Source organism: Portunus trituberculatus, chromosome 40 (assembly GCF_017591435.1).
Source record: "Portunus trituberculatus isolate SZX2019 chromosome 40, ASM1759143v1, whole genome shotgun sequence".
Taxonomy (NCBI): domain Eukaryota; kingdom Metazoa; phylum Arthropoda; class Malacostraca; order Decapoda; family Portunidae; genus Portunus; species Portunus trituberculatus.
In genome coordinates this window covers 26,293,011-26,437,189 of record NC_059294.1, presented here as the reverse complement: position 1 = coordinate 26,437,189, position 144,179 = coordinate 26,293,011, and the positions used below count along the sequence as shown (strand labels likewise).

Genomic DNA, 144,179 nt, shown 5'->3' with positions numbered 1-144,179 from the left:
TACAATAGGTGGGTTACATTATCCACATTGGCCTCCCCTTCATCACTGGTGTCACTCCTTCAAAAACAATGAGTACTTGTTCACCTTCTCCTTAACCAAACTGTAACTAAGACTGATAAAATACCCTTCACTACTGAAGTGCAAAACTATCCTCCTGCTCCAGAGGCTGAGAAGGGGCTGAATCATAAGGCCCCTCCACACTCTGACATTTTCTCTGAGGAATAACTCGAATGCTTCACCAGAACTTTCACATATGGTAAAAGTGGGTGAGGTTATGGAGTGCGGGGACATCCTCGACCAGAGTTATTTTTGCGGTGAGCACCCTGCTCTCACCCAGTCTTATATCAACAGCTGAGTGGGGTACGTGTCAGCCACATTACTTCCTCTTTTTCTCTGCCTGCAAAGACATGCCTTGCACCAATGACCCCTCTTTTTTTTTTTTTCCTCAGTTTTATGGAAGCAGATGCCACAGTGGTCCATAAGAGGACCTATTGAACTGTGTTGACAGTGAGGACATCCATGAATGCAGTGTACATGATTCTCCTCCAACTGCTCACAGGTGACTGAGAACTTGAGAAGCATGTGGGAATTGCGGCTTCAATCTCCTGCCTGTTCGCCCAGTTTGGATGCTCACCATCCATTTCCGACTCTGCACTTCATTTATTCCCTGGCAAAAAAGTCTGAGTGTGGATGGCCCTATAGGGAGGAAGATCATCTCCACTACCAGGTTAAGTACCTTGCTAGGTGGCTGGGCCTGCCATAGCTGGACCTGTAGAGGTGCATCTAAATCACTCGTTTGCCATCATGAAAAAAACCTGATGACCAGGTAAATATCGCCCTCTGAGGAAAGGACGATAATTGGCGTGACAACTGAATGGTTGGTTGACGGCAATGTCATAAATGACATACTAAACGAGGCAGGTTACGTATACCCAAAAGGAAAATAAAAGTAAATCCCAATAATATGTACATACTACCCTGGAGAGGGATTAAGCGGAAGTAAACGAGATGCCAACGACCAAATGATCACCTGTGGGTGACACCACACTAAATGTCTTTGCACACTTCACTATTACGCTCTGCACATGTCTCGTTGAACAGAACACACAAGGCTGCTATGTCTTTCACACCCCATTAAGTGGACAGAGTGCAGTTTATCCCCAGATAGCCACCATGCATAGACACACAACAAACATCAACTCCATCAAATAGCCACTGTAACCGTCTATCATGCTTTGAACCTTGGTATCAGCGTACCATAAAGGCTGGATGGACATGAGATGCTTTTTTTGTGGTCAGTGGCTGCCACAAAAAAATTGTCAAAATATAACACACACATTTCTATGGATGCGTACACATGGATAACTTTTTTGTAGCAACCAAAAAAATAGTGATGAGTAGTGGCGGGCAGGTCCGTTTTTCCGACCACTCAACTTGGCCGACCATAGAAACTGTTATTTCCAATGGCACCATGCACATGAGCCACTTTTAGTTGCCACTACCTTGTCACTCACGTCACAGAGTCAATTATTCCTTCCATAAGCGAAGAGGGTGGAAGACATGTTTGAACAGAGGAACATGAGGAAATGCAAGGAGAGGTGATTAAGTGCTCAGATGATATGATAAGGAGAGATTGAAAAATACTATTAGTAGGAGACTTGAACTGTAAAAGGGTAAACTGGAGAGAGATGGAAGTAATGGGTAATGCTGGATCGTGGAGCTAGAAGGTGTTACATTTAACTATGGTGAATATCCTGGATCAGTGGATGGAAGAATCAACACCGTACAGAGGGGAAGAAGAACCATCATTGCTTGACCTAGTATTCACAAAGAAGCCAGAGTCCCCTCCCAGCATACAATGCCTTAGTCCAATGGGAAGAAGTGACCATGTAACATAAATATTGGAAGTGCAGGAAGAGGATGTGATAAGATACAGAGAGGACTACAAAAAAAGAGATTAAACTATGTAAGACCAAATTCTGAAAAGTTAAGAAAATTTTTTGGTGGAAGAGGATGGAGGAACATTATGAACAGAAGAACAGTACAGGAGAAATATGAAATATTCCTACAGAAATATAAAGAAGGATTGAAGAAATACGTACCTATCTATAGAGTAAAGAAAAGTATACAAGCTTGGTACAATGGTGGATGTATAGAAATTAAAAGGGGAAGAGGTAAAGCTTGGAAGAAACTAAAAAAACAGAGAAATGAAAACAACAGACAGCAGTACAAGGATGCGAGAAATGAATACAGTGGAGACTCAATACTTGAACTTAATTCGTATTACCAGTAATACGGTATCAGAATTGGTACAGTGGTGGCTGCAAGAAAGGAGATAACAGAGCTTTGTTTACGAACAAATGTGCGGCTGTGTGATTACCAGATATTTTCACCACTAATAAGCCTTTGATGTTAATGTAAGTTTATAAATGAAAAACTACAGATAGAATGCAGGAAAATGTTATTCTGATGACCGTGGCAGCACAAGTCACAACTGGCGGATGGGAAAGGGGGACACCAGGGAGCCTTTGTTTACAACCATGTGTGTGGACATTCGACTATCAGGGATTTTTTCAAGTATTAAATCAAACTTTTGTGTTCGAGTGTTGAAAAGTTTCAGTATTTAGACGTTCGAGTATTGAGTCTCCATTGTACAGTGGTACCTTGAGATACAATTTTAATTCATTCTATAACCATTGTTGTATGTCAAAAAAATTGTATGTCAAATCAATATTTCCCATATAAATACATGTAATATGAATTAATGTGTTCTAGTACTATGAAACCATCCCAAAACACAGTTAAATTACATATAATATACACAATTTGTATATAAATAAATGAGTTATAACATACATAATGATAAAAAAACACATTAATATGATAAATGTTAATAAAATCAATAAAAAAAGAAAGGAATTTTACTTACCACAGTGACTGTGAGCTGCGGCCTGCAGGGGAGGAGGAGGAGGAGGATTTATACGTACGTAATGTACGTAAACACAAAAACATTGCTAAACTTATTTCTAATGCTAAACTTATTCTTAATGTTTTTTTTGGGGGTGGCTTTTTTAAATTTTATGATTGTGGATATTGTAGAAGGATTGCGGCCATATTCCTTTGCCAAGTCGATGATACAAATGCCACGCTCATACTTTGTGATAATTTCATGTTTTGCTTCCTTCGTGATCATTTTCTTAGGTTTTTTCTTTTCACTAGCTTTGTCTTTAGCTTTGAGACCCATGGTTAATAACAAAATAAAGTATATATATCCAAAATAGAGATGTACCAATGCATCGGTATCGGCCTATTTTTCGGGTATCGGTATCGGTATCGGCTTATTTTATGCCAATACTTCCAATACCTTAAAGGAATTTACTACTTAGTGATATATTCGATATAAGATATTGATGATACCAAATTAATATAATATGGCGTATTAAGTTTCTGTGGTAATTACCGTATGTCATAGAATACTGTTTTCTGTGGTAATAAGCCACAACCTAGAAATTTAGAATAGACTAAACTTTTTTCTATTTAATTGAAAATATTAGGTGAAAGCTCATGTTTCTGAATTGGTCTACTAATGTCTAATGAATTAATATCAAAGGATGTCAAATTTAATTAAAGAGAAAATACACAACAAAATGAGTTTCTTTGCTAATATTTTATGTCTGTTTTACAATTTTAATAATTTTAAAAATATTTTTGATCACCAAAATATCATCAATAAAAATCAATAATGAAAATGCACAAGACCAAATGGTCGCTAAAGGAGTAAGAAGTAAGAATTTTAAATAACTGACAAGAATCAGAAGACTGAGAAGATATTCATTCCAATTACTGAGTAATTTACCTTTGCAAATGGCTTCAAAAGGCTTCTAGAATTCCTCCTATTTCACAAACGTTCTCAGAAGGACTTACAGCATCCCCCAAAACAAAGCCTCCCATCTGATAACGCTCGCCGTCCACCAACTCATCCTGGTGTCCAGTGCAGTAATCACTATAAGTAATAGTATCGGTATCGGTGGTACCGGTATCGGTAGTAGTATCGGTATCGGCCCAATTAGATGGTATCGGTATCAGTATCAGAATCGGCCAAAAATTTGGTATCAGTACATCTCTAATCCAAAATAAGACAAAAAATGAGCACAAACACAACAAATAACACAACGTGCTTGAACAATGAGGCGTCAACAAACAAACTGAGCGGGCGGCAGCCGACCGCAGATTTTGCTACCTAGCGTTCGCTTCTACAATAATTATTATCGTTCATCGTATCTCAAATTTTTCATTGTATGTTGGGGCATAAATTTCCGAATATTTCATATCGTATCTCAAAATAATCGTAAGTTAGGACGACCGTATCTCAAGGTATCACTGTACTTTATAAGAGTAGTTTATCTATTTACATTATCTTTTCTTATGTTTTATAATGTTTCTGTGCAATAACTATTATCTATAAATACCTTTTTATTACCTGAAAACACATAAAAAAAAAATAGGGGTGCTCTTTTTGGGGAGGCTAGAATGGATTAATGGTATTTCAATGCACTTCAGTAGGAAAACTTTTTTTGATACAAACTTTGTGAGATACAAGCTCTATCACAGAATAAATTAAACTCGTTTCTCAAGGTACCACTGTATTATGCTTTGTGGTCAAAATTACTGCATAGTTTAGATGAAATGAATCCTTATTGTGGGCAAAATGGCACTGGCTTAATATAGACAAGACTTCCCTTCCGCTTTCCTCCTAAAAAGAAAATGGACAATAAATGGAGGAAATGAAAATAAAACAAGATAGAAAGGAGTCACAAAGGAATAACACAAGAGATAGACAGAAAATGGATAACGAATAGAGGAATAGGAGGAAAGGGGAATGAAAATATGATCATGAATAAGGAAATATGGGGTAATTATAATAAAAAAGTAGATAGAAAGAAAAAATGGATAATGGACAAGGGAAGAGGATAAAAAATAAGGGAATAGGAAATGATAATGTGGATGATAATTAATTAGAGAATAGGGAATCTTCTTTTCTTATTCATTATCCAATTTTATTTTTCTATCTGTTGTTTTATTATCATTTCCTATTTCTTTATTTATTATCAGATTTTCATTCCCATTTCCTCCTATTCCTCTATTCATTACCTATTTAACCACGGAAAAAATATTGTATGCACCCGTTAAAAGTATTCCCTTTTTAGCACAAAATGTGCAATTTCCAGGGCATTCAACAGTGGTTCAGTGTATTTTTTAGAAAGATGTGCCTAGCACTTTTCTAGCACGAAATTACAAGGCCTGGTGCATTTCTGGCACATTATGTGAAATGAAAAAAATTATAAAATTGTGGAGTAAGGAAACAATATTCTACACTTTTTTTTTTAATATACAAATTAATTTTGATAATATTTATTTACTATGTGTGAGAGGCATGTCACTCACCACAGTACGTGTCTGCTTCATGTACACTGCTTGACACATAGGCTCCAGCAAAGTGTATTTGCCTAAGAATAAAATCATCACTGAGCTTCCAGAAGGAAGCCCAAGCAGTTCACAGGATCAGGAAGACAAAGCTAATGATGAATTTGAAATGGACTTTTTTTGCTTAAAAATGTAAGTATGAAACAAATAATTAATACCTAGTATAATATTTATATATATATATATATATATATATATATATATATATATATATATATATATATATATATATATATATATATATCATCACTTCCCTTTAAACATGTATAAGTATTGAGTGGTACTTATGTTCTAGGTAATATGGATTATGAGAATTTAGTTTGCTGTTTTTTTATTTATTTTTTATTGTATAGGTACAAGGAACACCACACAGAAATCTTTATTATGTAGTGTGTTTTGCTGTAAAATAGCAGCTTTCTAGCAACTTTGCTGCACGTCTTGATTTTAGGGAAATGGTAAAACTGGCCATCTGTATACTTCTAGTCACCATCATGCAGGGCCGGCCCTACCATTAGGCGAACCTAGGCGGTCGCCTAGGGCATCAGGCTGAGAGGGGGCATCAAGTAGTAATTCCTATTTTGGTACTTTAATAAGCATGGTTTAATCACTAACAGTCAGGTGTCAGACCAGTAACTAATTGGTTAATTTGCAGAAGCGTTTCGCCAAATTTCCTCTATTTTTCTTATTTTTCAATTCAGTAGGGACAGGGTGAGATAAGGTAACCTCAACAGAGAGAAAACACCGATTGAATGCTCTGGTAGAAACACTATTTCAAATATCGCGCCACCACTCCCCACCAACACAGCTGATATCCTACGGGAACCTAACCTAACCTAACCTAATCAAACCAAATATAGGCTGTCTTGAACGAAGATTCCCTTCAAGTTGCGCCAGCTGCCATGCCCTCCCATCAACTGCCATATTTGAACGAATATTTTGCCTATAAAATGGATCTTTTTGTTACCTTCAAATATAATTGATACAAATTTGAACCAAAAATTATTGTCCCTGAACCACTGGCCCTCTCTCAAGGAGAGGGCCCAAGGGGCATAATTTTTCAGCTTCGCCTAGGGCATCAAAAACTCTCGGGCTGGGCCTGCCATCATGAGCATTTGAGCAGAAAGTGTGGATATGTCGCCTTAATTAAAAGGGTGTCTGTGACTTGCTCTCAGTTAACATACATTTTCTGTGATGATATGGTCATTCTTTTCATATAGAAACGGAAACTGAAATAAAAGCACATCCCCCTCTCTCTCTCTCTCTCTCTCTCTCTCTCTCTCTCTCTCTCTCTCTCTCTCTCTCTCTCTCTCTCTCTCTCTCTCTCTCTCTCTCTCTCTCTCTCTCTCTCATCCATTTTCTGTGGTGATACCCGTTCTTCTGATATTGAAATGGGAACTAAAAATAAACACATCTTTCGCTCCTCCCACTCTCTCTCTCTCATTGTCTTTTACTCTCTTTCACTCTCTCTTTTTTTTTTTATCTCTATCTTTATCCCCCTTATTCCCTCTCTCTTTTGGGAGAATATGAACTGTAGTACAATCTGAATATTTGGGGTTGAACAAAGAGCTCTCATGAGCATGATAACCCTCCTTGAAATCAAGAGAGCAATTGAGCACTGAGCAAGGGTGTAGGTCAGTGTGAATGAGTTGTGCATCTGACAGGGATTTAGCTTCTGCTCATGCACAGTTGGGGTGGTACACAATCTTCTCTAGGTGCATGATCTGCATCCTACACTGGGAAGCAAGGAAAGCTGTTGGGACATGTATATTAGGGAATTGCCCAAAAAATAATATTACTGAAATGAAACATCGAGAGAAGAATTTACGGGGACAGCGGTATATTGAAAAACATTACCAGTGAAGTGGCACAGTAAGCCCCCGTACTTTGCGAATCTTAGCTTGGTGAAATCCACTTTTGGCAGTTGGGTGGTCATGAACTACTTAGTGCACGCTTGGCGATTTGAATTCAAACTTGGCGGCCACACATACGGCGAACCGTGCAGCTCCCCTGTGATGTCAGACCTCTCTCTAAACCTATCAGAATGCAGTGTGAGAGTTCCCTTGAGCCATTTTGTTTGTGCTACCCTCTGTTCTGCTAGTGTGGGAACAAATTTTGGTGATTTTCTGCCAACATGGCCTCTACCAGCACAACTTGTGGTACTGGTGGGTGTAAGGACAATGGTGGTGGCAGCAAGGATGAAAGTGGGCGAGGGATATGGGTGGAAAAACGGGAGTTACAACCTTTATATCATGTCTTATTAGCTTTATTTATTGTTTATTGGTCTGTTTTGTACATGTGTTCTAATATGTGGAGGCAAAAGATTTTATTTCAGCTCGAAAGATGGTATGTTAGGGTTCAAAAGAGGGACTCTGGTCAATGACCAAAGACTGATTAAGGCATTTTTTAGGTCATTTATATGGCATAAAGAACTCTTGCTTGGCAAAATTCGCATTTGGCGGTAGTTTCACCAGACTAATTAATCGGTAATACAGGTAATACTGAAGCTAAAATACTAGTATTTCAGTATACCTAATTTCAATGCACATCCCTATATTGATTTACTAATGTCTGACACAGTTTTCTTAGCCACACCATACTCCTTGCAAACACTCAAAACTCTAGCTCCTTCTCTAATTTTCTTATTAATTTCAACTTTTATGTCACAACTAGGGCCACTCACTTATGCCTAACATCCTTGGGAGACATAATCAAGAGTTTTAAGGTTCTAAAAAATGCACAAACTTGCTCACTGATACCGTGTTCACTATCATCAGCCGGACTAGTTTACAACTGCCTCCTGCAGCAGCAGCGCCCTCTATTGCCCATTTCTGGAAGTGTGTGAGATGCACATTGTTTTGATTAATTTATTGGCTGTCTGGAATCAAATTATCAAATTATTATCTAGACACTTTCCGAATAAATGAGGTCCAGATGAATGAGGGACAAGTGTAGTAGTCAGTATTAGATATTACATAATATGATCTCTTATTTTTCAGTCAATGCAATTTCTATTAGCAATTTTTTTCATCAATAATATTATGTTAAAATACAATCTCTCACTTCTCAAGTTATTCTAAGTCCTATTAACTGTATTTTTTAGCACATCCCCTGCAAGCGACGACACATTGTCATTGGTAAAACAATACTAAAAGTTTTGGGCAATGCATGTTATGTGTTGGCAAATTGAAGTATTCATAGAATATTCCCAATGTGTTATTGAGACTCAAATTTTGATCCCTGAAGGCTGCCCATGTTTTGTGTAAGTGCATGCCTTCAGGCATGGTTTGCTTCATGAATCACCACCTGCTTCTCCCACACTATTCTAACATCCCTCAGTCTGTTGTAGTATGTGGCAGTAGTAGTACCACATCAGTATATTTCATGTTGTATGAAGTGCTATATCACTGTATTTATCAGACAAAGTAGAAAATAAATAGTGACTGATACAGCAACATCATCAGCCAGCATTTACCACTCACCACAGTGACCGTAAAAAAGGATTGTCTCAGACATGTTTGGGTTGAAACTTTACATATACAACAGGTACTTAGTACCCATTTTTCTTTGGTTTTGAACCACAAGGATTCCATTTCTGCAATAAAAACAATTAGCTCAAACTCAACCTCAGTAATGGTACATGTAATTTAAAATGGAGCCGCAGAGGACGTGTTAACCCCTTCGCGCCGGATGTTAAAAAAGCCCGCCTGTATGATATACGGGTGGTAGTGCTGCACGCCCGAGCGCGGGAAACTCTTGCAAGCTTGTCACATTTGTCGTCTTTGTGTATTATGCTGCTATTTTTTAGTCACTATATCGCCTTCGAAGAGGAAAGTGGACGCTTCTCTCTTCGGAGGAAAAGAGAGAGAGAGAGAGTGTGACATTTGCTAATATTTTAGACACAAGCGGGACGCATGTAGCTTATCTTTCGAGAGGAAGAGGGGGAGGGAAGGAAGGAGAGGAAACGAAGGAGAGAGAGAGAGAGAGAGAGAGAGAGAGAGAGAGAGAGAGAGAATTTGAGTTTTGTAGTTTGTGTTTTGTGTGTGTGTGTGTGTGTGTGTGTGTGTGTGTGTGTGTGTGTGTGTGTGTGTGTGTGTGTGTGTGTGTGTGTGTGTGTGTGTGTGTGTGTGTGTGTGTGTGTGTGTGTGTATTTACCTAATTGTATTTACCTAATTGTAACATACGGGAAAAGAGCTATGCTCGTGTTGTCCCGTCTCCATATCTATTAATGTCCAGCTTTTTCTTAAAATCATGAATATTCCTTGCGTTGACCACTTCCACGTCTAAACTATTCCATGCTTCCACCCTTCTATGAGGGAAGCTATATTTTTCACATCTCTCCTATAAGTGGCCATTTTAGTTTTTTCCCATGCCCTCTCGACATTCTTTCATTCCACATACACAGATCTTCCCTATCCATTTTTTCCATGCCAATCATCACTCTGTATATTGCTATCAGGTCTCCCTTTCTCTTCTGTTTTCCAGGGTCGGAAGTTGCATTCTTTTCAGTCTGTCTTCATAAGTCAAATCTCTTAAGTCAGGCACCATTTTTGTTGCAGCCCTCTGTACTTTCTCTAGTTTCCTTATGTGTTTCTTTAAGTTCGAGCCCACTGTATTGTTGCATATTCAAGCCTCGGTCTTATCATTGCAGTAATTATTTTCTTCATCATTTCTTCATCTAAATATCTGAACGCCACTCTTATGTTCCTCAATAAGTTCAATACTTCTCCAATTATTTTGTTTATATGTCTCTCTGGCGATAGGTCATTGGTAATTGTCACCCCAAGGTCTTTTTCTTCATGACTGGTTTTATGTCTTCATTTCCTATCTTGTACATACTCCTGATTCTTCTTTCACTCTTGCCAAACTCTATTTTCTTGCATTTTGTCGTGTTGAACTCCATTTGCCATGTACAGCTCCATTTCCATATTCTGTCCAAGTCTTCCTGGAGTAGTTCGCAATCTTTGTCACATCTCACTTTTCTTAACAATTTTGCATCGTCTGCAAATAGGCTCACATAACTGGACACCCCATCCACCATGTCATTTATGTAGACCGCGAACATTACTGGTGCCAACACTGATCCCTGTGGAACTCCACTCTCCACCAAGCCCCATTCTGATGGTCTGTCCTTAATTATTGTTCTCATTTCTCTTCCTACCAAAAGTCTTCCATCCATTTTAGTAAACTGCCATGCACTCCTCCTACCATTTCAAGTTTCCAGATCAGTCTCCGGTGTGGTACCTTATCAAAGGCCTTTTTTAAATCCAGATATATTCCATCAGCCCAACCATCTCTTTCCTGTATTACATCTATCACCCTCGAATAGTAACATATCAGGTTTGTCGTGCATGAACGCCCTTTTCTAAAACCAAATTGACACTCACAAAGTATGTCATTTTTCTCCAAGAAGTCTGTCCATCTATTCTTCACCACCCTCTCACACATCTTAGCTACCACACTTGTAAGTGACACTGGTCTATAGTTCAATGGGTCTCTCTTGTTACCTGATTTATAGATTGGGACAATGTTAGCTCTTTTCCAGTCTTGGGGCACTACACCTTCCCTTAATGAGGCATCAATTACTTCACAAACTTTTTCTGCCAGTTGCTCCTGCATTCTCTTAAAATCCATCCTGATACCCCATCAGGTCCCACAGCTTTTCTCACTTCTAAACTCCCCATCATATTCTTGATCTCCTCCACAGTTACTTGAAACTCCTTCATAATCCCTTTCTGTTCCATTACCAGTGGTTTGTCAAAAGCAGTCTCCTTTGTGAATACCTTCCGAAAGCATCCATTCATAGCCTCTGCCATTTCCTGGGATCTTCACTGCATACTCCATTTACTTCTAAACTTTCAATACTTTCTCTATTTTTGATGTTGTTGTTCACATGTCTGTAAAAAGCCTTGGTTGGTCTTTACATTTATCAATTATATCCTTTTCTTGTTTCTTTCTTTCTTCTCTTCTAATCAACACATATTCATTTCTTGCTCTTTTGTAACTTTCCCACTGCTTAATCCGTCTTTTCCTTCTCCACCTCTTCCATGCATCCTCTTTTCTTGTTCTAGCCTTTTCACATCTATCGTTAAACCAGTCCTGCTTTCCAACTTCTCTATGTTGTCTTATTGGTACAAATTTTTCTCACCTTCTTTGTATATTTTTATAAATTCCTTCCACTTTTCATTTGCTCCTTAGCACTCTTGAATTTCATCCAATTTGTCTCTTGAAAGAATTTCTTTAGGTTTCCAAAATCTGTCTTGGCATAATTCCATCTTCCCACTTTATATTCTTCATTTCTTCTAGATTTCTCTTCATCTATCACCTTGAACTCCAAAACTGCATGATCACTCTTTGCTAAAGGGCACTCCACCCTCATCTCCTCAATGACCATTGGCTCTGTACTAAAGACCAAGTCCAGTCTTGACGATGCTCCCTCTCCTCCAAACCTAGTATCTTCTTTGACCCACTGAGTTAACACATTTTCCATTGCCAGTGTCAATAGTGTATTTCCCATGTTGTCTCTGATCCTTCCATTGACCAGTCCTCCCAACACACCTCTTTACAATTAAAATCTCCCATCATTATAGTTCGTTCACAGCCACCCAACATTTCTTCCAGACATGTTCCTGTATCACTTATCATTTCTTCATATTCCTGTACTGACCATGCATTTGTCTTAGGTGGTACGTACACCACTATGTAGTGCCTCTTTTTCCTTCATTAGTTTCTGCTCTGATCTTTAGCACTTCTGCCTTTCCCATACCTTCTTTCACTTGATCCACCTTTATATCTTTTTAACCAGCAACATCACTCCTCCTCCCATCTTACCTACTCTATTTCTTTTCCAAACATTATATTTCCTTCTCCAACCATCATCAGGTCTTCTCCCTCTCTCAGTTTTGTTTCAGTAAGACCCACAATATCTGGGTTCTTGTCCCTCAAGTAATCGTTGAGTTCTAAAATCCCGATATCACTCCATTTATGTTGGAATACATTACATTCCGCTCATACGTAAGTTTCTTTAGTCCTTTCTTGCTGTACTTTTCTGGGTTATGAACCACTTCCTCAGTCTCATATCCAAGATTCTCCAGAAAAACTCTTTCTTCTCCTCTTCTGTCCTCTCTTCATTTTTTTCAAAGCCTCCTTTCTCAACTCATTTAACATTTCTCTTTCCTTTTCACCGAGATCTCTTCTCAACCAAATCTTCCTTGTTGTTTCCTGCTGGGCTAGCCTCCATGACTTCTCCACCAATTCATCTACATCCTTTTGTGACTTAAGTTTGATTCTTATTGGCCTCATACCTTCTCTTGTGAACTTTCCAATTCTATGGAAGTCCTCTATTTCTTGTACTAGGTCTTTTCCTCCTCCTGCACCACATTAATGATATTATTTATCACCTTTTTATGTTTTCTCTCTCTCCATTTTACTCGGTGTCTTATCCTCCTCCACACCAAATATCACCACACATCTCTTTTTGTCTACAGTTTCCCTCACCAATGTCTCATTTGATTTAATAACCTTCACCACTTTCTCAGCAATCTTCTCTTCTATGATCTGTTGATCTATAATTTCAGCAAGGCCCAAAGTTTTCTCCCCAGACTCTTTGATTTCCTTTTCCAGACTTGCAACTTTGTAATTTACCTCCTTTCTTTCCACTTCCTGACTTTTTTCCATTCAGCCTGCTTCTCCATCACTTTTCCTAGAGATTCTCCACATTTTCGCAATTCACTTTAATTAGCTTAACTTCCTCTTTCAGTACTTCATTTTCCTTCTTCATATCGGCACACTCTTTCATTACATTGTCATAACTCGTTTCCAGGCCCCATACTTTTCAAACAGTTTTCAATTTTACCTTCCAACTCCAGAATTTTCTTCACATAAGCGCTCTTCTCCATTATTCCTTGAAATCCTGTGAAGTCTGATTCATCTTTCGAGTTCACGGCCGCCATGTTGCGCAGATGTAAACAAACCAGCTGATGGCTCAAACGCAGGCTACAGTTTATATTTACCTTCCCTGGACATTATTTTGCTAATCAACAGTTAACATGACTATATGGAGACGGGACAAACATTACCAGCTCCTTTCCCACCTTGGTTACTCTTAGGCAATGGTAACTGTGTGTGTGTGTGTGTGTTTTCACGAATGTTACAAGGCGGGACGCATGTAACTTATCTTTCGAGAGGGAGAGGGATGGAGGGAAGGAGATGGGGAGGAGGAAAGGAGATGGGGAGGAGAGAGAGAGAGAGAGAGAGAGAGAGAGAGAGAGAGAGAGAGAGAGAGAGAGAGAGAGAGAGAGAAATGGGAACAGTCTATGCCATTGGGTAATTTTAGACACAAGGCGGGACGCATGTAGCTTATCTTTAGTGATTGGTGGAGACAAGGATGGTGGGAGGAGCACTAGGATTTCAAAGACAGCATACGGCGTGTGTAGTTGGTATCCAACACATTATACGGGACAACTGAACTGAAGAAAGCTCAGAAAAGAAATATGATGCCTACGTAGGCGTCACCGTATTTGCTACTGGGGCTTCATGACGCCTACATAGGCGTCACCGTATTGAAGGGGTTAACACTATCTAACTATAGTATGATCTCTGTAATTCTAAGTTTGTCAACAGCACTAAATTATAATTTAATATCTCATTTTAAAGTTGTTTTGTAATTTCTATTAAGTAGTATTTTTCTTATAGACACTATTCAGTTATAATATTATGTATTATTTTAAGTTTGTAAAATTTATATAATATTTTTAATGTACGTATTAGCTTCTATTTTAATGTATGTGGCAATATTTTTCTTTGCCTGAAAATCTTTGCTTATTATAAAGGCTAACTTCAAATCAGCAAAACAAACTCTGTAGTTTGGTTATAATAAAGTGCTTTTTATTTAAAGTGTTTAAAATTTCACAGGAGTTTCTGAAGTCTGGACTGGATGGTTAATCATGCAGTCATCCTTAAGACATTGTGCATAGATTGTCTCTTTCCTACATTAGTGCATGTCACCAAGGCATCTAAAGCTATTAACTCTATTTATCTATGTACTTACTCAGCTCTGATCCCTCATTAAAGTGGGATAGCTGAAATAAGAAATAAGATATCATATTTTTTCTTATTATGGGAATATAAATAAGAAGTTCCTAACCCTTTTACTCGATCTCTAAGTATATTTTTATGATGTGTTTTAGTGTGTTGCTAAGCATACTGTTTAAGGAGTGACACCTTCAGTTGGGCATTTTTCTTTTTTTCTCATTAACTTTAATTGCCCTTGGCCAGAGCCCCTGAGTTAAAAAGTTGGCAGTGTTACTTTTCATGGTCCATAGTATATGGAGTAAAGTGGCCAGTTCCTTTCTCTGCCACCTTTATGTTCTCATTTGGAATTAATCAGTATCTATTTTAAGATAGGGTGAACCTATTTTTGGGCAATCATCTCAGAAGAATCTTCTCTTGGATATGAATGTAAGAACAATATTCTTTCAGTCCAACTAATAAGAGTATGACCAGACTGTGCTTTAAGCTGCAGAATTTATTATTAAAAAAAAAAAAATTGAATATGAAAAGATATTTTGTAAATCAGTGAAGTTCCTTGTGTTGACTAGTTGTGCATATATCATTATAATAAGAAAACTTTTAGAGGTTTGGCAGATTTTTTAGCTAAATGTGAAATCAAAGAAATTAAGAAAAATTCTGACACCATTAATGGAGATTCTCTCAATATAGTACAGTAATGGGTTCATGCAGCTCACCTGAGTGATAGAGCTACAGGATACAAATTATTAAAGCCAACTTATTAGAATGAAATAAAATGCACTAGAAGAGGTAAGTGCACATTAGTGATTGTTAATTAGGTGTGAACAACAGTTTTCTTTATAGAGGATGTATCAGCTACCTTAAGTGTTTAATATAATTTTCAGGTAATTTTGTTATGTCCAAATTGTCCTGTGATTCAAATTGAAACCAAAACTAAAGCAAATTATACTGTAGTATGATTTTGCTGCACTTTATTACTTTCTTATGCACCATCTTTATTTTTATTTTTAGTTGATGCGTGTAAGACTGGAAAATGGGTAATAATGGCATTACTTCATACTATAGAAAAGTGCAATTGTTTTGAGCACCTAGTATGAGTGACACAATGTGTTTTATTACCTGAATTTTGTAGTACTATTCTTGTTGTAGCAAGTTTTTACACTAGTTTTCCTGTGTTTTGGCCTTCAACAGACCCAACGCCGCACCCTTGGCAGTTTATTTGCTCAAGTGGCCAGTGCCAGCAAGGGCAGTTTGAAGCGTGCTGGCTCAGCCCATAACCTGGCACCCCCAAACCCATCCTCTGGTGGAACACATTCTCGATCTCTCCCCCCTTCCCCTCCCCATTCACCCCATCATAGTAGGAAGGTAGGAGTAGTTGGTGAATGCTTTACATTTATATTATGTAGACATAATTATTTTATGTATAATATATGAACTATCATGATAGACTTTGTGTGTTAATTTTATAGACAAAGTTCTTCATAGTATTTGCATGTTGCTAATTACTGTTGTAGTTGTTGCATTAACCTTATTTTCATATATTTAATTAGTTTTGAGAAAAATACAGTACTCTTCAACTGACTGAAGGGTTTCTCTCTCTCTCTCTCTCTCTCTCTCTCTCTCTCTCTCTCTCTCTCTCTCTCTCTCTCTCTCTCTCTCTCTCTCTCTCTCTCTCTCTCTCTCTCTCTCTCCAATCAAAGGCACACATATGTACACATCATAATTATGAAAACATATGAATTAAGACATACAAGATATTTAAGTAAAGTAAAATGCAGATGATGAAAATTTATTCATATGGAAGTTATGCAATGGATAAAGAATAAAGCAAAAGACAACCTATATAGATGCAGGTCGGAAAATAATATCTTTTCAAGGTTAAAATAAAAAGATGTGGGACAAAGTAGTATATGATAATCCATAATCATACAGTCAGACAAAAGAAATATGGCTAAATAACAGCACAGAATGCTAGCGTAATGCAAGAAATGCTTCCAACAGCAAAAAAAAAAAAAAAAAAGCTGTGAACTAAACACTTTGAAGGCAAGACCAAATACTGACAGCATACCTGGAACTAATTCGTAACTCAAATTTTTTATTCACAAGTCAAAGGAAAAAAATAGCCAAGCAACAGCTCATATATCAGATTACTCATAAATCAGGACACTAGTAATTCAAGGCTCTGCTTTATTTGAAAGTACATTTAGGAAACTAAAGAATGTAACAAAGATATTTTGATTCATAAAAAAATGAAAAGAAATAGATAGAGAAAATTAACCCTTAAAAAGTAATATTACAGTCTGACATTTGAAGAGACTAAATATTTGAAGACAGGGAAAATATATGAAAAATGTTGCCTCCCTGATAGAAGTTGATTACATTAGGTATGGATGGATAACAAAATATCACTGAAGTCATCACAGGCTAAGCTGTTCCAGAAACCAGGACTCATACCTCCTCTTCCATTGGGATAGGACAGTTGACTGATTTATGTGTAATACTCTAATCACATCCTCAAAATTTTTTTTCTAATCATTGTCAATCAACCTTCCCCTATGTTTACTTTTTATGATGTCATATGAGAACAATATCAACATATTAACCCTATGAAAAAATTGTGGATACCATTTCCATAAAGACACTGATATTTCTGTCATCATCTTTGGCAACATCCATATCCAGGTGGATGCCTTTCTATAAATAGGTTACTTGTTTCCTCATATTTTCTGAGGGACTAATGCTTTGATATAATTGTCTTTGTTTTCTTATTGATATATATTTCTGTGAAATGTTATAAGATATGTGAAATAAAAAAAAATAAAAAAAACGAGTAGCTAACAAGTTGGGTGTACCAATAAGCTGTCCCACTGAAAGGGATGGAGAAGGCAGGGGATGTGGCATCTAGATCAGCATAACCTATGATGACTAATGTTAGTGTAGAGATACATGAGATTTAACTAGGTGTTTCCCAACATGAATATATGGCATTCATTATTTTATGGAGATTTGTGCAGCTAAACTAATCTTTTCTTATAATATATGTCAAATCAAATGACCTCACACGAGGGATCTTTTAGCAAGGGAAGTATTCATTATAGGTTCACGCATTTACTGGTTAATGGTATGTGGTCCTTATATGTCAATGTTTTTTGCTGACTTCTCAATCTGTTACCCTTGCATTCTTACAGTGCTTCAAGATAATCAGTAAGCATTACTTATATGTTGAAAAAGTTAGTATCTTAACACTAAGAGGCAAAAATTTTAATAAAAAAGGGGTTTAGAAATGTATAGTAACTCACTGCTGTTCTATACTTTAAGTAACATACATGAATTAAAATCATCATGCAAAGAGAAAAATTCTAGTAGGTTGAATCTGTATTTCAAAGCAAATAAATAAATAGACAAAATTGAATAAAATAAATAAATTAATGAATTAATTAATTTCAAAAAATCTTTGTATCTGAAGATTCTCTTGAGTGTCACCATTAGATTTAGCAAGCACCATCTCAGCATTCCATCATTATGTTTCTTATTGCAAACTTCTCGTGACTGAAAATAATTGGGGTACAGTACATGCCTTCATTGCACTCAACAACATATTAGACTACAGAGAATTCTTGCTTTTTCAACATGCTTGCCAACCATCTTGTTACACAGGAAATTTAAGAAGCAGTGACAGCATCAACAGGGGTTTGGCAGGACTTGAGTCCCTCAATAATGAGCCAAGACCCCCAGGCCCCCCCCCACATATTGCTAACCTTGCTATAATATCAATTATTTCTAGGAGGGCCAAACAGCTGAACATTGATGTTATTATAGACACATTTGCTGCCAATCCCAAGAACGTTTTTTTTTTTAATTCCTCCACATTTTATCCCATCCCCTCTTAGCACTCCCAATTAAAATGTCCTGGTGCCACCACTGTTAGAGAAGGATTACAGCAGCAAAGCAGGATAAAGGAAATTGGTCAGGATAGCTCATATCCAAAAACAATTGATTTCCCTTGTCACTCCCTCAAGACACACTGAATATGCAATATAGAGTGTTATACTTCTATGATGAGCTTCATATACTGCAGATGTTTTTAGAAGTAGGTTGTAAGGTTTAGTTTATACTTAAGTTCCAGTAATATGTATAATTTTTGCAACCTTTCTTTAACAAACTTAGAACACCTTGTGTTCCAAAGATTGTAAACAAATTAAGTAAAATTCCTTGAGGGTGAAGGTCTTGTCAAGGTAAGGATTAGGATTCTGCACTTGGCAAAATTTGATTAGTATATGTATAATAGTATTTAACAGAATAATTTTATTACTAAAGTAGGCATAATCTTATTTCAAAATTTTTTTGTGTGTATTTATCTGGTTGTATTGTACAGGGCCTGAGCTAAAGTTCATTTATCCTGTCTCTATGTCTATAATTATGCAATTTCTTTTTAAATTTGTTCACACTAACAGCTATAACTACTTCTTCATTTAAACCATTCCAGAGTTTGATGAATCAATATGGGAAACTATATTTCTTGATGTCACTGAGACATACTCTTCTAAATCTTTTTTGTATATGCTCTAATATGTATTGTTCCCTCGTCCATATGCATCTCCAAATCTCCAAAACTTGTCTTTCTATCTTTCCTAAACGGTTTATTAATTTGTGCATTGTTATCATATCTCCCCTTTCTCTTCCCTCTTTCAATGCTGTTATACTCCTTTCATCCTTTTCCTCATCATGTCTTATCTTTCAGTTCTGGCACCACCTTTGTTGCTGTCTTCTGCATTCTTTTCAGTTTCCATACATTGTTTGGAGAGCATGTCACTGCAGAATATGCTGATTTGGGACATATCATGAATATAATTTTCTCATCATATCCATGTCAATATAAGATAATACCACTTATATTGCTTAACATTTTATATGTGGGGCCAAAACCCCCACTTATATGCTTATCTGGTAACAGCATGTCCTGAATAATCATTCCAAAATCCTTTTCTTTATTGCTCTTCATTATCATGGCTTCCCCTATTAAATAGTTTCATGAAGGCCTCCTTGTACTTTTCCCATCTCCATGACATGACGTTTCTTAAGACTGAATTCAAGTTTCTACTTAATCAAGCATAAATTTTATTTGAACCTTTCTGTAGCTCCTTCCAATGTTTTAGCTCTTTATAGCTCTTAGCAATTTTCCATCATCAGCAAACATATTAATATAATTATTTAATCCTCTTTGCATATCATTTAGGTAGATCTTAAACAAATTGGTGTCAATACAGATACCTGTTGTATTCCACTTGTAACCTCACTGCATTTTTAAGTATTATCTCTAATTATAGTCCTGGTTTGTCTGTCTTCCTGCATCCAGTTTGATGTTTTTGCCTTTCAGTTCTCCTACATTTCCAATTTCCATGGTAATCACTTGTGTGGAACCCTTGGTGTGTGTGCGTATTCACCTAGTTGTAATTTTTACAGGGCCTGGGTATTATACTCGTGTGGCCCCGTCTCCATATCTATACACATCCAACTTTCCTTTAAAACTATGCACACTCCTCGCTGACACCACCTCCTCGCTCAAACTATTCCACACCTCCACACATCTCTGTGGGAAATTATATTTCTTCACATCCTTCAAGCATATTCCCTTGGCTATCTTTTTACTATGCGATCTCGTAGTTCTATTTAAATTTTCCTCTCAACATCATTTGCTCATTATCCACTTCATCCAAATCGTTCAACAGTTTATAAACCTGTAATAAATCCCCTCTTTTCTTCTTTATTCCAAGGTAAGCAAATTAATTTCTTTTAATCTTTCCTCATAGGTCATTTCTGCCAATTCCAGAACCATTTTTGTTGCCATTCTCTGCAATCTCTCCAACTTCCTTATATGCTTCTTTTTATAAGGGGACCAAACCACCCAAGCATATTCCAATCTTGGTCTAATTACTGTACTAATTAATTTCTTCATCATATCTTTATCCATATAATGAAAGGCTAATCCAATATTTCTAATCAAATTATATGTTTCTCCAAACATCTTGTCAATATGAGCCTCAAACTGCCCATGGTCTTGTATTATCACTCCCAAATCCTTTTCCTTTTCCATTTTTTTCAACACTACTCCTTCACTCATCTTGCATGACCCTCTTGGCCATCTTCCACTCTTCCCCATCTCCATTACATGACTTTTGCTCAGATTAAATTCCATCTCCCACCTCATGCTCCACTCCCAAATCCTATCCAGATCTGCCTGTAAAATTTCACAATCTTCTTCACTCTTCACACACCTACACAACATTGCATCATCCGCAAACAAATTAATATAACTGTTTACTCCCTCTGGCATATCATTAATATAGACAAGGAAAAGTATTGGTGCCAGCACTGAACCTTGTGGGACTCCACTCTCCACCACCAACCAATCCGACTTTGCATCCCTTATTACCATTCTCATCTCTCTCTATCTCAAATAATTTTCCATCCATTTTAACAATTTTCCCTTCAGTCCTCCATAAATCTCCAATTTCCATAGCAGTCTCATGTGTGGTACCTTGTCAAAAGCCTTTTTCAGATCCAAATATACACAGTCCATCCATCCATCTCTCTTGTATTTTGTCAACCACTGTTGAATAAAAGCTCAGTAGATTCGTTACACACAATCTCCCTTTCCTAAAACCAAATTGACGATCCAATAATAACTTATGATCCTCCAAGAACCGAATCGAATATTTCTTTATCACCCTCTCACAAATCTTACTGACCACACTTGTTAAAGACACAGGTCTATAGTTAAGAGGCCCTTCCTTACTGCCTCCCTTATATATGGGCACCACTTCAGCTCTTTTCCACTCCACCGGTACTTCCCCGTTTCTAATGAGCACCTTATAATATCATATAATGGATCTATTAATTCATCATATCATCTTTTATATTCCTCCAACGTTTTATATAACTCCTTTTTAGGTATCTTAATGTCATCCATGTGCACATTTCCTTCCACATTTGTGTGTGTATGTGTGTGTGTAATTACCTAGTTGTATTTACCTAGTTGTAGTTTTACAGGGCCTGGGCTTTATGCTCATGTGGCCCCGTCTCCATATCTACACATATCTAATCTTACTTTAAAAGTATGCACACTCATTGCAGACACTACTTCATTTAAACTGTTCCACGTCTCAATACATCTTTGTGGGAAACTATATTTTTTAACATCTCTCAGACATCTTCCTTTTCTCAGCTTTATACTATGCAATCTTGTGCTTCGAATGTCATATTCTTCTCTCAGGATCAGTTTCTCATTATTCACTTGGTCCATTCCGTTGATCAATTTATAAACTTGTATCAGATCTCCTCTCTCCCTTCTTTGTTCCAGGGTTGGTAGATCCATAGCCTTTAGTCTCTCCTCATATGTCATCCCTTCAAATTCTGGAACCATTCTTGTAGCCATTTTTTGTAGTTTCTCCAACTTCCTTATGTGTTTCTTTTTATGAAGGGTCCACACTACTCCTGCATATTCCAATCTGGGTCTTATTATAGTAGTGTGTGTGTGTATTCACCTAGTTGTAATTTTACAGGGCCTGGGTATCATACTCGTGTGGCCCCGTCTCCATATCTACACACATCCAACTTTCCTTTAAAACTATGCACACTCTTCACTGACACCACCTCCTCACTCAAACTATTCCACACCTCCACATATCTCTGTGGGAAACTATATTTCTTCACATCCTTCAAGAATATTCCCTTGGCTATCTTTTTACTATGCGATCTCATAGTTCAATTTAAATTTTCTTCTCTCAACATCATTTGCTCATTATCCACTTCATCCAAACCGTTCAACAGTTTATAAACCTGTATTAAATCCCCTCTTTCTCTTCTTTGTTCCAAAGTAAGCAAATTCATTTCTTTTAATCTCTCCTCATAGGTCATTTCTGCCAATTCCGGAACCATTTTTGTTGCCATTCTCTGCAATCTCTCGAACTTCCTTATATGCTTCTTTTTATAAGGGGACCAAACCACCCCAGCATATTCCAATCTTGGTCTAATTACCGTACTAATTAATTTCTTCATCATATCTTTATCCATATAATGAAAGGCTAATCCAATATTTCTAATCAAATTATATGTTTCTCCAAACATCTTATCAATATGAACCTCAAACTGCCCATGGTCTTGTATTATCACTCCCAAATCCTTTTCCTTTTCCACCTTTTTCAACACTACTTCTTCACCCATCTTATATGACCCTCTTGGCCGTCTTCCACTCTTCCCCATCTCCATTACATGACTTTTGCTCAGATTAAATTCCATCTCCCACCTCTTGCTCCACCCCCAAATCCTATCCAGATCTGCCTGTAAAATTTCACAATCTTCTTCACTCTTCACACATCTACACAACTTCACATCATCTGCAAACAAATTAATATAACTGTTTACTCCCTCTGGCATATCATTAATATAGACAAGGAAAAGTATTGGTGCCAGCACTGAACCTTGTGGGACTCCACTCTCCACCACCAACCAGTCCGACTTTGCATCCCTTATTACCGTTCTCATCTCCCTCCATCTCAAGTAGTTTTCCATCCACTTTAACACTTTTCCCTTCAGTCCTCCATAAATCTCTAATTTCCATAGCAGTCTCATGTGAGCTACCTTGTCAAAAGCTTTTTTTAAATCCAAATATACACAGTCCATCCATCCCTCTCTCTCTTGTATTTTGTTAACCACTTGAATAAAAGCTCAGTACATTTGTTAACACATGACCTCCCTTTCCTAAAGCCAAATTGATGATCTGATAATAACTTATGATCCTCCAGGAACCGTATCCAATATTCCTTTATCACCCTCTCACAAATCTTACCGACCACACTTGTTAAAGACACAAGTCTATAGTTAAGAGGCTCTTCCTTACTGCCTCTTTTATAAATGGGCACCACTTCAGCTCTTTTCCACTCTATCGTTACTTTCCCGGTTTCTAATGAGCACCTTATAATATCATATAATGGATCTATCAATTCTTCTCTACATTCCATTAATAATTTCCCTGAAACTTCATCTGGTCCCATCGCTTTATCATCTTTAAGTTCCTCCAACATTTTATATAACTCCTTTTTAGGTATCTTAATGTCATCCATGTGCATATTTCTTTCTACATTCTAAGGCTTTACAAACATTGTAAAGTGTGTGTGTGTGTGTGTGTATTTACCTAATTGTATTTACCTAATTGTAACATACGGGAAAAGAGCTATGCTCGTGTTGTCCCGTCTCCATATCTATTAATGTCCAGCTTTTTCTTAAAATCATGAATATTCCTTGCGTTGACCACTTCCACGTCTAAACTATTCCATGCTTCCACCCTTCTATGAGGGAAGCTATATTTTTCACATCTCTCCTATAAGTGGCCATTTTAGTTTTTCCCATGCCCTCTCGACATTCTTCCATTCCACATACACAGATCTTCCCTATCCATTTTTCCATGCCAATCATCACTCTGTATATTGCTATCAGGTCTCCCCTTTCTCTTCTGTTTTCCAGGGTTGGAAGTTGCATTCTTTTCAGTCTGTCTTCATAAGTCAAATCTCTTAAGTCAGGCACCATTTCGTTGCAGCCCTCTGTACTTTCTCTAGTTTCCTTATGTGTTTCTTTAAGTTCGAGCCCACTGTATTGTTGCATATTCAAGCCTCGGTCTTATCATTGCAGTAATTATTTTCTTCATCATTTCTTCATCTAGATATACTGAACGCCACTCTTATGTTCCTCAATAAGTTCAATACTTCTCCAATTATTTTGTTTATATGTCTCTCTGGCGATAGGTCATTGGTAATTGTCACCCCAAGGTCTTTTCTTCATGACTGGTTTTATGTCTTCATTTCCTATCTTGTACATACTCCTGATTCTTCTTTCACTCTTGCCAAACTCTATTTTCTTGCATTTTGTCGTGTTGAACTCCATTTGCCATGTACAGCTCCATTTCCATATTCTGTCCAAGTCTTCCTGGAGTAGTTCGCAATCTTTGTCACATCTCACTTTTCGTAACAATTTTGCATCGTCTGCAAATAGGCTCACATAACTGGACACCCCATCCACCATGTCATTTATGTAGACTGCGAACATTACTGGTGCCAACACTGATCCCTGTGGAACTCCACTCTCCACCAATCCCCATTCTGATGGTCTGTCCTTAATTATTGTTCTCATTTCTCTTCCTACCAAAAGTCTTCCATCCATTTTAGTAAACTGCCATGCACTCCTCCTACCATTTCAAGTTTCCAGATCAGTCTCTGGTGTGGTACCTTATCAAAGGCCTTTTTTAAATCCAGATATATTCCATCAGCCCAACCATCTCTTTCCTGTATTACATCTATCACCCTCGAATAGTAACATATCAGGTTTGTCGTGCATGAACGCCCTTTCCTAAAACCAAATTGACACTCACAAAGTATGTCATTTTTCTCCAAGAAGTCTGTCCATCTAGTCTTCACCACCCTCTCACACATCTTAGCTACCACACTTGTAAGTGACACTGGTCTATAGTTCAATGGGTCTCTCTTGTTACCTGATTTATAGATTGGGACAATGTTAGCTCTTTTCCAGTCTTGGGGCACTACGCCTTCCCTTAATGAGGCATCAATTACTTCACAAACTTTTTCTGCCAATTGCTCCTGCATTCTCTTAAAATCCATCCTGATACCCCATCAGGTCCCACAGCTTTTCTCACTTCTAAACTCCCCATCATGTTCTTGATCTCCTCCACCGTTACTTGAAACTCCTTCATAATCCTTTTCTGTTCCATTACCAGTGGTTTGTCAAAAGCAGTCTCCTTTGTGAATACCTTCCGAAAGCATCCATTCATAGCCTCTGCCATTTCCTGGGATCTTCACTGTATACTCCATTTACTTCTAAACTTTCAATACTTTCTCTATTTTTGATGTTGTTGTTCACATGTCTGTAAAAAAGCCTTGGTTGGTCTTTACATTTATCAATTATATCCTTTTCTTGTTTCTTTCTTTCTTCTCTTCTAATCAACACATATTCATTTCTTGCTCTTTTGTAACTTTCCCACTGCTTAATCCGTCTTTTCCTTCTCCACCTCTTCCATGCATCCTCTTTTCTTGTTCTAGCCTTTTCACATCTATCGTTAAACCAGTCCTGCTTTCCAACTTCTCTATGTTGTCTTATTGGTACAAATTTTTTCTCACCTTCTTTGTATATTTTTATAAATTCCTTCCACTTCCACTTCCACTGTGTGTGTGTGTGTGTGTGTGTGTGTGTGTGTGTGTGTATTTACCTATTTGTATTTACCTATTTGTGTATTACAGGGCCCGAGCTAAGCTCTCTGTCCTGTCTCCTTGTCCATTCCTGTCATATCTCTCTTTCATCTGATTGACACACACCGCATCAACGACATCACTGCTCAGTTTATTCCACTTATCAATACTACGATGCGGGAAACTGTACTTTCTCACGTCATTTAGACAGATGTCCTTTATTAGTTTTTTTCCATGTCCTCGGAGGTAATTACTTGCAGTCACCTTTATCAATTCTCTGTCCAGTATGTCAATCTTGTTCACCAATTTATACATAGTTATCATGTCTCCTCTTGTTCTTCTCTCTTCTAGTGTGGTCAGCCCCAGCCTCCTCAGTCTTTCCTCATAGTTTAACTCCCTGAGTCCTGGTACCATCCTTGTTGCCAGCCTCTGTACCCTTTCCACCTTCTTCACATTTTTCTTCATATGCGGTGACCAGACACAAGCTGCATATTCTAACTGGGGTCTTATTAAGGCGCATAATATCTTCTTCATCATTCCTTCATCTAGGTAGTGGAATGCAAGGCCAATATTTTGGAGCATGTTATATGTTTTCCAAAATATCTTGGTAATGTGTTTCTCCGGTGACAGAGTGTTTTGCACGGTTACTCCTAAGTCTTTCTCCTTATTGGTCTCTTCAATCTTCTCACCACCCAGCCTGTAATCCCTGTTTGGTCTGTATCTACTTCTTCCCATTTTCATAACATGGCTCTTGTTTATATTGAATTCCATCTGCCACTCTTTACTCCACTCATATATTTTGTCAAGATCTTCCTGTAGCTTGTTACAATCTTCCACATTCTTTACTCTCCGCATAATTTTGGTATTGTCCGCAAACATATTCATGTAAATGTCAATTCCTACTCCTACTAGCATATCATTAACATATATCAAAAACATGATGGGACCCAGCACTGACCCTTGTGGAACTCCACTGGTTACCTTCTTCCACTCGGACTTCCTTCCTCTCACCACTGTTCGCATTTCTCTTCCCACTAAGTAATTTTTCATCCATTTTGCTAGTTTATCACTTACTCCTCCAATTTTCTTTAGTTTCCACATCAGTCTTTTGTGTGGCACTTTATCAAAGGCCTTTCTCAAGTCCAGGTAAATAGCATCCACCCATCCCTCTCTATGTTGTAGTATGTCAGTCACTCTTGAATAAAAACATAATAAATTGGATACACACGATCTTCCTTTTCTGAAACCAAACTGCCTTTCACTCAGAATGTTTTCACTTTCTAGATACTCACTCCACTTAGCTTTAATTACTTCTTCACATACCTTGCACAATATACTAGTCAACGATACTGGTCAGTAATTTAACAGTTCCATTCTACTACCATTTTTATATATAGGCACAATGTCAGCTCTTTTCCACTCTTTCGGGACTATTCCTGTTCGTATGCAGGTTTCCCACAGGATTCAACAAATGATCCTTACATTCTTTTAGCAACCTTCCAGATATGCCATCAGGCCCCATTAATTTATTAATATCCAAATTGCTTATAATTTTCCTTACATCTTTTTTAGTAACCACGATGTCCTGCATTTGCTTTATCTCCGTTGTCCTTTCTCCTATAAAAGTCCTCTTTCTGTGATATGGCACAAACCTCTTCACAGCAGAGTTATATAAATCCATAAATTTTTTGTATTTCAATTGCATATCTCCTTCCTGGTATACCACAGTCCAGTAAATTTCATTAAAGAACTCCCTCATATGGTTATAATTTGCTCTAGTATAATTTGATTTTTCCTCCGTGTTCCACAATCCTATCTGTGCCTATTTCCGTATCCAGCTTAAAGTTTAGGACATCATGGTCACTTTTCCCCAAGGGACATTCATGCTCAATTTCTTCTTTTAGGGAGATGCCCCTGGTAAATACCAAATCCAACCTTGCTGCAACATCTTGTCCCCTGCACCTTGTTGGTGATCTCACCCAATGTGTCATCAAGTTATTTGTTGCTATGTTTAACAATTCCTCTGCCCACTCTCCACCGTTTACCACTTTGTAGTCTTCCCACACTATTTCCTTACAATTAAAGTCCCCGACTATCATCACTCTGTCCTTTCTGGTGAGTTCCTGCTTCATTCTGTCCAGAGTATTTCTCATCACCATTTGGTACTGTTCATATTCCCAAGCACTGGTTCTGGGTGGTATGTATACTGTTATAATATTAATGTGTCTCTTACCATCTGTTATAAGCATACTTATCACTTCTTCATTTCCCTTACTATAGTTCACCTCCTTCACTATCAGATCTTCCTTAGTAAGAACCATTATACCACCACCTCCTTTATTTTTTCTATCATTTCTCCATACTCTGTAGTGTTTGACATCAAACCAATCTAGCTTTATTTCGGGCCTTAACTTTGTTTCCACCACACACATTATGTCCGGTTCATTGTTTCTTAGGTAATCCATACATTCTAGCCTCTTAGACAGAAATCCATCTATATTCGTGTATGTCACTTGAATTCCATTCCTAGTCTCTTTCTTCGATGTTTCTGTCAGTGTAATGTCTATTCCGTCTGTTTTATCCACCACTTCTTCAGCCTCCCATTTCTCATCCTCATCCTGTGTGTGTGTATTTACCTAATTGTAGTTTTACAGGGCCTGGGCTTTATGCTTGTGTGGCCCCGTCTCCATATCTACACTTATCCAATCTTACTTTAAAAGTGTGCACACTCATTGTAGACACTACTTCTTCATCTAAACTGTTCCACGTCTCAATACATCTCTGCGGGAAACTATATTTTTTAATATCTCTCAGACATCTTCCCTTTCTCAGCTTTTTACTATGCGATCTTGTGCTTCGGGTGTCATGTTCTTCTCTTAGGATCAGTTTCTCATTATCCACTTGGTCCATTCCGTTGATCAATTTATAGACTTGTATCAGGTCTCCTCTCTCCTTCTTTGTTCCAAGGTTGGTAGATCCATAGCCTTTAGTCTCTCCTCATATGTCATCCCTTCAAGTTCTGGAACCATTCTTGTAGCCATTTTTGTAGCCTCTCAATTTCCTTATGTGTTTCTTTTTATGAGGGGTCCACACTACTCCTGCATATTCCAATCTGGGTCTTATTATAGTATTTATCAATTTCTTCATCATTTCTTTGTCCATGTAGTGAAATGCTACTCCAATATTCCTCAGCAAATTATATGTTTCTCTAAAAATTCTATCAATATGGCTTACTGGTTGATTGTTTTCTTCCATCGTCACTCCTAAGTCCTTTTCCTTTTTGGCTTTCTCCAGTTCTACTCCATCTCCCATCTTATAGATTCCCACAGGTCGTCTTTCACTCTTTCCCATTTCCTGTGTGTGTGTGTGTGTGTGTATTTACCTAGTTGTAGTTTTACAGGGCCTGGGCTTTATGCTCGTGTGGTCCCGTCTCCATATTTACACTTATCCAATTTTTCTTTAAAATTATGTACACTCTTTGCTGACACCACTTCCTCACTCAAACTGTTCCAAGTCTCAACACATCTTTGCGGGAAACTAAATTTTTTAACATCTCTCAGACATCGTCCCTTCCTTAGTTTCTTACTATGCGATCTTGTGCTTCTAGTCATATTCTTCTCTCAGGATCAGTTTCTCATTATCCATTTCATCCATTCTGTTAATCAATTTATAAACTTGTATCAGATCCCTCTCTCTTCTGCTCCAAGGTTGGTAGATCCATAGCCTTTAGTCTCTCCTCATATGTCATCCCTTTAAATTCTGGAACCATTCTTGTAGCCATTTTTTGTAGTCTCTAATTTTCTTATGTGTTTCTTTTTATGGGGAGTCCACACAACTCCTGCATATTCCAATCTAGGTCTTATTTTAGTTTTTATCAATTTCTTCATCATTTCCTTGTCCATATAGTAAAATGCTACTCCAATATTCCTTAGCAAATTATACGTCTCTCTGAAAATTCTATCAATATGGCTTACTGGTTGATTATTTTCTTCCATTGTCACTCCCAAGTGTGTGTGTGTGTGTGTGTGTGTGTGTGTGTGTGTGTGTCTGTGTGTGTGTATTTACCTAGTTGTATTGTACAAAGTTTGAGTGCAGTTCATAGTGTCCTGTCTCCATATCTCCATTTATCCAATTTTTCTTTAAAGTTATGCACATTATGTGTTGTAGCAACTTCATCATTCAATGCATTCCACTTTTCCACTATTCTATGTGGAAAACTGTATTTTCCAATATCCTTCACACACTGTCCCATCCTAATCTTCTTTACATGTTCTCTTGTCCTTCCAGCTTCTTCTGTCACCAGCACCAGGTCTTCCTTGTCTATCTTTTCTGTGCCATTTACTATTTCATACATAGTTATTAAGTCTTCTTGTTCTCTTCTATCTTGTAAGGTTGGTAGCAGGGTTGGCAATGATTAAATCAAATTGATTTAATCAAATGATTAAATCATTGATTTTTTTACTAAAAAAATCATGATTTTTTATATTTTTTTGATTTTTTTACTAAAAAGTATTCCATAAGTTAAATGATGTGCTCCAAGGATGGTAAAGTAAAACAACCTATTCATGTGCAATTATTCATTTATTCCCTTCATGGTATATACCAGTAAATAAATAAATAAATTAAATAAAAAATAACACCTTTTGCAGGTGACAACATTAACCTTTTGAATCTCACTTTGTATGTCTCTGGTAAAGCAAGGAAAGCAACAGGACTTGAACAAGCATATACTGTAGATGCCACTGAGCTGGTAATCTCAGAAAAGCAACCTGCAGAGGCACTGACTGTGACTGACCAACTGGTGGAAAATACATGTACTGTACTGAGCTTAGTGAGTTCTCTTGCTCTAATGTTGCCAACTTGCCATATGTTTTTTACTAGGTAAAAATCAGCCTCCTTTAGTCTTTACTAACTTGGGATTCAATGTATCATAATAATAACCAAGGTTAGCAACCAAACAGTAACAGAATAAAAGTAGATATTCTTCTGTGTGGTAATAATATAAAATGCTGTCATGAAAATAACTTCAGGCAACTCTGTCTGTCCTAAACCTGGTCCTGTACCAACTACAAACAAGTATTGAACACGTATGTATCAGGATCCTTGACTGTGCTCACACTTACACGCCTAAACTCAAACTTAAAGTAACCTATGGAGATTTTCAAATCACTCAGTAGGATATATATATATATATATATATATATATATATATATATATATATATATATATATATATATATATTTATATTTTTTTTTTTTAATCAAATCAAATAAATCAAATAAATAAAAGAAATCAATGATTTTTTGATTTTTTTGATTTTTAAAAAAAAATCAAAAAAATCACCAACCCTGGTTGGTAGTCCCATTTCCTTCAGCCTTTTCTCATATGTTAGGTCCTTTAGTTCTGGCACCATCTTTGTAGCTATCTTCTGGATCCATTCTAATCTTCTTATACCTAGTTGTATTTTACGGGAGGGGAGCTTATGCTCGTGTTGTTTCATCTCTGTATCTCACAATGTCTAATTTTCTCATAAAGTCGTGTATAGACTTTGCACACACCACCTCTCTGTCCAGTCCGTTCCATATATCTATCACTCTATGGGGAAGCTGTTTTTCTTGAAGTCTCTTCTGTAGTTGTCTTCTCTGAGTTTTAGTCCATGTCCTCTTGTGTCCCTTCTGTCCCTCTTCAGCAGGTCAATCCTATCAGGAAGCTCCATATTATTCATTATTCTGTAGATGGTCAACAGGTCGTCTCTTTCTCTTCTCTGCTCCAGTGTTGGTAATTCCAGTCTCTCCAGTCTCTTTTTATATGTAAGAGCCGACAAGGTTGGTGCCAGTTTGGTGGCCACTCTTTGTATCCTTTCAATTTTCCTGATATTCTTCTTCGTGTTAGGTGACCACAGTACTGCTGCATACTCCAGTCATGGTCTGATCAAAGATACCAATAACTTTTTTTTATCATATCTTCATCAATATATGAGAATGCAATTCTAATATTTCTCAGTAAGTTGTAGGTCTCACCAACAATTTTATTTATATGTTTATTGAGGAACATTTCCTTTGGTATGAGAACTCCCAGGTCCTTTTCACTTTCCACCTTTTTAATCTTTCTTCTCCAAGTTTATATTTTCTTGTTATCCTATTTTTGCTCTTCCCAAAATCCATTATGCTACATTTCTTAATGTTGAAGTCCATCTCCCATCTTTTACCCCATTCCCATAGTCTATTTAAGTCCTGCTGTAGAGTTCTACCATCATCGCACGACCTAACTTTCTTCAAAAGTTTTGCGTCGTCTACAAAGAAACTCATATAGCTTTCTACTCCTTTGTCCATGTCATTTATGTATGTTGCAAACATAATTGAGGCCAACTTAGAACCTTGTAGAACCCCACTTATAACTTCCTTCCATGTGGACTCCTTATCTCTAATTGTCACTCTGAAGTTCTTCCAGTTAGAAAATCCTTCATCCATTCTGGTAATTTTCCTTTTTTCCCCTATATTTTCTAGTTTTCTTATTGATTTTCTGTGTGGAACTTTATCAAATGCTTTTCTTAGACCTAAAAATACACTGTCAACCCATCCATCTCTCTCCTGTGTTATGTGTATGACTAGAAAGAAAGTAAAAGCATATAAGGTTTGCAACACATGATCTTCCTTTTGTAAAGCCATATTGTCTTTCATTAATTATATTGTTTTCTTTCAAATGTTTGGTCCATCTTTCTTTGATCACACTTTCACATATTGTAGCTATTGTGCTTGTTAGGGACACTGGCCTGTAATTTGTTGGGTTCTCTTTATTTCCCTCCTTTATGTATTGGCACAATATTGGCTTTTTTCCAGTCTTCTGGTACTTTTCCCTTTTCAATAGAACATTTTATTATATTGTATACCTTATTTGCCAGCTATTCTCTACACTCCTTCAATATCCAATATGCAATTCCATCCAGACCATGTGATTTTCTTGCATCTAAATTTCTTAATTGTATCATTATTTTCTTCTCTGAAATAACGGTCACTCATCAGAGGATATTTATTTCCTAGTTCTTCATAATTCATGTTTTTTTTTTTTCTCTTCTAAAAACTTCTTGAAAGTATCCTTTCATTATTTCTGCCATTTTCAATTCATCACTGTATTCATTACTTTCATAAACTAGTTTCTCTATTTTGTGTTTATTTTTCAACTTTCCATTTATGTATTTATAAAAGATCTTTGGCTGTTCCTTGCATTTTTCTATTATGTTCTCATAGTTTTTCTTTTCTCTGATATGGTCTTGCCACTTCCTTGAACGTTTGTCTTTTCTCCATATCTTCCATGTTCAATCCCTCCTATCTCTTACTTCTTCACATTTTCTATGAAACCATTCCTCCTTAAATCTATCTTTAATTTTCAGTCTCGGTACATATCTATTCACTCCGTCATTATAAATTTCTTTAAAAGTCGCCTGGTTGTCAAATTTAGTCCAGTCAGTCTTTTTTAGTTCTCTAAAAATATTTTTGCTATATATCAATCTTCCTTCTCTATGTTTTTCATTCCGTTTTTTATCAATCGCTTCCTTGAAGGTCACTTTTATTAGTTAGTACATGGTCACTTTTTGCCAAAGGTGTTTTATACTCTACACTATCCACAATTTCAGGTTCCATTGTAAATAATAAATCCAATCTCGATGGCTCTTCACTGTTCCTAAATCTGGTGTTTTCTTGAATCCATTGTGTCATTGTATTTTCCTTAGTTAACTCCAGTAACGTGTATCCCCATGAATCGTCATTTCCCTCTGTAGTCATATCATCCCAGTGCACTTCCTTACAGTTGAAGTCCCCCATTATTACAGTATTCCTTTTCTTTTCTGATATTTCAATTAGTGAGCGTTCAGTATCTTTCAGAACTTCTCCATACTCCCTTAGGTGGTACATAGCAGACTACAAATTCTCTCTTCATCATATCATTTTTCTCAACTACCACTGAGATCATTTCTGCACTGTTTTTGCAATAGTTCATATTCAGTACCTTCGATTTTTTTTTTTTTTTTTTTTTTCTTAATATCATCACTCCTCCACCTTGTTTCGCTTCTCTATTTTTCATGTAGATATTATATAGTCGTGTGTGTGTGTGTATTTACCTAGTTGTATTTACCTAGTTGTATTGTACAGGGTTCGAGCGGGGCTCCTAGTGTCTTGTCTCCATATCTCTATTTATCTAGTTTTTCTTTAAAGCTATGCACACTATGTGCTGTGACAATTCCATTATCCAACATATTCCATTTTTCCACCATTCTGTGTGGAAAACTGTATTTTCCAACATCTTTCACACACTGTCTCATCCTGATCTTTTCATGTCCTCTTATCCTTCCATCTTCTTCCATCAACAGCACCATGTTTTCTTTGTCTATCTTTTCAACATCATTTACCATCTAATACATTGTTATTAGGTCCCCACATTCTCTTCTATCTAGTAAGGTGGGCAGTCCCATTTCCTTCAGTCATTCTTCATATGTGAAGTCCTTTAATTCCGGCACCATCTTAGTAGCAATCTTCTGTATCCTTTCCAATTTTCTTATATCAGAGACCATACCACTGCTGCATATTCCAGCCTTGGATGTATCATGCTTGTGATGATTTTTTTCATCATTACCTATGTCCATGTAATGAAATGCCACTCTTATATCAGTCAACATTTTATATGGTAGTCCAAATATCTTGCTTATGTGTTTTTTGGGGCTCAGATTTTCCTGTATGATCACTCCCAGATCTTTTTTCCTCTTTAGTCTTCATTATTTGTTCCTCTCCCATCAAATAGTTCCATACCAGTCTTCTCTTACTCTTTCCTAGTTCCATATGTGACATTTCTTGGCATTAAACTCTAATTTCCACTTCCTGCTACACATATAGATCTTGTTTATATCTTCCTGCAACAGCAGACAGTCCTCTCTGGTTTTGATAACTCTTAGTAGCTTTGCATCATCAGTGAATAAATTTATATAACTGTTTATCCTATGTGAATATCGTTTACATAAATCTGAAACATAATGGGGCTAACACTGACCCTTGTGGCACTCCGCTAGTTACTTTACCCCAAGATGAGTATGTATCTCTGATCACAGTCCTCATTTCCCTATCCTTCAAATAATCTCTTGTCCATTCTAGTAAAGTTCCTTGCAGTCCTCATATGTTCTTTAGTTTCCAAAGTAGTCTTCCATAAGGAACTTTATCAAAATTCTTTTTAATATCAAGGTATATTGTGTCTACTCATCCATCTCTGTTTTCAGGTCCTGCAATAACTCTCAAGTAGAAGCTTAATAAGTTTGATACACATGACCACCCTGTCTTGAACCCAAATTGTCTGTTTGATATGACTTGCTCCTCTTCTAGAAATTTAACCCATTTTTCTTTGATAATTATTTCACACAACTTCCCCAAGACACTTGCAAGTGACACTGGTCTGTAGTTTAGTGGTTCAGTTATCTTTCCTTCTTTAAATATCGGTATTACGTTGGCTTTCTTTCATTCTGGTGGAACTTTCCTTTCATTTATTGAACTTGTAATTATTTCCCAAATTGGATCCAGTAGTTGCACTTTACATTCTTTTAACACCAAGCCTGATACACCATCTGGCCCCATTGCTTTTCTGACATTGTATTGGATAGCCCTCTTGAATTGTACATTCATTAAAAACACATCTATATTATCTATATTATCTATTATAGTACTGATAATATTACAACCTTAGCTCCTAAGTAAATCTCTTGTAAATTTTTCACAGGGTTCTTTGACTGAGGCATCAAACCCTTTTTTATTTGATCAAGATGTAGGAGACAATATTCAAGAGGCCCTTGATCGCTTACTTCTCTTCCCTCATGATGAGCGCCTGGTCACCTTAGCAAGGGAGAGTGCAAAAAACCTGCACTCTTATGTACCAGTAGAAGAACGCCGAGAAAAAATAAATTCAACTGTAAGTAAAATACCACTGAATTTTACATAACATTGTTAAAGTCAATGTAATGTGCTATTTAGACTTTATGCTGTGACTTCTAATCAGAGTATTTTTAGGTACTTATCACTGCAGAACATTCCTAGCTCTATTACTGGACTCTAGCTACTAAACACTAATTTAAGGTTGCTTTGAATCTGATCCTAATTCTTGTGGCATTTTAAGTAATGTTTGATTAAAAAAAGCTAAAAGATAAAAGATTATCTCTTGGGCAGATGGTTAGCTCACTATCTCACATGAAACACTAGAAATAAATGAAGTCTCACTATTAAAACAGATAAATCACTATTTGTATATCATTCACATGCTGCTAATGCAGGAATTCAGTATTGTGGTATCAGATGTTCAATGAAGCATCAGTTGAGTTTATAGTCTGTCTGTTATACTCTGAATAGAAAATTAAATATGTATATACAGTATGTGCATGAGTAACAGTTTAAATTTCAAGTAGTAATTCGCTTATCGTAGCTATCTTTTCTTACTTTGCTTTACATGTAGGTGTTTTATGTGAGCATGCATATTTGAAGAATAACCTAGATCTGCAGTTTCCAAATTAGCCCTCCTAAGAGAGGCATGAGAAAAATGTAGTGGTATGGGATGATGTCATCTGCCTTAAAATGGTTTAATAGGCATAGGGTGAAATTATTTCAAGCAAGTATCTGTTCTTATTGGCTGCATAATTAGTGAAGTGTGAAGGAGATTAGAAGAGAGAGAGGGGGAAATACAGTGGTAGGGGAGAATGATGTCATCTGCCTTATGATGAAATTCTCTAAGAACAAGTATCTCTTGTTATGGGCTGCATTTTTTTTTATTTATTTATTTTTTTTTATATATACCATATGGGGTTTTCACAGGAATTTTTGGGCTAAAGGAGGTACTTTTTAAAATGGGAAGAAGGAAAGACATGAGAAGAGAGAGAGAGAGAGAGAGAGAGAGAGAGAGAGAGAGAGAGAGAGAGAGAGAGAAGCCAAGTACAATGAATAAATGCCTTACACTCTCATTTTCATTGAGTTCAGTGTTCTCAACCCAGTCTTCTCCATTTAATTTTCATGACTTCATTATTTTCCCTTATGTTGGGTCTGCAAAAGTTGAGTTTGTTGATGGTGTAATCAGTTTCCATCCAGACCTTATAGTTTGTTCATTGAAATTTTCATAAAATAATAACCTTGTAAAGTGCTAATAGTGATGAGAGTGACAAGGGCAGTTGAGTGTGTGTGTATTTACCTAATTGTATTTACCTAGTTGTAGTTTTACAGGGCCTGGGCTTTATGTTCGTGTGGTCCCGTCTCCATATCTACACTTATCTAATTTTTCTTTAAAACTATTCACACTCGTTGCTGACACCACTTCCTCACTCAAACTGTTCCAAGTCTCAACACATCTAGTTGTAGATTTACAGGGCCTGGGCTTTATGCTCGTGTGGCCCCATCTCCATATCTACACTTATCCAATTTTCATTTAAAACTATGCACACTCGTTGCTAACACCACTTCCTCACTCAAACTGTTCCAAGTTTCAACACATCTTTGTGGGAAACTATATTTTTTAACATCTCTCGGACATCTTCCCTTCCTCAGTTTCTTACTATGCAATCTTGTGCTTCTAATGTCATATTCTTCTTTCAGGATTACTTTCTCATTATCCACTTGATCTATTCCATTAATCAATTTATAAACTTGTATCAGATCCCCTCTCTCTCTTCTCTGTTCCAGGGTTGGTAGATCCATAGCTTTTAATCTTTCCTCATATGTCATATCTTTAAATTCTGAAACCATTCTTGTAGCCATTTTTTGTAGTCTCTCCAATTTCTTTATGTGTTTCTTTTTATGGGAGTTCCCCACAACTCCTGCATATTCCAATCTGGGTCTTATTTTAGTACTTATCAATTTCTTCATCATTTCTTTGTCCATGTAGTGAAATGCTAATCCAATATTCCTTAGCAAATTATATGTCTCTCTGAAAATTCTATCAATATGGCTTACCGATTGATTGTTTTCTTGCATTGTCACTCCCCAGTTCTTTTCCTTTTTTACTTTTCTGGTTCTACTCCATCTCCCATCTTATAGATTCCCACTGGTCGTCTTTCACTTTTTCCCATTTCCATGACATGGCTTTTGTCCACATTGAATTCCATCTCCCTTTTTTTACTCCATTTCCAGATCTTGTTTAAGTCTTCCTGCAGTATTTCACAATCCTCTTTTTGTTTTATGACTCTGCACAGTTTCGCATCGTCCGCAAACAGATTTATGTAGCTGTTCACTCCCTCTGGCATGTCATTTATATATACTAGAAAAAGTATTGGCGCCAATACTGACCCCTGTGGCACTCCGCTGTCTACTGCTCTCCACTTGGACTTCATATCTTTAACTACCGTCCTTATTTCTCTCCCCCTCAAGTAATTTTCCATCCATCTCAGTGTGTTTCCTTTTAAGCCACCATTCTCCTCTAACTTCCATAGTAATCTTTCATGTGGCACTTTATCAAATGCCGTTTTTAAATCCAAATAAATACAGTCAATCCATCCCTTTCTATCTTGTACTCTATCAACTATTCTAGAGTAGAAACTCAATAAATTTGTTACACACAACCTACCTTTTCTAAAACCAAATTGGCTATTTGATGATAATTTGTTGTCTTCAAGAAACTTAATCCATTGCTTCTTTATTACTTTATCACACATCTTGCATATTACACTAGTTAGTGATACCGATCTGTAATTTAAAGGTTCTTCCTTCCTTCCGCTCTTATATATGGGAACCACCTCAGCTCTTTTCCATTCTACTGGTACTGTTCCATTTTCTATTGAGCATTTTATGATGTTTTATATAGGACTTGCTAGTTCTTCTCTACATTCTTTTAATATTCTGCCTGAGACTTCATCCGATCCCATTGCCTTCTCCTCATCTAATTCCGTCATCAACTCTTTTATTTCAAGCTTGGTTACTTTAATCTCTTTCATATGGACAGTCCCTCTATTACCATGTAGTCTTTCAAATTTGAATTCCTTAGCAAAGACCTCCTGAAATTTAATATTTAACAGTTATGCCATACTTTTTGGGTCTTCCACCATCCCGTTCTCTCCTTTTAACCTTTCTATTGTTTCTTTTTGCCTAATTTTTCCATTTATGAATATGTAGAACAATTTTGGTTGTTCCTTACATTTTTCAACAATTTCCTTTTCATAGTTCCTTTTTTTCTTCCTTTCTCACCTTAGCATATTAATTTCTTGCTGTTTTGAAGTTTTCCTTATTTTCTGGATTTGTTTCTCCTCCACCTTTTCTATGCTCCATCTCTTTTCTCATTTGCCCTATCACACCTTGCATTAAACCAATCTTTCTTTCCTTCTTCTTTAGGTCTATATTTTGGGACATATTCCCTGACTCCTGTTTTGTATATTTCCAAAAATAAGTTATACTTCTCTTGCACTGTCTCTGAGTTTTCCATCTCCTCCCAGTTAACGTAATTTGTAGTAGTTCTTAAGATTCTCAATATCAGCCTTTCTGTAATTTAATCAATCTCCTTTGTATGATGCATCTCTATCTTCCCTTCCCTCTTCTATATCCATTTCTAATATTACATGGTCACTCATATCTTATAATTAGGTTAGGTTAGGTTAGGTTCATTTGTATACCCCTTGTAAAAACTAGGTCCAATCTCACCGGATTGTTGTTTCCTCTGAATTTTGTGTTTTCCTTTACTCTCTGGTCCATCATATTGTCTATCATTAGGTTGAGGAATCTTTCTCCCCAAGCTTCTTCCCCCATACCACTATCATAATTTTCCCAGTCCACTTCTTTACAGTTTTAATATCACTAATATCACTTTTCTCCTTTCTTTAATGATTCTCGTTAGACTCCTTATTGTGTCATCTATCATGTCTTTATATTCTTGATTGGGCCATGAATTTGTTTTTGGTGGCACATATTATGTTACAATGATTGTTAACTCTTTTTTATTAATATGCATCTTAACATACAGTACTTCTGCTTTTCCTTCCCCACATTCCACTTGGTTTACCACTGTCTCCTTCCTTAACATTATCATGACTCCTCCTCCTCCTTTACCCCCTCTGTCTCTCCTCCATACATTATACCTATTATCCAAGTCTATTTTGAATGCCTCATTTAGTTTTGTTTCAGCCAGGCATACAATATCCGGTTCTTCTTTCTTTATGTAATCTCTTAATTCTAATTTACTTGATAAAACCCTGTCTATGTTCGTATACATAATTTTTAGTCTCTTTCCTTTATCCCATTTAGTTAAACTTGCTCCACTTTTTCCTTTTCCTTCTCTTTTATATACCATTTCCTTATCCTGTCTCCTAGAATTCTCCAAAAAAATGCCTTTTTTTTCCTCTTTTGACCTTTCATTATATTTTTCCCTTACTGCTGCCGCCAGTTTGTTGTATCTTTTCCTTTCTTCCTCATTTCTATTTATATATATATATATATATATATATATATATATATATATATATATATATATATATATATATATATATCCTTGCAACCTTCTGTTTCTCTGAGTTTAGTTGTTCTATATAATATTTCTTCTGTTGCTGCTTGTGATTTTAGTAGTATCTTAATTGGTCTCGTTGTTCCTTCTTGATAAGGTCCCATTCTGTGTATTTCTTCTACTTCCTCTTCTAAGTTCTGCCTATCTTCGTCGTTTAGATTTTTTAGTAGGTCTTTGACTGATTTCATTTCTTCTTTTTCTCTTCTTGGTCTATATTTTACATTTTTTTTTTTAGTCCAAATACGACTACGCTTTTTTTTCTGCAATTTCCCTAACTAGATTTTCTTTTGTCTTGAGGACTCCTATCATTTTGTTTGTCATATTTTCTTCTTTTTCTTTAAGTTGTTCTTGAATCACCTCCTGAAAATCATCCTTATCTTTCTTATCTTGGACTCTCCATGCTTGTACTTCTTTTTTAATCACGCTCTGTACTGTTTCCTCTTCTTTGTTTACTAGATCTTTCAGCTTCTCTTTTTCTTTCTCGGCTTTACCAAGTCCTTCTTTCATCTGCTTCTTGTAGTTAGCTACTTCCTTTTTCAGTTCTACGTTTTCCGCTCTTAGTCTAGCTTCGTTTTCTTCCACTTTTTTTTTATCCTTTCAATTTTTTTAACTTTTTCCTGTTCTTCATTCCCTTTCATTCCCATACTCTCCTTTATCCATTTATCTAATTTACGTTCAATAGTCAACACTCTCTTAAATAGTGAAGTATTTGCCGTATCAAAACCTTCAAATGCGCTCACTCCCTCATCAACATATTCATCTTCTTTCATTCTTTCCCTAGTCTCCTACCTTTATTTAGATGGAATCTCCTCCTTACTCATGATTCTCTAACACTGTATTCATGAAAACGTGTGTGTGTGTGTGTCACCCCCTAAACCTGTTTCTCACATCCTTGCATGAGTCGCTGCCTAAAAGAAGAGGCAGAGCTGTGTTCTCATTTTCAGAAGGGCTCCAGACAGTGTGTGGAATGGATATATGTGTTTGGCTGCAGGAAATGTAGCAGTGGTAAGAGACTGAGGATATAAATTCATCATCCCTCCAGCACTTTTATCAGTATATCTATCTGGAGTCAAATCCTCCATAAGTCACTCCCAAATCCACATCTTTTGATTTGTTTACATTGATACCATTCATCTCATGATTATATCATAATCTCTTTTTCATATACCAAACTCCATCACCTTACATTTACTTATATTGAACTCCATTTGCTTGATTAACTCCATCTATTTATCTTATTCAAATCATCTTACAGCTTGATGCAGTCACTTCAATTTTCAATTTTCTTCCTTAGTTTTGCATCATCTGCAGATAGACTTATATAGCTATCTATTTCTTCACTCATGTCATTTATATATATCATAAACATTATTGGTCACAACACTGATTCTAGCAGGACATCACTAGTTACCTTTAGCCAAGTTGACTATTGGTGTCATATTACACTTCGCATTTCTCTATTGTGCAGGTAATCCTCCATCCACTTCAGTAGTCTTTCTCCAATTCTTCCATACTTTTCAATCATCATTATTAATATTTGATGTGTAACTTTTGTCAAAAGCCTTCTTCAAGTCCAGATATACACCATCCACCCATCCATTTCTTTCTTGAAAACTATTTAGCACTCTTGAATAGAATGATAACAAGTTTGTGGAGCATGACCTTCCCTTCCTCAATCCAAATAGTCATTTTATTAAAACTTTGTCTCTACCATTGTTCCATCCATCTTTCTTTTATTGCTCTTTCATATTTTTCCCATGACACTGTTCAAAGATACTGATCTATAATTCAGTGGGTTTTCTTTGCTTCTTTCTTTGAATATTGGTGAAATATTTGTCTTTTTCTAATCTTCACTGTGGACCTTATCAGCCAATTTTTCTCTATATTTCTTTAAGATCCAGTTTGATACTCTATCTAAACCCATTGATTTATTGGATGGGCATTTAAATACACTCTCCCTTTATCCTCTAGACTTTTTTTTTTTTTTTTATTTTATTTATTTATTTATTTATTTTTATTTTTTATTTATTTATTTTTTTTTTTCTTCCTGCTCTTTGGAATTTTTCAAACTAATATCGATATATGATAGATAGTTTGGTAAGAGGCATATGAGGAAGGACAAGCAATGATCAGTGTATCACACAGATTTCAGCACTAGCTTAACCCAAGTGAATTATGGCAACACAGAATTTCTTTCATGATTTTAATATCAAGAAAGCTATAGATTTATTGTTGGCACTTTGTCAATATTGCCATAGTGAAACTTGGGTGGTGAAGTGTTATCCTCTGAGTGGTGGTGAGCTTGATGCAATGCATGAGAGACAGAGTATAATGGCATTTATGGACTTCCAGCTTCAGGTGGCCAAAATGTTAGCCATTAGTAAATATGATATTATCAATGTTATAGATATAACATATCTCAATTGAAGATATCTCTGGAGTCTTGCAGTAGCATGCTTAACACTGATGGCAGGTAAACATGACTGATACTTGTCAGAGCTGCATGAAACTCACAACAATAATACACAAAACTTTGTATGGAAAGAATTTAGAACTAAGTGACAAACTCGACAATTGTAAAACTCATGAAGGGGTCATGTAGAGAAATGCAAACAAATAGGTGTTTTTGGTTTAAAACAGGAAAAAAATCATAATTAGAGTTCAAAGAAAGTAAAAAAGGAAAGGAATGAGTTGAACTGAATACATACTAAAGAAAGTAACTAGTGAAAAAAGTCAGGAGTTACATCAAGTGGAGGAGTTCCACGGAATTGGAAAATATGAGAAAGAGACCTACAAGGATCAAGTTTCCAATACAGGTACAGACAGAAGAAATGATATACAGGGCAGGAAAGTTATCTGCTGATTAATACTATAAAAGTATATGAATAAATAGGAACTTCTTTGATGAGACCAAAGGTTGAGGCAAAAGGAACTGATAAATGAGCCCCTCCCCCCACCCACCCACCCCTGCAAAAAAAAAAAGAAAGAAAGAAAGGAAAGAAAAGGAGAATAAAAAGTTCTACTAGAGAGTAACAGACATGAGAATAAGGGAAAAAATATATAGATCAATAAATAGAGTATGTTATACAAATGTAAAATGGACTAATGTCATCAAAGGTAGATATAAATGGGTTGTTGAGCAGAAATGAGTCAGATGTTGAGTTTGTGTGTGACAAGATGGAAAAATGAATAGAGAACTCCTGATGCTGGTGAAGATAAATATGATGTGTGGATGAGGAATAAATGTAATAAGGAAAGAAGAGGAGTAATAATTTTGACCAATAAATGGCCTAGGATGGAAAAGATAATAATAAGTGAGAATAAGTCTCAGATTTTACAAGTAATGATTCAAAGTATAAATGGGAAAACTATGAAGTATGTAGGATTGTAAATGCCCCCAAAGACTAATGCTTGGAGAAAAGAGGAACATGAAGCAATGTTGGTAGATGTGTTAAAGGATCTTGAAAAGATAGTAATGGATAGTAATGATGTAGTTATTATGGGTGATTTTCATTGTAAGGATGAAAATAAAGAGATGATGACAACCAATGGAACCAAGAACTATTGGAATAATAGACTATTGAATTGGCAGGTAGAAAATGTGTTAGATGTGTTACCAGATTTAGTGGAGGTACATACCATCAAGACTTGATTTGGTACTTAACAAAGACATGGAATTAGTTGAAAATAGGTAGTGTGAAAGCCCTCTAGTAAAAACTACATTACTATTATGTTGATAGAATTTGCATTGAAAGATGTAAATGTAATCATTAATGAAGGTTATAAGGTAATGGATGTTCATATACAGGAGAGCTGATTTTGAAAAATTAAGAGGCTTCTTTGGTGTGGCTGACTGGAAAGATTTTAAACAGCCAGAAGATGTTCAAGAAAAAAAATATCAGGATATACAACATTGCTGAGAATAAATTTGTACTGAGAGGAGGAGCAAGCAATTATAGGTGAAAGGAGTGGTTCAGCACAAAAAATGCATTAATGCTAGAAAACTAAGATTAATAATGTATGGAATAGATGGAGAAAAAGGAAAACTGGGCACAGATGGGAGGAATATATAGGACTAGAAATGAACATGCTCAGATAATAAGAATGGAGAGAAGAAACTATGAAGGAAATATAATGGATAAGTGTATAAATGAACCAAAGCTATTCTGTAGACATATAAATGGAAAGATGAAGAAGAGAGAAGGGATAATAAGATCTAATGTTGATGGAACAGTCTTTGAGAATGTACAAGATATGGAGGAGATGAGCAAAAGCTTCAGATCAGTATTCACTATGAAAGAGGAGTTTGATGATGAAAGAGAAGATTTGGGGAGAAATACATTAAATACAGTCCCAGTTACATATGATGATGTGCTTAAGCTGCTATAAAAGCTTGATATCTATAAATCAATGGGTTCAAATGGAGTATTAAACCATAACATAACATAACATAAATAATAGGATAACAAAGGGCCACCAGGGCCCATCTAGGTTATCCTGTATCAGTCGCACAGCGACCTCGTCATCAGTACTTAAAGATACACTTACAAGTACACAATACATTATATACTAATTCTAAATATTTGGCCCATTAACAGGGCTAAGTCCTGCAGCGAAATCCTCTACAATTTGTGGTCCCCATACATGGGGATCATGTCTTATTTAACTATAGTAAATTTCTTATAAAAACTATCATGCAGTGCTATACATAATTATAAATCTAATGAATTTAAGTGCTTATCTAATCTGTTTTAAACATTGTCAAACTAGTGCTATTTACAACCGTCTCTGGCAATGCATTCCAGAAGTCTACCACTCTATGACTAAAGAAATATTTTCTTATATCTAACCTGCAGCCTTGCTTTCTAATCTTCCTGCCATGATTTCTAGTCCTATTTCCTCCTCTAAGGTAAAGAAAGATCTCACATCTATGTAGTTTGTATCTGAGAACATTTTAAATAACTCTATCATATCCCTCTTATACATCTCCTCTCAAATGAAAACATGTTTAATTCCTTTAATCTATCTCTATACTCCAGGCGCTTTAATACTGGTATCATCCTAGTTGCTCTTCTCTGAACTGCTTCTAACATGTTGATATCCTGCCTATAGTGGGGTGACCAGGCCTGTATGCAATACTCTAAATGGGGCCTAACATAGGAATTATATAAGCTACGCACCACTTCCTTACTTTTATAACTAACATTTCTATTTATAAAACCCAGGATCCTATTTGCCCTATTTCTTGCTTCTAAACATTGCTTTGAAAATTTCATAGTCCTGTCTATCACTACTCCTAAATCCTTTCCTTCCTCTACTGCCTCTAGCCAACATCCCTCCATCTCATAGTTAAAGTTTGTGTTGTCTTTACCTAAATGCATAACCTGACACTTATCAGAATTAAACTCCATCTGCCACCTGTCTGCCCATGCTATCAGCCTGTCCAGGTCTCGTTGTATTCTGTAATTGTCCTTTTCACCCTGTACTGCACATGCTATCTTAGTATCATCTGCAAACTTTGATACTTTGCTACTAATTCCTATATCTAAATCGTTAATGTACACCAAGAAAAGAAGAGGTCCTAGCACTGATCCTTGGGGTACCCCACTAACCACTTTCTTCCACTCAGACATTTCCCCATTTAACCAGGTCTTAAAAAATTTTCAATCTTGTTATCCTTTCTCTCTTCTTCATCTTTCCATTCATGTCAATAGAATAGCTTTGGTATATTTATTGGCTGACAAGATTCAGTGTGGTGGTGTCATCATTGTTGCAAGGAAGAATACCTAATGATTTGAAAAAGAACCAATACTCAAAGAAAGAACCAAAGAAAATCCACTGAATTATAGACCAGTATCTTTGACCACCAGTGTCATGGGAAAAAAATATGTGAAAGAGCAATAAAGGAAAGATGGATGTAACACTTGGAGAGGCACAAGTTTTAATGAAATGCTTATTTGGATCATGCTCCACAAACTTGTTATCCCTTTGTTCCACCCTACAGGTTATACTAATGAATTACATTATATAAAGGTAAGAGTTGTAAGTGTACCTTTCTTATAAAGGGAAGGTCTGACTAGATCTTTTTTAACTAATCTTCAACCTTGTTAATGTTTTGTTTTAATACTGCTACTACACAGTGTAATCCTGCAGCAGTATTTAATGCAGTATCTCATAATTTCAGTTGGCTCAGTTACAAACAGCCGTTGATAGTGAAGGAGAGGTTCGAGTAGATCTGGCCCGACAAGAAAAAGAAGCTAATGAGACTGGCAATAATATCTCTCGTGCTGCCATTGCCCTACAGATATCTCAGTGTGATGCCAGAACCCAAGCCCTGGCTTTACTCACTCTCCACTACTGTACAGCCCTTCAGCACTGCAACACTGATTCTAAGGTAATGGTTTACTTCTGTCATTTAGGAAATATCAGTAATGTATAATAATGTCATTTCTGGTATTGTTAGAGAATATACAAGAATAGATTGTAGCGAATGGAGTAGCTTTTCCCTAATTTTCTTTTAATGTAAAAAGACCTCTGGCACAGGACAACAAAAAAATGATTAAAACACTTGTGCCATTCCTAAAATAGAGAACAGCCAAACCACATTCGGTGCTTGGACGAGATGTCAGGTTTGGTTGTTTTCTGTTCTCCTCCCCTCCCTTTTGCATGTGTAGGACTCAGAGAGAGAGATAGAGAGATAGCAGAGTGAGTGTCTCCAGCATTTCCCTGGTTAGGGTTTTAGAGGAAGGTTGTGTATGCCAGCTACAGGACTAAGTAAATATATGCAGTCGTGTCTCTGAAAACTTAACTTTTTCCTCTTTCTGTTCTTGTTTCCATGCATTTCTTAATTCCTTAAACTTGTTTTCACCCAATCCATTTTCTACTGTGTCCTCAATCCCATCCTGTATTTTTTTTCTATAGACTTCTATAGGAGTCTTCATAGTTGTGACATTTAGATTTTAATATATCATTTTGTTTCTTTATCTCTTGTATCTCCTCCTTTAATCCCTGATTAATTACACTGACCTTCTCACATTTGACTAATCTCAATCTCAGCTCTGTGTTTTCTGTTATCAGTCTGTCCTGCTTGTCCATTAAACTTGACATCACTTCCTTCATGTACCTTATCTCTCTTTCTACATTTTTATCAACCTCCTCATATTGATTGCCTCTTTCGTCTCGAAATCCAAAAAAGTCCTTATATCTATTATCTTCAGTCAATCTCCTCAGTCCCTCTCTATTTTTTCATCTATATGACATCCAAATCTTATTTATTATGGAGAAAGGAGAACCCTATTGCTTCCTACCCCTCTGTACATATGTATAAGTCAGGCTCCAATGCCTGCTGAAGAGCTTTCCCTGGGAGCTGCTCAGCAGCGTCTTGACAGCAAAGCATCAAGAAGTGTGTGTATTTACCTAGTTGTATTGTACAGGGTTCGAGCAGGGTTCATAGTGTCCCGTCTCCATATCTCCATTTATCTAGTTTTTCTTTAAAGTTATGCACACTATGTGCTGTGACAATTCCATTATCCAATGCATTCCATTTTTCCACCGTTCCGTGTGGAAAACTGCATTTTCCAATATCCTTCACACACTGCCTGATCCTGATCTTTTCATGTCCTCTTGTCCTTCCATCTTCTTCCGTCAACGGCACCATGTCTTCTTTGTCTATCTTTTCAATATCATTTACTATCTTATACAGTACATTATTATTAGGTCCCTGCATTCTCTTCTATCTTGTAAGGTTGGCAGTCCCATTTCCTTCAGTCATTCTTCATATGTGAGGTCCTTTAATTCTGCCACCATCTTTGTAGCAATCTTCTGTATCCTTTCCAATTTTTTTATATCCTTTTTAGAGCTCAGAGACCATACCACTGCTGCATATTCCAGCCTTAGGCATATCATGCTTGTGATGATTTTTTTCATCATATCTTTATCTATGTAATGAAATGCCATTCTTATATTAGTCAACATCTTATATGATAGTCCAAATATCTTGCTTATGTGTTTATCAGGGCTCAGATTTTCTTGTATGATCACTCCAAGATCTTTTTCCTCTTTAGTCTTCATTATTTGCTCCTCTCCCATCAATAGTTCCATACTTGTCTTCTCTTACTCTTTCCTAGTTCCATTATCTGGCATTTCTTGGCATTAAACTCCAATTTCCACTTCTTGCTCCATTCATAGATCTTGTTTAAATCTTCCTGCAACAGCAGACAGTCCTCTCTGGTTTTGATAACTCTTAGCAACTTTGCAGCATCAGCAAATAAATTTATATAACTGTTTATCCCAATGTGAATGTTGTTTACATAAACTTGAAACATAATGGGGGCTAACACTGATCCTTGTTGCACTCCGCTAGTTACTTTACCCCAAGATGAGTATGTATCTCTAATCACAGTTCTCATTTCCCTATCCTTCAAATAATCTCTTGTCGATTCGACCAAAATTCCATGCAGTCCTCCTATGTTCTCTAGTTTCCAAAGTAGTCTTCCATGCAGAACTTTATCAAAAGCCTTTTTAATGTTCAGGTATATTATGTCTACCCATCCATCTCTGTTTTCAAGTCCTGCAATAACTCTCAAGTAGAAGCTTACTGGTAATAAGTTTGATACACATAACGCCCTATCCTGAACCCAAATTGTCTGTTCGATATGACTTGCTCCTCTTCTAAAAATTTAACACATTTTTCTTTGATAATTATTTCACATAACTTCCCTACGACACTTGTAAGTGACACTGGTCTATAGTTTTGTGGTTCAGTTCCCTTTCCTCCTTTAAATATCGGTATTATGTTGGCTCTCTTCCACTCTAGTGGAACTTTCCCTTTATTTATTGAACTTTTAATTATTTCCCAAATTGGATCCAGTAATTGTTCTGTACATTCTTTTAACACCCAGCCTGATACACCATCTGGCCCCATTGCTTTTCTGACTTCCAACTTATCCAGTAATCTTCCAATATCATCTTTGTGCAATGCAATCTCTTGTAATCATTGACAATCCAATGTCCTATTAGGTTCTGTGAAATCATCATCTGCAGTGAATACCATTTTGAAGCTCTCATTCTTATTTCACACATTTCCTTCTCTGTTTGGTATGTCTTCCCTTCTTTAATTATTTTTTCAATTGTTTCCTTATTCTTTGTTTTCCCATTTGTAAACTTGTAGAAAAGTTTGGGTTCATCTTTGCTTGTATCCACTACATCTTTCTCAAATTTTCTTTCTTTCTCTCTCCTTACTCTAATATATTTATTTCTAGCATCTTTGTACTGCCATCTGTTATAGTCATTTCCCTGCTTTAAGAGTTTCTTCCATGCTTTATCCTTTGCCTTTTTTGCTTGTATGCATCTAGCATTGTACCAAGCATGTATTTTTTCTGAACTCTATAAACAGGAACAAACTTTTTTATTCCATTGTATTTCTGTAAGAATATATATTTCTCTTGTACAGTCTTTCTGCACATAATATTACTCCACTTAATATCAGCAAAATAAATCCTTAATTTTTTAAAATCTGCTCTTATATAATTTAATTTCTCTCCTTTGTAGTCCTCTCTGTAACTTATCTCATCTTCCTCCTGCATTTGCATCTCTAATGTTACATGATCACTTTTCCCCATGTATTGTATGATTGGAGGGGACTCTGTGAGGTTTCTTAAAAACTAGGTCAAGCAACAATGGTTCTTCTTCCCACTTGTACCTTGTTGACTCCTCCACCCACTAGTCCATTGTATTAATCATAGTCAACTTTAACATTTTCTCGCTTCACACACAATGGATTGAGTTTCTTGAAGACAACAAATTATTATCAAATAGCCAATTTAGTTTTAGAAAAGGTCGGTCGTGTGTAACAAATTTATTGAGTTTCTACTCTAGAATAGTTGATAAAGTACAAGAGAAAGAGGGATGGATTGACTGTATTTATTTAGATTTAAAAAAGGCGTTTGATAAAGTGCCACATAAAAGATTACTATGGAAGTTAGAGGAGAAGGGTGGCTTAAAAGGAAGCACATTGAGATGGATGGAAAATTACTTGAGGGGGAGAGAAATAAGGATGGTAGTTAATGATATGAAGTCCAAGTGGAGAGCAGTAGAAAGCGGAGTGCCACAGGAGTCAGTATTGGCACCAATTCTTTTTCTCATATATATAAACGACATGCCAGAGAGAGTGAACAGTTACGTAAATCTGTTTGCGGACGATGCGAAACTATGCAGAGTCATAAAACAAAAATAGAGGATTGTGAAATACTGCAGGAAGACTTAAACAAAATCTGGAAATGGAGTAAAAAATGGGAGATGGAATTCAATGTGGACAAAAGCCATGTCATGGAAATGGGAAAAAGTGAGAGACGACCAGTGGGAATCTATAAGATGGGAGATGGAGTAGAACTAGAAAAAGTAAAAAAGGAAAAGGACTTGGGAGTGACGATGGAAGAAAACAATCAACCGGTAAGCTATATTGATAGAATTTTCAGAGAGACATAATTTGCTAAGGAACGTTGGATTAGCATTTCACTACATGGACAAAGAAATGATGAAGAAATTGATAAGTACTAAAATAAGACCCAGATTGGAATATACAGGAGTGGTGTGGATCCCCCATAAAAAGAAACACATAAAGAAATTGGAGAGACTACAAAAAATGGCTACAAAAATGGTTCCAGAAATTAAAGGGATGACATATGAGGAGAGACTAAAAGCTATGGATCTACCAAGCCTGGAACAGAGAAGAGAGAGAGGGGATCTGATACAAGTTTATAAATTGATTAACATAATGAATCAAGTGGATAATGAGAAACTAATCCTGAGAGAAGAATATGACATTAGAAGCACAAGATCGCATAGTAAGAAACAGGAAGGGATGATGTCTGAGAGATGTTAAAAAATACAGTTTCCCACAAAGATGTGTTGAGGACAGTTTGAGTGAGGAAGTGGTGTCAGCAACGAGTATCCATAGTTTTAAAGAAAAATTGGATAAGTGTAGATATGGAGACGGGGCCACACGAGCATAAAGCCCAGGCCCTGTAAAACTACAACTAAGTAAATACACTGTGTGTGTGTGTGTGTGTGTGTGTGTGTGTGTGTGTGTGTGTGTGTGTGTGTGTGTGTGTGTGTGTGTGTGTTATACTTAGTAGTATTTACCTAGTTATATATTACAGGGTTCAAGTGAGGCTTATAGTTACCCGTCTCCATATCTATTTTTGTCCAACTTTTTAAATTGTGCACATATTCTGCTGTTACAGTGTCTTTGCTCAATTTGTTCGAGATTTCCAATGCCCTATGTGGAAAACTGAACTTTTTAATGTTTCTTAAATGTTGACTTTACACAATCTTCTTTGAGTGTCCTCTTGTCTGTCTATCTCCATCTAAAATCAGTGATACCAGGTTCTACCCATCTATCTTTTCCATGTGGTTTATTATTTTATACATCATTATTCAGTCTCTGCTCTCTCATCTATCCTTCAAAGTTGGTAGTTCTATTTCCTTCTATCTTTCTTCATATGTAAGTTCCTTAATTTCTGGCACCATCTTTGTAGCAGTCCTTTAGATTCTTCCCTAGCTTCCTGATATCCTTTTGCATGTATAGAAACCACACTACTTCTGTATATTCATATCTGGGTCTTATAATAGTGATTATGATCTTTTTCATCATACTCTTATTCATGTAATTAAATGCTATATTGATATTTGTGAGTGTCCTCTATGTTGAAGTAAATAACACAATTATTTGTCTTTCTGGGGTCGGGGCATCTTGTATAATTACTCCCAGGTCTTTCTCTTCCTCTCTCTTCATTATAATCCCTTCTTCCATTTTGTATGTCCCACACAGGTCTTTTATTACATTTACCCATTTCCATCATATGGCATTTCTTGGCATTAAATTCCAATTTCCACTTTTGGCTCCATTTCAAGATCGTGTCAATATCTCTGTAATTCCGTACAGTCCTTGTTCCTCTTTATTACTCTCAAGAGTTTTGCATCGCCTGCAAATTGATTTATGTAGCTACTCAAGCTCTTTAATATATGTTTGAAACGTGATTGGTGCTAGCACTGAACCCTGTGGTGTGCCACTGATAACTGTGCTCCAGCTTGATGGGGTGTCTCATATCACAATCCTCATTTCTCTTCCTGTGAAGTAGTCCCTCATCTGGCTTAAGATACTTCCCTGTATTCCTCCTATGTGTTCAATTTTTCATAAGTCTTTTTTTGTGGCACTCTGTCAAAAGCTTTTATAATATCCAAAAACACTTGTTGACCCATCCATCTCTTCCTTGTACTTCATCTATTACTCTTGTATATAGACTTAATAAATTTGTTATACACAATCTTCATTTTCTAAATCCAAATTAGGGAGTTATTTATTTATTTATTGTTCCTCCAGATATTCCATCCATTTTTTCTTTGATCACAATTTCAGATCTTTCCCACAACATTAGGCAGTAACACTGATCTGTAATTTAGGGTCTCGGTCTTTTGTTCTCTTTTGTATATATGCACAATGTTTGTTCTTTTCAATCCCTTGGTACTTTCCCTTCCATTAAAGAGCTGTTCATTATATCCCTAACTGATTGCACTAGCTGTTCTTTATATTCTCTCAGTATCCACTCTGACACTCCATCTGGCTCCATTGCTCTTCTAACATCTAGCTTCTCTAATAATTTGTTTAGTTCTATGAAATCTTCTATGTTAAATACTGATCTAAAGCTCTCATTCAGAAGTTCACTTACTTCGTCTGTTGTTTCATATATCCTATATCTTTAATTAACTTATCGATGGTCTCTCTGTATCATCTTTCCATTTAAGTATTTGTAGAAATGCTTGGGTCCCTCTTCACATCTCTTTACTACATTCCTTTCAAACTGTCTCTCTTTCTCCCTTCTTATTCTAAGATATTCATTTTGTGCCGCTTTATCTTTTAGGTTGGGATGGATTAATGGCATTTCAATGAGGAAAATCTTTTTAAGTTATGAGCAAATTTCAGATATGATCTCCATCACAAAATGAAATAAATTTGTATCTCAAGATACCATTACTTTCAATGTGCAGCTGGTAATCTTTTGGGTATAAGAGGAGCAGGGGGCAGCATTTCTAATTAGGTCACTGGACCATCACTTGGGTATGCTTGGCAGTCTAGGGCAAACTATCCTTAGTGGCACACACTTTATGTTACACAAATTATCTATCTTATACAGTGCTTCAGCAGCTCTTAATCACCTACATATATTCTGGCCTGGACCATTACACTACTAGCCCCTTATGCCTGGATCAATCATCAAAGCAAAACATTTTCTCTTTAGTGAGTTAAATGGCCAGTGAATATGTTCTATCTTGTGTATGCATTTAAAGATGACTAGAAGTTGAGTAGAGTGCCTCTGAAAGATTTTTACCCTTTTGAGTATCAAAAAAAAGATAAAAAACTTATACACTAGTGTGATATCATAACAACTCCTTTATCTTTTTTATTTATTATTTTTTTCTGTGCATATTTCCTGTCTCAGCACAAATGTTTTCCCTCCTTAATTATATGACCCTCGTGCTACTATCTGTTATCTCTTTACATATTACAGTGTTTTTCACATTTAATAATTCTTGCCATCATGTTGATTTCTGATATTGTTATCAGATTGAATCATATAAGTTGTATATGAGATGTAAGAAAATATAAGAATATTAGTTCCTTGTATGGTCATACAGGTATGATACAAGAAAACTATAGTCTATAGTCCGTACTTACTTTACAGAATGATGATGATGGCTTGCAGAAAGGGCAGAATAACGAACCTGGATTTTTGGAGGAAGCAAGATGTGACCATCTACTTCCAAAACCAACAGAAGAGTAATATTAGAAAACTCTCTTTTTGTTATAGCATTTTATGAAATGTAGTCAATAATTTTTACTATAACTGTATACTGTTTAGTACTTACGTATCAATTGTTAACACATTAAAACAACAGTATTGTAAATCATGTCATTGTTTATAAAATGGAATATCATCTAACTTTACTAGGATGTAATGTTTATATTTTGTATATGGGGATGACAGTGTAGAAACCGTGTAATGCAATACAAATAATTAATTAATGCATCCCCACAGATAGAAAGCCATGATTCAGCTGTGATATGCATACCAGTCCAGCATGTAGTCTCAGCATGCCTCTTGTGCTCATTGCATGTATGTTTTAAGCTTGCTGTGATGCTGTGACCAACTTTCACCTTGATAAAGAAAAAAAAATAACTACTTTTCTCAAGGTAACTACTCAATTCCTCACTTAAGTGTGATGTCTTGCATGACTTATGGAGTGCTGATACCAAAGCCAGAACAGGATTGACACATCCAGAGTTCAGACATGTGGTGTTTGTTTTGGTGATGGCTTTCTGGGGTTGCTCTATCTGCACTGTGGCCACTTAATGGGGCACAGAGGATGTAGAAGCCTTGTGTGTGTTTTCTGCTCAACGAGACATGCACAGAGCTTAACAGTGCAGTGTGCAAAAGACAATTACTTTGGCGTCATCCAAAGGCGATCGTTATGGTTGTCAGCATCTCGTTTACTCCACTAAGTCCCTCTCCAGGGTGGTTATGTATTATTGGAATTTACTTTTATTTAGCTTTCAGATATACATACCCTGCCCTGTTTTCAATGTCTTTTATGGCAAAGCTGTCATTCAACCATTCGGGTGTCATGCTGGTTATTGTCTTTTCCCCAGAGGGTGATATTTACCTGGTCATCAGCTGTTTTTCATGATGGCGAGGGAGTGACTTCGACACTCCTCTACAGGTTTGGCTGCAGCAGGCCCAGCCACCTAGCAAGGTTGTGTTTTCATCCAGTAGTGGAGATGATCTTCCTCACTATGATTGTACCCTTCTTAGACCCTGGAGCAGGAGAATAATTCAGCACTTCAGTAGTGAAGGGTTATTTTACCATTTTGGTTAAGAAGGTGAGCAGGTACTCATATGTTTATGAGGGACAGTGACACCAGTGGTGACAGGGAGGCTGGTGTAGATAATGTAACCCACCTGTTGTATCACAGGGATTGTCACATGATGCACGTTTTTTTTTTTTATATGAAGGGAAGAAAAGCCAGTAAAGGAAAAAAAAAAGTTGAAGAAAAGGCCCACTTGAGTCAGCTGGCTCTCTACAAAGGGAAAAATGTCTCGACATCACCCTCTTAAAAGAAGACTAGTCGTAGGAAGTCGGAAATACAGATGCAGGGAGGGAGTTCCAGAGTTTACCAGTGAAAGGTATGAATGAGTGAGAGTACTGGTTAACTCTTGCATTAGAGAGTTGGACAGAATAGGGATAAGAGGAAGAAGAAAGCTTTGTGCAGCAAGGCCACAGGAGGAGGGGAAGCATGCAGTTAATAAAATCAGTAGAACAGTTAGCATGAAAATACCGTTAAAAGATAGAAAGAGATGCAACATTTCGGCGGTGAGAAAGAGGCTGAAGACAGTCAGTCAGAGGAGGGGAGTTGATGAGACGAAAAGCTTTTGATTCCACCCCATCTAGTACTAAACTGTGTGACTGGAACCCCCCAAACATGCGAAGAGTACTCCATACAGGGGCGGATAAGGCCCTTATATAGAAGAAGCAGTTGGAGGGGCGAGAAAAACTGGCAGAGATGCCTCAGAACACCTAACTTCATAGAAGCTGTTTTAGCAAGAGATGAGATATGAAGTTTCAAGTTAAGATTATGAGTAAAGGACAGACTGAGGATATTCAGTGTGGAGGGAGACAGTTGAGTGTCATTGAAGAAGAGGGGATAGTTGTTTGGAAGGTTGTGTCGAGTTGATATATGGAGGAATTGAGTTTTTGAGGCATTGAAAACTACTAGATTTTCTCTGCCCCAATCGGAAATCTTAGAAAGATCGGAAGTCAGGTGTTTGGTGGCGTTCCTGTGTGATCTGTTGACTTCCTGAAGGGTTTTTGTCTCTGAAAGGAAGTGGAGAGATGTAGGGTGGTATAATCAGTGTAGGAGTGGATAGAGCAAGAAGTTTTGTTAAGAAAGTCAGTAGTAATAAATAATAGAAAGAGAGTGGGTGACAGGACAGAACCCTGAGGAACTCCACTATTAATAGATTTAGGAGAACAGTAGTGGCTGTCCACCACAGCAGCAATAGAACGGTCAGAAAGGAAACTTGAGATAAAGTCGGAGAGGGAAGGATAGAAGCCGTAGGAGGGCAGTTTTGAAATCAAAGCTTTACGCCAGACTCTCTCAAAAGCTTTTTGATATGTCTAACACTACAGCAAAAGTTTCACCAAAATCTCTAAAAGAGGATGACCAAGACTCAGTAAGGAAAGCCAGAAGATCACTAGTGGAGCGACCTTGACGGCAGCCATACTGGCCATCAGATAGAAGATTGTGAAGTGACAGATCTATCCTATTCAGGATAGATTCAAACACTTTAGACAAGCAAGAGATTAAAGCTATAGGATGGTAGTTTGAGGGATTAGAATGGTCACCCTTCTTAGGAACAGGCTGAATGTAGGCAAACTTCCAGCAGGAAAGAAAGGTAGAAGTAGATAGACAAAGTTGAAAGAGTTTGGCCAGGTAAGGTGCAAGCACAGAGCACAGTTTTTGAGAACAAAAGGAGGGACCCTATCAGGATCATAAGCCTTCTGAGGGTTTAGGCCAGCAAGGGCATGGAAAACATCATTACGAAGAATTTTAATTGTACACATGAAATAGTCAGAGGAAAGAGAGGGAGGGACAAGCCCAGAATCATCCAAGGTGGAGTTGTGAGCAAAGGTTTGAGAAAAGAGTTCAGCTTTAGAGACAGAAGAGATGGCAGTGGTGCCATCAGGATGAAATAAAGGAGGAAAGATGAAGAAGTGAAGTTATTGGAGATGTTTTTGGCTAGATGCCAGAAGTCTCAAGGGGAGTTTGAGTTTGAAAGATTTTGACATTTTCTATTTATGAAGGAGTGTTTGGCAAGTTCAAGAACAGACTTGTTATGATGCCAGGCAGAGATATAAAGTGCATGAGATTCAGGAGATGGAAGGCTCAAGTACCTTTTGTGGGCAACCTCTCTATCATGTATAGCACGAGAACAGGCTGAGTTAAACCAAGGTTTAGAAGGTTTAGGTTGAGAAAAAGAATGAGGAATGTACTCCTCCATGCCAGACACTATCCCTCTGTTATGCGTTCAGCACAAAGAGATGGGTCTCTGACACGGAAGCAGTAATCATTCCAGGGAAGATCAGCATAATACCTCTTCAGGTCCCCCCAGCTGGCAGAGGCAAAATGCCAGAGGCACCTTCGCTTTGGGGGATCCTGTGGAGGGACTAGAGAAATAGGACGAGATACAGAAATGAGATCAGAGGAGCCCAACAGAGATGAAAGGGTGGCAGCATAAACAGAAGGATTAGAGGTGAGGATGAGATGAAGAATGTTGGGCGTTTCTCCATGACGGTCAGGAAAACGAGTAGGGTGTTGCACCAGTTGCTCTAGGTCATGGAGGATAACAAAGTTGAAGGCTAGTTTGCCAGGATGGTCAGTGAAGGGAGGTGAAACCCAAATCTGGTGGTAACATAGAAATCTCCAAGAATGGAAATCTCTGTAAAAGGGTAGAGGGACAGAATGTGCTCCACTTTGGAAGTTAAATAGTCAAAGAATTTACTATAGTCAGAGGAGTTAGGGGAGAGATAGACAGCACAGATGAATTTAGTTACAGTGACTGTTGAGTCGAAGCCAGATGGTGGAAAACTCAGAAGATTCTAGAGCAAGCTAAGTTGTTGCGTACATAGACGCAACATCCAGCTTTGGAACGAAAATGAGAACAGAGAAAGTAGAAGGGAACAAAGAAGGGGCTACTGTCAGTTGCCTCAGGCAACTGTGTTTCGGTGAGGAAAAGAAGATGAGGTTTAATAGAGGAGAGGTGTTCCACAGGTAGAAAATTAGATCTAATGCAGCGAATGTTGCAGAAGTTAATGTAGAAAAGTTGAGGGAGGTGTCAAGGCATTTGTGGTCGTTATTAAGGGAGGCATCCAACCTGGGGACATTTTTGGTCCCCTTCCAAGAAGGGACTCCAAGGTGAGGTTGCATACCCAACTACGTATACATAAGCCCCAGGCTTCACATGTTGCTGATCTTGTGCTTACTGTGGCAGGTGGCTAGTTATTGCTCCAAAGCCAATTGATTACCAAGTTAATATGGAGTTATCTATTAGTTCAACAGGGGTTTTACTATGCTTTCTTGTACACATATGTTTGTTGGCTGTAACTAGGAGTAGCTTTTGATGCTAACAATACTAATGACCCTGTGTTACAAAGGCTTTGGCCAAGGACACCAGGGCTTATTTACAGATGGTTCCTGATGATAGATGAGCCAGACTGATGAATTAAGGGTTCCAACTCCTCTCGACCCACAGAGTTGCAGGTTGGAGAGCAAGTTAGCTCAGACTTCTTTATTAGGAAAGACACTCATTTCTTTTAATCAGATGTGTGAACTCCCATGCCAATTCAAACATCCTGCCATGATGTTAGCCAATAAAATTTCAATGATGACCTTTGCATGTTCTTGCCAATGTTTTAATTATTTGACTTAGACAAGGAGTGATCTCATTAGTGATAACCTTAGACCTAAGTCTTTTTGGAAAAGTGTTGAGGATAAGAACATGACAGGTGATATATTGTGTGAGACTAACATTGTTGTCATGATTCAACAGTTTCTGCAGAAATAAATAGTCTGTCAGTTTTGATTATCTCAGAGCAAACCGTGTGTTCAGTTGGCAGCCCTGCCTCACCTCTGCTCTCGCTCAGCCCCGCTGAGACGCAGATTCATTAACAAACATTTATATTTATTCACTTTACTCAGTAATGTGTAACTTGTGTCATTACTGAGTAAAGTGGATAAATATAAATGTTTGTTAATGAATCTGTTAATGAATTTTATAGCTGATTTATCCTCGTGAGAGTGATTTCAACAAAAAATAGAGTTTAATGCCCAATGCTTTTAAGGACATTTGCAGGATTTATGGAGAACTTCTCTGGATCTTTTTTATACTCATCTAACTTAACTTCTCTGGATCTTTTTTATACTCGTCTTAACATTCTATTACTACTTTTCTATTCTTGGCAACCAGATCCTGAAGCATTAGGCACAGATGTTTTTTCATTCTGTTGGAATAATGTTTCTCTTTATGCTTTCTCTTCATTTAGAGTTTCAAGATGTTATTTTGAAAATAAGGGAAGAAAAATACAGTATAAGTGATACTTTTTTTATGTTATGGCTATATTGCCTGTAGGCATACTTGAAGAGTATATGTGGGAAGCTCTGTTCAGCTTCCACCCATTAGTGGTGCAGGCAATTTCATTTATAGTGGTACCCATATTAGGGCCCATATCACCACCCAAGCACATCTTTGTTGCAACCACCTAGAACCTGGGTATCATGATGACATGTAGGTAACTTTAACCAACTTGACAATGATATAGCTTCAAAGTGGTATGTGGTGGGAGTTGAACCTTCACGTCTGCCCGATCCCATGCTCACCACCTCATCCAATATGTCACTACCAATATGGAGAACTCAGTCTTACTTTGTGGAGGCTCTTCATCTGTTGAAAGATGCTCCTTGACTTCTTCCTCAAAGGTGTTTACTGTTTATTTGCCTCAGGATACAAAATCGATGAACCCAGTCATGGATCTGCAGTTGGCAGTATGAACTGTCGGGGAATCTTTCCGCAGGGCAGGAATTTCAGACTGGGTTACACATTCTGTTTAAGGACTGGGATAATAAAACCCTTCTGGCATATGGAAGACATATGAATGAGTAGAATGATTTTGTTTCCAAAAACAGGTTGATATATTTCTGCCCTCTTTGTTGGATCATTAACTCTTTTATTCAATAAGGGTAAAGTAGATGGTTTAGGATAGACAGAGTTACAGTAATCTCAATGCAGGTAGGTCAGCTATCTCTACAGTCGCTAAGATTGATGGAACTCAAGCAGGCCAGTATGAAATCGTGTGCTTGTTTTTGAGGTCAGCGGCTGAACAATGCTCAAAACTGCCTAGGGGTGGATTTACATTGGGATCCCAATTTGCTACTAAATACTTTTGATGGTTGGGGAAACAATACCCACTTGTCTCTCAACTTTAAAAAACATGTGGCAAATTTTTTCATGGTTTTATTTGGGCAAAGGTTTCAAATCATTGATTGTTTAGACATCAGGAATATGTTCTTTACTCAGAAGATAATTTTTATACATCATCTAATGTCAACTGTCATTTGCTGAAGATAAGTTGTAGTGCATTGCCTCTGAATGATATATTCTTGATGCCATAAAGACATATTTACAGTTGACAAAAAACCTGAGAGTATGGCCAGATCAGAATAAACTGTTGTTAACAGCCAGGAAACCTTTTGGGCTGGCATCAAAGGCCACAATTACTAAATGGGTCAAGGATGTAATGAGGGAGTCTGGGATAGGTAAGGATTGGTTTCACTCCAATTCAGTTCAGTCAGCATCCACTTCTAAGGCATTTAGAACAGGAATGGCCAGGGGGAAAGACTTAGGAAAGCAATTGGTTGGCGATATGAATCTACTTTTTCTAAACATTATAAGAAGTGCATTTTGCTTGTGGATTCCTTTGGACAGAACATTCTGAAGTCTGGGAACATGTAATGATATGTTTCTTATATCTGGTTGTTTGTTGTTTATTACATAGACAAGTATGTATGCACATTTGGTGTTTCAACCCTTTTGTTATGTTTGGGGCTGAGGCTACGAACTGTCATGCATGACGTCATGCTGTTGGATGCACAGCCATTGAGGAATTATCAGATCGTTGTAACTTATCCTGGTAAGTGTGCGATGATCGGGTTCCTCTTAGGCTGTGCTGTTCATCTATGCGTGGTCATGTGTGCCCGCCCATCCCATTTCGTGTTCCTTGGTTTTTGGAGGAACTGCATGTAACATAGCTCATGCTAGTACAGGGAATCCTCACAATTCGACGGGGTTAGGGCAGTTTTTCATCAGTCGAATCAGCATTTCTTCAAATTGTGAAGCAAATTTTCCCATAAAATACTTAAGAATTAGGGGGAATAGGGACCAACCTCCAGCCTAGACTCCCCCCAAAACATCACTATAACCTCTAAAAACACTAACTTAGACTAAATCAGTACTATTAAAGGCTTCATTTATATCTGTTTTTATTAAACACATTAGGGTGCTGTACAGTACATTTTTGGAAATAAAAGCACTTGCAAAAAAAATGACTTTCATTTCTGACAAACTCATCTCTTCCACAGAAACATAAACAGCAAATTATTTTAAAAATCTCTTCTATCTCCTCCTCGTCCTCTTCCTCAAATCCCATGATATATGTTGGGGGTGATGAACTGTGGAGGTGGTGTGGCCTCTGTGGTTGGCTGTGCTGCCTCCTCCATGGTTAGTGGTGGTGTGTGTGTGTGTGTGTGTGTGTGTGTGTGTGTGTGTGTGTGTGTGTGTGTGTGTGTGTGTGTGTGTGTGTGTGTGTGTGTGTGTGTGTGTGTGTGTGTGTGTGTGTGTGTGTGTGTGTGTGTGTGTATTTACCTAATTGTATTTACCTAATTGTAACATACGGGAAAAGAGCTATGCTCGTGTTGTCCCGTCTCCATATCTATTAATGTCCAGCTTTTTCTTAAAATCATGAATATTCCTTGCGTTGACCACTTCCACGTCTAAACTATTCCATGCTTCCACCCTTCTATGAGGGAAGCTATATTTTTCACATCTCTCCTATAAGTGGCCATTTTAGTTTTTCCCATGCCCTCTCGACATTCTTCCATTCCACATACACAGATCTTCCCTATCCATTTTTCCATGCCAATCATCACTCTGTATATTGCTATCAGGTCTCCCCTTTCTCTTCTGTTTTCCAGGGTCGGAAGTTGCATTCTTTTCAGTCTGTCTTCATAAGTCAAATCTCTTAAGTCAGGCACCATTTTGTTGCAGCCCTCTGTACTTTCTCTAGTTTCCTTATGTGTTTCTTTAAGTTCGAGCCCACTGTATTGTTGCATATTCAAGCCTCGGTCTTATCATTGCAGTAATTATTTTCTTCATCATTTCTTCATCTAAATATACGAACGCCACTCTTATGTTCCTCAATAAGTTCAATACTTCTCCAATTATTTTGTTTATATGTCTCTCTGGCGATAGGTCATTGGTAATTGTCACCCCAAGGTCTTTTTCTTCATGACTGGTTTTATGTCTTCATTTCCTATCTTGTACATACTCCTGATTCTTCTTTCACTCTTGCCAAACTCTATTTTCTTGCATTTTGTCGTGTTGAACTCCATTTGCCATGTACAGCTCCATTTCCATATTCTGTCCAAGTCTTCCTGGAGTAGTTCGCAATCTTTGTCACATCTCACTTTTCTTAACAATTTTGCATCGCCTGCAAATAGGCTCACATAACTGGACACCCCATCCACCATGTCATTTATGTAGACCGCGAACATTACTGGTGCCAACACTGATCCCTGTGGAACTCCACTCTCCACCAATCCCCATTCTGATGGTCTGTCCTTAATTATTGTTCTCATTTCTCTTCCTACCAAAAGTCTTCCATCCATTTTAGTAAACTGCCATGCACTCCTCCTACCATTTCAAGTTTCCAGATCAGTCTCCGGTGTGGTACCTTATCAAAGGCCTTTTTTAAATCCAGATATATTCCATCAGCCCAACCATCTCTTTCCTGTATTACATCTATCACCCTCGAATAGTAACATATCAGGTTTGTCGTGCATGAACGCCCTTTTCTAAAACCAAATTGACACTCACAAAGTATGTCATTTTTCTCCAAGAAGTCTGTCCATCTATTCTTCACCACCCTCTCACACATCTTAGCTACCACACTTGTAAGTGACACTGGTCTATAGTTCAATGGGTCTCTCTTGTTACCTGATTTATAGATTGGGACAATGTTAGCTCTTTTCCAGTCTTGGGGCACTACACCTTCCCTTAATGAGGCATCAATTACTTCACAAACTTTTTCTGCCAGTGAGGCGGAATAATACCCACGGTCGTAGTACATCATACGGTAGAACATTACATTACTCTGCAGTAACAAGGTAGTGCCCATCATAACCCATGGCCACCATCACCCGGTCCTTAGCTGCCTTGAAGCCCAGGGCCTGCTTTTCCTCCTTGGAAATGTACATGCTGAAACAATGGAGAAAAAATATATAAGGAATCATGTGAACATTTAACACATATACATATGCCTAGCCACAAAAATAGTTAGTAGCAACTAAAAACTGTTAAGTTAACCTAACCTATTGCATTCAGGGACTTACACACTTGACGATTCAGTAACAATGCCCACGTGCACAGTATTTTAGCAACATTAAAATAATTTCTAACACTTAACACACATGCCTAGCCAAAAAAATATTATTAATGACTTACCATGTAGGCATCTTCTTCCTGAAGAGGCCCATCTCGTCGATGATGAACACCTGCTTGGGTGTGAAGCCGCCCTCCTCCACTCGTTTTTTAACAATTCCAGGAAGGCCCTCGCAGCTTCTTCGTCTTAGCTGGCAGCTTCCCCACTCATGCTGACATTGTGGAGGCCAGTTCACTCCCGGAATCACTGGAACCAGCCCCTGCTCGCCGTGAATATGTCTTGTGTCCTGCTGGTGGTAGATGTTATTGAGAGCAAGTCACGCCACAGTGACAAGGGATGCTCCTGAAAGAGGCCCATGCTGATCGGCATCTTGTGTTGTGTCCTGTCCTCTATTCACTTGATCAGCATGTCCTCCATCATGTCGAGACAGGAGTCCCTTGAGCCGCAGAGAACAAGGGAAGTCGTGGAAGTTGTTGATGCAGCAGTCTCGCGGTACTTGTCCATGTTGTTTTAAATTGTTGATACTGTTGATCTAGGGACACCCATTTGCACTGCAACGACACTGCGAGCTATACCTGCCTCACACTTTCTTATAAGCTCAAGCTTGTCTTTGAAAGGCAGGAAATTGTACTTCTTAGGGCTGGGGCTGGAGATGGCTTTGCACGACATGGTTGAAGTGGCATGGAGGCAGGAGATGGAACAGCAGAGCGTGGCCTGCCTGGACGACGGCTGGGACAAGAGTGAGGCAGAGGAAGCGACGCACAGGGTAGCATCAGTTTACACTTCTGCCTGGCAGGCTGGCAGCGAATTTGTGCTGGCAGTGGATTTGACTGGGTAGGTGGCGCTCGAGATATGAATTTCCAATTGGCGAGTCAGTCGGTCAATCCTTGAGGATTGTGTATTAATCAACTGAGTTCGAATTGACGATAATTGGAACTTCGAACGGTCAAATCACAAGGATCCCCTGTATGTATTAAGATTTTGGAATTGAACAAGATAACATATTATCTTTTTTTGAGAGGGGTTATTGTTGTTCCGTGCATATCTGTATATGGATTTGCTGTCATTTACTCAAGTTCTTTGATAATCTAGATTCAATGTTATGCTTTGCGAGTGGTTGTTTTTCTGGTGTTGTGGTCCACCACATCATTTTCTCTTCCCAAACTCCAGATGAAATCTGGCTTTGGTATCAGCGCTCCACGTCACGCATGACAACACATAGTTGGACAGCACAGCCTAAGAGGAACCATGATCATCACACACTTACCTATGTAGGTTACGATGATCTTATAATTAGTTTTTATGAATATAGGTCATTAGTTCATAGTATGCAGCAAAGGAGCTGTACAGCAAAACTTTAACTGTCTCAGATATTTTTTTTTTATTCATTTTTTTTTTTTTTTCTAAGTTATGTAGGACTTTTAATTCTAAACCTTCTAACCTCAAAATCTGTGGTAAATTAAGCTTTAATTGTTTACTTTCATTATGTTTCACCAATATTTTTGGGGTTGGTTTATTCATATATAGTGGTGCCTCGCAATAAAGGGCCTCACAATAATAGATTTCACTTAGTAATGGACTGGTCAGATACTAAGCAATTTTGGGGGACTTTAAAGGCAGTTTTTTTTTTTTTTTTTTACGAATCCATAGTTCTTGCATGGCCTCACACATATGACACGATAAACAATCCAAGAAAAGGTCTGTGTTTAATTATTCCTGCATAGATACCATTGTTACTCATTTTGTTAGCCTACAATTTACAAAACTTGTAATAAGGTGGAGAACCACAACTTCTTGGCTGTAGGGTTACCAGAGTGACACTCTTGGTGAAATGGGATCCCAGGTTGGTTGGACCCATGACCTGCTAGTGTAAATTGATAGTTATGCATTTCTATTTGATAGTTGTTGGGCAAGCGAGGATAATGACACTGCCACACAGAGAGAGAGAGAGAGAGAGAGAGAGAGAGAGAGAGAGAGAGAGAGAGAGAGAGAGAGAGAGAGAGCACTTGGGTTGATGAAGTGCAGATGATATAAACAAAAGACTCCCCAGTCACTTGATTTTTGCCTTCACTTACTGGTCTTTGGAGGTCTACAATTTGATTTCTTTTTCCTTTTAGCTGATGGTAATTTAGTATGAAATAGACTAGGTTTTCTTCTCCTAGATGACATAATGACCAAATTGTCCTAAGAACTGGCGGAAGTAACACCACAACTGCTTCTCGCTCTCTCTCTCTCTCTCTCTCTCTCTCTCTCTCTTATACTTCTTCCTAGAAGTACTTGTTCACATTGCTACTGCCTTAGATATTAGCTGTGAGGGTGGCCATATAGCGAGCTAGCAGCAGGACAATAATCCATAGTGGAATTGTATGTGTAAGGTGTGTGTAGAGGTATCAGCACTCAAGACTCGGTTGCAGTTCCTTGCACAAATACCATGTTTAGAAGGGAGGGAGACTTTTCTATAGAGAACACGCTTTGATTTTTACCTGAACGGTGATGTGGAACAAAAGTTAAAAGGATTTTGGAAATAATTTCATAAATTCACCAATTTAGATTGAAACAGGGAGAGAAAGAAAGACAGAGACAGAGGGTAAGGTGGTGTCACACTAGTATGTTTTCATCACCTTTTTCTGTCAACTTTCTGAAGACTGTCAACTTTTGTCGACACTCATCATCACACACAAGCTTGCTTCCGCCTCTGTCGCGTTTAGTAACTGTAAACAAACATGGCTGCCCCTTCAACCCCAGCAAGCCATTGCTATTTTTTGTTGCTATTTTTGGCCTCTAATGCTCTCTATGAGAAACTCTTCATTCAGACAGCTTTGTCCACTGATAAACAACAGAGCATTTCATCTTGGCCAGTTGCTACTTGGAGTTCTTCCTTGGAGTACTGCAGTCCCAAAGAAATGTAAACAAACTATTGAGCCACTTTTCACTGCCAGGCTAGAACAAAAAATAAATATCATATACAAATATATAAACATTAACTTATTAAGATTCCATTAAGTTGAAATTATAGCATCATTCCAATTAACAATAAAATAAATTTTATCATAGTGTTGATTAGAAACCATAGATCTTAATTTGATTGAAAATTGACACTAGAGGAAAACGATGCATTTCTTCTGACTCAAGACAACAGAAAGAGTTGATGGAACAGTAAAAAAAAAAAACAGAAATCATTGACAATAACAGAGAGAGTGCTAGTGAGCCTTTAGAAGCTGCATCTTTAATTCATCTATTCTTGGTAAGACAAGTTTTTATAACTGTATACTTCTTAAGTAATAATTAACTCTTTTTATTACAGCATTGAGCATTGAATAATGTGGTTTAAATGTTCAAAATATTTTCTTGTTATTAAAAGAGAATATATTACTGAAAAGTGGAAAACAGGGGTGGGGTGCTTAAGGGTCTCGCAGACAAACTGTTCTCAGTAACGGACAATTCACAGTACAGTAAAACCTCAGCTCATGACCATAATTCATTCCTAATTCCTGTTCGTCACCTGATTTATTCATCCCCTGAATCAATTTTTCCCGTAAGAATGTATTGAAATACCATTAATCCGTTCCAGACCAAAAAAAACATCATACTTTTGTCCATAAAACCCATTCAAAATAGACCTTTAATGTATGCATGACATGAAAGAAATAATTATAAAAAGCCTAAATTGTTTGACTTACCTAAATGCTATCAAAATGATAATACAATGAATAAAAAAGAAAAGGTTATTTACCTGAGAGACTGGACATTGATGGCAACATGGAATGGAGGAGAGGAGGATGGGGAGGAAGACAGACAAGATCCGAGAAGACAGTCATGAGAGAGGACTTTGGATGTGCGCAGCATGCCAGAGCTACACAACAGCTGTGTAGCATCACAAGTCAGTGCCGCTATGTGGGGGCCCGTTATAGTGAACATCGGCGTGGAAAACATGGAAAGATTGCCAGTCTTCGTCTCTGCCTTGGAAGACCCTTGCCTGCTGGGGATTGACTTCCTCACGCGTGTGGGAGCAAGTGTGTCAATCAGATGAAAGAGAGATATGACAGGAATGGACAAGGAGACAGGACACAGAGAGCTTAGCTCAGGCCCTGTAATACACAAATAGGTAAATACATATCTGGGAGGCTGCTGCAATACACCTTCGCAACAATATATTCACCAATGACCTTTGGCTTACACTTATCCCAACTATGGGATTGTCCAGTAAGGAGGATTTGCAGTTTCAACCAATACAAATGAGCACTCTTAACTTAACTTAACCTAACCTAACCTAATATATATATATATATATATATATATATATATATATATATATATATATATATATATATATATATATATATATATATATATATATATATATATATATATATATATATATATATATATATATATATATATATATATATATATATATATATATATATATATATATATATATATATATATATATATATATATATATATATATATATATATATATATATATATATATATATATATATATATATATATATATATATATATATATATATATATATATATATATATATATATATATATATATATATATATATATATATATATATATATATATATATATATATATATATATATATATATATATATATATATATATATATATATATATATATATATATATATATATATATATATATATATATATATATATATATATATATATATATATATATATATATATATATATATATATATATATATATATATATATATATATATATATATATATATATATATATATATATATATATATATATATATATATATATATATATATATATATATATATATATATAGCATGGGCAGACAGGTGGCAGATGGAGTTTAATTCTAAAAAGTGTCAGGTTATGCATTTAGGTAAAGACAACACAAACTTTAGCTATGAGATGGAAGGATGTTGGCTAGAGGCAGTAGAGGAGGGAAAGGATTTAGGAGTAGTGATAGACAGGACTATGAAATTTTCAAAGCAATGTTTAGAAGCAAGAAATAGGGCAAATAGGATCCTGGGTTTTATAAATAGAAATGTTAGTTATAAAAGTAAGGAAGTGATGCGTAGCTTATATAATTCCTATGTTAGGTCCCATTTAGAGGATTGCATACAGGCCTGGTCATCCCATTATAGGCAGGATATCAACATGTTAGAAGCAGTTCAGAGAAGAGCAACTAGGATGATACCAGCATTAAAGCGCCTGGAGTATAGAGATAGATTAAAGGAATTAAACATGTTTTCATTTGAGAGGAAATGTATAAGAGGGGATATAATAGAGTTATTCAAAATGTTCTCAGATACAAACTACATAGATGTGAGATCTTTTTTTACCTTAGAGGAGGGAAGTAGGACTAGAAATCATGGCAGGAAGATTAGAAAGCAAGGGTGCAGGTTAGATATAAGAAAATATTTCTTTAGTCATAGAGTGGTAGACTTCTGGAATGCATTGCCAGAGAGGGTTGTAAATAGCACTAGTTTGACAATGTTTAAAAACAGATTAGATAAGCACTTAAATTTATTAGATTTATAATTATGTATAGCGCTCACACTCACACAGGCACACGTGAGTGGTGGTGGAAAACTATGATAGTGACCCAAAAATGTTTTACAAATTCATAAATGGAAAACTAAATAAAAGGGAGGCAATAGAAAAGGTAAAAAATGGGGAAGAAGTATATGAAGATGCTGGAGGGATAGCTGAAATTTTGAACGACAACTTTTGCAAAGTGTTTACAAAGGAGGAGCATTTTATGGGAGGAAGGCCTACGGAAATAAAGCAAATGCAGGACATCATGGTTACTAAGGAAGATGTAAGGAAAATTATAAGCAATCTGGATATTAAAAAATCAATGGGGCCTGATGGCATATCTGGGAGGTTGCTAAAAGAATGTAAGGATCAATTGTTGAACCCCATATTTGATATTGTGGAAACCTCCATACGAACGGGATTAGTCCCGAAAGAGTGGAAAAGAGCTGACATTGTGCCTATATATAAAATGGTAGTAGAATGGAACCGCTAAATTATAGACCAGTATCGTTGACTAGTATGTGAAGAAGTAATTAAAGCTAAGTGGAGTGAGTATTTAGAAAGTGAAAACATTCTGAGTGAAAGGCAGTTTGGTTTCAGAAAAGGAAGATCGTGTGTATCCAATTTATTATGTTTTTATTCAAGAGTGACTGACATACTACAACATAGAGAGGGATGGGTGGATGCTATCTACCTGGACTTGAGAAAGGCCTTTGATAAAGTACCACACAATAGACTGATGTGGAAACTAAAGATGACTGGAGGAGTAAATGATAAACTAGCAAAATGGATGGAAAATTACTTAATGGGAAGAGAAATGAGAACAGTGGTGAGAGGAAGGAAGTCCGAGTGGAAGAAGGTAACCAGTGGAGTTCCACAAGGGTCAGTGCTGGGTCCCATCATGTTTTTGATTTATGTTAATGATATACCAGTAGGAATTGACAGTTATATGAAGGAGAGTAAAGAATGTGGAAGATTGTAACAAGTTACAGGAAGATCTTGATAAAATATATGAGTGGAGTAAAGAGTGGTAGATGGAATTTAATATAGACAAGACCCATGTTATGAAAATGGGAAGAAGTAGATACAGACCAAACTGGGATTACAGACTGGGTGATGAGAAAATTAAAGAGACCAATGAGGAGAAAGACTTAGGAGTAACCGTGCAAAACACTTTGTCACCGGAGAAACACATTGACAAGATTTTTTGGAAAACATACAACATGCTTCAAAATATTGGCCTTGCATTCCACTACCTAGATGAAGGAATGATGAAGAAGATATTATGTACCTTAATAAGACCCCAGCTAGAATATGCAGCATGTGTCTGGTCACCGCATATGAAGAAAAATGTGAAGAAGGTAGAAAGGGTACAAAGGCTGGCAACAAGGATGGTACCAAGACTCAGGGAGTTAGACTATGAGGAAAGACTGAGGAAGCTGGGGCTGACCACATTAGAAGAGAGAAGAATTGGTGAACAAGATTGACATACTGGATAGAGAGTTGATAAAGGTGACCACAAGTAATCATCTCCGAGGACATGGAAAAAAGCTAATAAAGGACATCTGTCTAAATGACATGAGAAAATACAGTTTCCTGCATCGTAGCATTGATAAGTGGAATAAACTGAGCAGTGATGGCGTTGATGCGGTGTGTGTCAATCAGATGAAAGAGAGATATGACAGGAATGGACAAGGAGACAGGACACAGAGAGCTTAGCTCGGGCCCTGTAATACACAAATAGGTAAATACATATCTGGGAGGCTGCTGCAATACACCTTCGCAACAATATATTCACCAATGACCTTTGGCTTACACTTATCCCAACTATGGGATTGTCCAGTAAGGAGGATTTGCAGTTTCAACCAATACAAATGAGCACTCTTAACTTAACTTAACCTAACCTAACCTAACCTAATGTAAACTATAGCCTAAAACTTGGTCCTACACATTGTACTAACTGTCCTTAACACATGAATGAAGGTTTAAATGAGCCCTTTTAACTTAACTTAACCTAACCTAATGTAAACTAACCTAACTTAACCTAACCAAGTCCAGGTTAGGTTAGGTTAGGTTAGTTTACATTAGGTTAGGTTAAGTTAAGAGCGCTCATTTAAACCTTCATTCATGTGTTAAGGACAGTTAGTAAAATGTGTAGGAGTAGGAGTAGGACCAAGGTTTAGGCCGACTCTGAAGGCGGACCTATTCTGCACATTTACCAACTATAATAGTTAAGTCCCTAATCTATTATAGTTAGTTTGAGCTCCTGGCCAGGGGTTTAGGTATGGTGTCAGCAACCACTACTTACATGGGTAACCACTGTCCCCCAAAGGTAGCATCCTGCTGGCACATGGTTGTCTTCGAAGAGCACTTTCAACCCAGACTCGTCCAATATTCTAGCATCATGCACGGATCCGGGCCACCTTGCCACAACATCGATGATCCTGTAACTGGCATCAACCACTATCTGCACATTGATGCTATGATATCGTTTCCTGTTTATATATAAATGTTATTTTACACTGGGAGCCACAATTCTTACGTATGTACCATAAATTGCACCCCACAACACCGGGAAATCCAAAATGTTCCATGAATTCTTCTTGCTTTCTTTGCACTTCATGCCGAGTGAGTGGAAAGTGGATAAACTGGCTAAGAATGTCAGGATCAGCAAGTGCATCTATTGTCTGTGAGATGACACGGCTGATTGTTGGCTGTGTGGTCCCAAAATCATCACAACTACACTGTTGCATTTTTCCTGTGGCTAAGAAACGCAGTGTAATTGCCACCTTAGCCTCGGGACTCAGAGGCTTGCTTCTTTCACTTCTTGATTGAAGCTTGTCTCTCACTAGGTCTGTAACTGCAATTATGCCAGCACGGTCAAGTCGGAATCTCTTTACCAGTTCTGAGTCACTATATTCGTTGAAAATATCCCTTCTTTGCCTGTAATGGCGCCGCTGCCATTATTGTTGAAGACGTTCCTCTGCCATTTTCTCGACTGAGGATCTTAAAAGGACTTTGTTAAGGCGCTAAAAGACCTCCTTGGGCACTTTTACGTTAAAAGCACTTCTAAGGCCTTAACAAGTTTTGTGCATCATTATTATCGCTTAATAGCAATATGTTAAGCTTAAGAGGAATTTGTTACCCCTAACCACTAGTACTAGCTAGCGTCAACAAGTTTTGTGTATACCGCCCCTGTTTGTTAAGGTTACGAGTACATTGTTAGCACTAAAAGTTTTATGAATCCGGGCCCAGTTCCACCCTACTACCGGGAGAAAGACGCAGACTTGCTCGGTAGCTGAGCCTCCCCGTCGCCGGACTTTGAGGTGCGTCTAAATCGCTCGCTCGCCACCATGAACACAGCTGATGACCAAGGTAAATATCGTCCTCTGCGATACCGGGAGACAACCGAAAGGTTGATGACGGCTATGTCATACAAGACATACAAAACGGGATAGGATATGTAAATCTCAAAAGGAAAATAAAAACAAATTCCAATAATACTTACCACTCTGGAGAGGGATTTAGCTGAGTAAACAAGACGACGACGAAACGATTGCCTATGTGTGACCCCACTGAATGTCTTTGCACATTGCACTTATTACGCTCTCGTCATGTTGAGCAGAAAACATACACAAGATTGCTACGTCTTCAGCGCCCCATTAAGTGGCCACATTGTAGAAAAAGCAACCCCTGAGAGCCACCATGTACAGACACAGTAACCACAACTCCATCCAGTAGCCGCCGAAGAGCGACTGCATGTCACCAGTCCCGTCTACCGTGGCGTGTTGTGACTTGGTTCTGACCCTGGCGCACCATGTGCATGACGTCACGCTATTAGACAGCGCAGCCGATGAGAAAGTGGAATGTACTGAATGGTGAAGTTACATGTGCATAGCTTTAAAGAAAAATTGGATAAGAGGAGGTATGGAGACAGGATCCTATAATCCCGGCTTGAACCCTGTGCAATACAACTAGGTAAAACACACACACACACACGCCCCAGTAGCTCAGTGGTTAGAGCGCTGGCTTCACAAGCCAGAGGACCGGGGTTCGATTCCCCGGACGGGTGGAGATATTTGGGTGTGTCTCCTTTCACGTGTAGCCCCTGTTCACCTAGCAGTGAGTAGGTACGGGATGTAAATCGAGAAGTTGTGACCTTGTTGTCCCGGTGTGTGGTGTGTGCCTGGTCTCAGGCCTATCCGAAGATCGGAAATAATGAGCTCTGAGCTCATTCCGTAGGGTAACGTCAGAGACTGCGGCAGATCAAACAGTGAATCACACACACAGGTCTAAGGAACTGGTTAATGTTATGAAGAATAAGGAAACATTGATAAGAGAAATAGCAGAAAAGAAGAAGAGTGTGTTAATATTTGGGATGAAAGAACAAAATATAACATATAAGCAAGCCTAAGAGAATTAAAGAAGAATTCAAAACGGTAAGAGATCTGTTCAAAAATCTAAATGATGAGGAAAAAAAGACCTACAAGAAGAAGTGGAAGAGATCCATACTGGGTCCGTATAAGGAGGGAGTAAGGAGACCGATTAAAGTAGTGCTGAAGTCACAACAATCTGCGGAGGCCATTTTATATAGAACATAAAAATTAAGAGAAGGTTGTAAAGAGGTGTACATAAGGAAAAATAGAAATGAGGAAGAGAGGAGAAGATATAAGGAATTGTTGGAAGAGGCGAGGAAAAATGATGAGCGGTCTGAAGAGGAAAAAGAAAAGTTTTTTTGGAGAGTTATAGGAGAGAGTCAGAAAATGGTATGTGGAAATAAGGAATGCAGAGGAACCTCTAGAGGGAGCAGTAGGTGGACCGTAATGTATACTAATATAGATGGGATACTGTCAAGTAGATTAGAATTGCAAGACTATGTGATGGTGGAGAAGCCTGATATAGTGTGTTTGACTGAGACAAACTTACATGAAAAAACAAAGGTAAATTTGGATAATAAATATAATATATGGAGAAAGGATAGAGAGGGTAAAGGTGGAGGAGGAGTTATGATTATGACGAAGAAGGAGATAAATGTGGATAAGGTTTGGTATGGGAAGAACAACACAGAAGTGATAAGCATAAGGTTAAAAAGTGATGGAAAAGAATTAATAATCATGGTGACCTATGTACCTCCTAAAACAAATTCTTGGACATTAAGGAATACGACAATATGATCAAGGATACTTTACAGAGTTTGGAAAGTGTATTAACTGGAAAAAGAAAGGTGATACTAGTAGGAGATTTTAATTGTAAAGAAGTGGATTGGGAAAATCTAGTAAGTGGTGTTGGAGAGGAAGCATGGGGAGAGAGATTCCTTAATCTAATGATGGAAAATATGATGGAACAGAGGGTGAAAGAAAATACTAGATATAGAGGAGATGATGAACCAGCTAGACTGGATTTGGTGTTAACACGAGAAGTGTACCTATGTGGGGATATACAATATAAATGTCCATTGGGGAAGAGTGATCATGTGGTTATGGAAATGCAGATGGCAATAACACAGCGAAGGAGAGAGGAGACATACAGGAGTGGTAGATTGAATTATAGAAAGATGGACATAGAAAATTTGAAAAACTATTTCAGAACATTAGATTGGGAGATGTTACAAAGCAGAGAAGTGCAAAAAAAATATGAGATTTTTATGAAATATTATAAAGAAGGAGTTATGAAATTTGTACCAAAGTATAAACCTAGAGAGGAAGGAAGAAAGGATTGGTTTAATGCAACTTGTGTTAAGGCTAAAGAAAAGAGAGATGTGGCTTGGAAAAGATGGAAAAAGAGCAGGAATATACTAAATAAGGAGAATTATAGAGTGGCAAGAAATGAGTATGTGAGGGTAAGGAAGGAGGAAGAAAGAAAATTTGAAAAAGATATTGTAGACAAGAGTAAGGAACATCCAAAATTGTTTTACAGGTTCATAAATGGTAAACTTAAAAAGAGAGAGTCCATTGAAAGATTAAAAGGAGAGCAAGGGATAGTAGATGACCCTAAGAATATCGCAGAATTGCTAAATAATAGGTTTCAACAAGTATTTACTAAAGAAACAATGTTTGTAAAGCCTCAGAATGTAGAAGGAAATGTGCACATGGATGACATTAAGATACCTAAAAAGGAGTTATATAAAATGTTGGAGGAACTTAAAGATGATAAAGCGATGGGACCAGATGAAGTTTCAGGCAAATTATTGAAGGAATGTAGAGAAGAATTGATAGATCCATTATATGATATTATAAGGTGCTCATTAGAAACGGGGGGAAGTACCGGTAGAGTGGAAAAGAGCTGAAGTGGTGCCCATTTATAAGGGAGGCAGTAAGGAAGAGCCTCTTAACTATAGACCTGTGTCTTTAACAAGTGTGGTCGGTAAGATTTGTGAGAGGGTGATAAAGAAATACTGAATACGGTTCCTGGAGGATCATAAGTTATTATCGGATCATCAATTTGGCTTTAGGAAAGGGAGGTCATGTGTAACAAATCTACTGAGCTTTTATTCAAGAGTGGTTGACAAAATACAAGAGAGAGGGATGGATGGACTGTGTATATTTGGATTTAAAAAAGCTTTTGACAAGGTACCTCACATGAGACTGCTATGGAAATTAGAGATTTATGGAGGACTGAAGGAAAAGTGTTAAAGTGGATGGAAAACTACTTGAGATGGAGGGAAATGAGAACGGTAATAAGGGATGCAAAGTCGGACTGGTTGGTGGTGGAGAGTGGAGTCCCACAAGGTTCAGTGCTGCACCAATACTTTTCCTTGTCTATATTAATGATATGCCAGAGGGAGTAAACAGTTATATTAATTTGTTTGCGGATGATGTGAAGTTGTGTAGGTATGTGAAGAGTGAAGAAGATTGTGAAATTTTACAGGCAGATCTGGATAGGATTTGGGAGTGGAGCAAGAGGTGGGAGATGGAATTTAATCTGTGCAAAAGTCATGTAATGGAGATGGGGAAGAGTGGAAGACGGCTAAGAGGGTCATACAAGATGGGTGAAGGAGTACTGTTCAAAAAGGTGGAAAAGGAAAAGGATTTGGGAGTGATAATACAAGACCATGGACAGTTTGAGGTTCATATTGACAAGATGTTTGGAGAAACATATAAAGCGAGTTTGGTGTTCATTAAACAAGCAGATGGTAGTAAAACGAAACCTTCGTTGTAGTGAAATTTCATTGTGAACCTTTGTTAAACGGGGCTTACCTGTATGTATATATATATATATATATATATATATATATATATATATATATATATATATATATATATATATATATATATATATATATTTTATTTATTTATATATATATATATATATATATATATATATATATATATATATATATATATATATATATATATATATATAGTGAACCTTGGACTTCAAAAATTATTCGTGTCCAGAAGGCTGTTCCATATCCGAATTGTTTCAAGTTTGAAACGGTTTGACCCATACGAAAAAATGTATATAATTTTAGTCCGTTCTAAGACCCTCTATTTCCACACAAGTAAATAAGAATTGAATTATGTGAATCAATAGTATTTACCTTTGGTGGCAAGCTTCATGGCACACACAGATGATGGTGTGGGAAGGCAAGAGAAGCTTGGCATTATGTATGTACTAATACATAATGGTTATTTATGAGTAATGTACTAATACATAATGGTTATTTATGAGTAATCTTTGTATTTGAGGGTATTCTAGGTAGGGGGAACCTGGCTAACATACAACAGTCCAGAGTTTAAGGTTTAAGTTACAAACACTGAGTGGGCAACACAATGTATTAATCCAACCAGATACACAATAACAAGGGTGGAGTGTATGAGAGCAGAGTGACATAAGACACTAACAGCAACTGAGAAACACTGAGGTGAGCAAGAAAACATTGAAGGCGCCAGCACAAGGCATACACATAAACACAATACAGTGTCATTGTAAGGATGACAATAACAACAATATTAATCAATGATAACAACAACAACAACAATAATAATAATAATAATAATAATAATAATAATAATAATAATAATAATAATAATAAAAATGATAATGATGAAGACATGTGAGGGGCCACCATCATTAGGCTAATCCATTCCAAGATCCAAATATTACCTAAATAAAAACTTAACTATGTAAAATCAATATTATTTACCTTTTGGTGGTGAGCCTAATAGCAAGTGTTAACCAGGTAATAAGGATATACCATAAGTATAGTTAGTCAGTCCTATGTGGATTCTTTGCTTCATGTTTGTTACTCCTTGTCACAACAATAGTTAATAAATATTTTTGTTAGCAACAAGATCAGTGTAAAAGTATTATTCAATATATGCATGTTCAAATTATGCAATTTTGAAATAAAATTTAGTCCTTTTTCCAAATTATGCAGATTATTTAGAATAACACAATGTCAAGAAAATCGGCTGGTTTAGTTTAGTGCACCAGGTGTTCCCTCAGCCAGCACACTGTCCCTTTGCAGTGCCCCAAAAGATTGCCTTTACATGGGTTCCCAAAAATATTAATGATTATTTTGTGATTACTATATACATCAATATGGGATAATAAAAATGTTCCAAGTGTTTCATTATCATCCATGCACTGGTAGTGTTGACATCTATCTCCGCTCTCCTCTCTTGGTGTCTTACCAAACATATGATTAATATATACATATATATATATATATATATATATATATATATATATATATATATATATATATATATATATATATATATATATATATCCCACAACCCATATCCTTCAACTTAAAGCAGGTTCACACATGTCAATATGCAGGTGGCAATGCTATCCATTAGAGGCATCAGGTAGCTATTGCTACCTAGCAGGTGGAGCTGCTACCGGCAAAACAAGACTGATACATTTTCCTTGTCCAGACACTAGTGGCTTTGTTTACATTATGTCACAGAAGAGGGTTTGAACATGTGTCCAAATACAGATAAGTATGGAGATAAAAAAACCTAGTAATTTTTTTCATATTACACAAATTATATAATGCAATGTCAAGATGCTTTGCTGGTATGGCAAATCTAAAGATATACAAGATTCCACAAAATAATTGTTTGGGTTCCTGTGTTGTCATCACAGCTGATCTCAGCAGAGGAGTGTTTCACCTCTAGGACAGCTAATGATGCATGATGATAAACATCAAGAAGTTCAGCATATACTGTCTTAGTGTCAGTTAGACCCCATTATTAGCAATGATGAGTCTTTATTTATTGCAAGTGAAAGGTGCACAGAAGCATTTGTTAAAGGATACATGCTGCAGGGACTGCATACCAAGTCACTCTCTCAAATGCAGTTGTGGGTTCAGGAATGGATTAATCAACTTTACATTGCTTCCTATGCAGATAATGATTTTGGTTCACAACTATTATATATATATATATATATATATATATATATATATATATATATATATATATATATATATATAGAGAGAGAGAGAGAGAGAGAGAGAGAGAGAGAGAGAGAGAGAGAGAGAGAGAGAGAGAGAGAGAGAGAGAGAGAGAGAGAGAGAGAGAGAGAGAGAGAGAGAGAGAGAGAGAGAGAGAGAGAGAGAGAGAGAGAGAGAGAGAGAGAGAGAGAGAGAGAGAGAGAGAGAGAGAGAGAGAGAGCAAGAAAGTGTCTCGCCCGGCGAGAGCAAGGACGAGAAACTCTAATACATGGCAAGCAATGGAGGTGGCCTTACTGGCAGTGGCCAGAAGATGGCTGTCCCACAGGTTGAAAAGTGAGAAAGCGAGAAGAGTCAACAGTTTACTTTTCTCGCACGAGTTCATGCAGAAAACATCAAGAAAATCCTCGACGAGTACTGGGGAATGGGACATCACAACGCTCAATCAAGCTACCTTGCCACTCGAGTGTCGACCTGGGAGGTGGCTCGCCATTATGCAGGCCCCAGCAACAAGAGGAGTGTGACCCACGAGTATTCTGTCGTTGTCGAGAAGAAGGAAATCATTGTGTGCAAGGTGACATTCTGCAGCATCCGTGGCACCAGCAAGAAGAGGATTGAGAATGTCATCGCCAAGGTTGGAAGCACCGGTGGTGCACCTGTCGACCAGCGTGGCACTGCAAGAAGTGCCAACAAGACTCCTGATGATGTTGAGCAGCTGGTGAAAGACAACATCCTGTCATTGCCCACCTGTTCTTCGCACTACTGACGAGCCAAGAGTCGTGATAAGGTGTACCCGCTCCCTGGCTACACCCACCACCACTGCTACGACCTGTGCAGGCAGAAGTGTGCAAACAACCAGGTACCTGACAACAAGATTGTGCCATTTAACCTCTACAGCAAAAGATTCAGCACCTACATCAGCAGCAACCTTCCCATGGTTGACACCTGCAGCACCTAAGACCAGATCAAGAGGGACCTGAAAGTGGCGAGGGGACAGAAGGACGCCAACAAACAGTCAGCCCTGGACACCAAGAGGAGGCTGCATAAACATCAAGGCGAAGGTGGCATGCAACATTATGAATGTGTAAAGCGACAATAATGACCTGTCATTGTGTGCATCGTGATGGGCCTGCAACAGATCCTCGTCACACCCCATTTGACCACCAACATGGCTTACTACAATGCAAGATTTAGACATACAATTTCAGCATCCACAACCTGAAGGTGTCCACCAACCTTGTGGAGGGGTGGAAATAAACCCTCAATCAACCCTCTTTATTCGGTTGGATGGGGATTTATTTAGTTGATAAATCCGCTAAGGGCATTATCTGGAACAAAAAGGAGTTCCTAATGATGAACTTAACTGTCTGAAGTCAGTATAAAGGATGAGAGTCAACCATAGAATGCTTACAATCAGTAATACAATAAAAGGAATAATATTTTATTAGGTATTCGGGGTAGAAGGGTAAACAAAATGTACCGGCGTGGGCATAAAAATTATTATGTAATAAAAATCACATAGCGAGAAAAAGCTAGACCGGACCTTTCATTTCATATATAATAGTTATACATTGTGGCCGTTTTCATTACTATGAGGGTTATCCCCCTCTTGCGGGTGGGGCCTCATTTAGTGTTCTTACAATGGAGACCAACATCTTCAGCTAATGGTGGTGAATGGCAGAGGAAGGAAGGAAGGAAGGAAGGAGGAGAGAGAGGGAGGGTGGGAGAAAAGGATGCAGGCACCATTCACACATAAACACTAACCCCTTCGCGCCGGATGTTAACAAAGCCCGCCTGTATGATATACGGGTGGTAGTGCCTGCCCAGGCCGGAAACTCATGCAAGCTTGTCATACTTGTCGTCTTTGTGTATTATGCTGCTATTTTTTAGTCACTATATCGCCTTCGAAGAGGAAAGTGGACGCTTCTCTCTTCGGAGAGAGAGAGAGAGAGAGAGAGAGAGAGAGAGAGAGAGAGAGAGAGAGAGAGAGAGAGAGAGAGAGAGAGAGAGAGAGAGAGAGAGAGAGAGAGAGAGAGTGACATTTGCTAATATTTTAGACACAAGCGGACGCATGTAACTTATCTTCGAGAGGAAGAGGGGAGGAGGGAAGGAGAGGAAGAAGGAGGAGAGAAGGAGAGAGAGAGAGAGAGAGAGAGAGAGAGAGAGAGAGAGAGAGAGAGAGAGAGAGAGAGAGAGAGAGAATTAGAAAATTTGTTGTTTTTGTGTGTGTGTGTGTGTGTGTGTGTGTGTGTGTGTGTGTGTGTGTGTGTGTGTGTGTGTGTGTGTTTACCTAATTGTATTTACCTAATTGTAACATATGGGAAAGGAGCTATGCTCGTACTGTCCCGTCTCCATATCTACTAATGTCCAGCTTTTTCTTAAAATCATGAATATTCCTTGCGTTGACCACTTCCACGTCTAAACTATTCCATGCTTCCACCCTTCTATGAGGGAAGCTATATTTTTTCACATCTCTCCTATAAGTGGCCATTTTTAGTTTTTTCCCATGCCCTCTCGACACTCTTTCATTCCACATACACAGATCTTCCCTATCCATTTTTTCCATGCCAATCATCACTCTGTATATTGCTATCAGGTCTCCCCTTTCTCTTCTGTTTTCCAGGGTCGGAAGTTGCATTCTGTTCAGTCTGTCTTCATAAGTCAAATCTCTGAAGTCAGGCACCATTTTTGTTGCAGCCCTCTGTACTTTCTCTAGTTTCCTTATGTGTTTCTTTAAGTTCGGAGCCCACTGTATTGTTGCATATTCAAGCCTTGGTCTTATCATTGCAGTAATTATTTTCTTCATCATTTCTTCATCTAAATATATGAACGCCACTCTTATGTTCCTCAATAAGTTCAATACTTCTCCAATTATTTTGTTTATATGTCTCTCTGGCGATAGGTCATTGGTAATTGTCACCCCAAGGTCTTTTTCTTCATGACTGGTTTTTATGTCTTCATTTCCTATCTTGTACATACTCCTGATTCTTCTTTCACTCTTGCCAAACTCTAATTTCTTGCATTTTGTGGTGTTGAACTCCATTTGCCATGTACAGCTCCATTTCCATATTCTGTCCAAGTCTTCCTGGAGTAGTTCGCAATCTTTGTCACATCTCACTTTTCTTAACCCGTAAAGTCCGACAGGCCTTAAATAGGGCTGCATTGCACACTTCCGACAGTCCTTAAATGGGGCAGCTACTTTGAGCGCTAATAAAACCGCTAGCATTGGTAGCGCTGCTATATTTGGTCATGACGTAGGCCTATGGTAGTACTGTCGGCTCCCAGGAAGCACACCGCTCTAGCCAGCTAGTCTCCCGCAAATTTCTGTGAGGTGCGTGAGCGTCGTGTCGCGGTGATAATTATTTACGTATTTACGTATTTACTTATTTAAGGAACTATTATTGACAACTATGGCTACTGGTGCTAAGAGGAAGCTAAAGTTTAGTGATAAAAGTGATAGACAAGGCGGGACACGACGGAAAGTGCACAGGTTGGAGGTAGATCCCGACCCCGCTATTGTGACAACATCGTCACCCGCGCTTGATAAAAACATACGTAACTATAATCAGCCAATATGAGTGAAAACACGAAAAACATGTGAAAACACATAAAAACATGAGCAGTGCCTTACATTATGTAAGAATACACATAAAAGCACCTCCCCCGAGTTGCCGCTACCACAATCTTCTCCAATTATCGGTTATTATTCTGAGACAACCATAGTGAGTAGAGCAATAAACACTTGTAGGATGATGCATTGTCATGTCTACTAACAGCAGATTTTTTTCCAGAGTAATTTATAAGAGTTGATTTTTTTATGATAATTGCGGTAATGGGAAGGTGCGAATTTTGCGGCCATCGGTCTTAGCGGGTTAACAATTTTGCATCGTCTGCAAATAGGCTCACATAACTGGACACCCCATCCACCATGTCATTTATGTAGACCACAAACATTACTAGTGCCAACACTGATCCCTGTGGGACTCCACTCTCCACCAAGCCCCATTCTGATGGTCTGTCCTTAATTATTGTTCTCATTTCTCTTCCAACCAAAAAGTCTTCCATCCATTTTAGTAAACTGCCATGCACTCCTCCTACCATTTCAAGTTTCCAGATCAGTCTCCGGTGTGGTACCTTATCAAAGGCCTTTTTTAAATCCAGATATATTCCATCAGTCCAACCATCTCTTTCCTGTATTACATCTATCACCCTCGAATAGTAACATATCAGGTTTGTCGTGCATGATGTTGTGTGTGTGTGTGTGTGTGTGTGTGTGTGTGTGTGTGTGTGTGTGTGTGTGTGTGTGTGTGTGTGTGTGTGTGTGTTTTCATGAATGTTACAAGGTGGGACACATGTAACTTATCTTTCGAGAGGGAGAGGGGGAGGGAGGAAAGGGAGATGGGAGGAGGAATGGAGAGAGAGAGAGAGAGAGAGAGAGAGAGAGAGAGAGAGAGAGAGAGAGAGAGAGAGAGAGAGAGAGAGAGAGAGAGAGAGAGAGAGAGAGAGAGAGAGAGAGAGAGAGAGAGAGAGATGGGAACAGTCTATGCCATTGGGTAATTTTAGACACAAGGCTTATCTTTAGTGATTGGTGAAGACAAGGATGTTGGGAGGAGCACTAGGATTTCAAGGACAGCATACAGCGTGTGCAGTTGGTATCCAACACACTATACGGGACAACTGAACTGAAGAAAGCTCAGAAAAGAAATACGACGTCTACGTAGGCGTCACCGTATATGCTACCGGGGCTTCATGACGCCTACATAGGCGTCACCGTATTGAAGGGGTTAAATATAAATGAAAAATGCACTTTCTTTAAACAAAAAAAGGTAAGTAAATAGTGTGGAAATGATGAAAGAAAAATCACAGAGCTTAAGATCTGCGGGTAACAGGTAGATACAAGCTCAGCTGAGGCTGGACTAATATGCCAAGCCGCCAACTAGCAACAACATCCTCAAGCACGACTCATATCTCAAAATTTAGCTCGTATCACAAAACAAAAAATGGACCAAATTGTAGCTCATCTCAAAAAAACTCATATCTCAGGGAGCTCGTATCTCAAGTACCACTTATATAATCTACTCTTGTCGCACCCAGCAGGATGCATAGGGCCTCTATGAATTCTCTCCACTAGTATCTATATTGAGCCATTTCCTCCAGGTCTTCCCAGCATTCTTCTCCCACTACTCATCTCATGATCTCGCCCACATTTCTCATGGTCTACCTCTCACTCTCCTACCTTGTGCCTCACATCCAGGTGTTATCTTAACTATCCCTTCCTTTCTGAAGACGTGGCCTAACCATTTCTATCATGATATTCAAATAGACTCATCCACAGGTTGTACTCTAGTGATTTCCCTAATTCTCCCATTGGAAACTCCTTGCCACCATTTAATCTCCAGTATCCTTCTCAAGGCCTTATTTTTGAATACCAAAAATTCAATATCCAAATTCATTGTACTATACCAAGATTCGTACCCATATAGTAATATTGTCCTAACCATAGTCTTATAAATTTTCACTTTTGTAAGCATTGAAAAATTAGTATTGTTCCAAATTGCTTTCAACATTCCCATGGCTTGATTTGCTTTCCTTAGTCACTCCTCAAACTCAAAATTTAAGGAACCATTCTTATGTTAAGAAAGTCCCTATGTATTTAAACCTCTCAAACTGTCACACTATTCAGCCAAAGGGCCGACAACAGCTGAAATAGGTAAAATGGACTCAACTAACAAAATTTTCTTTTTTGGCATATTTACATAGCAAAAACATCTAAGAAACTAATTCTGGAAAGAAAATATCTCAAAACGTTTGGCAACACTGTTTGAAGGGACGCGAGGTGATTGCCATTTAAAGCTTTGGGTGGAATTTAACAAGAGCGAAAGAACAAGAGCGGGGCAGCAGCACGACAACGGACAACACGAGAGGATGAAGTTATGTCAATGTGGGGATTCCTGGGTGGTCACATCACCCACGAACCGACGATACCAAGCGAGCGGTTCTCACCTGCACCTGACGTCGCCACACCAACAATGGATATAGGCGGAGGAGAATCATCCAGTGGTGACATGTCGGGCCTCTCTGTAACTTCGATTCAGCGGAGGAAGCAGCTGCTGAAGCAGAGGAGGACCGAGAGAGGGGAGTGACGTGTTGGCACACCTGATTCGGCTGAAGAAGCAGTCCACTCGCAACTCAGCAGAATTATGGATCGAATGAACCAACTGATACCTGAAGGGCAAAGCAAGAAACAGCGTACCATCAACATCTTCGTCCAATACATCAGAGAACACCTCGAGTTCGTGCCAGAAGAATACCAGCAGGCCTTCTTCAACACAGTCATCACTACGATTCACAAATCGGCAGGCCCCAAAGAAAATGCCATGGAGAAAGCACCTTTGGCTCGGGGGATGCCCATAAACTTGCCGCAAAATCAAACACCCAAAAGGACGCAGACGGAACCAGTAGCTTTAGCTCCCCAACCGATTCCTACACCATCACAACAGCAGTGGATCTCGCCTCAACCCCAGCCGCAACAAATATACTACCCATACATCCCTCAACAACACCACCCACAGCAGCAGCAGGGGTATACACAGCCAACACGGGTGCCGACACCTTCCTTCTTCATTGAGCGGTCCACACCAGTCAATCTCCCCAACACATCGACTGGGCTGTCGCCACTTGTGCATACCCTCACCAACATGTTGGACATGCCCGCTACCCCTGAGGCGCCACCCCCTACCCCTGGCACAAGTCTGGATACACCAAAGACAATTGCCACAGAATTCATCACTTCCTGCAGTCTGCCTGTTTCTCCTCATCGGAAGGATGACAAGAAGAATGACACCACAGTGAAACATGTATTACATCAACACAAAAATACAAACACATATATTTATAATAATGAAATGTATGTTGATTTTGTAAACCCAGCTAACTTTATAGAATTTGTGAATAAATATGTTAAAATATTTACTTGCATTTCTATTTCCCTTTTTTGATGCTTTTTTTTTTTGTTATGACCAAATATATGCTGATATGCATCCGACCTATGAACTTGAAGAATGAAATAACACGGCCAAAAAGATAACAGGAAACAATATATCAGAAAGATGAAATAAGAAATAAAATGAAACTATAAAATTACTTTAAATCATCTGAAAATATAATATGAAATATAATAGCACAAATATTAACTATGAAATATATGAAATACAATATAACTTGAAAACAAATTATGAACATATGAATTATTAACTTATTGGATTTTTTAAGATAACATATATGAACTATGAAATAATTTGAAATGAGAACACATCTTTAACAATAACATGAGTAAAGACAGACAGACAGACAGACAGACAAGTAAATAGGTCAATAACATGATATAATAACTAGAAGGGACAAAACACACATATAATAATGAGAGCATGATATAATGAACATGAATACATACTAATGATATTGATATCCTATTTATAGACTATTTAACATTGACAATCAGAACGCACAGTAGATTGTCGGTATATAAGAAACCCATGTAAACTCCCTAATCTCTCGATAGTTGGTTCACTGTAGCTGAGGTGTCCTGTGTGTAATCACATCTCACAATGTCAGCTCGACCTGTTTGAGACCTGTATGGTATTCAGCCGCTAATCTCTCTATTGTTGGTTCACTGGAGCCGCGGTGTCCTGTGTGTAGTCACATCTCAGCACGTCGGCTTGACCTGTTTGTGACTACGTACCTGTGTGGTTCATCTCCTACTCCAACCGAGTAGGTACAACTCAATTACAGGTCCACTGATTTTATCTCCTCCCTATATGCAAATATATCATGTTAGACAATAGTACTTTAAAATCCTAGACATTGTACCATTGAACTATATTAAGCATATACATTTACGCACCAACCATCAAGAGGAATTTGGCGCCAGAGTGTGAACTTTAATTATTTAAAACTTTTATATGTTCTTCCCAATATGCTTTTCATGTATTTTTAGTTTATTATAAGTGCACCAACCATCGAGGGGTATTTGGCGTCAGAATATGAACTTTAAATACTGTATTTATGTTATGACCAATATGCTTTTCATGTTTCTTTCTTATTCCTGTTAAGTTTCAGTTCAATATCTTCCAACACCATTTCATATAAGTCCCAATCATCCATCAAATAATCTCTATCACATTAATATGGCTATCAGAAAATACACAAATATGGGAGTATCAAACAATGTTAAGTACATCATGAACTTTATTTACAATTATGTACATTCACTGGTTGGGTTTGGTTATATATATTTGTGTGTGTGTCCTCTAGTTGTCAGAAGGAGGTCGTCCTTGAGGAAACACCATTCGCTCTTGCCATTCCACTGCGCCTGCATCCGATGAGTAATACTGAGCCAGGTAATGTCTGACTGCCTTCGCTCTTCATGAGAGGCCCCTTCATTCGGACCATGTCACAGTATGGTGTGCAGTGTCAAGAGTAGGGATCATTGGCCCTTACTTTTTCCAAGAAAACGATGGTGCCGTAACAGTGACTTCAGAACGCTATGTGACAATGCTCAAGGAGTTTTTTATGCCTGCTCTCATTAATATGGACCTGGATAATGACAACGTGTGGTTCCAGCAAGATGGGGCCACAGCCCACACTGTACACATTTCAATAGGATTCCTGAGAGAAGCTTTTCCCGACCAACTGATTTTCCTGAGAGGAGACTTAATCTGGCCTGTGCACTCACCTGATTTAGCCCCCTGTGATTATTTTCTGTGGGATATCTCAAATCCCTGGTTTATAACGACCATCCACAGACCCTGGAAGACCTACAGAACGCCATCCAAACTGAAATAGCCAATATACCGCTCAACATGCTGGAGAGAGTAGACCAAAGCTTCCAAAATCGTCTGAATCAGTGTATTGACAATGGAGGTGGACATTTAAAAGATATTGTCTTTAAAACAGTGTAAAAGTAAATATCCCATTTTGTGTGAAAGGCATAAAAGAATAAATAATTGTGAAGTGTGAACAGGTTTTTATTTCATTCTCAAATCGGGAAGTATCCGCGCCCCACCCTGTACCATGAGGTTCAGTGACTCCTCCCTCCAAGTACCAGGGATGACATCATGTTGTTGGTCCTCATGGTCGACAACGGTGCAAGCAATTGGGTAGTGTTGCAGTGTCAGGTAATGCATGACACATGCACACATCGTTAACTTCTTGCAAACAGGAACGGAACATCTTGTTGCATCATCCTTCCGAAGATTCGCCATCTCATCTGTAGCAGCCTGAATGCATTTTCCACCACATGACGAGCACGAGATAGTCTGTAGCTGTATAGTCGTTCGGTGGGATCTTGTGATTGGTGGGAGTAGGGTTTCATCATCCACGTCTTGAGAGCGAAGGCATCGTCGGTGACTATGTGGTAGGGGATGGGTTCGTCGTCGTTGGGCAGAGTTCTGTCATAAGGGAAGTGTGCACGGTTGTTATTGATGGCCCTGGCCAGGGTGCACATCTGCCAGGTACCTCCATCCCCAGCGCCTCCTTCTGCACCGACGTCGATGTACAAGAACTTGTAATTTGCATCGGAGAGGGCCATGAGGACGATGCTGTGGAACTTTTTGTAATTGAAGTACAGTGACCCTCCACCTCTGGGTTTCTTGATTGTGATGTGCTTCCTACCCAGGGCTCCCACACAATTGAAGTAGTTCCACTTTGAGGCGAATCGTTGTGTTACGTTCTTCCATTCTTCTGTTGCCTTGGGGCACTTCATCACTTCTGGTTTGTAGGTGTCGATAATGGCATCGCAGACTATCGGGATAAACCAGCATATGGAAGCCTTGGAGACTCTGAAGCTGTATTGGAGACTTAGATAGTCATTCCCAGTTGCCAGGTGCCGGAGGGTGACCGCCAACTTAAGTCCCACCTCTTGTGCATTCTGCATTCTAGGTTCCTTCTTCAAAATGGGGATCAGCCTCTCAACCATCTACTGGAACAATTCTGGCTAGATGCGTAGGAAATTCTTGTGTCCTTTGGGGTCCTCCTTATTTAATTCTTGTAGTAGCTGGTCGTAGTTTCCATATAATTGTCGCCGTGTCAGCCACTCCCGACTCCATAACCACTCTGTCCTGCCATCCTTTCTTCACAATCGTTCTGGTGGGTGTGGCACTACAGAACGTCTTCTTCTCCACTCATAGACGACCTGGACTGCACAAATACAGAGTACAGCTGCCAAAAATCTCTGGGTCTCCTAGGGTGAGAGGCTCTGGATGTCCATACTGTATGCTGGCTGGCAAAAGAATGAGGCATGTGCCTGCAAGACCTCTATATATACCCTTGGTTCATATCAGACACAGTTTGGAATGGTGCATGTGCAACAATCATGCATCGTTCCACGTCATGTCTCATGCACATGTGCGCTCACTCCGCAACAACACCGCAAGCTACCCGCAACAACACCACAAGCTACCCGCGACACACCGCAACCACTCGCAAGAGGCCGTGCCATGCCGTATGAAACCGCGCCATCAAAAGCCACAAACACCGCGCCACCGCCGTGACACTGCGCAAGACACCCCAACATTACCGCAACAACACGGCGTAACACACTGCACGAAAACAAGGGACGCCGCCCAATAACGGTCATTTTGCCTCTCACCGCACCACCTCGCTGGCGTCTTTAGTGCGGCCCACGCCATACCAGGCCGTAACACAAAAGTGTGTAAGTGTAAACCTACCTTTAGTTCCTGTATCACGGTGAGACTCCACACAGGACGGTGCGTCACGTGCAGTGTAAAAGTAGCTAGAGAGAGGAGGAGACGTAGGCTAAGTGGTAAGGTGTGACTGTGAAAGGACTATGTCACTCGTCACCAAGCGATGTGTGTTTAATAGACAAGTAGAAGAAGGGCGTACTACGTGGTGAAGTGTGATCGCACGTCACCAAGCGATGTGTGTTTAATAGACAAGTAGAGGAAGGACGTACTATGTGGTGAAGTGTGATCACGTGTCACCAAGCGATGTGTGTTTAATAGACAAGTAGATGAAGGATGTACTACGTGGTGAAGTGTGATCGCGTGTGTCACCAAGCGATGTGTGTTTAATAGACAAGTAGATGAAAGACGTACTACGTGGTGAAGTGTGATCGCGTGTGTCACCAAGCGATGTGTGTTTAATAGACAAGTAGATGAAAGATGTACTACGTGGTGAAGTGTGATCGCGTGTGTCACCAAGCGATGTGTGTTTAATAGACAAGTAGATGAAGGACGTACTATATGGTGAAGTGTGATCGCATGTGTCACCAAGCGATGTGTGTTTAATATAGATAAGTTGAGGAAGGACGTACTACGTGGTGAAGTGTGATCGCGTGTGTCACCAAGCGATGTGTGTTTAATGGACAGGTAGAGGGGACGTTCGTAGTGAGGTGTAACCGTGATAGGACTATTGCGTGTGTGTCTGTGGCCTGTGTCGCTGAGTAAACTGGTAGCGTAGCCTGACTGAGTATCCCTGCCTCTTAATATGATAACTGTGGATCTACCTGTTAAGTGAATAATTGTTGTGGGGGCTGACAGAGGAGACGCTGCCTCAACTTTCACTGTACTGTGTTGTGTTTCGTGTGGTTTATTCTCTATCACAGTTTGTGTAGTATGCCAACAGTAGTACTATACTGTATGCTCATATTTCTTTTTTTTTTTTTTAAACAGGCTAGGTGTACAGCAAAAATGCCTAAGCCACAGTAACATCAGAAATTCCGTAAGGAGTGGCTGAAAGACCCCTTTTAAAAGACTGGTTAATTGATCATGTGACACAAAAAGGCAGTGTCCCCAAGTGTAAATTCTGCCATTGCTTACTGGCACCAAAACTTTGTGATTTAAAGGCCCATGCTAATAACAACAAACACCAAAAAATGCGCAACCCTTTTCAAAAACTAGACAGCCAACACTACCATTCCAGCCTCAGAGAAAAACTACAGAATCACAGATAGCTGAAGGACAAATGGCTATGTTTGTAGCTGCACATACAGCAGCTGCTACATGTGATCACTTGAACAATTTGTGCAAAGGTTGCTTCACGGACAGTACTACACCGTCAATGGTACAAATGAAAAGATCAAGTGCAGTGGCATTATCAAGAACATTTTGTATCCACATTTCATGGAAGATGTGACAGCTGCAGTAAGGGAAAAGCATTTTAGTTTGCTTATTGATGAGTCCACTGACATTAGTGTTCACAAATATTTAGGCATGGTTATAATCTATCATGATGAAGCAAAGGGAAAAATTATTTCTACCTTTCTAAGTCTCACAGAACTAGATGACTGCAATGCAGATGCTATTGTTACTAGTTTAAAGGGAACCCTAGAATATTTTGGATTAAATCTGAAGAAGTTGAGAGGAATTGGCACTGATAATGCAAATGTAATGGTGGGTGTCAATAATGGAGTGTATAAAAAACTGAAAGATGAAGTGCCAAGCCTCATTCTAGTACGGTGTGTCTGTCACTCCCTTCAGCTAGCTGTGTCTGCAGCAGCAGCCGAAGCATTGCCAAGGAATGTAGAGTATATAGTGAGTGAAACATACAATTGGTTCTCTCGATCATCTACAAGACAGCTTGCATATAAGAAGCTGTACAATTTAATCAATGATGATCATTACCCAATGAAGATCGTTCACTCCTGCCAGACTAGGTGGCTGTCCATTACAACTGTTGTGGAAAGAATCTACAAGCAGTGGCTAGAGCTCAAGACTCATTTTGGCATTGTGCGTACCAGCAAAAGGTGCCTCACAGCTGACATGTTATATTCTATGTTCAGTGATCACAGAAACCTGGCATATATCAAGTTTGTGTTGCCAGTATTAAAAGACATTCAGAGAGTTAATAAGTCTTTTGAATCAAATGATGCTGACTCAACAAAACTTTTCAGTGATCTGATGATGCTAATCAAGTCACTGATAAGGAAAATTGTTCTCCCAACTAAAATAATAGATCCTGTAGAAGGAAATTTTGAAGATGCTATTGATCCCAAACCATACTTGGGGTATGATTTTGAAAGAGAAGTAGAGGCTTTACAGGAGAAAGGTTTTTCAAAACAAGATGAAATGTCGCTAAGAGAAAGATGTATCAAGTTCATTACTGTTTTAGTACATGAAATTAGACAGAGGCTTCCCAGTAACATCAACACACTTGAAAAGATCTCTCTCCTGTCAGTAAATAATGCTTTACATGCAGTTAAAGAGCCTCTGACTCCATTGCTGGAATTATTGCTGACATCCGCAGACCAGATTAGTGTTATTGAAGGCCAGTGGCAGAATCTCACTCTCATCAAGTGGAATGAGAGCAAGAATACTGTCAGTTTTTGGAGTGAAGTTAGTAGGTACAGGGATGCTTCTGATCGTAATCCTCTAAAAGAGCCCGCAGAATTTGCATTATCAGTCCTTGTTCTTCCTCATGCAAATGCTGATGTACAGCGAGTCTTTAGTCAAATGGCCATCATCAAGACAAAACTGAGAAATAAAATGGAAACCAAAATGGCAAATGCCACTCTAGGGGTTAGGGCTGGCCTCAGGAGGAATGATAAGTGCTGCTATAACTATGACCTACCACCTGATGTCTTGAGAAAAATTGGAACCATGGAAGCCTACACAGTAAAAGAAACGGAAAGTCCAGCAGTACATCTCACAGCAGTGGCTAACACATATCCGAGAGAATTCCATGAAGATGATGATGTCGATGGCCCATCACACCACTTGCTTCTTTGAGGGTAAGTGACAAAAATCATTGTATATACCAACAACATTATGCATTTCTCATGTAGGATATTAATAATATTGTAAAGTTTTATCAGTGTTAGCTGAACAGCAAATTTATTAGTATATTAAACTGTTTATATATATATATATATATATATATATATATATATATATATATATATATATATATATATATATATATATATCTGGCGGGTTTTTGTCAGAATCTAGCGGGATTTTGGATCCATCTGGCAGATTTTAAAAATCTGATTTGGCAACACTGGTGTTGCGGCTGCGGGTGGATCAGCTGTTGGAGAGGAGACGGCTGCTGGTGGAGAGGAGACGGCTGCTGCCCACCGACTCAAATTGTTATCTGGTAAACTCAGTGTTGAAGAAGGCGTCAGTGACGATGATGCCCTGGTGGTGATTTATGTTGGGAGACTGAAAGAACTTTTGAGTGGAAACAATTGTGATATCTGCGGTGAGCAGGCACAGACAGATATCAAGAGGAAATATTTTGACTGCGAAGTGAAAGCAAAGTGTACGGTATGTGACTTAGTGTTGTGTGACAGTAAGCCACGGAAGGCAAAGATTGGAAACTTTTCCGAAGCCAACAGTGTGTTATTGTTCCATAGCATCAGCAATGGCTATGGAAGAGCTGGCCTCTCCAGGCTTGCAGCTCTCTTTGGAACAACGGATATGCCACACTCTGTGTTCATGAACTATGCCAATGCCTTCTAGTGTGCCATGGATAACTTTTATAAGGAACAACAAAACATTGTGTTGGAAACTGAGGGAAGTGCACACCAAGCAGGATACTACAGTGGTTCATAGTGCTGATAAAATAGATGTGGGTGTTGGTTATGATGGCACTTGGATGACCCGTGGCCATAAATCACACATTCATGCAGGATTTGTCATAGAAATGACCACAGGATTTGTGTTGGATTTCAATTTAATTAGCAATTATTGCAAATCCTGCTCAACAAATAAGAAGAGGAAAACCAAAGAGAGGTTTGAAGCGAGAAACAGTGCATGCAGGCAAGTGTGAGGCCAACTTTGATGGCTTGTCTGGGAGGATGGAAGTAGAGTGTGCTTTGCGACTGTGGGGGCGCTCAAGGACATTGGCTTCCACTACACGACAATCCTAAGTGATGGTGACTCTAGTGCTTACACATCTGTCACCAAAATGAATGATGGAGAAGGCCCCTACAGTGTAAAAGTTGTACAAGAAGAGTATGTGAACCACGTGAAGAAAAGGATGGGGACATGCCTTCGGAAACTGAAAGAAGAGCTAAAAGAAGAAAGTCACCAAGATGGGAAAAGTGATCAAGAGAAGTGTCGTCAGTGGCAAGCACCAACTTACAGATAAACAAATAGACACCTTCCACCGCTATTATGGAAAGGCTATCAAGGACAGCGTGGGGACAAATGCCTTGATAATGAGACTCAAAGTCATGTCAGGATTCTGGCATGCTATATCCAGAGATGGAGAAGGCAACCCCACCATGTATACTGTGACCCATCCTGGTGGATATTCAAGCAAGCAGTGGTGAACAACGAACCAATGCCCTCACACAGCATTATGAAGAACTACCTGAGGCTGGATAAGAAGTATGAAAATCGTGTGAGGCAAGTCTTCAACGACTTGTCAACCCCAGCCCTGCTTGAGCGCTGCTTGAAAGGACATACACAAAATAGAAATGAAAGCCTGCACTCCAAGCTGTGGATCCACGTAAACAAAGCAAAGTTTGCTGGCCAAAAAAGGGTGCGGTTTATGGCTCAGCTCACAGTACTGGAGCACAACATCGGATACGAGCACAACAGATTTATTGCCACAGTAGGTTTTCCATCAACCACACAGACAGCAACAACAAGAAAGAAAATGGATAAAACCAAAATTTCTCCACAGCAGCCAGCTAAGAAGAGAAATACCAGAAAAGCCCCACTATCTGCAGATTATCAGCCAGGTGGCTTTGACAGCTAGCTTCCATAGGCCTAACCTGGCAACAATGAGTTGGGTGGTGCCCAATGACACCCTCCCCTCTAAGGGACTAATATTTTGTCTTTTATAATACATACATGAACACCTATATGTATTATAAAAGACAAAAGGGGACCAGGTGCCAAAATATATTTGAAGGAAAATCAAGAGTGGGCACATTTTCCCCATATAGTTACCTGAGATGACCCTGAAAGAACTTCCTTTGAAATCTGAACTCTTAAACATCATCAGAAAAGTCAGGCAAGTAAGGAAACATATTTCTGTTGCTCTAGAAAACATCTTTGTAGTGTACATTGTCACCTAAACATAAAAGTGCGTTTTTCTCAAAATGAAAATTTTGGTGTATTTCATTATATATCGCGACTCCTAATGGGCCATTTTTTTTTTTTTTTTTTTTTTTTTTTTTTTTGCATCATAACAAACAGCAAAGACATATCTTCAAAATCCACCTTTTGAAATTTTGAAATTTATCAGCTCCGAAGATCTGTGATTTTTTTTTTTTCTGTAGTTTTTACAGAAAAAAATTTGCTAAAATTCATTTAATTTTGTTCTTAATATTTGCAATATTAAAAGTTCTAATGGTGAAAATAGTTTCTTTGGGTGTTTCTCACACAAAGGATAGTCTTCTACTACGAATATTTTTCAGTAAATAAGATTTTTCTGTACATATGTAAAAATTTTTGAAAAAAAAAAATTGTATGATAAAAAGTTTTGCATCAAATTTAATGAAAATTATATCAGAGGTACACCATAGAACTTTACATAAACTGTGAAAAAGGCATTAGTGTAGACAAAAAATTAAAAGCACAGGAGATGAAAATGTAAATTAAGGTCCCCCCAAATCGCTGGTCCTGAAATGGCTATGCCTGAGACAGCGACTGGGCATGCACTCTGTTGTTCCTGCAGCACATATTCTATACAAAACATTTTTGTGCACCTCTCAGCTGGAATGATAAAGGATTGTTATTGCTATAGTAATGATATCTGACTGACAACAAGATGGCATAAGCTCACCTTCCTGAAGACGTTTATCATGCATCACTAAGTATCCTGAGAGTGAATCATCTCTGTGCTGCGATTAGCTGTAATGACAATATGGCAGCCTGAACAAACATTTAGAGGAATTTTGTGATTCCCAAGATTTGCCATACCAGCAAAGCATCTTGACATCAAGTTATTCTATTTAACTAGTGTAATTTGAAAGAAAAGACTACCATATTTGATGGCTCATAAGAGGCATGGGATCATAAGATACATCCAATTTTGGCAGACATTAAAATGAAAATAAGGTAAATGAGCAGATTTAAGCTCTGAATACGAATTGAAAGATTTCATCTGACATTTGAAGACTCTCACATGCATTTAGATCATTATTAGATCCCATTTAAAATCTTTAACATTTGCTAGTAGCCAACGCACCAATCTTATTGTGAGATGTAGACATGTACCTGGCATATGGTGTTAGCACTGAATGTGAGAGACTACAGGACTAATAATCATAATTTTTCTTTTTTGTCATCATTTTTTTTACATGTATGCAAGATAAGAATGTTGAAAGATTGTGCAATTTTAATTGTATGAAAGTGCATCTTACCTTAAAGAATAACATCACACTGTAAAGAACAAAGTGAGTCTTGCCTGCATCATGATCAAGATCCCTGATCACGTGTTTTTGTTTTGGTTCATGTAGTGTATGGCAAATTCTTCCTGACCTCGTGTTATTTCAAAATTGCATAATCTGAACATAAATAAATCAAGAAACACCTGTACATATATACCAATTCAACTAGTAAAATATATACATTCCTCTGTCCAACACAAACACACACACATTACTTATCACTGACACTACATTCCTTCCATGAAATTCCTCCAACCAAAAAAAAAAAATAATAAATTACCTTTTACCTCTCATACAGTATGTTTAATGTCATGTGGTAGAATCATGAGGTGTTTTTCTTGCTTCCTTCTTCTTTTCATCCTCTGTAATAATATACTGAAGAAGGTCTGTCAACCCTTCAAACTCTGTCCTGGACTGAGGAGGATCATTCTTTGGTATATTGGGCAGAACACTTCCTGCCTTCATTCTGAAGTCATGTAACTGAAATATGAAATAAAGAGCATCATTTATTGTTCCTTAAATAACAAAAAAAAAGTTAAATTAGAAGTGAAAATTTCTGGGAGTGAACTTACCATCCTGACCTTCCATACCTGCTTTTTTCCTCTTTGTACAAATAAGTTCATTAAGTTACTTACAGATATTTTAATTGATGTGTATATTTAAAAAGTTACAGTTTACAAGCCTTCAGCTACACATTTGTGGTCCTGTCTCTGTGAGGAGCTCACAGTGTAGACATGCACTGCAATTATATTGCAGTCATTGATGGGCACGGGTGTGAATGTATATGTTATGGCCATGGGATGCAGTTCAGCATGTTGGTTAACCAATGCGATGCTGGCCATTTTAAACACAGATCTATACATGATGCCAGCCAAGTTTTCTTTTTCTTTCTTTTTAATGAGCCTATAAAATGCTAAGTAATATAAAGAAAGATAATGGAAAAATTGCTGATATTGGTTTAGCTAAGTGAAGCTTTTTCAAAATCCACCTTACATGATGCCTGGTGTTGATGCATATTAAATGGTGCAGTATTAAATGTACATGGTCTGTATCAGCTACTAAATCATATATATATATATATATATATATATATATATATATATATATATATATATATATATATATATATATATATATATATATATATACAGTAAGTCCTCATTATACGGTACATATGCGTTCCTGAAAACCTTACCGCAAATCGAAATTACCATATACCAAACCCATTATAACATGTAATAATAGGGAAGCGTTCCAGCACGTCAAAAGTCACCCCTACAGAAATGAAAATACATGAAAATAGTCATATATATATATATATATATATATATATATATATATATATATATATATATATATATATATATATATATATATATATATATTACGGTTAACTGCTGCTCACCGTGGAGTATGACGCTCCACAGGGTCCCCAACACTATACTTCACAGCAGCTGCAACATTCAGGTTCTTTCTGCTGAAAATGTGCAAACTCTAATAGACTGCTGTTCCTTCACGGCGTCACAGCTGCCCTGAGAGGCGACGAGATACTCTGTTATCACTCGTGCCTACTGAGGATTTGGTAATGACACCAGCATGTACCAATCTCTTCCCTGAGTCTTGCACACCCAGCCCCTAGTAGTAGACAAATAATACTACAGAAATAGAGGTCGCCAGCAATGTATAACTTCCCCCACTGCTAGGGAATCTCCTTAGCAACTCCTTCTCCTGTACCAAACCAAGTAGAATCTATAGATAGTATATAAGTTATGTGTTAAGGGCGAAGCCTTAATACTCCGTAGAGAAAACCGCCCAAAAGAACAATTCCACCCACTTCTCTACGGGAGTATTAATGCCTCTCCACACGTCTTGTTCTCAGACTGTAAGTGCCTACAGACTGGGACAAGACGCACAGTGTATATTACTATATTACTTAATGCAACAGATGCTTGCCAGCACCTGTCAAGACTGACTCCCCGTGCCTATGGCTTACTACAAGACATGATGAGTATTCCACATCCGGTGGTATACACAAGCCCAGCTACCATCTCCGGGTGACAACCAGCCACGCAGAGAGTCAAGATACTCGTAGCTAACAGGTCGTACAGAGGATTACTGCACGCTGACTGGGAGACAGCATGAAGCTTCCCACCAGACAACCAGTGTGTGTGGCTAAGGCCACTATACTCAATATACTACAGAAACTACACAAAAAGATGGTGGTGGCACACAGCCACCCACCAAACACACTGGTGACCACGGCCACCTAAAAAACAACAATCGGGACGAGACAATACTGCGTCCCTCTGCGTCGCCACTCAACAAGAGGGGACAAACGCAAAAACACGAGAAATACAGCCAAACTAGCTACACTTTCCCCTGGAACAACAAACCCGTTGCTCCACACCGTCACGGCCAAACCAGCAGCAAACCAGCTACTCCAAAAGGAGGGCACAACTCCCAGACCGAGACTGTTGAGCACCCAAAACAGCCTAGCAACACGCGTCTCAACACTGTGCCAAGAACCCAAGAGCGAACGTGTCTACCTCGGCTAAAGACTGGCTTGGTACTGGCGTTTTCTGCCACTGCCAGGCACAACGAGATGGCGGGAATAGAAAAGGGGGAGGGTGGCCGCACCATGGAACAGTGAGAGGCTGTGCTGGGGCCGCCATACACACAAAATAATAAGAAATAAAAGGGAAATAAGGCGGTGCCTCACAATATATATATATATATATATATATATATATATATATATATATATATATATATATATATATATATATATATATATATATATATATATATATATATATATATATATATATATATATATATATATATATATAAAAGTAAAGTTTTAGGGCCATTATGGGTGTGTCACTGTGCATCATGATAATATCCACAAAAAAACACACATAAGGATTTCACTTGTGTTCAATGGGAAACGTGGGGAGAGACTGATTGCTGTGACGTCATCCACGTCACACTTCTCGTGCCACCCCACCTCAGTGCTCACTGATAGCTGACTTTTGGCAGGACGTTCCAGCAATTTGCAATAACACGTAAAGAAAAACAGCAGGTTTAGGCATTAAGTATTTCAAGTTTCCCAAGGAAGAAAATCGCAGACAGCAGTGGATTCAAGCTTGTTCCCAGGGTGATGTGTTCAATGTAGACAATGCAGTGATATGTTCCATGCCTTTTACAAGTTCTGACAACAAGGATGATTTAAAGCATTGCCTCTTAGGGCACTGAGGCACCCAAGAGTTACAGGCCACTGATAGATACCGCAGTTCCATCCCTTAATTTACCTCAAGGTAGGTTAAATTGACAAATTTTCTAAATGATTAATGTATGCCTCTGTACTGCTTATAGTGTTACAGTACAGCCCCATTTAGCGCGAGAATTAGGTGGATGAATGTGGTTGCACTAACTGATTTTGCGCTAATTGATTAAAGTAACCAATACGAAAAAAATTATTTGATGCACTCATCTGATTTTTGGGTTTAATAACTACTCAAGATAATCATTCACATAAAAACAACTCATCTTTCTTCCATAAGAGCACTGGTATATATATCAAAAGATGGGGTTGTGAGGCAGCTGCAGTGTTAATAAGAAGTAGAACCCGTCGCCATCTCATTGCCGCTGTCTCAATCATCACCGTCACTGTCATTGGTACCTTGATCTCTCATCAAATCTTCTGCTTCTTGTAAAACATCCTCAAATCCAAGGAAGTCCACATCATCATTATCCTCAGCACTGGGAGCGAGTCCTGGCATCGGTGGTGGTGGTGTGGCTGCATCAGGAGTGCGTATGAATCTTGTTATGTTTTTTTGAGTGCAGGTCTGTATAATAACGCATCACTTTATTCAGTTGATACCATTTCTGTTATGCACACACTGCAGTTTTCATTTTCTGTAATGCACTCTTTAAAAGTGTCAACCCCAGCCAGTATTCTGCTCAGCTGCTGCATGGTGAGCTCACTAGGTGGTGGAGCTTCCACCGCTTTGCCTTGGTTTTCACTCTCTAGAACATCTTCAATAGTTGCCACATCCATGATAACTTCAGCTGTCATTTATGTCCCCAGCGGTGTTCAACTCTTTAATCTCATCTGATGTGACATTCTCAAAACCAGGAACATGCAGCAGCAGCAGGTTCTATCAGGGAGACTGAGTGTGTCTGGACTTTGCTGTGCTCATCCGACACCAACCTAGCCTTGTCAGCTTTCCTTCCTCTTGCCTTTTTTATTTGTTTTGCCACAAACGTTGACTTGGGAGGCATTCGGTACATTAAACCAGCCTCATCCATGTTGTAAATGCAGCCAGGATGAAACTTGCCTTCATCAATCATTTCTTTGAGGATACTGGGAAATTCCTTTCGTGCATTGGCATCGGCACTGGCCGTTTCACCTGAGTAGCCAAGTTTCTTTATTTCCTTGCATTTAAGGAAACGATGCAGCCAGCCATTGGAGTCATGAAAGTTACCCACAGGAACATTTGTCTTACAACAAATCACTTCATAAAAGCATTTCGCTTGTTGTTTGATCTGACGTTTATCTACGGAACTGCCTTCTTTTTTCTTTCATCTCAATCCAAAGGGCAAGGAATCTCTCCATTTTTATCAGTTTCTCATCCCAAGCACACTTGTGATTATCAATCTGAGAAATACCATATGCTTTAACAGGTGCTTTGATTTCATCCTTTTTCTTCCATATTGTCCTTACAGTTGATTCACTGAGGCCTAATGCGCGGCCTATTGCAGAATTGCCCTGGCCTTCCTCTTTGCGTTTCACAACTTCTTGTTTGATAATAAGGTCAAGCGACTTGCGCTTTCCTGCATGTGGCTTAAGCATTATCACTTCACAAATCATCCAAACACTGTAGCACTATTTCAACCCGTGTGGTGCTGTGCCACAAGAATCTTGCACTCGCTCATGGTATACACGACACAGACACTTAAACACCTCTCACTGTTCACCTGTACAGGCTGCTGGGATAAGGAACACAATCCTCAGTAATGGTGCTCGGTGTATGCCTCGGTAGAGGTGGGTAGACCAGCATGGGAGACTGGGGAACTATGTGGGAAGAGGTGGGCAGGGGGGGTCTGTGTTGTGGTGGGAACCAGAGGTAGGTAGGCGGGAAGCGACTGTTGATACGCATCAGGTACCTCGCACCACGGTGGCTTGGCGCAATTTTCAAAATTCAATTGTGGCAACTGCTCGTGCTAACTGAGGCTTTCTTGCTAATTAATTTTTTTTTGTTAGATGATAGCTCGCACTAATTGCGGTTCGCGTTAATTGATCTCACGCTAAGTGGGGCTCTACTGTATATAGCCTACCTGTGAAGCGAAAGCATTACCAGTGTTATTTAGGTATAAGCTTACTTCAGTTTCAGCCCCAACTCGTTTTCACTGATGATGTCATATCATTTTTTGCCAAAATATCTGACTACTTTAGAATTAGGAATCTAAATAATAACATTAAGACAAATAAGAAAAAAACATAAGTCATGCAAAGGTCAAAACAGAAAGCTAATGAAACTGACTGCATGAACATATCACTACATTTATTTTTTCACTAGGACTTTATTACCTGTTTTCCTTTGCTGCTTATGTTATGATTAAGTGGATTACATTCAATAACAAATATTGAATATTTATGCTAAAATTATGAATGGTGTGAACTTAATTTTTCTTTGTATTATGACTACTGTTTGCCATAATCATTATGAATATATTTGTGCTTACAATAGACCCATTAATATTCCATTTATTCATCTAATTAGTAATGCATGTAAGTAATATGTAATGCAGTAAAAAAAAAAAAAAAAAAAAAAAAAAAAAAAAGGGAGGGAGAAGATAATAGGCTCCAAGGGTGGTCAAGTTAAGGTCAGTACTGTGAGTGGAAGGGAGGTGTGGTGTGGATGACGTCACCACCCCTGCTCCCCCGTGCTGGGCCCTCTCGGATGACATGAGCGGATACCGTATCTGTGATTTTTTTTACCATATATCGAAACAAGGGTAGTTATTTCCAAATACTGTAACTGTGAATTTACCGGACAAAGAACTACCGTATAAAGAGGACTTACTATATTTCAGGAACCGTCTTTGTAGTAGCCCTTTGTATCCTTTCTAATTTTTTTATATCTTTCTTCTGTCTATATGGCGACCATACCGCTGCTGCATATTCTAGTCTAGGTCTTATCATAGTGGTTAATATCTTTTTCATCATACTTTTATCCATGTAATTAAATACTACCCTGATGTTTGTTAGTGTCTTGTATGTTGAAGCAAATAATCCATTTACACTCAACCCTCGGCTATCGCGCCCAATTGGGGCCAAAATAACCACGCCATAGCCGAAAACACGAGTCGAATTGAACAACTAATGGTGGAAATTGTTATTGGTACTGCAACCACAAATTTCACTCCTAATATCCCTCATTTTTACCTTTTTTTTAATTACTGTATAATCCATTGGTACCAATTAAAACATGTCAAGGTTATAACAGTAATAATGATAATAATAAGAGTAATAATAATAATAATAATAATAATAATAATAATAATAATAATAATAATAATAATAATAATAATAATAATAATAATAATAATAGTAGTAGTAGTAGTAGTAGTATTATTATTATTATTATTATTATTATTATTATTATTATTATTATAACATCATCACCACCACCACCACCACCACCACCACCACCACCACCATCAATAATTATTACCTTTTTTCACAATCTGCATGGCTCCTGACATTCATATTTAGAGCATGATGTTTAGACCAGGTGAACCATCTCTCTACTCAAAAGATGATGCTGAAGACCCATAAGTAAATTATTTTGAAATCACATCATTGGTGGTCTGTTCCTTTTCTCAGTTTGTGATAAAAAGCAAAGATAGAATTTAGAACCACAGGCTAAATTGCAATCTGACAGCAGTATTGAATTTTCCATATCCATCATGTTTGCTCCTGAAATGATGGTGGATGAATAATGTTATGTTCTGTGCTCATGAGGAGGTGCTTGGGGGTAGAGAAAGATGGTCCAGACTTCAGTGTCACCATATCAACTTGGGATGACATAATTAATAGTAATCTTGTCATGGTACCTGTTACTGGTACGTCATGGCTGGGCGCGTGATAGCAGGCATCTGAGGTCGCGATAATGAGATTTTAGCAGCTTTTCATGGGTGCGTGATAGCAATAAAACGCGATAGCTGAAGTCGCGATAGCCGAAGGTTGACTATATGTATTTCTGGAGTCAGGGTGTCTTGTATTATCATTCCCAGGTCTTTCTCTTCTCTTCTTTTCATTATGCTCTCTTCTCCCAATATATATTCCCATATAGGTCTTCTATTACTTTTATCCATTTCCATTATATGGCATTTCTTAGTATTAAATTCTAATTTACACTTCTGGCTCCATCTCCAGGTCTTATCAATATCTTTCTGTAATTCCAAACAATCATTTTGGTTTTTTATAACTCTCAAAAGCTTGGCATCATCTGCAAACAAATTTATGTAGCTACTCAAACCCTCTTGTATATCGTTGACATATATTTAGAACATTATTGATGCCAACACCATACCCTGTGGTATGCTGCTGGTTACAGTGCCCCAACTTGATGGTGTATCTCTTATCACTGTTCTCATTTCCCTGTTTGTTAAGTAATCTGTTATTGAATTTAAGATATTTCCCTTAATTCCACCCATGTGTTCTATTTTCTGTGTGGTACTCTGTCAAAAACCTTTTTCATATCTAGATACACTGCATCCACCCATCCATCTCTTCCTTGTACTTCATCTGTTACTCTTGTATAAAAGCTTAATAAGTTTGTTATACATGATCTTCCTTTTCTAAAACCAAATTGGAAGTTATTAATGATTTCATATCTCTCCAAATATTCCAACCATTTTTCTTTGATAACAATTTCACAGATCTTACCCACCACACTAGTTAGTGACACTGGTCTATAATTTAGGGGCTCAGTCATTTTCCCTCCTTTGTACAATGGGACTATATTGGATCTTTTCCTTTCCTTTGGTACCTTCCCTTCCCTTAAAGAGTTGTTAATTACATCCCAAATTTGTTCTGCCAGTTGCTCACTACATTCCCTTAGTGTCCATCCTGACACTCCATCTGGTCCCAATGCCTTCCTCACATCCACCTTTTCTAGCAATTCTCTAATTTTCTGTTTTCTTACCACGATGTCTCTTAATCCTTCATGTGTCGCTGGGTTGACTGGCTTTATAAACTTCTCCCTCTTCATTAAATACTGATCTAAAGCTCTCATTCCTAAGTTCACTCATTTCTTCTGATGTTTCGTATATCGTATTCCCCTTAATCAACTTAGTAATGGTCTCTCTGTTTGTCATTTTACCATTTATATACTTATAAAAAAGCTTGGGTTCTTTTTCACATCTCTTCACTACATCCTTTTTAAAGTTTCTCTCCTCCTACCTTTTTATCCTAATGTATTCATTTCATGCCTCTTTATACTACTTCCCATTTATTTCATTAGGTGCCTTAATTTTTTTCCATGCTGCATCCTTGCACTTTTTTAGCTTTTGCACATATAGCATTATACCAGGTGTGTTTGCTCTCTTACTCTATATTCAGGAACATATCTTTAACTCCTCATTATACTTGTCTAGAAAATATATCATACTTTCCTTGAATTGTCTTTCCATGCATAATTTCTTTCCAATCAATACTACCAAAATAACTTTTTAATCCCCAAATATTTGATTTAGCATGGTTCCGTCTCTTGTGTTTGTCCCTCATTATATTTCAAAATTTGCCAATCCTCTAATTCAATTTCTAGGACCACATGATCACTTTTTTCTATTGGAGTATGATATTCCATGTTTGGACATGGCTCTGTTTTTTTGTTTTTTGTAAATACTAAATCCAGCATTGATGGATAATTATCTTCCCCTCTACATCTTATATAATCTTTCACCCATTGATCCAATGTGTTTACCACTGACAGTTGTAGCACATCACAGAGTGTGTGTGTGTGTGTATTTACCTAGTTGTATTTACCTAGTTGTAGTTTTACAGGGCCTGGGCTTTATGCTCGTGTGGCCCCGTCTCCATATCTACACTTATCCAATCTTACTTTAAAAGAGTGCACACTCGTTGCAGACACTACTTCTTCATCTAAACTGTTCCACGTCTAAATGTGTGTGTGTGTGTGTGTGTGTGTGTGTGTGTGTGTGTGTGTGTGTGTGTGTGTGTGTGTGTGTGTGTGTGTGTGTGTGTGTGTGTGTGTGTGTGTGTGTGTGTGTGTGTGTGTGTGTGTGTGTGTGTATTTACCTAGTTGTAGTTTTACAGGGCCTGGGCTTTATGCTCGTGTCGCCCCGTCTCCATATCTACACTTATCCAATCTTACTTTAAAAGTATGCACACTCGTTGCAGACACTACTTCTTCATTCGAACTGTTCCACGTCTCAATACATCTTTGCAGGAAACTATACTTTTTAATATCTCTTACACATCTTCCCTTCCTCAGCTTCTTACTATACGATCTTGTGCTTCGACTGGCATATTCTTCTCTCAGGATCAGATATTCATTGTCCAATTGGTCCATTCCGTTTATCAACTTAAAAACTTGTATGAGATCCCCTCTCTCCCTTCTCTGCTCCAATGTTGGAAGATCCATAGCCTTTAGTCTCTCCTCATATGTCATCCCTTCAAGTTCTGGGACCATTCTCGTAGCAATTTTTTGTAGTCTCTCCAGCTTCCTTAAGTTTCATGGAAATGGGAAAAAGTGAAAGACGACCAGTGTCAAGTGTGTGTGTGTGTGTGTGTGTGTGTGTGTGTGTGTGTGTGTATTTACCTAGTTGTATTTACCTAGTTGTAGTTTTACAGGGCCTGGGTTTTATGCTCGTGTGGCCCCGTCTCCATATCTACACTTATCCAATTTTTCTTTAAAACTATGTACACTCTTTGCTGACACCATTTCCTCACTCAAACTGTTCCAAGTCTCAACACATCTTTGCGGGAAACTAAATTTTTTAACATCTCTCAGACATCTTCTCTTCCTCAGTTTCTTACTATGCGATCTTGTGCTTCTAATGTCATATTCTTCTCTCAGGATTAGTTTCTCATTATCCACTTGATCCATTCCGTTAATCAATTTATAAACTTGTATCAGATCCCCTCTCTCTCTTCTCTGTTCCAGGGTTGGTAGATCCATAGCCTTTAGTCTCTCCTCATATGTCATCCCTTTAAATTCTGGAACCATTCTTGTAGCCATTTTTGTAGTCTCTCAATTTCCTTATGTGTTTCTTTTTATGGGGTCCACACAACTCCTGCATATTCCAATCTAGGTCTTATTTTAGTACTTATCAATTTCTTCATCATTTCTTTGTCCATATAGTGAAATGCTAATCCAATATTCCTTAGCAAATTATACATCTCTGAAAATTCTATCAATATGGCTTACTGGTTGATTGTTTTCTTCCATTGTCACTCCCAAGTCCTTTTCCTTTTTACTTTTTCTAGTTCTACTCCATCTCCCATCTTATAGATTCCCACTGGTCGTCTTTCACTTTTCCCATTTCCATGACATGGCTTTTGTCCACATTGAATTCCATCTCCCATTTTTACTCCATTTCCAGATCTTGTTTAAGTCTTCCTGTAGTATTTCACAATCCTCTTTTGTTTAATGACTCTGCACAGTTTCGCATCGTCCGCAAACAGATTTATGTAGCTGTTCACTCCTCTGGCATGTCATTTATATATACGAGAAAAGTATTGGTGCCAATACTGACCCCTGTGGCACTCCGCTGTCTACTGTTCTCCACTTGGACTTCATATCTTTAACTATCGTCCTTATTTCTCTCCCTTAAGTAATTTTTCATCCATCTCAATGTGCTTCCTTTTAAGCCACCCTTCTCCTCTAACTTCCATAGTAATCTTTCATGTGGCACTTTATCAAACACCTTTTTTAAATCTAAATAAATACAGTCAACCCATCCTCTCTCTCTTGTACTTTATCAACTATTCTAGAGTAGAAACTCAATAAATTTGTTACACATGACCGACCTTTTCTAAAACCAAATTGGCTATTTGATAATAATTTGTTGTCTTCAAGAAACTCAATCCATTGCTTCTTTATTACTTTTTCACACATCTTGCATATTACACTAGTTAGTGATACTGGTCTGTAATTTAAAGGTTCTTCCTTCCTTTCGCTCTTATATATGGGAACCACCTCAGCTCTTTTCCACTCTACTGGTATTGTTCCATTTTCTATTGAGCATTTTATGATATTGTATATAGGACTTTCTAGTTCTTCCCTACATTCTTTCAGTATTCTGCCTGAGACTTCATCCGGTCCCATTGCCTTTTCCTCATCCAATTCCGTCATCAACTTTTTTATTTCAAGCTTGGTTACTTTAATCTCTTTCAAATGGACAGTCTCTCTATTACCCTGTGGTCTTTCAAATTTGGATTCCTTAGTAAAGACCTCCTACTATTTAACAGTTCTGCCATACTCTTTGGGTCTTCCACCATTCCGTTCTCTCCTTTTAACCTTTCTATTGTTTCTCTTTGTATTATTTTTCCATTTATGAATCTGTAGAACAATTTTGGTTGTTCCTTACATTTTTCGACAATGTCGTTTTCATAGTTCCTTTCTTCTTCCTTTCTCACCTTAGCATATTCATTTCTTGCTGTTTTGAAGTTTTCCTTATTTTCTGGATTTCTGTTTCTTCTCCACCTTTTCCATGCTCTATCTCATTTCTCCTTTGCCTTATCACACCTTGCATTAAACCAATCTTTCTTTCCTTCTTCTTTAGGTCTATATTTCGGACATATTCCTGACTCCTGTTTTGTATATTTCCAAAAATAAGTTATATTTCTCTTGAACCGTTTCTGAGTTTTCCATCTCCTCCCAGTTTACGTTTTAAAATAGTTCTTGAGATTCTCAATATCAGCCTTTCTGTAATTTAATCGGTCTCCTTTGTATGATTCATCTCTATCTTCCTTTCCTTCTTCTATATCCATTTCTAATATTACATGGTCACTCTTTCCCAATGGGCACTTATATCTTATATCATCGTTAATTTGTATATCCCTTGTAAAAACTAGGTCCAATCTCGCCGGCTCATCGTTTCCTCTGAATCTTGTGTTTTCCTTTACTCTTTGGACCATCAAATTATCTATAATTAGGTTCAGGAATCTATCTCCCCAGGCTTCTTCCCCCATACCACTTTCATAATTTTCCCAGTCCACCTCCTTACAGTTGAAATCTCCTACCAATATCACTTTTCTCCTTTCCTTAATGATTCTTGTAAGACTCCTTATTGTGTCATCTATCATGTCTCTATATTCTTCATTAGTCCATGAGTTTGTTTTTGGTGGCACATATGTTCCAATGATTGTTAACTCCTTTTTATTAATATGTACCTTAACATACAGTATTTCTGATTTTCCTTCCCCAAACTCCACTTGATTTACCACTATCTCCTTCCTTAACATCATCATGACTCCTCCTCCTCCTTTACCCACTCTGTCTCTCCTCCATATATTATACCTTTTATCTATGTCTATTTTATTGCCTCATTTAACTTTGTTTCCACCAGGCATACAATATCTGGTTCTTCTTTCTTTATGTAATCTCTTAATTCTAATTTACTAGATAAAATCCATCTATGTTTGTATACATCATTTTAATCTCTTGTTCTTATCATTTTTAGTTAAACTTGCTCCATTTTTTCTCTTCTTTCTCTTTTATATACCATTTCCTTATCCTGTCTCCTATAATTCTCCAAAAATGCCTTCTTCTCCTCCTCTGACCTTTCATTATTTTTTCTCTTGCTTTTGCCACCAGTTCATTGTGTCTCTTCCTTTCCTCCTCGTTTCTATTTTTCTTTATATATATATCTTTGCAACCTTCTGTTTCTCTGAGTTTTGTTTTTCTATATAGTACTTATTCTGCTGCTGCTTGTGATTTTAGTAATATCTTAATTGGTTTTTTTTTTTTTGTTTTTTTTTTTGTTTTTTTTTTTTTGTGTTTTGTGTGTGTTTCTATTGTATCTCACTCAAACTGTTCCAGTCTCAACACACTGTTTTTTTTTGTGTATTTTTACCTAGTTGTATTTTACAGGGCCTCTTTTGCTCTTGTCTCCATATCTACACTTATCCAATCTTCTTTAAAAGTGTGCACACTCTTTGCAGACACTACTTCTTCATCTAAACTGTTCCACGTCTCAATACATCTCTAAACTATATTTTTTAATATCTCTCAGACATCTTCCTTTCTCAGCTTTTTACTATGCGATCTTGTGCTTATGTCATATTCTTCTCTCAAGATCAGTTTCTCTTTATCCACTTGGTCCATTCCTTGATCAATTTATAGACTTGTATCAGGTCTCCTCTCTCTTCTTTGTTCCAAGGTTGGTAGATCCATAGCCTTTAGTCTCTCCTCATATGTCATCCTTCAATTCTGGACCATTCTTGTAGCCATTTTTGTAGCCTCTCAATTTTCTTATGTGTTTCTTTTTATGATCCACACTACTCCTGCATATTCCAATCTAGGTCTTATTATAGTATTTATTAATTTCTTCATCATTTCTTTGTCCATGTAGTGAAATGCTACTCCAATATTCCTCAGCAAATTATATGTTTCTCTAAAAATTCTATCAATATGGCTTACTGGTTGATTGTTTTCTTCCATCGTCACTCCTAAGCCCTTTTCCTTTTTTACTTTCTCCAGTTCAACACCATCTCCCATCTTATAGATTCCCACAGGTCGTCTTTCACTCTTTCCCATTTCCATGACATGGCTTTTGTTCACATTGAATTCCATTTCCCACTTCTTACTCCATTCCCAGATCTTATTTAGGTCTTCTTGCAGTATTTCACAATCCTCCTTTTGCTTTATAACTCTGCACAGTTTTGTATCATCCGCAAACAAATTTATGTAGCTGTTCACTCCTTCTGGCATGTCATTAATATAAATGAGGAAAAGTAGTGTGTGTGTGTGTGTGTATTTACCTAGTTGTAGTTTTACAGGGCCTGGGCTTTATGCTCTGGTCCCGTCTCCATATCTACACTTATCCAATTTTTCTTTAAAACTATGTACACTCTTTGCTGATACCACTTCCTCACTCAAACTGTTCCAAGTCTCAACACATCTTTGCGGGAAACTAACTTGTATCAGATCCCCTCTCTCTCTTCTCTGCTCCAAGGTTGGTAGAACCATTGCCTTTAGTCTCTCCTCATATGCCATCCCTTTAAATTCTGGAACCATTCTTGTAGCCATTTTTGTAGTCTCTCTAATTTTCTTATGTGTTTCTTTTATAGTCCACACAACTCCTGCATATTCCAATCTAGGTCTTATTTTAGTACTTATCAATTTCTTCATCATTTCCTTGTCCATATAGTGAAATGCTACTCCAATATTCCTTAGCAAATTATACGTCTCTCTGAAAATTCTATCAATATGGCTAACCGGTTGATTATTTTCTTCCATTGTCACTCCCAAGTCCTTTTCCTTTTTACTTTTTCTAGTTCTACTCCATCTCCCATCTTATAGATTCCCACTGGTCGTCTTTCACTTTTTCCCATTTCCATGACATGGCTTTTGTCCACATTGAATTCCATCTCCCATTTTTGCTCCATTTCCAGATCTTGTTTAAGTCTTCCTGTAGTATTTCACAATCCTCTTTTGTTTAATGACTCTGCACAGTTTCATCGTCCATAAACAGATTTATGTAGCTGTTCACTCCTCTGGCATGTCATTTATATATCAGAAAAAGTATTGGTGCCAATACTGACCCTGTGTCACTCCGCTGTCTACTGTTCTCCACTTGGACTTCATATCTTTAACTATCGTCCTTATTTCTCTCCCCCTTAAGTAATTCTTCATCCATCTCAATGTGCTTCTTTTTAAGCCACCCTTCTCCTCTAACTTCCATAGTAATCATCGTCCACAAACAGATTTATGTAGCTGTTCACTCCTCTGGCATGTCATTTATATATCCGAGAAAAAGTATTGGTGCCAATACTGACCCCTGTGGCACTCCGCTGTTTACTGTTCTCCACTTGGACTTCATATCTTTAACTATTGTCCTTATTTCTCTCCCCCTTAAGTAATTCTTCATCCATCTCAATGTGCTTCCTTTTAAGCCACCCTTCTCCTCTAACTTCCATAGTAATCTTTCATGTGGCACTTTATCAAAAGCCTTTTTTAGATCTAAATAAATACAGTCAACTTTATCAACTATTCTAGAGTAGAAACTCAATAAATTTGTAACACGTGTGTGTGTGTGTGTGTGTGTGTGTGTGTGTGTGTGTGTGTATTTACCTAGTTGTATTTACCTAGTTGTAGTTTTACAGGGCCTGGGCTTTATGCTCGTGTGGTCCCGTCTCCATATCTACACTTATCCAATTTTTCTTTAAAACTATGTACACTCTTTGCTGATACCACTTCCTCACTCAAACTGTTCCAAGTCTCAACACATCTTTGCGGGAAACTAACTTGTATCAGATCCCCTCTCTCTCTTCTCTGCTCCAAGGTTGGTAGAACCATTGCCTTTAGTCTCTCCTCATATGCCATCCCTTTAAATTCTGGAACCATTCTTGTAGCCATTTTTTGTAGTCTCTCTAATTTTCTTATGTGTTTCTTTTTATGGGGAGTCCACACAACTCCTGCATATTCCAATCTAGGTCTTATTTTAGTACTTATCAATTTCTTCATCATTTCCTTGTCCATATAGTGAAATGCTACTCCAATATTCCTTAGCAAATTATACGTCTCTCTGAAAATTCTATCAATATGGCTAACCGGTTGATTATTTTCTTCCATTGTCACTCCCAAGTCCTTTTCCTTTTTACTTTTTCTAGTTCTACTCCATCTCCCATCTTATAGATTCCCACTGGTCGTCTTTCACTTTTTCCCATTTCCATGACATGGCTTTTGTCCACATTGAATTCCATCTCCCATTTTTGCTCCATTTCCAGATCTTGTTTAAGTCTTCCTGTAGTATTTCACAATCCTCTTTTGTTTAATGACTCTGCACAGTTTCGCATCGTCCATAAACAGATTTATGTAGCTGTTCACTCCTCTGGCATGTCATTTATATATACGAGAAAAAGTATTGGTGCCAATACTGACCCTGTGGCACTCCGCTGTCTACTGTTCTCCACTTGGACTTCATATCTTTAACTATCGTCCTTATTTCTCTCCCCTTAAGTAATTCTTCATCCATCTCAATGTGCTTCCTTTTAAGCCACCCTTCTCCTCTAACTTCCATAGTAATCTTTCATGTGGCACTTTATCAAAAGCCTTTTTAGATCTAAATAAATACAGTCAACCCATCCTCTCTCTCTTGTACTTTATCAACTATTCTAGAGTAGAAACTCAATAAATTTGTCACACATGACCGACCTTTTCTAAAACCAAATTGGCTATTTGATAATATTTTGTTGTCTTCAAGAAACTCGATCCATTGCTTCTTTATTACTTTTTCACACATCTTGCATATTACACTAGTTAGTGATACCGGCCTGTAATTTAAAGGTTCTTCCTTCCTTCCGCTCTTATATATGGGAACCACCTCAGCTCTTTTCCACTCCACTGGCACTGTTCCATTTTCTATTGAGCATTTTATGATGTTGTATATTGGACTTGCTAGTTCTTCCCTACATTCTTTCAGTATTCTGCCTGAGACTTCATCCGGTCCCATTGCCTTTTCCTCATCCAATTCCGTCATCAACTTTTTATTTCAAGCTTGGTTACTTTAATCTCTTTCATATAGACAGTCTCTATTACCCTGTGGTCTTTCAAATTTGGATTCCTTAGTAAAGACCTCATGAAATTTACTATTTAACAGTTCTGCCATACTTTTGGGTCTTCCACCATTCCGTTTTCTCCTTTTAACCTTTCTATTGTTTCTTTTTGTCTTATTTTTCCATTTATGAATCTGTAGAACAATTTTGGTTGTTCCTTACATTTTCGACAATGTCCTTTTCATAGTTCTTTTCTTCTTCCTTTCTCACCTTAGCATATTCATTTCTTGCTGTTTTGAAGTTTTCCTTATTTTCTGGATTTCTGTTTCTTCTCCACCTTTTCCATGCTCCATCTCGTTTCTCCTTTGCCCTAGCACATCTTGCATTAAACCAATCTTTCTTTCCTTCTTCTTTAGGTCTATATTTCGAACATATTCCTGACCCCAGTTTTGTATATTTCCAAAAATAAGTTATATTTCTCTTGAACCGTTAATGAGTTTTCCATCTCCTCCCAGTTTACGTTTTTAAAATAGTTCTTGAGATTCTCAATATCAGCCTTTCTGTAATTTAATCGGTCTCCTTTGTATGATTCATCTCTATCTTCCTTTCCTTCTTCTATCTCCATCTCTAATATTACATGGTCACTCTTTCCCAATGGAGTGTGTGTGTGTGTGTGTGTGTGTGTGTGTGTGTGTGTGTGTGTGTGTGTGTGTGTGTGTGTGTGTGTGTGTGTGTGTGTGTGTGTGTGTAAGAGAATGTAGGTTATAACATTCTGAAGATATTTACTTACATCTTTAGCACCTGAGAGTTTCCAGATTGAGAAGCAAAAAACTGAAAATCCAGCAACAGCATAGAGAGAGCCCCAGCCAAGAGCCCTGAGCGCCAAGGCCCCTCCTGCCTCACGTAATTCTCGGGTTCCCATCATGCCTTTGTTGAACATGTTAGGATCTTTTTTTTTGGCCATGCCAAGAGTCATGCCAAATCCTCCCAACACTGAGACTCCAGCAATGCCAGTCAGGAATGCTGCAGCTGAGGAAAAAAGGAAAGTGCAGTTTTGAAATAAAGTGGATTACAATATAAAAATATTCATACATTGAGCTATATATTTCTAGTAATGCAATTGTACTGCATGTTTAACATTAAATTCTAAATTAAATAACCCTTGGACACTGGTATATTTCACTTTTCGTACTGAAAATTCTATTTCACAAGGAAAGTAGTAAAACTTTAGTTTATAGATATCCAGGCAACCCCCAATTAACGAACGTTCACACAATGAAATTTTGCTACGACGAACATTTCCTTTTACTACCATCTGCTCGTATAACAAACACCAAACTCACTTTAACAAAATTTTATCCAGGTAAGTTTTTCCAAGTTTGAAGCTAAGGTGAAGCTGGAAATTATTCACAGATACGAGAGGCGAGGATACTAATAGCATTGCTCGCCACCATGGCTTGACTCCATCTATTATTTCTACTACTTTCAAGTCAGCAGACTCTATTAAAGGGACCATCCGGTTAGGTTTTAAAAAAATTGAAAATAAAAGATATGCGAGTAATATTTTTTGGACTGATAGATGACTAGTACATGATGCTAGTTAAAAAATACAAGTGAATCAAAAAATAAATAATTGCATAAAAAATAACAAATTTATTTTTTGTAAAGAACCTTTTTCCTATAAACTTTGTCACCGGAGGGCAGATTTCAACTCTGTCAGTACATATATGAAGTATGTGGTGTAACAAAACTTTCCATCTCATAGAACTTTGAATTTTTTTATTTTGATGGCCATTATGAATTTTTTATTATTTTTTTTAAATTACATTGCAGTAAAGAAAATATTTTTTTCCAAATTCTATGAGATGAAAATGTAGCAGCTCCATTGAGCTTCAAAATGATACCTCAAAATTGAAAATCCGTTGAGAAATGTGGGAGAAGATACGATTTGAATGATAAAAAAGTGGAAACTGAGAAAAGGCAAAAAACCCCAGAGATGTCATTTTCCTCCTCTATGACCCTGTACATTTATTTGGGTTCGATATTTCGTGCTCATACACCACCATGTGCATCATATATCCTTTTTAGGCATGTTTAGAATATTCTGTAAGACTCATATGGCACCTGGCCCCCCTACAATGACTGCAGATATTAGTCGCTCGAAGGCGAGTGTGTCCCATCCGTGCATGGTCGGTACAACTTGTAATTTCCACTTGCACCGTTTGTTTAGACATTGTAAGGCAAAAGAGGCAAGGAAAAATAGGCTGGATTGTGGCTTGCAAGGCGTGAAACAACGGGCGAGATACTCAATACATCCTCCTCCCATCGCAGTCACATGGACACTGAGATGGAAGGGGAGAGGGTGTGTTCCTGAGTACGCCATAGTATTAAGTTGCCAGTGCCCACCTTTCCTTACCAAAGAAACCACTTTTCGTGGCTTTCTCCATGCTTATTATCATCATTTATGGTACAGAGAATGGAAGAGGGAAGCCCCGGGCTGCGGTGGGTGTGGCAGGGCCACTTTAAAGTTTAAATACCCCATGTATTTTAGTGTATTTCCAAAATATTCCATCACTATGTTGCCATATGTTTGAGGATGCTCTGGTGGTGTTTTGGGGATTTTCAATATTTTTCAGATTTTTCGCTACCATGGCCACCAGATGGGTTCCCTTAACCCTTAACGTACGGTGATAGTTTCAGTACAATTGCACCGTCGTGTTCAGATAGCCAGGGATCATTCATTTAATCATTATTTTTCTGCGCTAAACGTTTGAATCTCTCTCCCATTCACTATTGGTCCTGGGACAAGTGGAGGTATCTGGCATCTTTTCTCGCTCGCCTGCTTGAGCCTTGAGACATTTGTTCCCTCACAATAAGTCATCTTTTCCCATTTCAAGGCAACCCCCATGACCCGGAGGGAGGAAACGGTACTCCGAGTGATGTTATGTCAGTGTTACTCAGTAATGACATTGAGGAGAGATGAAAATTAAGACAGTGATATTTTTATTGAGACAGAAGAAAGTGAAGACCCCAGTAGTGATTCTGATAGTGAGAGACAGAGACCAACCCTCACAGTGACGTTCATAAACCTCCTCACGTACTCCCCATGAGCAATGCGCTGGTGTGTCACCCATGGTTGCCTCTACAGGACTGTGCTTGTCGGCCAAGTCACGTGAATCCCATTGCTAATAAGAGTTGCCAGATTCCAATTATTATAGAAATCCACAATACTTGTAATATGTGGTTTCTTTTTCTTTTTCTGTTTTGCACATCATTTCATATATCTGAGTTTGCATTTTCTTGACATGAAAGTGCAAAAGTTCCTACTTTTACATCAAGTTCAAATGCCCAAAAGGAGAGAGAGAGAGAGAGAGAGAGAGAGAGAGAGAGAGAGAGAGAGAGAGAGAGAGAGAGAGAGAGAGAGAGAGAGAGAGAGAGAGAGAGAGAGAGAGAGAGAGAGAGAGAGAGAGAGAGAGAGAGAGAGAGAGAGAGTGCGTGGTGTTATCGGAGCTTAGGGGGTATTTCTTAGCGGCAGGTTCTGCCATATATTTTTTTATATGCAATAACTTTGCTCTCAAGAGGTCATAACATGTTAAAAACTACATCCTTGTACTCAGAATAACATAAAGAAATATGTTTTTATAAGGAAAAAAATATCTTTAGCATTTTTGACAGGTATGATTTTTCCCTGTTGTAACAGACGGAAAGTAAATCAACCCCCTGTACTTTAAGGGTTAAGAAGGCTGTTGAGACCATATCTTCCTTGCAAGCTAAAAGAACCACCTGAACTCATGACTCTGTAATGGATAAAATGGAACTGCAGTACATAAGTTTTGTATGGAGTACAATGATGTGCCTTTTGTGTACATTCCACAGGTTGCTGGCTAGCGTCTTTCCCGCTCCACTCTCCTTCCCTTCATTAAATTTAAGATCCTCAACATTATAAAATTACTTACATACATACATTACAGTACATTATAATGACTTAGTCTTAAACTAAACTGCTTAAATGTTTAACCTCATAATTTTTTATATCATTAAACCTTTTACTGTACTATGATGCACTCTCACTTTGTTTACTCTCAATGGAAGTTCAAGTCAGGTGTCAAACTTGTTATAATTGGTTAACTTAACGAAAATTCATGCAACGAACGTTTTTTTTAGGGACGTAACCCGTTCGTTAAGCAGGGGTTGTCTGCACTAATTTTAGTGGTGTAGCTTTTCATCTTTTCCCTCTTGATTTTTGTTTTGAATTATCTGTTAAATGCTTAGTTTACTCCCCTTAACTACATCTCCTATAACAATATTCCTTACTGCTGATAAACTTGAAGAACTATAGTTGACTATCAAAAACCTGGCAACCTTGGGACATGATGATTGCCAGATTTTTTTTAAATTCTGGATTTTTTATATACACTCGACCCTAGTTTATCCGGACACTGTCCACATAATAATTTAATAATTTGGGTCAGGATGGCCAACAAATTAATTCAGACAATGGGCACCTGACACACTGCCAGAAATAGCTGATAGATGTAGGCGCCGCTGTGGTAGGCGGTTGTAACCAAGTCCAGCTCGTGCTCATAAACACAGTGTTGTCCGGTATCAATGAACAAGTTTATGCATTTTCATTATCTTAGATGCTGCATTAGATGCCACAGTTATGAAGTGGTAAGTTCAGCAGTGATTGTTGTGGATCAATGGCCATGGCACTGAAATCCTTGTAGCAGCTAGGAAGCTGGTACAGAAATTAATATAGAGAATTTCAAGGTTTCAAGGTGCTACTGTGCAGGATGAGGCTGGTGATGTGGACATAGCCAGCATTGCATGACACAGCTGCATGTTGTGGTTAAATACTCACTGTACTTTACAACTATGAAGTTTTTCTTTTTCATGCACTCTGCTATTACTGTTAGGTTAGTTCTAGTGTTAGGTTAACTTAGATTACATTTGTTTTGGTTTAATTGGTCAGAGAATTCAAATTAGAAAATTTCTGCATTTCCTTAAAAAATCTAAGGAGGCAAATGACATTTGGCAAACAAAGAATCTTTTGTGTTATCCGGACTTTTTCATTATCCATACCATTTAGTCTAGAAAATTAGGGTCAAGTGTATACATCTATGCTGTATATATTTTAAAAGAAATAGGTTACCTGTACGGAAGATTATGGCTGACAGTCAGACACATGCAGGTCCAGTGAGGCAAGGTTTGAGTTTGGAAAACCTGATCATACCATTTCTGGCATTTGTTTATAAATAATACTTTATTGCATCAAAGGGCATAATTTTTTACTCATCATTACTGATATTTATTATTAAATTTATAATAAAAAGAGTTGGGATCATGTTATGGTATAATACAGCTATGTTACCATGATGTTTACAAGTTCCGACAGACAGACAGTTAGTAGCAGAGTTAAAATTGGATTCACCCAGGTTTAGCACTGCCACTGAAGCTAAAACAGGATTTTTTTTATGCAAGAGGGAGAGCTGCCAGGAGCAACAAAATATTAGAAAAAAAAAAGGCCCACAGGAACTGCAGTCGCCCAAAAAGATTAGAAAGAATTAGCTGAAATCCTGGGACAAATGTCTTGACACCTCTCTCTTAAAAAATCAAGTTGTAGGAAGATGGAAATACAGAAGCAGGTAGGGAGTTCCAGAGTTTACCAGTGAAAGGTATGAATGATGGAGAATACTGCTTAATTCTTACATTAGAGGAAGAAAGCCTTGTGCAGTGACACCTCAGGAGGAGGGAAGGCATGCAAGATCACTAGAGCAGTTAGCATAAAAATAGCGATAAAAGATAGAAAGGGATGCAGCCTTTCAGTGGTGAGAAAGAGGCTGAAGATAGTCAGTCAGAGGAGGGGAGTTGATGAGACAAAAAGCTTTTGATTCCACCCTATCTAATAAAACTGTATGAGTGGAGACCCCCCAAACATGTGAAAGAGTACTCCATAAAAGGACAGATAAGGCCCTTGTACAGAGTTAACAGCTGGATGGGCAAGAAAAACTGGTGGAGATGCCTCAGAATGCCTAACTTCATAGAAGCTGTTTTAGCAAGAGATGAGAGGTGAAGTTTCCAGTTAAGATTATGAGTAAAGGACAGACCGAGGATATTTAGTGTGGCAGAGGGAGACAGTTGAGTGTCATTGAAGAAAAGGGGATAGTTGTCTGGAAGGTCGAGTCAAGTTGATAGATGGAGGAATTGAGCTTTTGAGGCATTGAAAACTACTAAGTTTTCTCTGCCCCAGTGAGAAATCTTAGAGAAATCAGAAGTCAGGCATTCTGTGGCATCCCTGCATGATCTGATGACTTCCTGAGGCATTCTGTGGTGACCCTGCATGATCTGTTGACTTCCTGACTTTCTTGCTTTTGGTTGACTCTTTTGACCTCTTAGTGAACCTGCAGTTCAGTGGGGCTTTTTTTCTAACATTTTGTAGCCCTTGCCAGCAATCCCTCTTGCATAAAAAAAAGAAAAAAATGTGGTGTGGGTAACATCCCGTGGAATGCACCCTTCTAAGATAAAGTATACATACCTCATAAAAGTAGTTTATCTATCTATATTCTCTTTTGTAATGTTTTATGTTTTTATACAATATTTGTTATCTATAAATACCTTTTCTTACTTTAAAACAGGTAAAAAAAGAAAATGAGGTACTTTTTTGGGGGAAGGCTGGAATAGATTGATGGGATTTCAATGCAAAAGTTTTTTTGAGATACATGCGATTTGAGAAAGATACGAGCTCTGTCTGGAAAAAAATTAAACTCGTATCTCGAGGTACCATTGTGTACTGGGTGGCGGCAGCACCACCATTATTTTTTTTTTTTTTTTTTTTTTTTACAGTAAGGCCTATAGCGCCAGTAGGCACACTTCAAGAGTGTATCGGAAGTGCCGTTCAGCTTCCGCCCATTAGTGGCGCAGGCAATTTTATTTATAGTGGTACCCATATTAGGGCCCATATCACCACCCAAGCTCATCTTGAGTGTAACCACCTAGAACCTGGGTATCATGGTGACATGTAGGTAACTTTAAACCACTCAACAAATGGCAAAGGGGTATAAGGCTGTACATGGTGGGATTTGAACCTATGCATGGACGTCTGCCCGATCCCACGCTCACCACCTTATCCACTATGCCACCGCCTCCCTATAGTCAGTCCTATGTGAATTCTTTGTTTCACATCTGTTACACCTTGTTGCTACAGTAGTTAAGAAATAATTTTGTTAGCTACCACATCAGTGTACTTATAAGTGTACTTATAAGTGACTGCTCAAATGAAAAAAAAACTGGTCATATGTCCTTAGTCCATTAGGGAATAAGAGCAAGGCAACAATGCGGAATCAAAAAAGAAAAAAAAGGAACGGCGGGTGTTTACCTTCTGCCAAGACCATCACCCTCACCCGGATTTGGCTGCCTTTGGATTGTTCCAAGTTTGAAATTTGTTCCAACTATGAGAGTAAAATTTATTGAAATTTTGCCTCCAAAGTCCACATTGTCCCAAGTCTGAGGTGTTCCAAGTCCAAGTGTCAACTATATATAGGTTTCCTTCATTATTCAATTGCTCATTATTCAATAGTTCAATTTTCTGATCATTATCCTTTAATCAGCTCACTGATTTTCCAATGTCCAGGGTTGTTTATCTGAATTTTAACTGATCACCAAAATGTATTGTATTTGATGGCTCATAAGATGCATCTTTTTCTTAAATGGTAATTCACACAGAATGACACCAGTGAGAAAGAATTTGCCAAGTGACCATGCACTATACATTGTATAAACCAAAACAAATGCAATCAGTGTCAGTGATCTTGATCTTGACATGAGCAAACTTCACTGCATTCTTTACAATGTGATGCTGTTACTCCCTGAAGTAAGACACACTTTCTTACAATTAAAACTGCACTATCTTTCAAGATTCTTACCTTGCATACATGTAAAAAAAAATTATGATTATTAGCCCTGTAGTCTTTGACTCTCTCTCAGTCATTGCCAATGCCATATGCCAGGTACATGTTTAAATCTCACAAGTCACAACAGGATTGGTGCATAGGCTACTGGCAAATATTAAAGTATTTAAATTTAAAATATTGAGATCTAATAATGATCTAAATGCATGCAAGTCTTCAAATGTCGGGTGAAAACCTTCACTTCATATTCAGAGCTTAAATCCACTCATTTATCTTTTTTTTCATTTCAATGTTTGCCAAAACTGGTTGCATCTTATAATCCCATGCATCTTATGAGCCTTCAAATACGGTAAATAAATGCACCACAATAGCATCACCACCCATGCCACAGCTGCCACTCATCAAAACTCATTCCTGCTAGATGTAAGCATAATTAGTGAACAGGGCCCATCCTTATAAACACTAAGTTGCCATCTTAATAGTAGGAAGTTGTCTTAAATCACCAAAATGGTGGAGCTCGAGTCTTAAATCCTTAAGACGGCATCCTTAGCCCTAAGAATGTGTCTTACTGCTAAAATACCTCCCGAGGTGGAATAGCAGGTTGCGCACTCCTAAGATTTCATCTTAAAAGTAAACATGGCCACTCAAGAGGAACCGCACTGCCACCACCTGTGACAGAGTTGGACATTTCATGAGAGGAAGGAAAGGACGTCCTGAATAAAGTAGATGACCATGAGCTGGTGAAGAGGTATCGGCTGGACCGTACTGGTATCATTTTCATGACAGACTTGGTGCAGGAAAGGCTGAAGAGACCAACTGTAAGGAACAAGACCCTCTCCTCCAAGATGCCAGTGATCATCACTCTACGGTACCTCACTACAGGGAAGATGCAGCAGTGCAGTGTGATGACTTGGGGCCCTCACAACAGGCCATCAGCAGGGTCATCAGTGATACAGTGGAAGCTCTCTCGGACAATGCCATCCTCTCCCAATTCATAAGATTTCCAGTCACCCAACTGGAAACTCAGAGGAGGAAGGAGGAGTTTCTTCAGATTGCTGACTTCCCTGAAGTAATTGGTGCCATTGATGGGATGCACGTGAGGATTATGGCACTAAGAGAATATGAGGCAGAATTTGTCAACAGGAAGAGATACCACAGCATCAACGTGCAGTTTGTGTTTGATGTTCGGTACCACATAATTGATGTAGTTGCAAAGTGGCCAAGATCGGTTCACAATGCAAGAATACTTGCTCAAAGTGGACTCTGCACAATATTTGACAACGGCATCGTCCCAGCTGGGTGTCACTTACTGGGAGATAGTGGCTATCCCAGCAAGAAGTGGCTACTGACTCCATACCTCAGACCACAGCCTGGAGCACAGTCTTCTTATAACAGGTAAGTTACTGAGTAGTAAAATTTATATAAAAAGTTATCTAATTAATTATGTTACATCACACTAAACACACAACTAATTATTTACCTAGCATAGTTACACTTTTTTTCATATAAACTAATATAAAGTGCTAAATTAATGAATTAGGCAATTTGGAAATATTTTTGTAGTTTCACACAATCTTGACCCTTCCCCCCTACCTTACTGGATTCCTCCATAAGGTGAACTAACCTAACATTTTGCAACTTCCTCATCGGGTTGACTTCACAATCCATTAAGGTGGAGTAACTTTACATTTTGGAACTTAACCAGAACAATTGATAAGGTAAAGTAACTTAACATTGTGTAACCTCCTACCTGGGGAGCTTTCCCCCTCTGGATCCCCCATAAAGTAAACTTATCATTATTATCTGACAAGGTAAAATGGGCTAGAAATGCTCCATAAAGTAAGATGTAGACCCTGCAGAGGGCTATAACTATGCAAGGTGTATTGGTTCAAACACCAATACAACCAGTAAATTTCTAAGAAAATTTCCAAATATTTAAGGGTTTTTCTTTTTTTATTCTAAGTTTTCATGTGAATATTTTATACTAGAGATTTTTCTCTTATATGTTTCAAAATGTTTAAGCTGTCATGTTACAAATCATTATCAAACAATAAATCTTAGCTTAACCTTATACCTGAAATAAGCTAAATGTTTGCAGAAAATAAATTATATGCATAATACCACTTTTAAATACTGCATTGTAAGATTGAAATCTATATTTCAGGGCCCACAAGGAAACCCACAGCATTGTCGAGAGAGGCATCAGGCAGCTGAAGCGACATTTTCACGTGCTACACAGTGAGATCCGAGTTGGTCCTCCGTCCAAGGTCTGCCAAATTGTAGAGGTTTGTGCACTGCTGCACAACATCTGGAAAGCAAGAACCATCATTCTTCCTGAAGAAGAACATCTTGCTGCAGCCGAGGATGGAGTCAACAAGGAGCGACCCCTAGTACAGGAAGTTCAACATCGCCATGAAGGAATCCTATACAGGGATGAATCTGTTGTGCATCACTTCAAGGAAATAACACAACACATAATGCTGATTAAAAGTAGTATTCTTCAGTTTTTTTTCCACCCCCTCTGTCACTTTCTGTTATTTATATTTATATGTCAGTCTTGTTTTGTTGTGTGTGCACTGCTATGTTGGTGATTTCATCTTCTTTCCCTCACTTCTGCCAGTCACCCACTACTGCAAAGCTAAGGTTCTTCACAGATACCACAGTATCAGTGTTCAGCCTTACAATATTTAAATGGGTTATGATGAATTTGGATCTCAGCAACATCTAAAAAAATAATTAACAACACATTTTCACAACTAATTTAAATGATTCTTTCTTAATTATTTTTCACTTATTTTTATGAGCGTGGCACTGACTACAATATCAAATGTTCTGTAGTTTTCACTTTTGTATGAAAAAAATGTATGCTGTGAGGAGGCTCTGGCTTCTTTGTGAATACTAGGTCAAGCAATGATGGTTCTTCTTCCCCCCCTGTACCTTGTCGACTCCTCCTCCCGATGATCCATAGTCAACTGAAACACCTCCTTTCTCTATTGTCCAGCATTACCCATCACTTCCATCTGTCTCCAGTTTATTTTTTTTACACTTAATCTCCAACTAATAGTATTCTTCCTTCTCTTCTTATGACATTATCTAAGCACTTAATCACCTTTCTTTGCCTATCTTTATGTTCCTCAGTTCCCCTTGTATTTGTCTTAGGTGGCACATCCATAACTAAGATTTATCTTTTTTTCAATTCCTGTTTTGATTGTTACTCCCATTACTTCCACCATGCCATCACCATGTTGCACTTCCTCCACACATATATCATCATGAACCATAATTAGCACTCCTCATCCCCCTTTACCCTTCCTGTCTCTTCTCCAACTCTTATATGCCTCTTAAAGTTACCATGGATCTCCTCTTTTAGGTTTGTTTCAACGATACACATTACATCTGGCTTTTATCCTTTGAAATAATCCCTAACCTCCAATACGCTGGATAACAACCCATATTCAGTGGTATTTCGACATACAAATTTAATTAGTTCCGTGACAATCGTTGTATATAAAAAAAAAAAAACTATATCAAATCAATTTTTCCCATAGAAATTAATGGAAATAGAATTAATTCGTTTTAGTGATACGAATTTACCCCACCCGCTAAAAAAATTAACATGTTTTAAATACCAACCAAATACTGTAATTATAATATTTTTCGGTCACGTACTAACAAAAACGCATAAATTAAACACGCTTAAATAAAGAGTTACCTGTACAGTAAAAGATTTAATCAAAGTAAAAATTATGAAGTTAAACATTTAAGGAATTTAATTTAAGACTAAGTCGTTATAATGTACACAAATGTATGTTGGTAATGTAACTTTATTATGTTGATGATCTTAAATTTATGTAGAGAGGGAGAGGGAGTGGGAAAGACGCTAGCCGACTTGTGGAATGTAAACAAATGGTGCATTATTGTACCACATACAAAACTTATGTACCACATTTCCACAAGGCTTTCCAGTTCATCCATTGCAGAGTCACAAGTTCGGGTGGTTCTTTTGGCTTGCAAGGAAGATACGGTCTCACCAGCCTTCTTAATAGAGTCTGCTGACTTGAAAATAGTAGAGACAGTAGATGGAGTCAAGATAGTGGCGAGCAATGCTATTAGTTTTCTTGCCTCTCATGTCTGTGAATAACATCCAGCTTCATTTCGAGAGTAAGAGACTTCCTGGTCTTCTTAGCAATGCGAGGCGACATTGCAGGGCTGGTTGCAGGGTGTTTTGGTGGCATGTTGAGCTAGGGAAGATGAGCTGCTGCTGGACGCTGTTATTGTTTTGAATTAAAAATGGGGAAGGGCAGGGGGAGTGAGAGGTGGGCGTTTTGTCCATGAGAGGCGCTGGTGTATTCAAAAGCCTGTCGGCTTGCGTATTACGGCAGGGCCTTCAAACTTGGAAAAAATTATCTGGATAAAATTTTGTTAAAGCAAGTTTGGTGTTCGTTATACTAGCAGATGGTAGTAAAAGGAAATGTTCATTGTAGCAAAATTTTGTTGTGTGAACGTTTGTTAATTGGGGTTACATTCCTAAAAACCCTTCGTTAAGCGAAACTTCGTTAAACAAATCCATTATAACAAGTTTAACCCGACTTGAACTTCCATTGAGAGTAAATAAAGCGAGAGTGCATCATAGTACAGTGAAAGGTTTAATGAAAGTAAAAATTATGAAGTTAAACAATTAGGCAGTTTAATTTAAGTCATTATAATGTACACTAATGTATGTATGTACATAACTTTATAATGTTGATGATCTTAAATTTATGAAGGGAGGGAGAGTGAAATGGGAAAGATACTAACCGTCAACCTGTGGAATGTAAACAAAGGGCGCATCATTGTATCACATACAAAACTTATGTACCACATTTTCACAAGGCTTTCCATTTTATCCATTGTAGAGTCATGAGTTCAGTTGGTTCTTTTAGCTTGCAAGGAAGATACGGTCTCACCAGCCTTCTTAATAGAGTCTGCTAACTTGAAAATAGTAGAGACAGTAGATGATGCTATTAGTTTTCTCGCCTCTCTCGTGTCTGTGAATAATATCCAGCTTCACTTCGAGAGTAAGAGACTTCCTGATCTTCTTAGCAATGTTAGGCGACATTGCAGGGCGTTTTGGTAGTAAGTTGAGCGAGGGAAGACGAGCTGCTGCTGACGCTGTTATTGTTTTGAACGGGGAGAGTGAGTGGTGCGCGTGTCGTCCACAAGAGGCACTGGTGTATTCAAAAGCCTGTCGGCTTGCGTGATACATTGGGGCTTTCAAACTTAGAAAAAATTACCTGGATAAAACTTCATTAAAGTGAGTTTGGTGTTCATTAAACGAGCAGATGGTAATAAAATTAAACCTTCATTGTAGCAAAATTTCATTGTGTGAACCTTCGTTAAGTGGGTGTTTGCCTGTATATATATATATATATATATATATATATATATATATATATATATATATATATATATATATATATATATGAGTAAGAAGTACAGGGTAAATTTCTTCACCATTATCTGTGTTTCACTTCCTTGTGTTATGACCTCATCTGTGCTGTTTGAATATCTGAACCCAGAGAAGTTGGAAAGATGTAATTCAAACCCATATTTTCCCTTACACAAAGCAATACATTGAAATTAAAAGCTACATTATTAGAGGGGGACAAAAGTTTTGTTTACAAATGTTTCATGAAAAAATATTGTTTGTTCCAACACAATTTCAAAGATCACTTTACATTTGGATTTACTCTTAGATGGAGATATGATGAAACACTACAAGTGTCAATCACATAATGGATGGCATTGCAACCCTCAACCTACAGAAAACAACTTGTGATAAGGTGCTTATTTGTTAATTTATCAGAAAAAAAAAAAAAAAAACATTCACACAGACACAATGAACTGCTGTTTATTGCCAGTTTAATCATGAATTAGGGAGTAATTCATTTGTTCCCCAGAGGATATTTTCCTTGAATTACTGAGGTCACTCACCAGTAACCAAGGGGTTAAGCACATATTTTCATCAGATGCCCTTTCCATTCTCATTTATTACACCTACTCCTTCCAACCTTTTTCATTCATACATGCAAAGAAAACTACATTCTCCCTCTCTCAATTACATAAATATCAATTAAGATCATTCGACAATTTCTTAATCTCCTCTCTCCCTTACTTAACTTCTTCCATTCAAAGCTTCACACATATATATTCATGCATACTTATCTATCTCTACTTACCCCATTGCCCACACTGTCCTTGATCCATGCCATCCATCTGTCTCTACATCATTTATATACACTTTTATAGCTTAACTTTCTTCTAATTTCTGCTTATATATTGTTTATATCTACTTACCTTGATATTTGAATTTCTCCTGTGATGCACTATTTGTCATGTTGATGACTTTGTTGGTTTGTGGTAAAATCCTTCAAGTCTTTTGTGGCTGCAATGAAAGGAAAAAAGGAAAAATTATTTAATATATCTAAAGCTTTACTTCATTTGTATTTTTTTAATTAACAGAATGCAAAATTTGTGTAAAGTATGAAATAACACCTTCAACATCATTATTTAACAACTCAGTGTAGATACGGAATATCTTGAAGATTTTCTCTCTAAATTCTCCATATTATAACATTAAAAAGATTTTAATCATTAGTAACGAAACATACATATAATACAGTGGTGCCTTGGAATACGAACTTAATCTGTTCAAAACTCTGTTCTTACTCCAAAGCATCAAAATACATGTATTCTTATGGAAGTAATTATAATTCATTTCAAACCATCTCCCAAGACCAAAAAAATTCTATTTTCCACCTATTTTCTTACTTTTTGAATACTTTTACTATATATACTACTACTATTATGCTATAACTATAGAAGATAGGAAAATAAAGTAGGAAAGTAAGCAAAATGTAATATAATGAAAATTCAACTTCTCGTGGTCAGAAACAAGCGTCACCACATCCTCATGTGACTCCAAGCCAGCACCACACACTCTTATATAGGCCAATAAGTTTTTCTTTGATATACAGCATTCATTATGGAAATAAATCAGGGAAGTAAGCAAATTGTGATTTTAAAATTCAACTTCTTTGCGGTCAGAAACAAGCATCAACGTTTCCTGGTCAAGATGGCCCCTGACCACGACGTCCCCCCACGATGGCCCTCCCCGACGGCCCCGTGTTTACTATGACGACCCCCACATCAAATTCTAGGTTATTGTCTTCTTATTTCTTTAATTTTGTTAACTTGTTCATCGCAGATGGCAACTCAGCGTTCCTGAGATAGTGTTTTGTAGCATGGAGCATTAAAAACCATAAGGTATTGGTACACCGGTGTACCTTGCGGATATAGTGCATATACATATCCTGGGTGTAACACGACTTCCTGTATATATTGAAAGAGGTAAGAGAACATGCATTTCTAAGCAGAAAATGTTATATACACATATGCATTTTAAGGTTTTGTTTACCCGTAAGATGATTTTAAAATTTCTGAGGCGCGCGATAATTAATTGTGTTTGAGGTGACGACGACTGTTGCTGGCTTGCTGCAGCAGCCGGAGGTGCCACTTGGCTAAATACCGAATGTTTTAATATTATGTTTTGCAATCTTACATTTAAGACAGATTGCATCAACAAGTACGCAATTTACTGATAAACATTACACGATAACATTATTGCGGTGATTAAAAGCACTCACGTACGGTACTACGTGGTACAGTACCTATCACTGGGTGAGGAACGATGGGGAGGTTACTACAAAGCCAGTTTTTGCTATGGGAAATGTGAATGACTGCCCAGGATGCAATCTATTTGGGGGCACATGAGCACCCTCAATAAAAAAAATAATAAAATGCACAGGAAATCTTTCTTAGTATAAGATGCTCTATTAACAAGTATAATTTAAAACCATCTTACGGGTAAAAAAGAAATGGAGGCCACTGTGGTCTGTAGTGTTTGGCCGTCATGGTAAACATGGGGCAGAGGGGGGGATCGTCTTGGTCAGGGGCTGTCTTGACCATGACCCAGCGTCAACATATCCTCCTCAGCTAACTCCATCAAGCCAGCACTACACATTCCTATCTAAACCAATAACAATTCCAATATTGTCATGCATCATAATATGTTTCTGAACTGCTTACTTATCCATGGAAATACATGTATATCTTATATCTCACCAAGAAATACATAAAAAAGGATAAAAATACAGCATACTGACATAAAGTGCTCTCACCATCGTCACGCTTGGCGCCCTCACACCTACACAAACATATCCTTGTAAAACCTGATACATGATTGGCTACGTGTCCACCATCTTGAAAACAATGGGCCAATGATAGGCCTCGATATATGACAGATAGCCTCAAGCATAAACAAACTGTGCAGCATAAAGGAGCACGGCTTCTGAAAAGCGCCACGATCATGCCTGACGGGCTCTTACGTAAGAGCTACGATCGAGCCTGACGGGCTATAAGGGTTAAGGCTTTTAATTCATGAGCTGGATACTTTCTCTTCCCCACGGATCTTCTAGAATCTTCCATACATCTGTCTGGATGTCTCGTGACCATGTGTGCTGCTACGCTAGGCAATGATCTTAATAACTAAAAACACTTGATATTATTATCCTCGGCACTACAAAACAACAACCAAACAACTGCAAACAACACTCCTGAAGCACTGAGGCACCGTGGTGCCCCAGCATGCAGTCAGCTGATCGCACAGTGCTGCGCGCAATCTGTTGACCGTGGTTGTTATTGTTCACACTCCAAAGCAAAGTTCGTCCTCCAATAAAAAAAAAAATAAATAAATAAATAAATAAAAAAATAAAAATTTGCTCATAATCTAAGTTGTTCGTACTCAAAAGCGTTTGTACTCCAAGGTAACACTGCATATTTTCTTCTTGCATATCTTTTCTTTGTAGATTCAAACATTTTGCCAATAATAAAATATTTTTTTCATATTTTTTTCATAAGATCCTCGATACAGTAAAGTCACGATTCCTAATTAATTTAATTATTACATTTCATATCTCAATTGCACCACAAAGAACCCACAATTCACATGTTTCAATCAAATTACACGAATCTCAATTGCTGTTGTTTCTCATCTTCTTATATCAATGATTCCCAACCTTTGATTGGCCTTCCAGATGGTACATGAGCACTTTTGGGATCATATGTGGCTTCTAGTTAAACTAAATTAATTTACTTCTCAGAAAAATTATTATTGTCTTATATAAGCTAATCTGGTATCACTGAGCTGGTGGAGAAGAAACATATGCATTCCTCACATTAAACTGAGCTGTGTTCCTTGTTGTTACTTCATTTGTGTGCTTCTCTTGTGAATAAATTGTTATTTACTGGAATTGAACCAGGTAATATGCAGGGACTGTAAAGGGCCTCCAAGTGATATTTACTCAGGAAAGGTATGGCAACCCCTAGCTTATATCATAACAAATGCAAAGCATGATGATGCAATTTTTTTCAATTGGTCTTTAACCTACTGGCAGCTTGTGCTCTAAAATCATGCTCCAGAAGATTATGGAAGGTTACTACAAAGCCAGTTTTTGCTATGGGAAATGTGTGACTGCCCAGGGTGCAATCTATTTGGGGGCACATGAGCGCCCTCAATAAAAAAAATAATAAAATGCACAGGAAAAAAAATCACCAGTTTTCTAAGCTAATACCATTCATTTCCATGTCAAGTTGGTGCAGTGGACGCTGATGAGCCCCTATCATCGCATCAACTTATTGCTGAGAATTATACAGGTTGCGTGTGTCTGTCAGAAAAGGTGAGGGAGGAGGGGAGAAGCAGATCAACCTGCCGCTGCACGGAGAGAGAGAGAGAGAGAGAGAGAGAGAGAGAGAGAGAGAGAGAGAGAGAGAGAGAGAGAGAGAGAGAGAGAGAGAGAGAGAGAGAGAGAGAGAGAGAGAGAGCTTGATTGATTGATACATTTATTGTTGAATTAATAAATAATTACAACAAAGGAAGATCGACCTTGCCACCCACCCCCTGGGCAAAGACTTAAGGTTAAAGTATCAAAAACCTAACACTAGACAGTATACCTAACAAGAATACAAGTACTTCAATAAATAAATACAGATAGTGCACACCTTATTGCATAAACATCCTACAGTCTGGGAGCAAACTGAGGATATTCCCTGAGTGTATCCCTGAGAGTGGTTGAGTCTAGGAGATGGTCAATGAGGCTATACAAGTCATGTTGACCTTGTGGCCTGAATTTAGCAATGACAAGACATTCCATGATATAGTGACGCAGAGTGTGTCCCCTTGGTGCAGCACACACAACACAGTACACACCAAGAGAAGCATGGACTTCCCAAAGGTATTTGTAGCTTAATCTGAGCCTCACTGCCACCCTGTCATGTGATGCAGTGTGTCTCCCGTAGGTGTAAGCACAGCTCTGGGAGACACGTGCATAGTGAAGACTAGTGCTACTGCCCCTATGGCAACAAAGCTCCAACTGATCACTAATGCTACTATGTACACAGTCCCTAATGCTGCTCTTAACATAACCCAGAGTGTATTCAGTGCCAGAGTCCACTGTGTCATCTTGGAGGGCACATTGAGCAAGGTGATCTGCTTTTTCATTTAACGGGATACCCACGAGAGGGTATCCAGATGAAATGGACCGTGGCACCAGCACCTCCTAGGGTGTGGATGAGATCAAGAGAGAGAGAGAGAGAGAGAGAGAGAGAGAGAGAGAGAGAGAGAGAGAGAGAGAGAGAGAGAGAGAGAGAGAGAGAGAGAGAGAGTCACTCTTGTTCTTGTTCTCTATTGTATTTCATAACATATGTATAATAAAAACATAAATAATGCAATATAATCTATTGATATTATTAATACAATAATATTTGGGGTGTATGGGTGATGGGGAAGAGGGGTGGGGGGGGCAGTACCAATGGACTGTTTGCCCAGGGTGCAAAACTAGCCAAGACCACCTCTGGGTTACAGATTGTTCTGCAGTACAATATAGCGGGGTTATGATGTCATTCATGGCTTACTGAAACTCACAGGTGATATGCATACCTTGCAACTTGCCTGGCCAAACTCTTCCAACTTTGTCTATTGACTTCTACCTTTCCTTCCTGCTGGAAGTTTGCCTACATTCAGCCTGTTCCTAAAAAGGATGACCGTTCTAACCCCTCAAACTACTGTCCTATAGCTTTAATCCCTTGCTTGTCTAAAGTTTTTGAATCTATCCTGAATAGGAAGGTTCTCAAACATCTGTCACTTCACAATCTTCTGTCTGATCGCCAGTATGGCTTCCGTCAAGGTCGCTCTACTGGTGATCTTCTGGCTTTCCTTACTGAGTCTTGGTCATCCTCTTTTAGAGATTTCGGTGAAACTTTTGCTGTAGCGTTAGACATATCAAAAGCTTTTGATAGAGTCTGGCATAAAGCTTTGATTTCAAAACTGCCCCTACAGCTTCTATCCTTCTCTCTGCAACTTTATCTCAAGTTTCCTTTCCGACCGCTCTATTGCTGCTGTGGTAGACGGCTACTGTTCTTCTCCTAAATCTATTAATAGCGGTGTTCCTCAGGGTTCTGTCCTGTCACCCACTCTCTTTCTATTATTCATTAATGACCTTCTTAACCAAACTTATTGCCCTATCCACTCCTACGCTGATGATACCACCCTACATCTTTCCACGTTCTTTCAGAGACGTCCAACCCTTCAGGAAGTCAACAGATCACGCGGGACGCCACGGAACGCCTGACTTCCGATCTTTCTAAGATTTCCGATTGGGGCAGAGAAAATCTAGTAGTTTTCAATGCCTCAAAAACTCAATTCCTCCATCTATCAACTCGACACAACCTTCCAGACAACTATCCCCTCTTCTTCAATGACACTCAACTGTCTCCCTCTTCCACAATGAATATCCTCGGTCTGTCCTTTGCTCATAATCTTAACTGGAAACTTCACATCTCATCTCTTGCTAAAACAGCTTCTATGAAGTTAGGTGTTCTGAGGCGTCTCCGCCAGTTTTTCTCTCCCCTCCAACTGCTTACTCTGTATAAGGGCCTTATCCGTCCCTGTATGGAGTACTCTTCGCATGTTTGGGGGTTCCAGTCACACAGTTTTGCTTGATAGGGTGGAATCGAAAGCTCTTCGTCTCATCAACTCCCTCCTCTGACTAACTGTCTTCAGCCTCTTTCTCACCGCCGAAATGTTGCATCTCTTTCTATCTTTTATCGCTATTTTCACGGTAACTTTTCTACTGATCGTGCTAACTGCATGCCTCCCATTCTTCTGCAGCCTCGCTGCACAAGGCTTTCTTCTTCCTCTCATCCCTATTCTGTCCAACTCTCTCAATCATTCATCCCTTTCACTGGTAAACTCTGAAACTCCCTCCCTGCATCTGTATTTCCGAATTCCTACAACTTGTCTTCTTCTAAGAGGGAGGTATCGAGGCATTTGCTCCCCTACTTTGGCTGACGGTTTTGGCACTTTTTACACTTTTTTAGAGAGCCAGCACTCAAGTGGGCCTTTTTTTCACTTTTTTTCTTTTGCCCTTGGCTGGCCCTCTTTCCTACATAAAAAAAAAAAAAAAAAAAAACTACCAGTAGAGGGATCATGTTGATAAACAAACATCTCAGAGGGCTCTGAGGCCTCTCTCTCCTCTCTTGCCTTATTAAAACTTAATTTCTTCTATGAATAATATCTATTATCTACAGCATCTCAGATCAACTGTCCCAAGCAAACAGTGGGGGAGGATGTGGGGGATAATGTCCCGTGGTATGCAACCTGTGCACCAGCCACCCACCAGCTGTTCAAACCCAGAATGTGGTCAAGTATACTTAACTACATTTCCACAGCCAATGAAAGGGACTTGGTGGTAGGTAAGAGCGAGAATGAGAGAAAAGGAACACATTAAGGTGTAAAAACATTCAGACGTGAGAAATGTGATTATCATGAGGGCAAAAAAAACAAATAAATAAATATACTACACAGAACTAGGATAAAGTTTCATAACTTACAGAATCTTAGCATACAGTAGTACCTCGTGATACCAGTAACAGATTTTACTCAATAACAAACTGATCAGATACTAACCAAATACAGTGGAAACTCAATGCTCGAATTTTATTCATTCCAAGTGGCTGTTCAAGTATCAAAAAAGTTCAACTATCGATACCTACAAATCAGGTAACTCGTTCTAATCTTAGCAATACCTCAAGTTTATAAAAATTTCAGTATAATCTTTTCATTGTAATTTTGATTTGTACATACTGTAAGTGAAGGCTGGTGATGGATAATGTAGAAGAGGATGGGTGAAGGGTGGGGAGGAGGAGGGAGGTCATTGGTGGACAACTCACCATCCATGAAAACATCTGGTGTGATTCCTGTGAACCCACTAGTAGGGATGTGGCTCACTAAAATTTGCACTTTCACTAGATTCCTTATTTTCACCACCAATAAGCCTCTTTGGTGTCACTGTCATTCTAAATGAAAAACTACCGACAGAACACAAGAATGTTGTTTTCTCAAGACTGCGGCATGACTAGAGATACACACCAGTATTCAGTATACTGGAATACTGGCAATTATTTTTCCCGGTAATACGGCATCAGGACAGGACAATGGTGGCAGCAGAGAGGCCAGAGCTTTGTATACAACCATGTGTGCGAACATTTAATTACCAGATATTTTCACCACTAATAATGATGTGAGTTTATAAATGAAAAACTATAGACAGAACGCACAAGAATATCATTTTGATGACCGCAACAGCACAACTAGCAGAGACGTGGAGGGAGAGGCAAGGAGCCTTTGTTTACAACCACATGTGTGGATGTTCGACTATCAGGTATTTTTTTTAACATTAATTCAAACTTTTGTGTTCAAGTATTGAAAAGTTCAACTATTAAGATGTTTGAGTATTGAGTCTCTACATACTGTATTTTGGACTGTAATGGCAATTTTTTTCATCTATGAATCCATAGTTCCCATGCGGCCACACTGATGAATACACATTGACATGATAAACAAGCCAAAAAAAGCCTGTTTATTTACTCCAACATGCTGAATACAATTGTAACTCATTTGGTTTATCTACAATTTAAAAAACATGAAATGTGGTGGAAAGTGGTGACTGCTTGCCAGTGGTGTCACTGGTGTAACACTCATGGTGAATTGGGATCACAGGCTGGTTGGACCTGCAGCCTGCTGGTCTGAATTCTTAGTTATGCATGTCTGTCTGAATGTTGTTGGGCAAGTAAGAATAATGACTGCTTCACTGAGGGAGAGAGAGAGAGAGAGAGAGAGAGAGAGAGAGAGAGAGAGAGAGAGAGAGAGAGAGAGAGAGAGAGAGAGAGAGAGAGAGCGAGCCTGGGTTGACGAAAGTGCAGATGAAAATATGCTTGCGTGACGGTGCTCCAACAGCACACCTCTAGTAAGCACTACTAGCTAAAATGCCCTATTAATGCTGCAGACTGTGATTTACTAATAGACTTGGTGAGCCAAGAAAAGTACTTCTAAATAAAAGCACAGATGGTCGTAGAATGGCCTTAACACACGACAGAATCGCCACCTTCAACTGTGCAGGCTATGGGAAGAGGACAGTCCACCAGCTATCTACTTAGTAAGCTAAGTAGAATTCTGATAGGAAACTTAGGAGATGGAAATGTAGTGACTGAAGCTTTGCAGCAGTAATGTTGTTGACAGTTGTTCCTCAGGCCTGTTTGCTCACTAAGGCTTTTTTATTATCAACGTGCTACTGACAAGCTTTGTGGATTCCATCCCTAGGTTTGGTTCCAATCACAATTTTTATAAAGCAAACTATTTAAATGATAACCTATATATTTTTATGGTTCTTAAGTCAATTAGTTCACAAAAAAATAATAGGTATATAGGAAAAATTTATGAAAAGGTAATGACGAAGACATGGGTCTTGGTTCACCTTCGCAGCAAAGGTAAATCCTGCCTGAATGTTGCCTTCCTGAGCTGTGGGAAGGCAGTGCTTGCTCTTAACCCTTTTAACATGATGGCGCATATTTCGCGTCATCGGAGCACTAGTGACACATGTGATGACGTGCGTATTGCATCATGGCTGCTTTCTGCTAAGATGGTGTTTTTTCCCCCAATGCTGTATGAGATCTCTCAGAATGTAGGTGGTACATGATACGATGACTTATTTAACTTTCATCATTATCATAAAGGTGTATGATTCGCTTATACCCAAATAAGTGCTGATGTATCCTGCTGGAAATAATTCTATTTTATTTATTTTTTTTTTTTATATGGCACCCTAAAAATTGTGTGAGTTTATTTCTTAATGTATGTATCTATTATGAAAAATCACTTACTATTATCATTATTTCCATACAAGGAGAGAGAGAGAGAGAGAGAGAGAGAGAGAGAGAGAGAGAGAGAGAGAGAGAGAGAGAGAGAGAGAGAGAGAGAGAGAGAGAGAGAGAGAGAGAGAGAGAGAGAGAGAGAGAGAATGAATCAGGTATCTCCAAACCCCTACCCAACCTAGATATTGTACTGAGAGCCATTTTCCATTTCCCGGAGAGAAGAGGTTAAGAATACTAATTTTTCCTGGATGGTATTCTTCAACTGATGAAGGTAGAAGGTATTGTTTAAGAATCCAGTTGAGAGCATCTCAGTTTTGTTACCTCTAAGAAGCAGTGTGGGTGTGCACAATGTCATCCAGTCAAGTTAACATGTGTTAAATAGAGTAAATCATGTTACTTAATCTTATCTCCTTAAATATCATTGCGTTATTCAAACTTGCATTAATTGAGAGCTGACTGTATATATACATACATACATTCATACATTGTTACGACCGTCAGACACTAATGTAATGTAATATGTTTTAGGTTAAAGTGTAATGGCATTCCACTAGCAAAATCTTTGTTGTGTTATTATTTTAACGCTCTCAGGATGACCCATCCTCTCTAACTATATATTTTGTACCATTTATTATTTCATTGTATTATATATTTGTATTCCATGACTCGTGTGTGTATTGTAATATTTATATAATTTTTGTAATGCGGGCTGCGTAGGGCATTCCAGAAAGTTGTTGATGTCACTCCTTTGTGAGAAGCTTTCATGCTGGAGTGTAGTAGTCATTATCCTTACTTGCCCAATAACATCCAGACAGACATGCATCTCATGGAGAAAAATCTCCGTATGATCTCAACCTGTGACCTCGTATGGTATATCTTGAAGTTGGAGTTGAAAATTCATAACTACTCATAAAAAAATACTCTTTTGGGATAAAAATTGTAAATACCATCAATCATTTCACTACATTTCTCACCACAAAAAAATAAATAAATAAATAAATAAAAATAAATAAATAAATAAATAAAAAATTAACCCTTAAGAGGTCAACCACGTACATGTACGTGGAGTCTTTGCTTACTATCTGTGGTCAATCACGTACAAGTACGTTCGCCCCTTTCTCGGTTTCCATGCGTTTGAAATTCCCTCCAGCTTCAAGATTTATATTCTTTGAAGTGTCTAGCATATATCAGCACAGTTTCCCGCCATTCTGACATGGATTAGTCATCTCCCTCCCCCCACCCCTCCCTACCGTGACTCCAAAAAAACGGAGCGACATTTGGTATTACTGTCATGAATGTGATGCAGCTCTATGCATTGAGCCTTGTTTTGAAGAATATCACACCCTGCTGCAATACTAAAAAGCTTAGATACTGAAAGAAAAAATAATAAACAATATTTTGTGGTAAACTGAGCAAATTATTTTTTACATTATATTTACAGTATTTACAAATATTTTTTTTGTATTTTTCATTTCATAAAACTTGGGTTAATTTATGAATATGTAACCATTATACACATATCTCGTAGGAGAAAAATATCGATAAAACGATTAAAAAAGTCTCATTCAGAAGTTGTACGTCTGGCAGCATCACTAAGCGAGGTAAATTTAAAGCTCCAGGTGGACATTAAAAAATGGCAATTTCAAACTTTAACTCTTATTTTTACTTTTCTATGCCCATTTTGAGTTTTATGGAATAAAAAAAGAAAGTGGAATTTTTGGTGACCTGGATGAGTATTCAGAGGTAAATCAGTGCTGACCTCTTACGGGTTAATAAAAAAAAAAAAAAAAAAAAAAAAAAAAAACATAGCTACATCAAAGTTTTGTTGTTTGAGTGAAACTGCAAATTGATCAAATCCTTAAATCTGGGAAATTTTCCAAAAACTATATACCATATTTGATGGCTCATAAGACACAAGCTCATCGACGCACCCAGTTTTGGCAGACAATGAAATGAAAAAAAAAAGTAAAAGCAGATCTAAGCTCTAAATATGAATTGAAGGATTTCACCTGACATTTAAGGACTCGCATGAATTTAGATCATTATTAGATCCCAGTATTTTGCATTTAAAAACTTTAATATCTGCTAATAACCTATGTACTAATCTCACTGTGAGATATAAGTATGTGCCTGGCATATGGCATTGGCACTGGCTGTGACAAACTACAGGCCTAACAATCATAATTTTTCTTTTTTCATAATTTTCTATATGTATGTAAGGTAAGACTGTTAAATGATAAAAGTGCAACTTTTAATTGTGTTAAAGTGTGTCTTCCCTCAAGGAGTAACACAGTAAAGAACGCAGTAAGTCTTGCCCGCGTCAAGATCAAGATCACCAATCACATGTTTTGTTTTGCTTCATGTGATATATGGCAAATTCTTCCTGACTGGTGTCATTCTATGTGAATTACCAGTAAATATATATTGTTACCTTGAAAGAAAGAGTTATTTTGTGGTGTAGTACATATCATCACTTTGTTTACATGTGCAAAGATGTCTAGGGTTTGATTTTATAGGCTCTGTTGCCATAGACTGACCAACTACTGAACTTTGACCTCATAGGACACAGACCTATTTCCTGAGACTACTTTGGAGGAAAAAGGTGTGTCTTATCAGCCATCAAATATGGTAGGTCAGAAGTGCTCATTTCATGTTCAGTAATACCCAAAATGCAACCATTGATGCCGTCCTTATTATTTACTTTCAGACTGAAACCTTTCTAGAAATTTACCCAAATTACAACTCACCAGGTTAACTCACCTGGTTGGCCCCCAATAGTGAGATATGACATTGGCAAAAGAAGGTTTAATAGGAAAAGGAGCCAGGTCTAGAGACATGCTGGATCATGTTGTAGGTTATAATGAAGATTAATTGCCTTATCCAGTAACTGTGTAATAGCTATTAGTTTGTTACTTACAAAACTCATACAACAGATTCCCTAGATGGTGATGGAGGGCTGATTTGAAAGTGGCAATGGTAAGGAGTTCCACAAATATACTGTTCTTACACAGAAAATTCTGCATCTGACTTCAGTGTTGCAGTCAGAAACAAATAATTTGTCTTTATGTCCTCTGGTGGAATGGATTCTGCTGGCTTCAAACAGTTCAGTTGGGGATGTGGCTGAATGACCGTGAGAAATTTTCCAGATTTTAATCATGTCAGCTCTAATAAGGTGGCCCTTAACAGATTACTAATCAAGAGAGTACAAAAGAGACTGGTAATCATAATTTTTCAAACCACTTATATTTTCTGTCCAGCATCTTTGGGGTGATTCCAAGAGTTTTAAAATCTTCAATGTATTCATTATAAAAAATGCAAGAGCTATATTCCACAAGAGATCTTATTTGAGTTTTGTAAACAGTTACCATAAATTTTCTAGACCTATCTAAAGTTGCTTTTAAGAGATTAGATGCTAAACCATCAGCTCTGTTCACAATTCACCTGATATGGTCAGAAAATTCTAAGGTAGTGTCAACCAGAATGCCAAGGTCAAGATGAGAGATCACAAACTGTATCTTTTTATTGTGTATAAAGTACTCTGAGTAGAATCCAAGATTTTGCCAGTTTATGGAGTGTCTCTGAAAGTACAGAACAACTGATTTGTCTTTGCTTAGTTTTAGTCCCCAAGATTCAGCTGTATATACCAGAGTACTGAAGTCCGATTGTATAGATTGAGCGTCCTGAATAATTTTGCTTACAGAGCTTCTAATATTCACGTACAATTTCAGATCATCAGCAAAAATTTTAATATTACATTTTATCTTAGATGGAACATTATAAAAAATTTCAAAAAGCACCAGGCCAAGGACCAAGCCTTGTGAAAACCCCACTTAGAACTGGCTTTGAGGTAACTCATGAGCCACCTATCACTACTATCATGGTTCTGTCAGACAGAAAGTTTGATATCCATTGGAGTTGGAAATCAGTTATGCCTATTTTTTTCCAGTTTAGAAATTAGAGTTCTATGATTCACAATGTCAAAAGCCTTCTGGAAATTGAACAGTATTATGTCTACAGTTTATTCATTGTCTACCCAGTCTGTAACAGAGTTATAAGTTAGTAATAGCTCATCTTCCACTGATCTATTCTTTCGAAAACTGAACTGTTCATTTGACAAAACTATTGGCATCCAGATAATCATATAATTGAGAAGATATAAACCTCTCTGATAGTTTATAACAGATTGATGTTAAACTTATAGGCTGATAGTTTAGAGGTTCAGATCTTCTTCTCTTCTTGTGAATGGGGACAATGGGTGATTCTTTCCAAATCTCTGGAAGGGTTGAAAAATCAAGTGAAGAATTGAAAATTCTGAAGAGAGGGTAAACAGTCAAAAAGGAATAATTCTCTAGTACAGAAGGGTGTGAAAGATCTGGGCCCATGCTAGAATGTTCATCTAGATTCTCAATCACTTTGCATACATCATGGATGTTAAGTTTATACCACTCATACTGAATCTACATTTTTGGTGTGGTTAAAGGTAAGTAGAGTTGCTTGTTGCATAGACAGGGGAGAATGCTTCAGCAAAAGTTTCAGCCATGACATAGCAATCACTCAATGTACTACCATCTTGAGAGTTTTAAAGGGCCACCAAAGGTGGATAAAATTTTTTAGATCTTATTTATGAATGCAATAATTTAGGATTGTCTGAAAGTTGATCTGGCATGGATTCCTCACACTCAACCTGTGAATTCGAGGAATATTTATGATGCTCGGCCTGCGATAGGTTAAAGTTATGTAATGCATTCAAAGCTTCAGCAGAGCTTCTGCCAAATCTTTTTTAAGGTGCTTAAATTGGGACCAACATTATTGTTTAATTTCAAGCAATATTTTTGGAGGATTAAAGTATGCTTTAGCCTTTGGAGGTATGATTGGTTTAATAAGTATGTAGGCATTAATGAGATCCAAAAAAAATAGCTTGAATTTTTCTAAACATTTGTTTAGGGCCAAGATAGTTAAATTCATATTCACTGTCAACTTGAGTCATTAATTTTGTTAAATTTTCCATGTTTCCACTGATGTTTAGGATGGTACTGAGAGGCATTATCAGTATGGTTATCTTAAAAGATAAAATTATATGAAAAAGGTACCTTTATGTTGACAGTGAGGAAAAGTGGTAAGTAGTCTACAAATCCTTTACTGTCATCCTCTGATGTGAAGATTAGATTTAGTATGTTATAAGATCATAAAAATGTGGTTTCACTAATACACTGATTTAATCCTAAAAAATTAAAGCAGTTAACAAATAATAAATCCCTTAGGGTCACATTCCCTCCAACTACATGGAAAGTTAACAGATGGGAAGTTAAAGTCTCCCAAGAGAATGACTTCCCTGCCAGAACAGAAATCCAGCAAAAAATTAATAGGGTAAGATTTGTCTCCACTGAATTTGAAGGTGGCCTGTAAACTAATATTAGGAAAATATTAAATTTTGTTACACTGTAAATTTGACTGTTATGCAATTCGGTATTGCACACTCTTGGCAAATACACGGGATGTGTTGATTTATATATAGGCAAACCATGCTTTGGAACATGTGTAAGAGTGTCACATCTGAACAAATTATAATTGTTTAGGTAGACAACTGCATCAGAGATATCAGGAGTCAGCCATGTTTCAGTAATGGCAGAGATGTCACACTCATGGACTATAGAATAATGATATGAATAATTAAGCTTACTAGTAATGAAATTTACATTTGACAATAAAAATTTTTAGGGACTTATTATGTATAATCATACTGCAATTTCCTATTACTCATTGTGGACAACATAAACAGTCACCAAAACGGCATAAAGACGAAATATCTCACCGTTTCACAAAGTTGGTGTTATGGCTCTGAAGATATAGTTATCCTTACGATCTCTGGTACAGTCCTGTATCACTATCATAGGCTGTCATGTTGTTGTTTCATGTTTGGGCCGCGAAGATCTATGGATCCCTGAGCCCTGGGGCAGTCCTGTGTGGGTATCACAGGCGTAGTAGCTGGCCGGTCTTCCTCATGAAAGCACAGACAGGGCGAAAAGCAGCACGTTGCCGGGATGGGTAGACACCTGAGACCGCTAAGAGGGTGGGCAAGTCAAGTGTTGTGATGGCCAGGCGGAGAGCCACAGCATGAGCGTAGTGCAGTGCGGTGGGAGTGGAGGCGTGGACAGTGGAGCAGAAAATGTTCGATGGTCTCAGGGGTAGTCCTACACCAAGGGCAGTAGGGATCAAGGGACAGACGTAGGCAGTGCAAGTGAGCACTAAGTGTCGCGTGCAAAGACAGTACAGAACCTCTCTTTTCACGGTCTTCGGTCGTGTGGCTCAGGCGGCGGCTGATTATGGCGACATCTAACACACGGGAGTGTTGCCGTACCCAAGGCTGTGGGCAAGAGTCCGTGCAGTATTGGTCCATGGAGGTAGTGCGCAGGGCGTCGTAGAGCGTCTTGTTTCAAGTGGAGTGGCAGACACTGATAATGGGGCGCTTGGCGGTGGAGATCGGGAAGGGCAGTTGCGAGATGTTTATTACGGAGATGGCCATCTTGGCCGCGGCGTCGGCGACCTCGTTACCAGGAATCCCCGGGCCCCGAGTGGCACGGTGGCTGACAAGACAGCAGCAGAGGCATTCACCCATCCCTCCCGTATTGACCTAGCCCCTGACCAGACTGACACCCTAACTGACCTCAAGACAGCCTGCAAGCTGTCGATTATCGGCGCCGATATTAAGCATTTTGACGCATATCGGCATCGGCCTTTTTTTTTTTTTAATTCGACGGCCGATAAGAGATATATCTAAAACTAGGTTATTTTGGCTCTGATCCAGCCGCGCCTCTCTGTCAGCTGCCAATGCTCTATCTCCAACATTGTCCCACCCACAACACCATCTGATTGGTTACAAGCAGAGCCACGGTAATAGCCAATCAGTGAAAGCACATGTGCATGCAAAGGGGGTGGCTACTTGGACTCAAGCCCTGAATGTTTTTCCAAGATCTGGGGATCTGAGGAAAAGAGTAACCTGAGTGTAATGTGCACTGCACATTAAACTGAATTCTGAAGTCTTCTCCGTGTCTTTTGTCCGCCTTGAATTGGTGGTAAGTTGAAATAAAAAAAAAAAATGTAGTTTCGGTGTGCGTGGCAGAGAAAAAATAAATAAATAAACAAATCAGCGGCTGCCCTCGGGGCTAAGCCCCGGATAACCTAGAATCTTAGATCAGCCCCTGCTTTAAGTTTGGAGGACAGCGGCGGTGCTGCCATCTGTTGGTAGCGAGCAATTTCATAGAAACGTTTTCAGGAGTAAGTTATGAAGATTTCTCCCATGCTCCCCCACTCCTATTCTTTCCCCTCTATTCTCTCCTTTTAATAAACTTATAAGGCAAATAAAACATGTTTATGTATATATATATATATATATATATATATATATATATATATATATATATATATATATATATATATATATATATATATATACTGCAAATGAATGTCGGCTCCAAATATCGGTTATCGGCCTCCTTGACTACTAATAATCGGTATATCGGTATCGGCCCTGAAAAAAACACATCGGTCAATCTCTACACAACACTGACTGACGTCTTACAGCACACTTCACTGGGACACATTAGACAGGCCACAAGACACCACTGGTGGACCAACAACCCCCATCCAGGCACTGGACACAGCAGTCACCAGAGTGAGAATTGGCCACACCCGCCTCAACGCCGACCTGCACAGGCTGGGCATAACCGATTCTCCCCACTTCCCCTGGTGCCCTACACAGCCTGACACCCCAGAACACCTGCTACTGCACTGCCCTCGTCACCACACACACCGTGTGGCCCTCCTCCACTCACTATCTGCTCTTCAACCACACAGACCAACACTGACTGACCTCCTGGGCGGTTTCACAAATCCTAATCTGGCTTTCAAGACTCTAATATCACCAGGACCTTCTTACAGAAAACAAACCAGCTCCACCACATATACCCTGAAAACATAACTGCCGTATACTGCACCTTTGGGGCACGAGAGGCTGTGACACAGCGTGCACGGCCCCAACAGGAATATGAGATAACCCTTCAATGCGTGCCCTCTTATTCTTGTCGTTTTGTTGGCGCCGTGCAGGCTGTGTGTAGGTTACAGGGTTCGAGCGGGGCTCATATAGTGTCCTGTCTCCACTTCTCCATTTATCCAATTTTCCTTAAAGTTATGCACATCATGTGCTGTAACAACTTCATTACTCAATGCATTCCACTTTTCCACCGTTCTGTGTGGAAAACTGTGTTTTCCAGTACCCTTCACACACTGCCTCATG

The 144,179-nt window shown here is 38.1% G+C and overlaps 3 protein-coding genes and 1 long non-coding RNA gene across 16 annotated transcripts in view; 1 reads left to right on the top strand and 3 right to left on the bottom strand.

Annotated features, from left to right (window-relative positions):
• Nucleotides 1-55,256, top strand: part of LOC123516290 (PDZ domain-containing protein 8-like) — a 181,739-nt gene extending 126,483 nt beyond the window's left edge. For 8 of the 13 annotated variants that reach the window (XM_045275564.1, XM_045275552.1, XM_045275555.1 and 5 more), the window contains 4 exons: nucleotides 15,703-15,876; nucleotides 35,524-35,712; nucleotides 46,451-46,660; nucleotides 54,009-55,256. In XM_045275564.1, the coding sequence (XP_045131499.1) occupies nucleotides 15,703-15,876; nucleotides 35,524-35,712; nucleotides 46,451-46,660; nucleotides 54,009-54,107 (672 nt within the window). In that variant the 3' untranslated portion in view covers nucleotides 54,108-55,256. Of the gene's footprint in view, nucleotides 426-449; nucleotides 2,115-15,702; nucleotides 15,877-35,523; nucleotides 35,713-46,450; nucleotides 46,661-54,008 lie in introns of those variants that run through there. The other 5 variants (XM_045275562.1, XM_045275561.1, XM_045275557.1 and 2 more) reach the window with 4 other exon arrangements.
• Nucleotides 55,257-63,130: 7,874 nt separating this feature from the next.
• LOC123516293 lies at nucleotides 63,131-67,479 on the bottom strand. Its single transcript, XR_006678150.1, has 3 exons — nucleotides 67,328-67,479; nucleotides 63,657-66,534; nucleotides 63,131-63,410 (listed from the first exon to the last, which is right to left on the bottom strand). It is a non-coding gene; the product is annotated as an uncharacterized LOC123516293 (long non-coding RNA).
• Nucleotides 67,480-87,757: 20,278 nt separating this feature from the next.
• Nucleotides 87,758-88,531, bottom strand: LOC123515885 (protein ALP1-like). Its single transcript, XM_045274769.1, has one exon. The coding sequence runs from the start codon at nucleotides 88,529-88,531 to the stop codon at nucleotides 87,758-87,760; it is 774 nt and encodes a 257-aa protein (XP_045130704.1).
• Nucleotides 88,532-94,997: 6,466 nt separating this feature from the next.
• LOC123516289 (transmembrane protein 242-like) lies at nucleotides 94,998-142,430 on the bottom strand. Its single transcript, XM_045275551.1, has 4 exons — nucleotides 141,699-142,430; nucleotides 126,917-127,004; nucleotides 113,464-113,702; nucleotides 94,998-96,397 (listed from the first exon to the last, which is right to left on the bottom strand). The coding sequence occupies exons 2-4, from the start codon at nucleotides 126,954-126,956 to the stop codon at nucleotides 96,227-96,229; spliced, it is 450 nt and encodes a 149-aa protein (XP_045131486.1). The 5' UTR covers nucleotides 126,957-127,004; nucleotides 141,699-142,430; the 3' UTR covers nucleotides 94,998-96,226.
• Nucleotides 142,431-144,179: the final 1,749 nt, after the last annotated feature.

Coding starts and splice junctions, on each gene's coding strand:
- LOC123515885 (XM_045274769.1), bottom strand. CDS start 88,531: ATGGTTGAGAGGCTGATCCCCATTTTGAAGAAGGAACCTAGAATGCAG.
- LOC123516289 (XM_045275551.1), bottom strand. CDS start 126,956: ATGACAAATAGTGCATCACAGGAGAAATTCAAATATCAAG. Junction 113,703..126,916: donor GGAGAAATTCAAATATCAAG/GTAAGTAGATAT, acceptor TTTTTTCCTCAG/CTGCAGCATTCCTGACTGGC. Junction 96,398..113,463: donor AACTCTCAGGTGCTAAAGAT/GTAAGTAAATAT, acceptor TTCATATTTCAG/TTACATGACTTCAGAATGAA.